At 43.2% G+C, this 124351-nt stretch overlaps 3 protein-coding genes across 4 annotated transcripts in view; 1 reads left to right on the top strand and 2 right to left on the bottom strand.

The window, feature by feature from the left end:
• Positions 1-33704: 33704 nt before the first annotated feature.
• GCLC (glutamate-cysteine ligase catalytic subunit) lies at positions 33705-69910 on the bottom strand. Of its 2 annotated transcripts, XM_056343331.1 has the most exons (16): positions 69632-69908; positions 55623-55735; positions 54086-54268; positions 51216-51329; positions 50376-50434; positions 50152-50288; positions 45821-45895; positions 44870-44986; positions 43874-44012; positions 43218-43330; positions 42460-42552; positions 41615-41719; positions 39528-39609; positions 39334-39431; positions 39111-39231; positions 33705-35395 (listed from the first exon to the last, which is right to left on the bottom strand). In XM_056343331.1, exons 1-16 carry the CDS (start codon positions 69779-69781, stop codon positions 35190-35192), a joined length of 1905 nt encoding a protein of 634 aa, XP_056199306.1. In that variant the 5' UTR covers positions 69782-69908; the 3' UTR covers positions 33705-35189. The 2 variants fall into 2 exon arrangements, with proteins under 2 accessions (XP_056199306.1, XP_056199307.1); XM_056343332.1 differs by lacking the exons at positions 43218-43330; positions 43874-44012 and having other exon boundaries at positions 69632-69910.
• Positions 69911-102104: 32194 nt separating this feature from the next.
• Positions 102105-109199, bottom strand: KLHL31 (kelch like family member 31). The gene is made up of 2 exons (XM_056344764.1): positions 108006-109199; positions 102105-106150 (listed from the first exon to the last, which is right to left on the bottom strand). Exons 1-2 carry the CDS (start codon positions 109175-109177, stop codon positions 105418-105420), a joined length of 1905 nt encoding a protein of 634 aa, XP_056200739.1. The 5' UTR covers positions 109178-109199; the 3' UTR covers positions 102105-105417.
• Positions 109200-117533: 8334 nt separating this feature from the next.
• LOC130151693 (elongin-A-like) overlaps positions 117534-124351 on the top strand; it is a 19490-nt gene continuing 12672 nt past the window's right edge. The window contains exon 1 of the mRNA XM_056344287.1: positions 117534-118098. Coding sequence (XP_056200262.1) covers positions 117943-118098 — 156 coding nt within the window. The 5' untranslated portion in view covers positions 117534-117942. The remainder of the gene's footprint in view (positions 118099-124351) is intronic.

Below are 124351 nucleotides of genomic sequence, written 5' to 3'. Positions count from 1 at the left end.
GGTGGTAGCTGGGAAGTGAGTGGCACTCCTTGTGGGAGAGGGGTGTGCTGCTGCCTGGTACCCGTGCCGTGTCCTGCCCTGCCAGTGCGGTGCTAGCAGGCAGGGGAGCCTGCCCAGAGCCTGCTGGAGGCTGGCACGCACCCACTGCGGCTTCCTTCGCCACGGAGCTTGCTCTTCTCACTTAGCAGTGGGTTTTTTATGAGGCTTTGTACATGTGGGATGTTGAGTATCTGGCACTGGAGAGGGGGGACACAGCTGCTGATGGGGGGGGAAAGGATGAAGCTGGGGGAGGACTTTGGCTTTGCCAGCATGGCTCCAGCGTGAGGCTCCCTGCTTGCCTGCTGAGCTGCCGGTTCATCCCTCTCCTGGCCTCTCCAAAGTGCTCATGCTGTTGTTATCGGTCAGAGAAGAGCAAGGTCACGGCATGGGAAATGTCATTTCAGAATTGCCCATTCAGGAGAACTAAGCAAATAATGCCAAATATTTTGGCACTAAACATTAGGCAGTTGATAAGGGGTAAGGACTGGCCAATGTTGTTCTGGGCTGCAGATGTACTGAGTCCTAGTGTTCTTTCTACCTGTCCTCTCGGGGCATCTGCAAGTTTGCCAGGAGTGAAGACATTGTCATTGGCCTCTCCACCAAGCGCTGATGAAATTGGTGCTGCTATATTTGCTCAGGATGGGCTTCAGAGACCTTATTATCTGTGTGGGATCAATGAGGCTGGAGTTCAGAGAAAGGCCAATTAAACAGTATTAGGACCGTAGATAGAAAGATTGCTAGGGCAGATTTAAAATAAGTTATACCTTGCATTTAATTTATACCTGTGTCTCATGACCATTGTAATCTTGCTTTTCAAGAGAGAAGGGGCAGAATCTGAGCGCTGTGGAAAGCTGAGTCCTAAGTGACCCAGCCTAGGTAGCAGCAGCAGAGGTGACAAGAGGCCTCAGCAGATACAGTTATACTCACTAAACTGATGGTAAACAAAGGGAAGAGGTTGAATAGATGCTAGCGTTTGAGAGTATGGGTAGGAAGAGAGCAGCTGGAACAGCTGAAAGTAGAGTGAAGAGTCAGTGAGGGCTGCAGCACTGGGGAGAAGAAAGAGTTTGGAGTAGGTCCATCAGTGTGGTGGCTGAAATTAGCCTGGATAAAGCAGCAGGAGTGTGTGTTGCAGGGAAATGAGCCTGAATGTTGTTTGGTTTTGGTTTTTTTTGGGGGGGGAAAGACCAAATCCCTCTTCTTTTTAAAAAATTGTATTAGAAATCCTAGCTATACCTATTTAGTAGCAGTCATCATGCACACTGTAATGAATAGCTCCTTGTTTTGATTATAAATAAATTAATCCAATTTTCCCAGAAATAAATTAACAAATTGATTAGAACAAATAACCATCATTTGCCACTCAGTCGTCTTAATGGGAATTTTCAGTTCTGCCTAGGTTTGCCTTGGCTTCCCTCCAGGCTGACTGCGGCAGCTCCATGTTCTTTATCAGTAAGATAAGTGGGATGCGATTACAGTTCACTTTAAATCAAACACTGGACTAAAGTACCAGGCTTGAAATTTCAGCATTTATCTCTTCTGAATGCAGTGTTTTCTTCTGTTGTGCAAACCACAAATGCTTCATACTGTTTGTACAACTGTGTCTAACTTTTAAGTATTGATCTTCATAGAAAAAGCTTCCAGCCAAGGTTTTCTTCACAATTTTTTATTTGGCGGGTCTTTGTAAGCAAGTGGCTGGATGAAGCTGCTATTTTGAGATTCCAGCACAAAACTGGTGTGAACACACTGACTCTGTGTTCTGAGGTATGATCATGTTACAAACTGGTGTGAACCTTTGAGGGTCATTCTTGCCCTCTGCCATCAAGGGCAAAATTCTCACAAGCCAGAGTGGAGGCAAGTTTTTGGCACTAACTATGTTTCTAATCCAATGTCATGCATTTCACCTTAACAGCAGTTACTTTTCTGCATTTCCTTTTCCTCTTACATCTCCCTGCAGTGTGCTGTGCTGTAGACAAATGATTAAATAGGACTGAAGACCTGCACCAACTCACCAAACTTGCAGTGTATTTTAGAGAGTCAGGTTTGCTCCAGTGTCCCATAAGAGCAAATTGTTTCTTGCCAAATAGGTCAAATAATTAGTAAGTTTACTCTGCCATTGGTGTTAGTATGTTTTTCTCTCTCACCATGCTGCTCATCATCTCAGAGAGAAAACTTGATTAAAGTCCACCCTTGTCAATGCTGCTTACCTTAGTTACTTGGGATATGTGCATTTTAATTTGATGTTGTCCATTGGCTGCTAAAGCATTAATTGCGCTGAACTAAGAAAATAACAAGCCCTGGGAATTTTGCCACTATCTGCTAGCTGGTTGGTCCCTATGGCACTGCTAGACAGCTGTCACTGGCAGCTGCTGGGGCTGCTAATAGGAGACACACAGAGAATTAAGAGGTGTTTCTGATAAGCAAGTAGTAAAGGAGCATGTAGTTTTGAAATGAGCATGAAGAAAGTGGTTACTTAACCCAGAGGCACAGATACTCAGCTAACCCACGCGGGTGGTGCCCATGTGTCCTTTCAGTCTGTCTCCTTTTTGTCAGTGTCTACGAGAAAAGTGGCCATCAGAAGCATCTCATTTACAGCCCTGTACTCAAACCATACCGCTCTCTCTGGGGCAAACCCGGTGTTTGTAAGGCACGACCCACCTTAGCCCGTATGGGGCTTTTGCTGATGGTCACAGCGTGCAAGGGAGGGAGCAGATGTAAGCATCACCCTGGTGCTCCTCTGTCCCGATGGCTCTGCTGTGACCCCAGTGAGCCCTGGGAACCCAGCCCTGCTCTCTCGTTCCCTGCCTGCTTTTGGGTATTCCCGTCATGATTTGGGCACATCTGCAGTTAAGAGTAGAAGCTCTTCAAGGGGGAAAGTGCGTTGTCACTTCACCTGGCAAGCAGTTTCTGCTGCTGTAGAGTGATTTTATAAGAGCTAATGGTAATCACAGTAGGGTGAATGAAGTATAAACTGCATTATTTTGCATTAGTAATTGGATGCCTGCTCCTTGCTTGTTCCTGTTATGGTGCCTTTTTGTTGACTTACTGTATGGATTACAGCATCTAATCCTTCAAAACAATGTTCAGTCCTCCTAAACAACATCATAAACCCATCACTGTCCACTGCAGCCTGTCACCCATTTTCTGCTTTATCTCAAAACTAGTGGGACCTATCACGTTGCTCAGTATAATGGGGCTGGTAGGAGTACAACACCGTACTTCCGAGTATTAGATGTTCTGGTTTGGAGGAGCAGTTAAGGGCAGCATTTGCTATCCCTCTTCATGTGCCATGCTCCCTATCGCTTTCTCTTAGTCACAGCCAGCATAAACTGTTTGAGATAATCCTGTTGAGAGAAAACATTGTCTCCCTGCTTACAGCAAACAGTAAATTGTGCTTAGTGCAAAAAAAAGGGATGAGGGAAAGTATTTTTTTAAATGCTCTGATTTATTTGAAAACATCTACATGAATCTGAATGGTTGTCATTATACATTGGAATTTTTCAAGTATTAAATACATTCATATTGCCTTGTAGCTGAACTTTGTGACACCAACTCTTACATGATGGTTAGATTAGTTATTAAGTCATTACTGCAGTCATATTTTTGAGGCAGCTGTTTCCCTACAAAGTCATCAGATCCTGCTACAGCTTCTTCCCTCTTGCAGACTTAAGTGTTCACAGAAGATCTTTCCCGCATTTTGAGAAAACCATTATGCCTGGGCATTTGTCCTGAGTTAAAACTATTGCATATGATTGTAACAGTCTGTTTTACTGGGGTATCACCGTGCAGACCAGCCAAAAGTCTCCCTTCCTGGCTGCAGGATACTAAAGCCTCAGTACACAACACTGAGCTCTCCCCTGCCTGTCTTCTTCCCAGGAGATCAGTTCACTGCAGATCCAATGTGCTGTCTCTGCTGTCTGCTCAGCCCACGTCCTAAGGCAAGAGTAACCTTTTTGCCTAATATAGAATGTTCAGGTAATCTTTCCCACTTCTAAGGATTGTTCCAGCTCTCACCTAGGAAAGCAGAATCTGCCTTTGCCCTGTGGTCTCTCCAGCCTTCTTGGGACCACAGCTTGCATGGCCTGGGAAGAAGAAGGCTGGGAATGTATTTTACAGGCAATTGGAAAAAAACGCCCAGTTAAATATTAAACATTCAAAATAACTGCTGTTTTAGGGGTTTTCACCTTCTCACTGACCATCTTCAGAGGCTTTCTGAAGTTGAGCAGCTGAAAAGTGAGCCACTGACACCAGTGACTGCTGTTGATGTTTCTAGCCCTGATGCTGGCCTCAGGAGGACTGTGAGAGGACCCTGGGTGGGTTCCCTGGCTGCAAACTACCACTAGCTATTGCGAATAATCTCTGGTGAGTGATACAGCCTCCAATCCAGGTCAGTTTTTATGTAGGGGATATCTTAGCATAGGCTTGCTTCTTGTTAGATGAAAATTAGTTTGGTTTTCCCTGGGAAGGAGGGGTGGTTTGGCTTTTGTTCTCCTAGGAAGTCTTTATTCCCGGCTGTGAACAATACTGGATATAGGTAGACACAGAGATAAATAACGGTGGATGTTAATCTTTTCCTCCCTCCCTCTTCGCTTGTTTTGATCACTTACTCTGTAAACTCGGGGCAGGGACTCTTCCCCACTATATGCATGCAGAGTGGACCTCCGAGATTTAGGAGATGGGAGGACAGTATAGAAGTGCTGCACCCCTGTGGAGTCATTTTGATAATGATCCAGGGAGATACAAGGTAAGACTGGGTGCAGTCCTGGTAGCTCTCCAGAGAGGCTCATCATGAGGTCGTAAGTAAGAAAAGGTCTTGAAGGTGATTAGGTCCATTCCCTAACCTTAGGCATGTTAGAAGAAGGGTTCGCCGGAATCAAGAAGATGCTCAATATGAGTTATGCATCTTGCTCACCTTTATTAGTTTCTAACACTACTTATATAGAACCGATACACACGCATATCCGTAAAGCAGAAATATAATTGGTTAGTAGTCTCTAAACGCGCGCAGTTCTCACACCCCTAATTATCATGACTAAAATAAGCATTCTATCCATGTAGCTGTGTTGCTGTGCTTCAGCCTTGTAGTTTGTTACTCCCTATTTTCCCATACCGGTCCCTATCGGTCTTGGCCCTGCACCTGCTTTCCCAGCAGCTGTAGCTTGTTACAGCCACGGCCTGTTGGCACAACATAATTACTCAGTCTCAGGATTCAAGAATAGTTCAAGGCTACCTTTCTTGTTAACTTCAGCACAGCAACTTCAGTACAATTCTGATTACAGGCCTATTCTAATACCAGGCCTGGATTGTGCAGATCTTCAGAGATTCTAAGGCCATGCTTCTGCAGCCATTCTTCTACATAGGCACAGGGGGGTTTTCTTGAGCATTACCAAAGATCTGAAACTATTCCTGCTGTGCAAGGTTAGCAGCCAAAATGAACATCCCCTATCACCATGTGTATAGGCCGAGACTGTGACAGCCAGCCAAGGCCTCATGTTAATGTCCAAAGTAGGTCGTGGTGGCATCCTGGAAAAGAAGAATAGTTCTCACTTTGAGCAGAGGCTTCTGACTCTGAGGGCATGGCTGTTCATGGGGCTGCCATTGTTCAAAGAAAGAAGCCCGATGTAAACTTTTGAAAATAAATTGTGTTAAAAACAATGCCCTGGTTGGTCTCATTAATTTCTTGAACCCCTTGCCTCCCTCAAAAGTATTTTAACCAAAGAAATACCAATAATTAGACACAATTAAATATACTAAGTGTCTACTTATGACTTCAGCATGAAAGCAATATTTTAATATATTTGGGGTTGCTTCCAAAAGTATTTTTTTCATGCTGCTGAGGTGACATTTCTCCAGACTCTTCTTTTATGAACAAATGCATTTGTGTTTACAGTCCTGTCTTTTGGTTTTATGGTTTTTCTTTAAGCCTTACACCTACTTCGATGACACCTAACACTTCTCCTGTGCCTCTGGTACAGTATTCAGTCTGTAATCTTAGTTTCAACTTCCTGCTCATGTAATTCTTTTGTATTTATAACATTTTCAGGCTGTAGTCTGCTAAAACCTGTGCACTTGTCTGCTGTGATCTTTGTTTTCAATCCTGTGACATTTTTGCTTAGTACTTGAACAGTCTCACTAACAATTATTAGGGTTTATTGCATTTATTGGTTTATTTGAAAAGTTGTAGGTGGATACCATGATTATGCTGTTATCTGAAACTACGTACTAGCCTCTCACATCAATATCCATCCTACTCAGATGCAGTGTGCTGTGACGTGATGTGGATTGTGTTGACTGCTTCCCTGAGTAGAAGACTAGTACATCCATGACTGTGAGCAGCTACTTTTATGAAAATATTGGAATTATGAGGCTGAGTCCTTGGCTTTTTGTCTGTCAATATTTCTTTCATAGAACTCCATTTTAAATGAGGCGAGTTCCTCTTTTTTGAGTCCTATTACATTCCTTTTTCTGTGGTAAAAGATTCTGTTTCTGTACTTGATCTCATTTTGTGGTTTGGCTATATCAATGTCTAGTAGCTGTACTGTTATTATTTGATAACTTTAAATATCAAATTTTTATTGAATCAAATTCAGAGGAATTCTATATTCTTGTAATCTTCTTTTTCATATTTAAAAGAAAGAAATTTGTATCATTGGACTTGTAGCTGGTTTTATTTTATTGTTGGAGTAAGCTCATGCACTGAATTTTTCTAAAATTGAAAGCAGTAGCAACATATATCCAACCTCAGGTTTTTCTTGTGTTTTCAAACAGAAACCAGAAGTGGGATTTTTGAACTCTGAAAAACCGACTGAAGACCTCCAAATATACAAAAATTGGCAATTCCTTTGAATTTTGTGGTAGTGCAAGGCAAATAGTTTGTGTTTAGTGTCATTATCTCCTACAATGTGATGAAGGTGAAGACTCAAAGGAGTTGCTTTCTCTCCTGTTTCAGGTTGTCTGTTAAAGTGAGTATCTTAAGGTCTACTTCATTTCAGCTGGATGATCCCAGATTTTCTGAACCTCCAGGTCATGTTAGCCTTGTAATGTTCCTTCCTTAAGGCCCCCTTGTTGCCACATATTTCATTAAAACACAGCAAGGACCAAAAACTTCTTAGCAGTTGCTGTGGCTCGTTCACTGCTGCCTCCAGCCTCCATGTGGGAACAGCTGCTGTGGGATGTCCCTGGACCCTTTCATCTCTGGGCTGGCTTCTCTGTGTCAGGATGAAACAGCTGGAACTCAGCAATGCCAAGTTACTGCTGTTTAATGAGTTACCACATCACTTCAACCACAGAATTAAGATGTTTGTGTTCTTACTTCCTGTTGGAAATGAGAAATTAAGTACATCAGCCTACATCTTTGCAGATCGAAGATAGCACGCTTTGCTTTTGCTGGGGATGGAGAGCTTTTAGCTACTGCTCCTGCATAAGGACTTGTCCAGCTGGAGGGACCGCTTCAGTGTCTGAGCCCTTAAATATATTTTAAAAAGAACTAAATTAGCTTGGTGTATACCAGGGACACTTATCCTTGCTAACAGCTCTCCTTGGCACCAGAAGCTCTTCTAGGCATATAGATGAGAGTGCCTCTGTTCTCATAATTATAGTATTGCTACCAACATGCTATAATTAGACAAGTTAAAAATTGTCTGAGCTTCCACTTATTGCTGAAACGCGCTAAATTCCGGATGCAGTTGTCGTTGAGAAAAACACTTTGAAGCTTTAGCTACAGCATAGGCAGTCTTTTCACCCCCCCCTCACCTTTCACTTGAAAGGAGCATTTTGTGTGGACTTAACATGCATGGATGGTCTTTGTAAACAGCTCTTCTTGTCTTTTTGTTACATACCAGGAGAAGCACTAGAGGCTCAATGGAGTGTATTTTTAAAAGTAATTCCTTTATGCCACCCACCATCCTTAGCTGTCACGGTTTTGTTATTTTGTCACAGAAGTTTCTCACTGAATATGTTTATTTTCTCTGTTGGGGGGCTGCGTAGAACATCCTCTGAAACTCGGGAAGAATAATCAGTTCACTCCTTTGTTCTGTGCAAGGTGTCCATGCTCCTCATCCTTTACCTTTTGCGCATAGTGGGCTGTGAGCTGTGCAGAGCGTGGACAAGAGGTTCTAGCTTTGAACTGCTGCCTAATTCAATAAACTGTCAGCTTCAATGTGTCTTGGTTTTTTCAACCTACTTTTATGAGGGGGGGAAAAAGGTATCACCAACGCCTATTTGCTTTTTGCTATAACCGCTCCCCCTCATATCAATTTGACAACGTAGTTGCCTTGTTACATCCCTTGTACGGATCATTGATCGTGTCGCTTTTTATAGCCATTGCATTTTTGCTCAACCCTGCAGTGAGAGCGCTGATGGCAGAGGAAAGGCAGCTCAGAGCTGAGACTTCTGGTCCCGTTCTCACGAGCATAGTAGCAGGGGATTTATCATCAGAGGCTCTCATCAGAAATCCCCATTCTTCACATAGTTTCTTATTTGTCTCCTAGCTCTTGGCAGGCTTTCTGCTTCTACCCACATGGTCAAGGCTTGTCTAATAATGGCAACAGCGTGAAGCCCATTAAGATCAGAACTGCAGACCAACTGAGCCTAACTCCCCCTTTTGACAGCGGAGAGTTCTCTTCTTTAAAGGAAAATGGGAAAGTGGCTTTTAGTTAAGAATGGCTGGCTGGTTTCTGACACTGAAGCAGTAACGCATGTTGGCCCTGCGAATGTCTGGATGCTAGGGCAGGCTGCTGCGGCGTGTCTTGTCCTCCTCAGCTGTGTCTGCACCGTGCCGGCTGCAGGGAGGTCCTGCCCCACTGGTGAGGAGCTCCCGTGGGCCACAACCTGCAGGCAGGATTATTAACTGTCCCTCCTGCTTTCAACAGATAGCTTTTTACAGTTGGATCCTGTGTTTTATTTCAAGATATGGTGCTTGCCTTTCCTCTGCCCTTTCCTCAACCCTAGCCTCTGCCAGAATGACTTAAAAGCTGCAGTCATCTGATTTCATTCAGAGCATCCCCAGTGCCCAGGCTTTAAAGAATGATTGTCACCAGGGGTGGCAGGATGGGCCACACAGGCACTGAAAGGCTTTGAACTCTGCTCTGTGTATGTTACCACCACAGACTAGCTCCTGTGTTTAATATATACACTAATCAGTGCTTCTTACTGAACCATTACGCTCTACAATACATGGTGTGTATTTTGTCATGAATCAACTATGGAAGCTTACACTCCCCAAATGAATTATGTGCATAATATTAGCTTTATAAAATATGCATCCCTACTTCATGATCTCAGTACGGCATCCTGCACCTGATAGCACGCACACAGCAGTACTAACAGACTGACTCCTGTTCTTACCTCTGCCGTCAAGAGTGGTTCCAAAGAACGTTTATGAGTATGGTGATAGGTGTTTTATATATATAAATATATATATATATTAAAAAAATATATATGTATATAAAATATATATGTGCCAGCAACCTGTCTGGGTAGGGTGCAGTAAAATTTCCTTCTCTGGAGAATTTTAAAACCCACCTGGATGCGATCCTGTGCGACCTGCTCTGGGTGAACCTGCTTTAGCAGGGGGGTTGTACTAGATGATCTCCAGAGGTCCCTTCCAACCCTGACCGTTCTGTGATTCTGTGATCTGTTGTCCAGATCCTGTTTTAGCTTGAACAGGGGGCAAAGTCTTCTAGGAAAATGAAGCTTGGCTATTTAAATTCAGTTTTCTCCTGATGGACTGTATGCGTCCAATTTTCATTCCTGGTAAATCCCAGAATGCATCAAGCACATCAAAGGTCAGTAAGATGGGTCCCTTCCCTTAAAAACTAACAACTTACATGGACATCCTGGTAACTGAAAGACTGAGGAGCTGGAATAAGCGACTGTAGGCTTATAGCTGTGGAGTAGCTCCCTGCAATATCTTGGCCTGTCTGATCTCCCCGAGTTTCTCTTCTGCTTCCCACTGAGCCCTTTCTCCCCAAGAAGATGGGGTCTTCTTTGGAGAGCCTTACACTTATTCCCATCAACAGTGCCTGTGACATCTTTTTTCAGGTGCCACGGTCAGCTTAGCCTGACTGCTGCCAAAGGCCTGGTTCGCTACTTCACCCATCACTTGATGCAGCTGCTTGTTGCAGATGTCCCTTCATTGCTGCTCACCTGATCTCAGGGCTGAACCTTGGCTGGTATCTAACCCAGCACAAGCAAGGAAGATTTGCAGAAAGCTACACCAACATGAGGGAATCAGACTTGTCCCAGGCTGTTCTCTGGCACTGAGGATGCCTGTGCCCACACTCTCAGACTCATTGTAAAGTGACCACCTGAAGCAGGGTGTCCACATGCAGCCTCTCCGTTGAGCTTGTGCTAATCCCCGGATCACGCCCGGGAACTCCAGAACTTGGCTGGGAGATGGCCAGAAGGCATTGCTATTCTTATTTAAGCATGGATGCCTGAGCTCCAGTGCCTGGCTACATTTCTTGGCATGCTTAATTAAATGAATAGGTGTGGTCCATATGGCTGTGTGACCAATCAACAAGCCCCTGCTGTGAAAAAGGCTCAGAGGAGGTAGGCAAGGATGGTGCGTGGTCATGAAGCTCAGGAAAGAACATAGGAAGTGACCACAGCTGTTGTAAAGGAAGCTGAACTTAACACTACAGGGACCGGAGGGTGACTGCTGTGTGCAGGCTACGGTATCGGTTGAGTGGGTCATCTGGTTGTGTAATTGGCCTGCCCTAAAATAATCTGTAGAAATTATCTTCCTGAGTCAGGCAGACCGCAATGGGGGAAATGTATAAGCCCAACATGAAATATAAAAGTCAAAGAACCAGCAAAATTAACTGTGAAGACGGCAATGGCTTTGAGCTGGCTTCAACCTACTTATTTCTTCCTGGTGACTAGAGATGCTCAGCATCATGATGGTGAGCATGTAGAGAATGGTAATAGGATGTGTTTGAATTGTGATTCAGTCGTGTATTGAAATTGCTATATTGTGCTTGTATTGTGATTTCAGTGTATTGCTGTATCCATGTGTTAAACCATAGTCCTGTGTAATATTAAATACCTTTAAATAAGTAATTTAGTATTAAACATTAAACCCTGCTTATATGTGATATCAGAAAAAACCTGTTCAGAGACACTCTGGCAGATTGCATGAACATTGGTGTAGGTGTAAGGGAGACTGTGGGAATGAGAGCTGGGAGCGGGAGGAAGACAGAACCACCCCTTCCTGCTTGAGTGAGTGCTTGTGCTAGATTAAGGGGTCATGGAACTATGGTGTCAGTTGTTACTGCAGACACAGGTGTAGGTGCTGCATGCTTACTGCAATTTTTTCCTGCTGTTGGTCTCCTTCACTAGAAAGTACCTAGGATCAGACCTCTCATTTCCACCACTTGTTTCAAGCAGACTTGAAAATATTGACTTTATCCTGCTTTCATTGCTTGCAGTCTCTCAAAAACAGACACTTAACACATTTTCTGATTTTATTCTTTTCTATTCTTCTCTCCCCTTCTCTGGTTTATTTCCCTGCATTAGCTTCTCTTTCTTTGGCTGAGTTTGCAAGGAGGAAGAAAACCATGCTGTCAGATCTTGTACAACTAGAATGGAAAGAAAGCACCTCTACAATGGCATGTTTTGACTAGACCTCTCTCACTTCAATTGTGTTTTCTATTTGTCAGTGAAGCCCTAGAGCGAATTAATGCCATGACTGGCCCCTGCAAATTGCGGTATGTCCACAGGTGCTGGGAGTGATGGCTCCTCTTTCCAGGGTCTCAGGAATGTCCCTGAGGCTTGTTAGGATGCGCAGGGCAAGAGTCCCCAAAGTCACACAGCTACGAAAAACTGCCATCTATGTGAAAGCTGTTCAGTCCTATGTACTCTGGGAAATTCACATACAGTTGCTGAAATACCACAGAGCCAGCTCCGTAGGTAATATAATATAAGGGAAACATCTCAGTCAAAAGAGTGAAATATTTTTTGCAACTTCAAAGAAACATATATTCAGAAAGGAGGGAAACTTAACATGATGCAGGTTTGCTCTGTTTAAAAAAGAGCAGGGCCAAGAGGGAAAGACCTGGTTTACATTCACACAGAACCAGGGCCCAGCTTCTTGTTAAACTTACATTGCTATTGATTTCAACAGCAGCATGAATGAGCCTTGCATTGATTTAGATAACAACTAAAAATTGGATTTCATGTGGTAAACTGTTCTTGGATCACGACTAATTACATCACTTTGGGTAAAAGCTATTAAAACCCCTATATTTATCGTGTTACCCTTTTAAGTGCCGTTTTCATAGAGTCATAAAATGGTTTGGGTTGGAAGGGACCTTAAAAACCATCTAGTTCCAATCCCCCTGCCATGGGCAGGGACACCTTCCACTAGAGCAGGTTGCTCAAAGCCCCATCCAACCTGGCCTTGAGCACTTCCAGGAATGGGGCAGCCACAGCTTCTGTGGGCAACCTGCTCCAGTGTCTCACCACCCTCACAGTGAAGAATTTCTTCCTAATATTTAATCTAAACCTACTCGCTTTCTGTTTAAGGCCATTACCGTTTGTCCTGTCACTACACGCCCTTGTAGGCCTTCTCCAGCTCTTATCTGAAAAACAGCTCTTGTGAAGGGAAAATTCTGTATTCAGTTTGGTTTTATCTATTGGACAACACTTCTGCATTCTGTAAAAAATGTAAGTAGAGGGGTGCAATTACCGGCACGGGCAGTGATGGCTGGAGAGCAGGGCCACCCTGGCTCTGCAGGTCAGCGCTCACTAGCTGGATCGCGGCGCGGGCAGTGGCATTCCCGGTGTGGTGGCCGCTCGGAGGGTGGCCGCCGCGTCTCAGGTGCAGGAGTTTGGCCCAGCCCTTGCCGGGAAGCTTGTGTTTTGTTTTCCACGGCCTTAGTCAGCGCTGCCTCTTGGCTTCTTGCCTCAGGATGTGCTGTTGCGGGCCACTCCCTGAGGTACTTCAAGGCATGTTTTTTGCCAGCAAGGCCAGGAGATTTTGTTTAAATCCAACGGCAAGCTGGGCTTGGCTTGGTTCAAGCTCCCTCCTTTCCTGGCAGTGCCTGGGAGGGTGCCCAGGGGGGGTGCCCGAGGGGCAGCTTGAGCTGCTGAGAACAGCCCAGATGGATGTTACAGCAGATCTGTGGGGACTAATAATTTGTGTCATGCCCTCTTTACATTGCTTTAGCCTTAGCTGAGGTGCAAACGTGCCCTGCCCTGCAGCAAGCAGTACCAGCAAGTACAGCAAGCGTCGGTCTGGGGTGTGTGGCGGAGGCAGGAAAGCAGTGTAGGGTTCCCAGAACGTGCAGGAGGGGTGAAGTTCTGAACGTGGTTTTGCAAAGGAAAATAAGGACTGGAAAGGAGCTATCTTATGAGGCTTCTGCTGCAAACCACAGAACTTAAGGAAGGAAATCAATTGGCATTATTTGGAGCCCCCACCTCTGCTGAGCACAGTGTTTGTACAGTAGGTATCATTAGCAGAAGCTTGGGTTGGCGAGAGAGCTACAAGTCTCTTCTTGTGTTTTAACAGTCCAGATTTTATTAAAAATTAAATTAAGTCATTTTAATTCCAGCAGCCAGTGCTAGATGTGGCTGTCCTGGTGCCACACCTGGCACAACGTCGCAGCCCGCATCAATTGCTCTTACCTGTTGGGAAGGGTAGTGGGCTAAACAGAAGTTTGTGACCCAAATTGCCTCCATCCTGGTCTAGTATTTAATCACTTTGTCTCACCCATTTGCAGCGAAGTTTTGTGTTGGTAACATGAACCTCTGTTTGGGATTTTCTACTCACACTGACTGTCCCACTGACCAATATCTCCTCCAGGCTGTCAGCCTCTACTCTTCTAACCATGGCTATCGAGTGCAACCTTGCAGCCCAGCATGGGGGTGCTTGGGCCTTGTCCACTGGAGGAACAGAGAAGTCTCTTTCTTCATGCTGTATTTGTGTGGTCATGTTGTCATCTTAAATTAAGAACAGACTGATCCCTGTGGTCAGAAGCAAAGTTCCTGCATCAGGCCAGGATTCGTCTCAGATATATCCAGATCATAAAAGCATTCAGCCACTGCATGCACAATTTTTTCAACACCATTATCAGCATTGCTGGCCTCTCTCTGCAAGTACTTTCAGAACATGCTCTTTTTCTAAAAATATGTACTTCCTTCCTGTGCCTCCCTCCTTTTTACATTATATAGTATCACTAAAATCACAGATATACATGGTGTTGGCTGTTCATTTTAGTTAGCTGAGAAAAAGAATCAAAAAAGAAGCTCAGAAAGTAAAACTGAAAGCTGATAGAAATTATGCAGAACACTAGAAAGAGAAAGAAGTGGTTATCTTAAGGACAAAGCTGAGGAGCAGAAAGAAATCAGATAAGGTTTGAAGAGACGGTAACAAGGAAGTATTAGATGTCATCATCAAAAAGATGTCAAATAGATTATGACATTTTGAACAGGTTAACTGAACTGTAAAACTGTAAAGAATACAGCCGTTCACATCAAATCTATTTTGACATTCTCTTTTTGAAATACCAGTGGCAAACCCCAGAACTGTAAATATTTTAGAACAGCAATAGAAGCTGTAAGCTTAAATTTCTTGGAAACGTTTGCTAGTGCCAGCAGTCCAGCCAGCTGAAGACAGAGTCCCCAGCTTCACAAAGCACCCAAATCTTCCTCCTCCCCAAAAAAGGCAAAAGACCAGAAGGAAACAATGCCTGCAACTTTCACTGCTTCTGCTCAGCTCTCCGGCTGGTCATGGTGCAAAGGGCAAATGGTGGGAGAGCCACCGAGCGTGGCGGGAAATGCAGCGCCCTGCACTCGGAGCCCAGCAGCAGCTCATCAAATAGCCATCATCATCACTGATCCCCAGCAACCTTTTTGTAGGGTGGTAATCAGCGGCTTAGCTGTTTTCCAGCCCACATGACTGCATACCGCCTGCTGAAATTATCTTCAGCAATTTGAACGGAATTTGGTATCTTTCTGCATGTCACAGGTGCCAGGAGCGCTAGAGAGGCGTGTTCATGCCACTTCGGGACTGCAGCTCCCAGCTGATGGGGTGTAGGTCACACCCTCCTCCCTCTGCTTCTATCTTTTCTTTTGCGTCTTAGGGCAAGGTGGTTAATACTTTTGCAATGGTTTCAGATCACAAAATTGCTCTCAAGGTCCAAAATATGGCCCCAGCCTTATTAGGGGCTGCATGCTTCCAGTCAGCAGAGACTCCTGCATATAAGTGCCACCTAGTACTTAAGGAAGTGTATGTGCAGGCAATTGGACATAAGTGCCTTGACAGCTTCCCAGGTGACAGTTGGCCTCCATTACCTAACTGTTCGCTGTCAGCCTGCAGGATGAGCATGTAAAACCTGTTAGCTGCAGGGATTTAAATAAAAAACCTTCTCTTACAACTGTCACAGGCTGAGAAGGCAAGGCAGGACTCTCCCTGGATGCTATGAGCAGGGCAGGCAGCTGCCACAGGAGCAAGCCTGCCTCAGATGCACTTACTCTCAAACTCCTGGAAGCTGCCTGCCCTGGTCTCACTTTGCTCTTTCACCTCTTCCCAGGACCATAAGCAGAAAGGCTACACACTTCACCTGAATTTTACTTACACCACTGGGAAACCTGGAGCCAGTTGTCAGGTGCCCAATTACTGTGCTTCAGTTGATAAACAGTAACACATTAATCATGGTAATTTACCCTCAGCAAACCACTGTAAGAAAACAGATGAAATTCTTTTTCCAGCTCTGTTTGGGCAGTTCCACGCCTTCCAGGAGCTTAAGTGAGGGGAGCATCTGGCCCCTAATCTCCTGGGAGAGTCACAGTTGCTGATCAGAGCTCCTCCTCCCAAATCCTCTGAGCTCTCGGGCAGTTTTCCTGTTGCAAATTGCCCTGAAAAGTATTTAAAAAAGAAAAAGAAAAATGAAAAAAAAAAAAAAAAGATCTGTTGAGGCAAGCTTGGCTGAATGTTTCATTGTTCCTTTGTTTCTGAACACATCGGAGCTGATTTACTTCTGCTGCTGTCCACTTAGAGAGGAACAACTGTTTTAAAATAAAAAAAAACCACAAACCACCTCTGGAAACACGAGGGAAAACAATTGGGATTTGAACATGAATAGCCATAAGCCCAAAGAGGACCATGTCAGACAAAGAAGAAAAAATAAACAGATTTTTTCCTGCTATATATAAAGCAAACTGTATGTTTTTAAACCCATAAGAACAAATACCCTTTGTTTCAATGCATGTTTGAAAATGGTGGCATTGGTAGCAGGGAGAAACAGTTTTAAAGCCTTGCTGGGGGAAGATGGCAACAGTGCTTCCCATCTGTGTCAGTGAACCATTCGCTAACACTGGCAAACAGCCAGGCCCCTCCACTGCATGGCTGGGGTGCGCTTGCATTTCTCCCGAAAGCCATGTTTCCCCCTTTCCCCTCTAAGCTGTCAAGTTTAGTGTTTGCTCTGAGGTCACTGAACAAGCCTGTTAGACAAGCACAAGGTATTGTTAACACTGAAATATCCCTAAGCTGGTCTGACTTTTTTATAATATTATCAAGGATGTTAGCACATCTCTTGCCATTTCTTGCCAGACAGCAACTGCAGAAGCCAAACATATGATGATAGCTAAAATATATTTTCAGGGTCCATGGAGGGCTTTACTGAAAGTACAAGAATGTTTACATGCTCCTTTGCTTGGTTTCTTACTCTTCCTTCCAGGATCCACAAAACGTCTAGCTTGCTGCAAGCGGTGATTTTGGTTTTGCTATGAAAACAGCATGATTGAATAGTTTTCAACAGACCTTAAATTGTTTGCTAATCTTAAGTACCAAAAGTTGAGAATAATTTAAGAGAAACCACTTAAAGCACTTTGTGACCTATTTACGCTTTTGCATCCTCTGGCAGTGGAAAAAGGCTTTAAAATGTGGATACACTGCAAGCTATTTTATCTTGCCAGAAAGATGTATGTAAGTACATGTGTCAGTAGGGCAATAACCCCTGTTTTCTGTTGCAGTATTTTGCAATTATATGCCATTCTTTCATACCTCCTGCAAAAACGACAGTTAAGGAGACAGTCTAAATTCAGCAAAGTCACCTACCGTACCTTCTAGATTTTGTAAAGGATAAGCTTTTATCAAAATTAAGCTTTCTGTGACTTTTGCTTTACTGTCCTTTTTCCTGTAAAGTGCATAATTCAAACACAGCATTCGAAAGGGGAAAATGCTCCTCAGAAACAGCTTTCTCTACCCATTTGATGCTAATATCTGCTGTAGCGGAAAGGGCTGGGCAGCAGGCAAGCATGCTGTACTTGCGGTCTGCCTTCCTCTTACAAAAATGTTAAAATTTTTCCCAAAATATATTCAGTGTATTTGCAAAGGACTTTAAGGATGTTGCCTCTTTATATTTAAACAAACCCTGAGTGCAGGTGTAGGTTATATAACATTACCGGTGAATGGGTAAGCAGATGAGAACAACAAAAGATAATCTGTTTACCCATTCCAATTGCAAAACCCGCCTGCTGGATGACTTTCTGCTGTCTCTTATTGTTGGTGCAATACTGAGGTAACCTCAGTGCTGTAACTCCACAGCTATAACAATACAGGTGAGAGAACCAACATTTGGCTGCCTGCCTCACTTCGATATTAAATGCTCTGGACATCCATTACCATCAGGCAATGGTTTGCACAGATGGCTCTGCAGAGTCTTCACATAACACATCTCCGCCTTGAGGTGCGATCTCTTTCAGACAAATGCCATATGACTGGCAGAAGTTAAGAACCATGAAGTCAGTAGCATTGGGAACATGCCTTGCACTGGAAATCCATGTGAAGGAAAAGGGGATGTGTGTTTTTGTGCTTAGATCAGGCGGGTTTCTCCAAGTCCTGCAAATGGTCTAGCAAAAGGGCACCAAGCTGGAAGTTTAAAGCAAGCATCAGTAGGAGGGAGGATATGAGGGCATCGCTCATCACGAAGTGGGCATATCTGGAAATACGTATGCTCTGTTCTGAATCAACTAAATTGTTGATGTGACTACCTGTCTGTCATCTGACAGAGGTAAAGGTCCCACAAAACAATCATGAATACAATCAGGTTTGTTGGTACAAATCTGAGGAAGTATGAGAACTTCTATTAAAACTCCTTTGTCTTCTGTCCTGTCTCCTCCCCTCTGTGCTCCTTCCTCTCTCTCTGTTCCTCCTTTCATCAGTCTTTCCATTTCAAGCCTTCAGAGGAAGGAAGATCTGCTTTTCTACTGCCAGCTGCAGCCTTACCTCTGGCTGCGGGTTGGTACCAGAGGTAAAAGGTGTGAACTGCTCACAGCCCTACAGCTTTCCAAAGGTGCTGGGTTTCTGCATGGGTCCTGGGTACACCCAGAAACAGAGAAGTGGGGAGACAGGGAGGAGGAACACCCACAGTATCTGCCTTCTGAACATCAGGACATGCTTCTTACAACCTGTCCAAACTTCCCTACGCAGTATTTAGGGCACCATCACCCTTTGTGCCAACCGTGAGACGTCATCTTCTGCTCTTTTAACCTCTCGGTTCGTGTGTGTCTTTGCCGCAGCTCAGTCATTGACCATGGGACTACATTGGAAACGCACACGAAACTGAACGATCATTCATTTTGTTCTAGTGGACAGACCAACTTGGTTTACATTGCTGTGGGTATCTTGTACAGGTCATTGGATTAGGAAGAAGTAGTAGATGAGGCCTTCTTCAGATAAATGGAAGAAGCCTCATGTGATCAAAGTGATTTGGAGTAGTCAGCATGGATTTATGAAGGGGAAATTGTGCTTAACCAACCTCATAGCTTTCTATGATGAGATGAGTGGCTTGGTGGATGAATGGATCTTTTTTTTTACACTAGCTAGGCTTTGAGCAGTGTCTCTCGTAACATGCTCATAGACAAGCAGAGAAGTATGGGCTCAATAAGTGGACAGTGAAGTGAACTGAAAACTGGCTGAATTGCCAGGCTCAAAGGGTCGTGATAGGGTGGTGAAAGGCACAAAGTCCATCTGGGGGCCTGTCACTAGGGGCGTACCCTGAAGCTGATACTAAGGGCAAAATTACTTAACATCTTCTTTAATAACTTGGATGACGGGACAGAGTGCTCCCTCAGCAAATTTGCTGATGAAACAAAACTGGGAGGAGTGGCTGATGCACCAGATAGTTGTACTGCCATTCACAGGGACCTGGACAGGCTGGAGAAATGGGCAGAGAGGAATCTCACGAAGTTCAGTAAAGAAAAGAGACAAAGTCCTGCACCTGGGGAGGAATAACCTCATGCTCCAGTACAGACTGGGGGTCAACCAGCTGCAAAGCAGCTTGGCAGAAAAAGGCCCTGGTGGACAAGCTGACCACAAGCCAGCAATACTCCCTCATGGCAAAGGAGCCTAATGGTATCCTGGGCTGCATTAGGCAAAGTGTTGCCAGCAGGTCGAGAGAAGTCACCCTTCCCCTCTGCTCAGCACTGGTAAGGCTGCACCTGGAGCTGTGTCCAGTACTGGGCTCCCCTGCACAAGAAAGGTATAGACTTACTGGAGGGGGTCCCATGAAGTGTCTGGGAGATCGTTAAGGGACAGGAGCAACTGTCATATGAGGAGAGGCAGAGAGAGCTGGGACTGTGCAGACTGGAGAAGAGAAAGCTCAGGGGGAATCTTGTCAGCGGGTATAAATATCTGATGGGTGAGTGTGAAGGCAGAGCCTCTTCTCAGTGGTGCCCACTGACAGGATGAGAGGCAATGGGCACAAACTGAAACACAGGAAGTTCCAGCTGAAAAAAGAAAACACTTTTTTACTGTGAGGGTTAATTAAACAGTGGCACAGGTTGCCTGGAGAGATTCCGGAGCCTCCATCTTTGGAGATATTCAAAAGCCATTGGGACATGGTCCTGGGTGGACTGTTCTAGGTGACCCTGCCTTGAGAAGGGGGGTTGGACTAAATCTCCAGAGGTCCCTTCCAACCTCAACTGTTATGTGCTTCTTTTCTGTAATTTCTAAATTGCTATGTATTTGAATTGCACTTTATCAGGAAAGCAAATGTGTTCCTGCTCACACTGCAGGGGACAGGCAGTGATAGTAGACCCTCTCCATGCCCAAGAACATCTGTTTACTATTTAAGACACAAAGTCTAGATGTAGATTTTCAGATATTTTACAAAAGACTTGGACTTGAAAACAGTGCGTGAAACCAACATTTTTTATATGAGACTCAAATGCTGCTTGATTTTCAGAAGGTTGAATCATGCATTTCTGAAGCTTTGCCATTGCCTGGAGCTGCAGTACTTGACCAGCCTCCTCATCTGTGAAGGGCTCCTTGGGTCCTGTACAGTATGTAATGTACCATCAAGTACTGCTGGATGTAACCACAAAGGCATAACATTCCTCTAGTGCTGTAGAGATTCTGGTGGCAAAACTGAGAAAAGATGTGAGTACATGAAAGTTAGATGCCATTATGCCTAATTTATAGCTGTAGCTTGTTCTCGCCAGTGTAAGTTGGTGCGAGGTACTTATGCTACATCTGTACTGGTAAATGAAACAGTTCAAGGGGGCCAACTCACCTTGAGGCCAGCGTGACTCGTGTCCATACAGGTAAACTCTCTCCCCCTCTGAGCAGTGTGGCCGCATCCTGCCTGCCTGCGTGACTCAGGCCATGCCTGCAGAGTGCAGGTCAGCTCAGGCTAGGACTATGCAGGGAATCGGCTAACCATATGTTTTCTGTGCATATGTGGCCATCCAGGACTGTTTGCTTTCCTAGGACTGTTTATGAGCCCCAAATTCTTATTCTACCTCATGGGTAGGGATAGGTATCTCCATGGTTCCAAGCAACCAGGACTTCCATCAAAGGGGTTTGTTAATGTTAACAGGTTGTTAGAGCAGTGCTGCCCAAGATGTGGGCTGTACCCATTAATCAAGTTATAAGACATGATTGGGAAGGTAGTTGTGGCATGAAAAAGAGCACCTAGAGGTTGATTGAGTAGTTAGGAAGAAGGGTATGAATGACTGAGTTCACCTAGAGCAGGAGTGTGGAGCAAAACTTGAAAATGCTGCTGTGTTGCAAAGTCAATGGGAAACAGTGAGGTTTTCCTTACATCCCGCTTAGTCAAGGTTGTTAGAAAGGTAGTCCCATGAGAGCCCTGAGTCCTATCAGGAGACAAAGCATCTACTTGTTCTGTGTGACTGTTGAGAGGGCTGGGCAGGCTTCACTCCTCTGTCAAGGAACACGGCAACGTGGCTGCAGCTGATCTATCTGTCTTCTGTGCAATGCTGTTGTGTTTGGAGGGTTCACCCTGAAAACTGAAGACTTCGATTCATTTGTGTGCTCAGCTACTAACAATGACCCTGCAGGAGGAGCCACCAGGCATGGTCAAGGCTCCCACCAGAGGAGGGCATGTGTAGGCCTGGTGATTGGGAGTTTACTTGCTAGGGGAGAGGTCTGAGTAGTCCATATTCTCTTTTTCTATAGTAGTGTAGTAGTGACTGCTTGAATACTAATCCAGCTTCCAAAACCCAGGACTCCTAACCCAACACCTGTCTGCTAGGCTATAGTCCTTTCTTTCTCCTATGCCATCTTCTCAATTAACATTGAATTGTGTAAGAACGAAACTCAGTCAGACCAGAGAGCCAATGTTTTCTCCTTGGCAGGCATGGATGCTTAGGGAAAGAACATGAGAAACAGCTGGTACAAAATGGTCCTTCCCTGACATATTTCCCATGTTCTAGCAGCTTCTGGTTTGGGGATTCCCTTGGACAGACGTGGCACCCAGACCATGGCAACCAGAATGCAGAATATTAAACCAGGTAATAACAATAACAGTAATAACAATGATGATGATGCCACTGTCTAACTACTGTAGCTATATCTTTTCCATTAATTTGGCTAATTACCTGCCAAACCTTTCCATATTTTGACCTCCATAACATCTTGCAGTGACCAGTTCCACAATTTACTTGGATGATTTAATTTTATGTAGCTTTATCATGTTATCCCCCTGGACACTTATTTTCCAAGAGAACAAGTTCTAACTTACTTTGCCTCCCTTGTTATGAAAGGCCTTCTGTTTTTCTGAAAACCCCTGTTGGCCTTGGCCATCTCTCACTCTGTTTTATGCTTTTTGTGATTAGGCAGGAAGAACACTGCACAGTAATGAAGATGTCAGCACATTGCAGATTTATACAGAGGTTTAAAAATATCTTGTTTTGTTCTCTCTGGTAGCAAAGTCCAATAAAGAGGATGGAGAATTTCCATCCTTTCCAGAAACCGTTTAAAAAATATGTTAAGGAATTTGTTTAGGTGCTCTGTGCAGAGATTTTGTGTATTTGAACCCTCTGAGGCAGCAGAGCACCTGACCTTTCGCTTTCTGAGGAGTGCCCTAACCACGAGAGTATCCTATGAACTTTGAGATAACACCTTTTTCTGCTAAGCCCTTCTTGAAAAAAAGAAAGCAGCCACTATTGCAATTGCCCATTGCTTGCCTTCCAAACCGAGTCCCTCTGGGATTTCGGCATTGCTGGTTTGGGCAGGGACTGGACCTACGAAGGTTTCTTGGTGCTCCCTGCTGTCCTGAAAGGTGTGTGCTGACACACCTGGGAAACTTGGAGGTCAAATGTGAGAGGATTCTGGAGTTCAGACCCTTGCAGAAGACAACAAATGAGCAAGGGTCTGATGCCTCAACCCATCTTGGGAAAAAAAGTCAACAAAAATGGACTTTTATCACTTCGGATCTAGGTAAGAAATTGCTGTCAGCCTGCAAAAGCCTGAGTTTATGTTAGGATCGCTGCCGTAACTGATATAAAGCTTCAGCTGCTCCTCCATGGCTGCAAGACATAGCTGTCATCACAGTGCTACAATAGACATGTTGGACCCACCTGCTTTCTAGCTAAACCTGTGAGAAGCTCCCCTCCTCAGCACCAAGTCCTGACATTTCAGCTGAGGCCAGCAGCCCAATCTCCCTGTAAAAGTACTGTTTTATCCCCAGAAATGCTTCATTCCTTTTCAGTTTCTATCCGCCACACAGAAAGAAACAGAGGGAGGATAGAAACCCAAGCTTTTTTTCAGGAACAAGGAATTGCTAGGATTTCTGGAAAAGAGTTGCCAGTTGCATGTCCAAAACCGGTTCCATAGGAGTCAGACACAGAGGAGTTTCTGCCAGCCTCGCCGTGTGCCAAAGCTAACGAGGTAAGAATATGAAAGCATTCTTTGGCAATCACTTGAGGATGTCTATGTCGGAAGGAGTGGCTCAAAATTAGAGGAGCTTTACTTTTTCATTTATTTATTTTCTTTTAAAGATAAATTTTTACAACCAAAAAGGTCTTCCATCCCAAATTATACGCCAGCCTTATCTCCCTTGGACCACCAGGCTTCACAGATGCTGCCGAACTCTCCCTCTGTCTAATCTTGCTTGGCTTTCTCCTGTTGTGCCTACTCTCAGGTTCCTTCCTGACTCCCTCCTTGCTTTATTAGGTTGCCTTTGGTGGGTTCTCCTTGTCTTCTTGCCTCTCCTACATGGCTTGTGGGTCTCCGTTTCTGTTGTCTGTTCTCTTGTCTCTGGATAAAAGCAAAATTTCATTTGCCTTTCTCCTTGCAGACAATTTACAGCTCACTCTCAATGCCAGACCTGCTGCCTCCTGCCCACACTGAAATCCAGCTTGATTCTTTGAGATTAGCTGCCAGATAAACTGAGCATGGGCCAACTGGAGCTCTTCAGCTCTTTTCCTTCTTCCTTTTTTTATTTTATTTATTTTGTTAACCATGGACAAAAAAGCCATACACAAGCTTGTAGCTTGTGCACTCAGTCCTCTTGTTCAGGCTGCCTAAGCCTTGCAGAGTCTTCCATCGTAAAGACAAGTAATGAAGCATTTTAAGAGGACTGTTGGGTGGCTTGTGCCTGTGTCTGATTCCACAGGTTTTTCTGTCTTCTCCACCACTTGGGCTGTGGGAAGCAGGCACAGTCTCCCAGTTTGCATCCTCAGGGTGTGGCGTTGCTGGCCCACAGCTGCAGAGGGGCAGACAGCTGCCTTCCCCTGAGACAGGCAGGAGGCAGGGTAAAATCAGGAGGCAGAGCTTATGCAGGAGCAAAAGGAGCAGCTGGACAGGATACTCAACTATGGAGATGTCCTACCTGGAGAGAGAGAGAGGGAGATGGGTAGGTGGGTCCTGAAGGAGAAGATAAGGCTGGCAAAGAGGGAATGATTAAACTAGCCTTTTTCCCTGAAAACCATCTTTGTAGTTCCTCTCAGCTAGGTTTGGCTTTGATTCTTGGAGCAGCAGACCTTATGGGAGCACTAGGACAGAGCAGCTGGGACTTACTGGGTACATGGGAATTCAGTTTTTTTCCCCCCATTCTTATTCCCACAGAAATCATCGAGCAGGTCACACAACTGGGAATTATGGTATTATGTCAGTGTTCCCTACCCCATCAGAAAAGCTTTTGAAAGTGGCTGCTAAATCACCAGCTCTTCTTGTAGGGCTTGTCACAGCAGCTGATCTCCAACTGGAGGTATGCCATGAAGACACAGCACTAGTATTTAGTGATTTCTGCACTGTCTTGTAATGTCCCCTGGGAGGCACATGCCACCTGTAGTGTCCCAGGACATAGCCCACATGGCAGGTCTTTCCATGGTAGGTGTCCCGATGCACACATATCTGGCTGATTTTGAGTCCTTACTGCCAGTGGCCTTCACCAATAAAGTTGTTTACGAGGAATTAGCTAGCACAGACCGAGCTTATACATGCTCTTTATTTGTTTATGATTAAAGATAGGAAGCGGGTGTGCAAGGCTGTCGCTGTGTCATCTCTCAAACACTGGGTACAGCCAAGGAAATGTTGTGAAGACAGACTTTGATGATAAAATCTATCATAATGCTTTCACTTTAATTGCAATTAAAGCATCAGACTCACCACACCACATCATCCTGTGGGCTCTTCTTAGACCAGCATTGTGCCTCTGGTTGCCGTACATCAACAGGAGGATCTAACTGTGTGGTACTGTAGCATGTCATTGCAACAGCAAACCTGTTTGGCACCAAAGTTTTCACACTACAAAATTCTGTTGGCTGCATTAGAACAAAAGGGAGATAAAACATCCCTTTCAGGATGGAAGCAGGGCTGGAAACAGAAAGCAGCTCCGCTGATATACTGACCAGTGATGTGCCTGGCAGATTGTCCCCTCTGGACAGCACCGTCCTGGAGGAAGTGTTCCTCTCCCCCAGAGAACAGCTTGATCTGGTGTATCCTGAAGACCATTACAGAGCTTTGTACAAACATACAAGCACAGAAGGCACAGCGGCACAGCAGCCTGCAGAGCTTTTCCCTGGATACTCCTGTTACACAGTTTGAATTTTTTGAGATACCTTTCTGTCGTGCAGATTTTGCTTTTCCAAAAGCAGGATGAGAAATAACATCTTGTCCTAGCGCTGGGTTTGGTTTCAGTTTTATCAACTCACGGCAAGGCCAAACACACCACATTGCTGGAAGCCAAAGCCACAGCCAGAGGGACCGAAAGGAACTGCAGGTCTGCCGTGTCCCCTCCTCGCCATCCTACAGCTTCAAACCCCTGTGGCCTGAGTGGGAATGGGCAGATAGCAATGACACCATGTGTGCTGGGATGACTGGGAAGCGGAAAGTAGAATGAGTTTCCAGGAACATGTGGTCACTCCCTTCTGGAGCTCTGCTTTTCACATGCACCTCTGGAAATGGTCCCATCCCTCATCCAGCAGGACCTGTGGCAGTCAGGCTGTGCCGTAAGTAAAGCGGAAAAGACAAAAATCTGAAGCATCTTTTGTGGCATTCTCTGAGGAGGCCCAGGCACTTTTTTTAAAACAGGGAGTGAAGTTTATTGTCCAGAGTTGATGATTTTAAAAGCAAGGCCAAACTGCATTTGAAAGGGGAATTCTCTTCACCTCCCAAGGCTGTTCAGGAGGTGTCATGTCCAGAAGCACCTGGACACTACCCGTTTTAGTTCAGACAGTGGCAGTTTTGCTCTCAGCCGGGCAATCGTGCAGCTGAACTGAATGTCTGAAAGGGACAGGCTGGCCTATTGTCCAGCTGTGCTGTGCCATCCCCTTTAAAAACACACACCAGCCCTGCCCGGCTTGCAGGACATTTACACAGCACGTCTGTCCAGGGGGCTTCTGGCAGGGGTGTCCCCGGGAGCCCCACCACCAGCCCTAGCATCCCTCTACCCTCTCCCCAGGGGAAAGCAGCAGAGAAGGGCTGCAAAGTCACCGTAGCTGCTCCACTAAGCAACCCCACTGGTGCACCAGGACATGCAGAGGTTTGCACCAGTTGCACCGGCTGGGGCTAAGCCCAGGAGTGCAAACTTCGGCCAAAATCCACAGAGGATTTGGAATCAAAGTACTGCTGCGGCTCTGGCTCCTTTTTCTCTTTATTCCCCAGAGAACAATTATTTCTTTCTCCAGCTCGCTGCGTTGCCTCTTAACTTAGGAGGCCACCTAGGGCTGGCCCTGGGCTTAGCAGAGCGCTTTTCCAAACCCCACGTCTGCCTGCGCCATGAGCACACTCCGGCGAGGACCCTGGCTGGTTTTCCACCCTCCCTGCCAGGGTTATTTCACTTTGCCGGCGATGTTTATGCTGTCAAAGCTCAGGGGTCACATTGGAGTTTATATTCCATTGCTCTGGTTCACCCTGCCGGGGTGAGAAATTACAGGCAGAAGTGGTTTGTGCTCGGTAGTCCAGTTTGTGTCTGAGACGGAGCATGACACCGGCACATCTCCCGCTCACTGGTACCAGGGGAGCTCTGGAGAGCCGGCTGCCAGCCGGGCCCCTCTCCGTAAGGTCCCTGGCAATCCTCTGCCCTATTGCCATTTAAAATCAGAGGCGCTGTAGCTGATGCCAGAGGGATGAGTAATGGACAGGAACGCTGCAGTGTGGGATGAAGGGTATGAAATGTGGGTGATGCCGAGCCTTCGGTGGAGAGGGTTTTTTTCTGGAAGGCTTTTCTGTTTTTCGTTAGGCAGCTGTGTGACGGTCTCTGGGCAAGGAGTCCCAGTGCCTTACACTGCCAAGAAAAATACTGCAAGTTCTTGGCCTCTGAATGCCCATGTTGTGGGTAAACTGGCAGGGATTAGGTGTCCAGCACTGCATGTGCATGCACGGATGGGAACGGATGGGAAGGCATATAGTCCAACCTAGTAAATGATTGAAGGGAAAGAATAAACCTAACTGAAAAATGCTGGAGAGCTTGAGGACATCTTGGCATAGCTGCTTCCTCAGCCCAAATCAGAGTGGGGAGAAAGCAGGCTGTTTCAGAGACTCAACAGTAACAGGCTTTACTCCTTCATGCTTTCTTCCCTGCCACCCCCAGCCTCTTCTCAGCATGACCTGCCAGAGCAACACGCACAAAGTGACTCCTCGCTTCCACACAGACTGGCTACAGTCAAGATAACAAGGCACTCTTTAAGATGCTTTCATCAAAATCTGTTCTGTCATCCTCATAAAAAACTGCTTTCTTTTGATCTCATTGCATTTAATAGGAGCTTGGACTTTCTCCAGAGTAAGAACAGTTGTTGTTACACAACTTTTTCGATATTTTATAAACTAGCATTTTTCTAGTCAGAACACAAACTCTTGGAAGTCAATGATGAGGAGCCATCATGCACCAACACTTTCATTTATGATTTTTATAGCACGTGTCTTTGGGTAATACCCTCACTTTGCTTCACTGGGCTCATTTTTACCTTCTTGCTGCCAGCGTAACAGCTTTCTCTTTAGGTCATGTAACAGGGGTAGTTTTTGGAATATCTTTGTGACATGTAACTGAAGTCAAGGGCTAAATTAACAGACTGTTAGACTGTTTTCTGTGTCAGACTTAGAAAAGAATTTATAGCCCTTTATTGCTTAATATAAGCCATAGAATTTCATCCAGTGGTTTGATTTGTAACCAGCATTTGTGGACAGTTACACTCATCTTCTGGAAGGACACTGCATTGTTTGAAGGGAGACAAGATGCTGTCGCTTCCACCTCTAAGCGTTAGCCGTGGGGATGGCGGGGTGAGCAGTGCAGGCAGCAGGAATCCCTGCCCGCTATGAGGCACTCAGTGGGGCTGCTGCCAACGCTTGTAACCTGCCATCAAGACCATGTTATTTCTGTTCAGGATGGTGGTGTCTCAGCAAGGAGGAACCAGAAACACCAAAAGTGCTGCCTGCACTGTGCAGGGTTCACCTTAAGGGAAACTCACCTTACAGCCTTTACGCTCCCCTAGCTGATTTGGGAGGGTGTAAATAAAATAAATCAGGGACATTTTCAGGAAACAATTTCCATTATAGTTTGCCAATACAGTTGGAATAAATATTGCATCTGTCAACTTTGATAAAGTCCTACAAGGAACAAGGTGGGCTTCTGTCTGGAAATGTGCTCCCTGCCTGAGCAGGGCTGTTAGCTGCACTGCAGCTGCCTATATAATTTGGGTTGCAGGCAAAGCGGTGGGAGACCAGCATGTCTTGGACCTACAGCTAAGCAAGCTGTAGAAACTTGCTTTTATTTCTACCATTGCTTTGCAGAGTGAATCCTCCTACCTGAGAGGGAATGGACAGAGCGCCACAAAGCCTGCAAAGCATTCCCGACTTGATCTTTCTAGGACAATCTTTTAATGAGACTCTCCTTTGTAGGAGAATCTTATTCCAGGGAACAGGCAAAGTTTTGGTTGTGGGGGGACTAAAGAGGTGGCTTCTGTGAGAAGATGCCAGAAGCTTCCCCTGTGTCTGACAGAGCCAATGCCAGCCAGCCCCAAGGTGGACCTGGTGCTGGCCAAGGCTGAGCCCATCAGTGACCATGGTAGCATCTCTGGGATATTTAAGAAGTGGGGGAAAAAAATCCTGTGCAGCAGCAATTGCAGCTGGAGAAAGGAGTGAAAATAAGTGAGAGGAGCAGCCCTGCAGCCCCCCAGGTCGGTGCAGAAGGAGGGGCAGGAGGGGCTGCAGGTGCCGGAGCAGAGATTCCCCTGCAGCCCACGGTGGACACCACGGTGAGGCAGGCCGTGCCCTGCAGCCGTGGAGGGTAACGCTGGAGCAGGTGGATGCCTGTGACCCGTGGGAAGCTCGTGCCAGAGCAGGCTCCTGGCAGGACTTCTGACCCCATGGAGAGAGGAGCCCAGGCTGGAGCAGGTTTGCTGGCAGCACTTGTGACCCCGTGGGGAGCCCACACTGGAGCAGCCTGTGCCTGAAGGGCTGCAGCCCACGGGAAGGGCTCACACTGGAGAAGTTCACGGGGGACTGTCTCCCGTGGGACTGACCCCAGGCTGGAGCAGGGGAGGAGTGTGAGGAGCCTCCCCCTGAGGAGGAAGGAGCGGCAGAGACAGCGTGTGATGGACTGACCACAACCCCTTTCCCTGTCCCCTGCACTGCTGGAGGGGAGGAGGGAGAGAAGATGGGGAGTGAAGTCGAGCCCAGGAAGAAGGGAGGAGAAGGGGGAAAGTGTTTTAAGATTTAGGATTTATTTCTCATTATCCTACTCTGATTTGATTAGCGATAAATTAAACTAATTTCCCCAAGCTGTGTCTGTTTTGCCCATGACGGTTGATTGCTGAGTGATCTCCCTGCCCTTACCTCCACCCACCAGCCGTTCATTGTGCTCTCTCTCCCCTGCCCAGCTGAGGAGGGGGAGTGATAGAGCAGCTTTGGGGGGCACCTGGCATCCAGCCAGGGCCAACCCACCACAGAGAGTTATTATATATGCTGTTCCCACTGTTAATGCTAGCTTCAAGTGTCTTTTTTACCAGGCTCTGCAGAGTGCTGCCAGCTACAAGGCCATGGGGTGGCGTGGCTTCCTAGTACCCACAGGAGCTTATCTGAGCTCCGCTGGCATACCTGCTGTTGTTCTCCTCAAGCTCAGAAGGACTCCAGGGATAAACTTGAAATATAGTTGCCACCTTAAAGAAACCATGAAATTGCCCTTGAGAGAAGGGGAGGTAAGTTCACTGAGCAACTATATGTAGCAGAAAAGGCGGCAGGTCCAGGACCAGAAGCTTGGTACACTGCAGCTTGCTTTTAATACAAACTTCGTAATTCTCATTGAACTTCAAGACTCTGGGGAAAAGCACAGTAAGGCATAGTTTTGTGGGGTTTAGCACCAGTGGCAGGGAGACGTACGAGCTCTGCTGCTGCCATCTCCAGGGCTTTGCTCAGAGGCCACAACCAAGGGCAAGCACCCGCACACCAAAGCCCAGGGGAGATCTTGATACTGGCCTGCAGCAGTCAGTGAAAGTAACACTCTGGCAATCACAAGGATTTGAAATTCAGTGAACTGTTTTACCCAGTACACACAGAATTGTTGTGGCCTTCAAAAGAAAATACAGTTAACACTTTAAATTGTTCCCAAATGAACTGATGGAAAAAAGCAATGGAAATCCCTGGTACAGTTATATCTGCGTATGGGGTGCACTGCATAAAGGCGAGGGGGAACAGGCTGTATCAAACCCAGAGAAATTCTGAGGCTGGATGCTTTTATTGGGGACTACTGACCTAAATTTGCCGTCTGCAGCTCTTGGAGCTCTAGCTCTGTCTAGGCTTTAAGCAGCCATGGCCCTCCTTCGAAGCTGGTCCCATCCAGCACCAAATCCTTGTACCACTTTTGCCAGTGTCAGCCCATGGTTCCAGCATGTTTCTGGATATATGCGATTTTCAGAAGGGTTTGCAGAGGGATTTTCACTTTGGTACTGCATAACCTAAACCACACCACTTTATTTGCCTTTGCTTCATTGTTCCTTCCTACTTGATTTCTTCTGTAGAATTCAGAAAGCACTTTGCTATCTCATAATGCTGTGGGGTGTTTTGCTTATTTTGCGTCAGTACAGTATTTTGATTATATGATGTTTTACATAAGAAAAGGTCAAATGCCACTTTCCCCTCACCCGAAGAGGTGTCCCACAGCAGGTGGCCATCTGGGGCAATACACTAATCAATTCTTACCTTGTGGCTCATAGAGAAGACACCAAGCACACATAGTCAGAGGGGGGAAAACCTACTATCCCATCTTCCTGCTTACAGTGACGGCTGTGCGGGCTGCAGGACAGATGAGGGACCTGTTTGCAGGGGACTGCTGCTGGCTGGGACGGCCTCCCCTTTCCCTGCAGCAGCCTGCGCGGTGCTGTGCTTTGCATTTGTGGCTAATGGTGTCGGTAACCCGCCGGGGCTGTGGCTGTTGCTGAGCCGTGCTTGCACAGCGTCAAGGCCACCGTTGTTTCCCACTCTGTCCCACAGTGAGCAGGCTGGGGGTGGGCAAGGGGCTGGGAGGAGACACAGCTGGGACAGCTGACCCAAGGGATGGCCCATACTACACAGCATCGTGCTGCGCTGTAGAAGTGGGGAAGCAGCAGAAGGTGGGGGGGTTGTCTTCTAGGGCGGCTGTTGCTCAGAAATGGGCTGGGCATTGGGGAGCCTGGGGTAGCGAGTGGTTGCCTTTGCATCACTTGTTCTTTTCCTCTTTCCTTTATTAAACTGTCCTTATCCCAACCCACAAATTTTCTTGCTTTTGCTCTTCCTACCCTCCCCTGTCCCACTGGGAGGGAGCAAATGAGTGCTGCCAGCTGGGGTCAACCCACCACACAGAGAAAGGGAGGAATCAAACCTGGTTTATTAATTCTTTCACATCTTTTCTTGGAAGCATTTGAAATGGGGCCCTTGACTCCTTTCAGTGTTAGTGGCTCAGTTACAGGTAAGAGACATTGCAGACCAGCTCTCCTTAAACTAGACCTCATTCCTGTAAAACACCCCTGATTGCGTGCACTCCGTTGCCCTTCAGTTACAGGGTGCAATGAAGAAGTTACAGCAAGACTGGTAACGCTGTGCAGATTGTGGTGTAGCTCACATGACGAGAATCACAAAAACCTGCTACCCTGCCAGCTGCTCACCTCGGGAGCTGCATTGCCCCCCCCTCCTCCGCCAGGGTACAAGTATGCTCATTGCGAAGACCTCTATTTACAAGTGTTGTTTGTTTCTCCCCAAGGTGGCTTCAAGAAAATTCCGGTGAAGCATCATATCTTTCAGACCTTGAGAGCGCCAGGGTTTCTGCTATAATGCTCAATTTGCACATTCTTGCTTCTATTCTCTTGTAAATCGCAGGTTCTTGCACAGCTTAGCATCAGTCAACAGACGTCTTCTGATACCCCACTGCAGCAAGGGTCGCTATTTTGTCCCCTCATCTGCTCTCCCGGAGTAGAGCACACCCTTACTAACCTATTTTTGAATGCATATATGTTGCTACTTATCCTTTACAGGCAGTTGGAAGGGCCTGTCTCTTGTGAAGGGACTGCAGTGATGCTTTCCTGCTGAAACCCAGCTCACACCATCCAGACAGCTGCTGAAATAACCTCAGCTATCACCACTCCTGTGACCCGCTTCCCATGTAGCAGGTGTCTCTCAAATTTGCTGCAAAACACTATTATCACCACACCAAACACAACCCACTTAAAAATATTACACAAAATGACTGCAAACAAATGACAAGGCAATTTTTCAAGAAAGCTCAGTGCAGCTTTTACAAGCTGCGTGCTGCTTGTTTCACAGAGGTGAAACACAGATGTTTTTGCAGGACCAAAGTGCTGTACGGTGCTCTTGATGCACCACTCCCAGAAAGGTAAAGTGCTTGCAGAGCTCTGCATGCACACACAAGGAGCCACCTTTTGAAGATTTGGGCCATGGTAAAAACACAGCTGAAATAATCCAGAAATAAAGACACTTGTGCTCAAGTAGTTGGACTCTCAAGAGAAAACTAGGCACCAGAGTATTGTTTAGAGCATCAAGACCTCTAAAATTCACAACAGGATCTTCTAGCTGAAAACTGAGTGGAAGAGGCATGATGTGAATTACTGGGGTTGAACTCAGGCCAACACATTAGCAATCGTGGGATGCGCCATGACTGACACATTGCCGCTAAGGTCTTTGGGCAAGGCAGCAATTGCATTTCACCTCAGGTACTTGGTGCTTCTTCCCCTCCCTTTGCTCAAGGGGCTGTTGGAAAGGCTCTGTGAAAGCACTTCATGACTACAGGACCAAAAAAATCTTGAATTCGTAGTCCAAGGGAGTTTCTCAGCTCTCTGAAAAAGGTCAGTGCCTCAGCTTGGCCCAGGGCCGGCTTCTCTAAGGCCCACAATCACCTCTAAGGCATATTCAAAACTAGCAGCAAAGCTCACCCCTCCATGCAGCCACTCTGGTTTGCCCTGAGAGAGCCTTCACCATGCCCCTCAACCATGAATAGGCTGGAGCACACACCTTAACTCTTCATCTACGAACGCAAGCTGCTTGGATACTGCAGCCATGGAGACCTCAACCAACCAGCAGCAGCTCTGTCTGACCTTGCTCATCCCTTCTGAAAATAAGCACGCAAGAACTCGTGAAGGAGTTCCAGCCACAGCTTGTAGGCTCTCACTTGCACGACAGTAGCCACCTACCAGGCCAGATGGCTGATTTAACATCAACTGAAAGGGAAAAAGGACACGTGTTGATGCAGTCCCAGCAGGAAAGCATTCTAACTTTCTTTAGGGGTCTTCAAAGCGGAGCACCTGATGCTGTGCAATCAGACAGATGCTACCATGAGACTAGCAAGAGTGTCTGTTGCAGGGTTGGTAGGCTATCTGCAATTAGTCCCGAGAAGTTTCACTGCGAACAAAGTGAGTCTGGACAAACTGTACTTGCCAGGTATACAACTTTTTTGAATCTGAAAACGTGGGTTCAAGTCATGCAAGTGACCAACACATACTGCAAATTTTATTTTTATTTCCTTCTTACAGAAACTAAATTAGCATATGCCTACATCTTGATTAAAACAAATTTACCACTGCAGGAAAAAAAAAACACATTCTTTTCATTCTCTAAAGCACACCCATGAACACAGAACAAAGTCTAATGTCAGTACATAAAAGCTTCTTAGTGCACCTCTTCATTGCAGTTTCTCCATTAGTTCTTTTTAAAAAATCATTACACCTTAGGTATTTATATATGCTTGCATTAAGCTCTGCATAATCTACCCATAATGCAATTCACTTCTAGAAGTCAGTTAAGAAGCTAAATCAAAAAAGGCCCCTTAAGTTTACCTTATTTACAGTTGCAATGGCTAAATTTTAAATACTTTACAGTCACTCCCAGCACTGGCTCCCAATTCATAGGATTAGTGCATTCCATGGTTTCTTTGAAACTATTTTCTAGAGGGGATTAAGTTGTCCATACCTACAGCTTTGTAGGTACTTCAGCTATCTACATAAAGTACCTTTCAGGAAACATGCTGACAAAAATATTTATAATAATGAATGACAAATTAGAAACTCAACTTTTAGGAAGAATGGACAGGTGTTTGGTTTTGCACTGCAGCTGTCAACTGTGCAAACAGCAGCAATGTGGGAGAAAGAGCAAGTTAAGGAGTGCCGAAGTCTACAAAGAAACCAGAAACACCCGCTGTGGAGACAGCTCTGTGTTCAGTTCTTGTTTCATTCAGTCTTTCACTGCGTTTCCCCCATTACTGCTTTTTTGTTAAATCATTCTGAACTGCAAGAGCACAGAAATTTACTTCAGAAAGGAAAAAAAATGATGCATTTGCAGACAGGCAGACATGCATTATCTAAACAAAGGCAGATCTGTTCCTCTGAGTTTTAGCTCATGAGTGGATGCAGGTCTGGTGGCAACTGAGAAACTACTGTAAAGATTAACAGATGGGAGGCACATGCATTTATCTGTTCTTACATACTTTCAAAACCCAAATGGAATATGTATCTGTGATTCAGGTAGGTCCAGAAGATTATTATTTTTTTTTTCTTACACAATAAGGTAGATTACCTAGCACATTCCAGGTTAAAAAAATTACAGTAAACATTCAGTAACTGGAATGCATATAATATACAAGTACCATTACATTTACAAAGCTGTTCAGGACAATTTTTCTTTCTAGAATAAGCATAAAAAAGTTACAAGCTAATTCACAATAACTTTAGATACAATGTTATTAAAATACATTGATGTTAATCATAAAAATATTTTACTATTTACATGTACATTGTATAAACCTTAACAATAAGAATATGTCTATTGTAGGATGCCTTTAATGCATATTTAGGCAGATTGGCCCATTTTATAGTGCAGTATCCCTGTTTTGGTCTTTACACCATGAAACTGTACCAGATTCACAGTATCTTTGCTAGTGCTTTGCTAAAAGGCTTAAACTTTCTATTATTTAAGAAAAATTCATTCATTACAAAGAGCCAGTTTTGTTTCCACTTTGTTTCTTATTAAATCCTACCCCCAACAGTTCAGGACACTCTGCCTGGCCTTGTGCGATTTGGTTGCATTTCCAAATAAGGCTATAATTCATTTCATCAGTTATCACGCTATCTTGCTTGTAGTCTGGATGCTGTGCAATAAATTCCCTCATCCATCGAGCAACTGTCATTAATTCTCCTGTAGGCAAGGGGAAGTCAAATTTCAGTTTATACATCTAATTTAGTAGTACAACACCTAAAGTTCTATGCATTATATACACAATTAATGAATAGTCCATGCTTTCATGAGAAACACATTCCTATACTTTTGTTTGGTTGTTTTTTTGTTGTTGGTTTTGTTGTTTCGGTTTTTGTTGTTTTTTTTTTTTTAATATGGTTAAACCGCAGGCATAATTAAGCTGATATATCACTGATAGTCTAAAACCTACTCATCTGTTGTAATCTTCAACCTTTCAGATTGTAATGAGACAGCAGCTACTGGAACAGTGTTACCAACGGCTTGTATATCAAGAGGTCTTAAACATGTCACTTAATAGAAAATCTGGCTGAGACTAACCAATAGACACCTCTACAACAACTACATATACATATAAATTCTGTAGTCAATTCATCCAACTCAGTTCCTAGCTTTGCTGTCTACCTTGACTTACTATTCTTTTGCCCTCTGACAAACTCCCCTAGCAAAAAATAGGCAGGCTGACAATAATCCCAACTCCTGGTTTGTGCACAATGCCTCTGCTTCACTATGCAGTCCACAGTGCAGCCAGCAGGTGCCTAAGGGTCCCCAAAACTTCTATACAGGGTCATCAAATAGCACACACCACTTGCAGGAGAGCTGCATCCCTATGAAGCAGTAGCTGGAGGCCAGCTAGACACCAGTGTTTAGGCTACTGAATCTTCCTCCTGAACGCAGCAGATGCAAGCAAACCTTAACTAGTACTGTCGGAATTACCTTACACTTGTAAGACATTAAGGTAGGCTGATGGGATACCTGAAGAGCCTACAAAACCTTCATTGCTAGCTACTGGAACCTCAGCTTTCTTGAAAGAGTCAAGGGCTTCCACTACAGAAGTCTTCATTTTAAGAATATTATAAAAAGTAAGAGGAATCAAGTTAGACAAAGCAAAGAGGAACACACAAACCAAAAGTAAAAAGCATCAAAGACTGTTTAAAGATATCTTATCTGTGGTTTTGAACAGGGGCGCAGGAACACAAATCAGAAAAATTACAAGTAGTACAGGAAAGAAAAGCAGAATAAAAAAGGTTATTAGAAATAAAAAATGTCTCTCAAAAAACGCAAGTCATGTTTTAAAGAAATGAGGCCAGTTTACCCTTCTACATATAAAAAGGGCAGAAAAACAATACCAAAGAACTCACACAAAAACAAAAAGCAGGGGGCCTGCAAGAAAATCGTTGGGGCTAGTTGATGAGCAGAGCATAAAGACACATTTTTGGACTAAAAGCTGCTGCAGGTAGTCAGTGCAGGAGAGCAGGCGCACTTACACCAACACAGAGACCTAGTGGTCAGGCAGCCTTAGTCACTCCCCATCCTTCCTAACTGTGAAAATCTTAGGTCTGCAGCACCTTTGTCATGAACGTAGCATGCAGCTCTCAAAGAACGTATTGGGGACAAGGCAAAGACAAGACTGGCAAAAGGTGTGAAACAACTTCCAAGCAAGGAGAGACATGACAAAGGGCATTGTAAGTTCAGAAGCAAATGTACTTGAGAAGTTTACAAAATTATGAGTGTTGATAAGAAGTGAGTAGAGAAATATTATCTTACAACGTGGGAACTAGAAGGTGTATCATGAAGTAAACGGGAAGAGCATTTAAACATGCAAAAGTACAGAAGTTACATTCTTCAAAAAGCATATAATAAAACTGTGGCATTTCTTATTGTATGACTTTATGGGGACCAAAATGATAACTGCTTCAAGAAGGGTAAGGCACTGATCACGGAAATCATGTTTGTGAACAGTCTCCAAGCACCACGATTACTGCCCTACCCTTGACCATGAAAGCACCTACACTGCAGACAGCTAGGAACCGAGAGAGCACACCAGGACAAGGATCACTTGGTGCTATCTTAATACTGTGTTCATTAATACCTGGTGGTGGTCAGCAGCTGCTGCCTGCCTAGCAGACCTGTCTGTAGCCTCCCTGAGCAGTGGCAGTCACACACCAGCTAGACATAGACTAGGAGGACCATACCTAGCCATGCTGCAAGAGAAGATGGGACTGAAGCAGAGATTAACTGTGTCAGGGCAAAGTTAAAGCACCACAGCTGAAGTGCCAGTGTCTAACTCATGAGTGCTCCGTTTTCACCATTTGAGAAGAGAAATCTAAAAAAAACGGCCACTCCTTGTGGAGATGTCTCATGCTAGACAGGCTGCAGGCTCATGGACATTTAAGATTGAGAGTAAACTGGAATAACCCAAAGCTTGCTATTGAGAAACATCATGGCATAATACTACAACACTTAATGCATTTTATTCTGTGAATTCTTAAGTTCTAAGAAGCAGCATTTAAAAATTATTTCAGGTCAGCAGAGTTAAGATCTAAACTCTAGACTCCATGTACCTCACCCTCACACCTTTTAGGTCTGTGTAAATACACGAGCTGACTTTTGCAATGCCTGCAACTTTACACCAGGTAGCAAAGTTGTTCTTTGGAAGGGGAACACCTGCATGGAATCAAGCCCAAGTCATCAGCTCTTGGGGGAAAAAAAAAAAAAAAAATATCTCTGGAAGACTCAGGCATTCCTTGTTTTTTCAACAGCATTTTTCTGAAGGGAAAAAAATCAGTAACAAACAACGGAATATTTTGAAAGCATTGTTATTTTGAAGGTCTATGTGCCTCAGATGTTTTCTTCCTGCCAGTTTCTCTTCTTTCAGTGAAGCCAAGCTTCAAAACCTCATCTATGTTACCTGAAGGACAAAAGCCTCCTATAAACAAGCAGCCTTAGGAAAGAACATTTACAGTGAAAGTTGTAATTAATTCAAATTTGTTACCATTCTGAGGTACTGCTAAAGTATTGAATTACCAGGTGAGAGAAAGTCCTCTTTTCCACCTCAGGTTTATAAAGGTCTTTAGCTAGGAGGTTCTCCAGCAATTTTTAAGAATTAAAAAGGAATGCAACACTTCAGCTTAAAATTTTGTGTGTGTGTAAAGCTGCTACTATGCTACATGCCCAGTTCTGAATTAAAGTTTAGCCTACATCTTTTACTCATTACACTGCTGCATTTTGAAAAGCAGAATAAAGTTTCATTACGCTGCTTGTCTTTGAAAACACTGCAACATGGGGAACACAGGGGAAGAGCTTCGTCTGCTCTGCCTTGAAGGAGTTTTGCTACTTACAGGAAGGATTTATCGGGGAGCTTATCAAGAGGTATGTAAAGGTCCCATGCTCTACATACCAGAATTTAGACTTATGAATGCTTTGGAGCAGCACACTTTGGAGTCACACTAGTAACAACAGGCTATCGGACCCAGCCTCACATACTCTTACAACACCCAAGCGTTAGGCAAAGGGGATTAGTATATGTGCAAACTAGTAAGAAGTGGACGATATACTGGCAAAAGCAGCAGAAAGTGCGTATGAAAAGAGACATCTTGAACTGGAGATACAATTACAGCTTAGAGGACAGTGTAATGGTATCAATTATTCCTAATTTAAGTTCTAACGTGGATCACAAAACATTTAGAATCAGAACTAGCCAGGACCAGATTTAAGCCAGAGAACACACTCCAGTCCTTTGCTCCAATAATTCAACACTTAACCAGCCAACCACAGCTTCCACTAGTTTTACCCAACTGAAAACTAGAGAACAGCCCAATTACTGTTTAAGTAGAAAAATGCCAAGAAAATCAATCTCCAAAAGTGTCAAACATACCAGATGCTCTCTTTTTTATAAGCTTCAAGTAGTTTAGGATGGTGCACCTTGTGTCTACATCCACTTCCATGTTTTCAAGATAGGAATTCAAAATTGGGATCAAACCAGGAAAGACTCCTTCCTGTGTAAGAGAACAGAGTCAGCACAAAACACGCTTGATCTGGTTTCTTGGAGGGTGGAATAGAGGGGAAAGTTGTATGTTCCAGGTAGAAGAGGCTATGACCTTCCCATTGATAATTGTATCAATGCTCATTAAGGTGTACTCTTCTGTGCCTGTCCCGTTTTGTGCAGAGCCGCATCCATCCACAACAGCATTTCCACCTTCATGGGTAACAAAGGGAAAGAAAGAAACAGTCAGAAGGCAAGAGATGCACTGAACATCCACAACAGCGTAAATCAGTTTGCTTGTTGTGATACCTTTGCAAATATCTTTTCTGAAGTAAAACATTCCCTGCCGGACAGCATCTCTTTTCTGGGCCATCTTCATGTTTTCATCCACCTGGCAAAAGAAGTATTTCAGAGATTTGTGACATTTTAGAAAATCAGGATCCTCCCATATCCTCACATTTTGGTCTCATTAACTGAAACATCTACTGTGTTACTTCTTTTTTCATCACAACAGGCCAAGCTGTAGAGATAAGTTTTATTACATTCTTTATGGGTCCTGGGCAAAACCACAAAGAGGTGACATTCTATGAAACTAGGTCTCCAGCAGAAAAAGTAGTAGTGTTATGTTAGAACATGCTGCACTAAACTTTTAAGTTTGGATGAAAACACAGAAACAGCTACGATTAACAGGTTGCATGCCATCTGGCAGACTTCTTTGTCTATTTAGATGCAATTTAAGTACAGACGAAGAAAATTGTAAAGACTTCAGTCATTGTCTTAATAAAAGAAGCAAGCTATGGCTAGGGAAATGGCAGTTATCATTGTATTAAACAAAATTTCAGAAACAGAATTCCAGTAACTTGGTATTGGACTCGTATCTATTCCCTACTCAAACATCCATTAGGCAGCTAAACTTAACACTGCTAATAAGGAAGTTCTAAATAGCAGGCTTCTCTAGAAGTCTACAAAGTACTGCTTATATGCTGTGCAAGTGACATAAGCATTGCTCTGTCTTTTTGGACAGAAGATTTTGTCCAAGTGTTTTGGTTGGTATGTTCTCACGGAACTAAAATCACACAGCTTTCAGACATTAGCTTTACTGTATTGTCTTGAGAACAAGGGATAGGATTTGCTGAATACTTTGTTTGACCTTTAATTACAGGCGATGCAAAATCTTCACTTCTTGTTTTGAAGAGTGTTTTCATTTATTGTACATTACAAAACCTATTTACACAACAGGCTGTTTTGAAAGTTTGACAGAACTCCAGTCCTAACAGATGGGAGCACAACTGCACTCAATCAGACCACAAAGATTACCATGAGATTAGCCTCATAAACCTGTATTATTTTACTTGAAAGAGGCAGGCTTACCAATGGTTGTGCAGTTCTGTGCTGCGTTACCTGCCAAACTGCTTGGCAAGCTCAAGCAGTTTTATGCCCCCCAACTCTATTCAGGTTCTTTCAGCACCTGGTCTCTTTTTCAGTCTTAACTGGTATTCTTCATTAAAAATGTTGTGCTTTTGAGATTAAAAAAATCTTATTCCACATAACAGATACATTCCAGATAATAATGTAATTATGCACTGTACGTGCTAAAGTGCTGCATTATTTATGAAGTCTGAACACCCTGACACCAGGAAGATACTTTCTCCTTTTAGAAATCATACCAACTGTACGGTACGATTACTGTTGATTTACAACTTCAGTATTTTTCTCCATTTTAATTAAAAACACTAAGAAAAGCCACAGGCTATTACAGCTATGCTGTAGCCAGTGCTTGGCAGTATTTTCTATTATACAGTCTGTCAAAAGCCTCCTGCAGTGCAAGACCTTTTTTTAAAGTTACCTATAATGTTGCAAGGCCTATCCCTTTAAGAAAACATTTTCTGATCACATACCTCAGAAAGACAACATGTTAAGGACAGTTTCACACCAAAGAGTTCAACAATTGTGAGAACAAGATTAAGGAAAAAGCATATTTTGTATGGCTGGTCTGTCTAAAAACAAGTCATACGTATGAGACCTGAATCAGCAGTATTTGTTCTCACTCAAATACTGTGTAACACTAAGCATGCTGAACTCCTCCTTTCCCTCTCCACCAGACACAAACAGAACAGTGAATAAGAACACAAGACACATGCATCAGCCACATTAAAATAAGTACCTAATACGTTTATTTTGACCTCCACAGGTTAAGCTCCTTCCACATGTAAAATGGTGGAAACACACCCTTTCCCAGCCTAAGAACGTTGTGACGATGGTATTTCTAAACATTTCTACAATGGTCAGACACTGTTAGGTACCCCAGAAATTCCCACACTATTTGTCTCTAACCTTGATTCCATGATGCAAGTATGCTGCATTTGGCTCTAATAAATCTGATCTTTCACACTTACCTTGGACAAAGGAATGAGAAAATCCAGTTTATACGACAGAATCACTCTGGTTAGCAATACCACGAACACAACATATGCAGAGTTTTCAAAGTCTGTTAACTGGACCTAGACAAAAAAGGATTAGAGATTAAATTACTTTAGTGGGAACACACTCATGAAGTGGGTAAGTATCTGGGAGAGTTTAAAACAATTTGACTGGAACGTTCTTGTTGGTACCTGCATTCACACACACTCTACTAGCAGAGACGGTAATGCACAAACAGGAATCATCAGCAGTGACTTCAAATGCACAATGCACACACACACTTCAAGCTCAACCCTTTAATCCAAAGCCAAAACACACCTGAGTTTTAAAAAACTATCTAATAACCTGTACCTTCAGGCTCCCTGTGTAATTACAAATGTACAATAGCTTTTAAATTTCCACTTTAAAGGGATTAAATTCAGAGAGCTCAGAAATAAGACAGCTATAAAATAAAAGCACTTGTGAAAAACAAAACAATGACAGTGGAATTGTTCAGTGCCAGGAAACGTACTGGAGAAATACAGCACCTAGAAGCTAAATGGGCCTTTGTTTACTGTTGCTTTAATACAAGCCCAATTCCCTTCCCCATCACCCCAAATCCATTAGCACGCTTTGCTATGCTGCAGTGCATTCTCCTGTCAGTTACATTCCCACAGTCTATGTCTGTTTAAACACTGCTGTCCACTTTGCTTGCATCTAGCAATTCAGAGGGGAGAAAACACAGCGTCAGTAACAGAGGTTTGATACTGCACAGCAGAATCCCTGGTACTTTTCCACTTAAAAGGAAATGAGATTTTGTGCATACTCATGCTCTCCTTACCTCCATCGGTCTGAATTCCACTCTCCATCCAATATCTGAATTTGGAGGAGGCGGCTTAAACCTCATTGTCTGCCAGTTTGTAGACTGAATATTCTGCAAAGCACATGAAATAATCTGTCACAATCAAGACATGCATAATTCTATAACATAAAGAAAAATAAGCAGATAACTAGAGTCCTAATATTTTCCCTGGAAGAGCCCATCACGTTAGAGAAGCATTTCCAAGTGTCCTGCCTTCCTTAAAAACAACAGTATAGCTACCCATCCTACGAGCAAATACTTTCTCACACTATTTTGTTTGAGGATTATGTGCAAAATACTAGGCAGCTGAGATTTAGTTGATTACAATTTTTCTTTTATGAGACTGATGCACACCCAAACTACAAATACCTAGTATTACCATAGCTATCACTTCATAAAGCTGTATAAGAGACATTTATACATCAGTGTCATGCAAAAAAGTTTTTAGGAAGCCATAAAAATAGACGGTTCCCCGTAACACTTTATATACATAGAAACAAGTTTGGGGCCTTCATGTTTTATTGTGTTTAAGGTATAAGCCACCACTTTCTCCAAACAAAAATAAATAAATGTGCTTACAACTGCAAAGTCAAATGACACACTAAAGAACTAGCTGAAGTGAAAAATTCAGGATAAAAAACTTTTAACCAATACAGACATCCTCCAATTAACCAGTACTATAAAGAACAAGCAATTTTATGTATATACTTATTAAATTCCTTTTCATCAGACACAACCTCAAAATGGTCGGATTCATTTGCATCATCTAGATGTATTTTCTCCTCAAATAAAGTCAATGGGTCTCGAATGAACAAGTGTGCAATATGCTGTGCCAAAAGGTGGTCAATACCTACAAAATGAAAATGCAAACAACGATTTACACATAGCAAAGCAGGCTCTAGGTAATGATTTGTTCCACATGACTGAAAACATCCAACTCTGCAATGCTACCTTAACCCACCACATCCTGTTAAAGTTTAAATAACGACTTTGGGAAGGAAGGAAATGATTAAAGAGAACAAAAAAAAAGAATCCCCCAAAAAACCCAAACCATGAACAGGTTCCTGTTTGGAAATGGCAACCAAATATTGGTGTGGCTGCCATTCTTCCTGTTTTCTGATGCACCTCTGTGCCACGTTTCCTAAAGCAGTTCTGCTCTCTCCACAAAGATAAAATATCGATTACTTAAACACTGAGCTTCTCAAGCCGGAATTAGGGACAGTTTCTGTTACAAATGAATAAACTCTCAGGACCACGCTACACAGAAACTTCCTGAGTAGGAGTCACCCTAGGGGATGCACAACAACTGAAACAAACAAGAATGAAAACGTAAAATATTCCCACACGCTGCAAGCACAGTTCTTAACCTGCTCATAATGAAGCAAACACTTACCTTCCTTTATTAGGTGCTCGTAGATATCTTTGTCTATTGTCAAATCAATGTCATTGTATTTCTCACCACATTCAGATAGATAACTGTCTATGGAATCATATCTGGATTTACTGATTCTATAATGGTTGTTCTTCAGTGGCTATACAATTTAAGAATACAATATTTTAACAGCTTGTTAATAATGTTACCTAATTTTGCTCACTAAATGACACTTATGTGAGAATTATTATCCTGTTTAATAAAACCTACAGCCTCAAATAAAATTACTCAAAGCAAGAGTCTTAAACAGGCTTAACAGAAAGTGATCCTGGAATTTGACTATTTTGTTTGCAGATGTATGTATCAGAGTCAAAAAAACCCAACAAACAGTCATCACACATTGACTAGACTTGTCTAAAAGTGGTAACATTTCCCTGATGTAATGTATCATTACCCCAAGTACCTGGAAAGCATTATTATACCTATTGCAACACACACCGATACAGTTCACAGAAGGAGAAAACGGGTAGTTCAATTTCAAATAGACTTCTTAAAATTAACTTTTATTTTCTTTAATTTTTTAAGTGCTTTGAATGCCAATTCCTGCTTAGAGGAACTTCTTAAGTTCCAACTTCTGGCAACTGGCTCTTTTCACATAGTTCTAGTTTATACTATGGGATTACTCAGCAGCACCTGCGATTTAATCCAAAGCAATTTCATCAATTTTTGCTTCCTGGGCTCAAACACAGACCCCAAAGTTTCATCACAGGGGGACCTTTTCAGCAAGCTGTGGAGTAGTGAGCGGTGTTCTACTGGGATTCCATACCTAATTAAAAATACCTATTTGCTAATGTAAACTGTACAATCAAGTTGAATGTTTACACCTGTATTTACTGTAAAGACTGCCATGTTCCCTCATTAGGGATTCTGATGAACATAAGCAGAATTTGATGCTAAAGGAGTTTCTAACTTTTTCGCCTGAAAAAAACCAGACATCTCATCTACTACCTAACTTACCTCCAGCCCCCTCTCTTCTCGCGTTCGATCATCTACAGATGCAGAGATCACTCCCCAGCGACAGTCAATATCAGACACATAGCCTCTGTAAAATGGAGATGCAGCGCTCAACGCCATCTAAAATAAGAAGTCTGATATGAAAACGCAGAACAAGCCAAGGAACCAAAAGCAAAACAATCCCCACTGGAAAGGGAAACTTACTGGTCCAGAAGTAACTGAAGTATATACACTTCACTTTAACGTAAGCCAAAGCCCATATAACAAATCTCTCAACTGCTACCTCCAGAAAATGCCTAGACAAAGGGTTATTACTTTACAAATTTATTACATCTACAGATCAGCATTTAAGGAACACAAAAATGATACAGGCAGAAGCAATTTCGTGACAAATCAGCAAGTATTCTGCTCACACACTTCCAAACTCTAAAAGTTCACCTGGCAATTGTTTTATTTTGCTTTTGTTTGGCCAAGCACCTTAGCAACACAGCTGGAACATACCTCACTCAGAGCACGATCTGCTCACCACCTAGACCAGACCAAACCAATACTTCATTTTTGTAACATTTTTATAAACACCTGTTTATGACCAGATGCTTACAAAAGGGACAGATTTAAACAACTAAGCTGAAAAATTAAGAATTGTTTTAGGGACTGAGCTTGTCTTGTCTTCATGAAAAACTGCCCAAACTTATTTCTAGAATTATTCAACAGGGGTCTCTTGTACATATGGGAAGGTGGGCAGAGAAGAAACAAACATTATCTGTTTTGTGGTGTCATTTCGACATTTAATACATCACACCGCTCCTGTGACAACCTAGCAAGAGACTGACACTTCTCCCAAAGTACCAAATTTGTGAGTAGCATTCAAGTTTCGTATTTTAGATTTTGTATTTTTTTTACATGTAGCAGCTTTCATACAAAAAGGTGATGTGACAGAAGTCCATTACTTACCACAATGGGACAAATCGTGGCTAGCTGATCATAGAGATACCTTGCTTCAGAAATGCTGCAAGCCTGGAATGTGACCTGTTGGAAGAAGTACAATTGCCATCACAAGTTCTATAATCGTAAATGTAAGCATAGTCTTCCTAGATTTAGAATCAATGATATAATAAAACAATTTAAATACCAAGAATTTTAAGGGTGGGGGGTTTTTTGTTGTTGGTTTTGGGTGGGTTTTTTTTTGTGTGGACTCCTTCCCCCTGCTCCTCAGTTCTTGGACAAACTTTTGCCCCATTGATCAGCAACATCTGTATCATCAGCTTCTTTCTGCACCATTTCTATGTTCATTAAAAGATTTCAGACCACAACTCTTGGGCTGTGAGGCTAAATATACAAACACTTGCCAGAACCAAAGAAAACTGAGTTAACATCTCCAACACATATGGGTCAGTAAAGCACCTTCAGAAAATAAGCCAGGAACCTACCTATTTAGAACAACAGTCAGAAACTATTGCAGATGCAACATTAGTTTTATACGACAGCTAATCCTGTTTTAAAGAACATGTCAAGACACCTTGGTTTGATCCTACAGAACTGCAAAAAATAAGTATCTTCTTGTCTACTGTAATTTCTATTCTTAAAAAAAAATATCCAGTTTTGCCGGGATTAGAGGCCAAGACATAGTGAAAGATGGAAAAGAAATGTTATTTGCAGAAGCCATCAATGATATGGAAGCCCTACCACATGTAGCCACTGGAAAATATAACTTCTTTACAACTTGTGGTGGTATTTGCTCAGAGCAGCGTCAAACACAAGATGCATTTCTAATAACAGACCTTACCCTCCGGACTGCCCAAACTGACACTATGCATTTTAAAAATGCAGAAGGGGGATCGATTACCTCAAAAGTCTTAAAAAAAACCACCACTAAGTAGATTAAAAGCCTCTCCCCCTAATAGTTTACATGTTCACACATCGGAGGATAACTTAGACAGGAACGTACCGCGGTACCACTATCTTAACATTGAACAACAGACTTCAGCTCTGAATCACCATCATTGCCTGTTGCCCTGAAGAACACCAGCCAAACATGTAAGAGTCCCACAAAACATTCTAGTTGTTCTCAGTCTGCCACTGAAGCCCAATCTAACCCCAGGTAAGCCTTAAAAAACAATGAACCTACCAAAAAACCCTCCGCAAAACTCCTGAGTTCACCTGTGGGCTCAGTGGTGTGTTTGGGTTTTTTTTTTGGTTTGGTTTTTTTTTGGTGTTTTGTTTTTTTTGGGTTTTTTGAGGTGGGGTGGGGTAGAAGAAATTTGGGATTTGTGTTAGTCTTTTTAAATCTAAAGCCAATAATCATTAGGAAGTTAGAAAAAGGGTGTGCAGTATAGAAAATGTGTCCACCAGAAAAAAAGCCAAAAACAAACCAAACCCCAAAACATACTTTGAAAAGACAAGATTATTTAATTTCATTGCAGAGAAGCAGTTAATTATGATTTCTCACCACTAATTCTGGACTTCCAGCACTAGGGAGCCTGCACTAGGGGCAGGGAGCAGGACACCTACGCTCTTTCCCCTGACACAGTGATGCCTGCCTCACCTTCCCTTTCATGTTTATTCCAAATCACATTAAATTTGGGATTTGACTCAGTTTCTAGCAAAAAAAAAATCCCATTACAGAGGAAACTGGCATGGCAGTCTTCTCCAGAGGACAGCTGCAAGGGCAGCACCCTCCCACCCCACCGTCACCGTGGGCTGCCCCAGCCGAGCTCAGCAGGGCAATACTTTTAACCTTGCAAATATATCAAACCAAGAAAAAGTGAGAAAAAGGAAGCATGCATACTGCAAACTAACTTACAAAAAACAGGTGGGAAACATGTTTTCTTCTAGCCTGTCATCAAGACTTATCAGCTGATACAAAAGCAGCTGCTTATAGCACTTGCCAGCCTTGTTTCCATTCCCCCTTTGATGATAACAAGACTACCAAATTTGAATTTGACCACTGATTACAAGACTAGGGAATAGTAAAATGGTATGCCTTAAAAAGGAATTCAATAAATTTTTTAAAAAGTTTATATAATGACTGAATGGTAAGGCTGTACTATTTTTATTGGTCTTAAATAAGAAAGAGATGGTACAAAACAGACCCTATCAAACTTAACACCTTGTAAAACCATGCAGAATATTATGTACACTTTACTACTACTTCAGATTCTCCCTGGTTTAACCTTAGTGACAAGAAATCATACTCGGCAGCTGTCAACAATGTTTTATCTACTCAGCTTTTGTAGTTTCTCAATCTCAAAGGGAAGTGCTTTGAATGGGGTTACTTCTGCCACTGCTGTGAAACAGGAGCAGCTTAGAGAATTTCCTTTAATCCCCTAGAGACTTAACACTAGCCTCTTCCCAGCTCTGCTCCCAAGACAATGGTGGCAACAAGGCAGACAGTCAAATACATCACTACTACCTACGGCATCAGCCCACTACAATAGACAAACATTTAAAATAAACATATTAAGAGGATTAAAGCATTCCCAAGGCACAGCAGCTGGATTTAAACAGAGGATACTGTAAGATGGTCGTAACTTGGGCAAATGAATAAAAACAATAAAAAGTGTGCACACATTAATGGGAAAAAACAGAACAAAGAATGTTTCCCACCACACAGTAACAGGAGACAGCTACCCACGTGGATTTGGCAGGTTCACAGTACAAGCAACGAGAAGATGACTTCTTAGCAGATAGCTAAATATATTTAAGAATGAGTAATTTTATACAGTTCATGCAGTTTGTAAATAAAATAAAGTTACACAGGAGAAAGCTAGTTATTTTAAAAGATATTCCAATGACTTCTTGTTACTCCCTGCTTGTGCTGTTCTAAGAGTGGGGAAGAGGGGAAAAAATCCACACATTCCTACAAGACAGCTCAGTTTCCATTCCTACAGTGTCCTTTGGTCATGTCTGAGGAAACACCACAGTGGACGAAGACCTTTCACACTTGAAAAGTGCTGGAGTTCCCAGAGCAGGAGCTTATCAAACGGGGTTTGACCAGTTAATCCTTTCAGCACTGTATCCAACTACATTTGAATATTATCAGAAAACAAACATAATGCAAACAAATAAATCTGTTATGGTTGGTTGGCCCTGGCTGGATGCCAGGTGCCCCCCAAAGCTGCTCTATCACTCCCCCTCCTCAGCTGGGCAGGGGAGAGAGAGCACAATGAACGGCTGGTGGGTGGAGGTAAGGGCAGGGAGATCACTCAGCAATCAACCGTCATGGGCAAAACAGACACAGCTTGGGGAAATTAGTTTAATTTATCACTAATCAAATCAGAGTAGGATAATGAGAAATAAATCCTAAATCTTAAAACACTTTCCCCCTTCTCCTCCCTTCTTCCTGGGCTCGACTTCACTCCCCATCTTCTCTCCCTCCTCCCCTCCAGCAGTGCAGGGGACAGGGAAAGGGGTTGTGGTCAGTCCATCACACGCTGTCTCTGCCGCTCCTTCCTCCTCAGGGGGAGGCTCCTCACACTCCTCCCCTGCTCCAGCCTGGGATCAGTCCCACGGGAGACAGTCCCCCGTGAACTTCTCCAGTGTGAGCCCTTCCCGCGGGCTGCAGCCCTTCAGGCACAGGCTGCTCCAGTGTGGGCTCCCCACGGGGTCACAAGTGCTGCCAGCAAACCTGCTCCAGCCTGGGCTCCTCTCTCCATGGGGTCAGAAGTCCTGCCAGGAGCCTGCTCTGGCACGAGCTTCCCACGGGTCACAGGCATCCACCTGCTCCAGCGTTACCCTCCACGGCTGCAGGGCACGGCCTGCCTCACCGTGGTGTCCACCACGGGCTGCAGGGGAATCTCTGCTCCGGCACCTGCAGCCCCTCCTGCCCCTCCTTCTGCACCGACCTGGGGGGCTGCAGGGCTGCTCCTCTCACTTATTTTCACTCCTTTCTCCAGCTGCAATTGCTGCTGCACAGGAGTTGGTTTTATTTATCCCCCCTTTCTTAAACATGCTAGCCCAAAGGCACTACCACCATCGTTGATGGGCTCAGCCTTGGAACCGGCTGCCATTGGCTCTGTTGGACATGGGGGAAGCTTCTGGCATCTTCTCACAGAAGTCATCCCTGTAGCCTCCCCACTACCAAAACCTTGGCACACAAACCCCATATACCTGGATTTTAAGACTAGATTACCAGGTGTAAGACTAAATTTGTTGTTTGATTCCCCCCGTTGCCACTCTGAAAATGCATCAGTAGAATGTAAGCTAGAAAAATTAGACACAAAGAAAAAGGGAAGTGTTTAGAGAAGACAACATTCAGTAATATCTTGAAAGCAGACGCATTTTACCTGAAGACAACAGTTTCCCATTCCAAAACCCATAGCATCCATGTATATATAGTCTGCCTTAGCCGCCTTTGCTGCTTCTCCATCATCATTAGGAAATGTTTCAATAAATGGTGATGGCGTGTTCTTATCTTTAAATACTGTGTGGAAAATGCAGGTACTCAGTAACTCAGTACAACAGATTGAACTATTATTTTGAAAAAGAAAAAAGATTAGAATTTACTTACTTGGTACGTTTATCACAACCTTCTCTCCTCTTCGGTGCCGAATGTTTCTGGTTAGTGTACTACAATAAAAAAAATCTTTGTTGAAATACCTGAAAGTTTCTCTTTTATATAAATGTTTTCGCAGTTAGTTTCTCAGCAATTCTCAACGTTTCAGAATGTCAACTTTCTATCTACATCGAGCATTTGCCTTCAGGACTCTTCTTTTTCTAGTTTAAGGTAGACTGTAACAGATTAAAACATCAGATTTTTCTTCAGCCAAGTCAGTCTTATTTTGATGGACTTCACAGTACTATGCTGACAGAACAGGCAGAAGTAAAAGGCTACCGACCTGAAGAATACACAGGCAAGTGAAAAGGTATGCTTAGTTTTTCAACAGAACAATTTTAATTCTCTGAAGTCTCACCTTACAATGAAAATCCCTCTCAAGACTACAGAATAGTTTGATGCCATGCTCTATTTCACAGTAACTAAGGCAAGTTACTGAGTACACTGAGATGGTGCTGTGACATAGATGAACAAGAGCCAGATTAACTGTGATGGAAGTGGTTAGCCATGGGATTTCAAACTGGAAACAATTTTGCAGTAGCATGATCAACACTTTTTGCACCATAATGGCGTGAACTACTAACTACATAAGGTTACTTGAACAGTTTACTTAAAGTCACCTTAACAGAAAATACATGTCATCATAACCATCTCTGTCAAAGTCCCTGTGATACCTGCAGCGATCAGCCACATAGCTGTCTGTTCCAGTAACGTGAAGAAGTTGCAGGTACGCTTATGACATTTAGGCACAGAAAAATATTCAGCTTTTCATTCACACTCCCCAAATACTCTTACCTAAATCTAGGATGTTTATTGATGGCTTCATCTGGAAAAAAGAGGGATTTTGAAGCTCCTCCTTCTACTGGCGTTGGCTTATATTCCGGCAGTGTAAACCCAGGACACCCTAACCTATGTAACAGAACAGTAAGATCTAACTGTAATAAAACCAGACTGTGATACTGTTCTAGCAGACAAAGGAATAAGATTTTTTTAAAAAACTTGCATGTACCGTGAGTATTTCTGAAGCACTGTTCAAGACTGCTACCTATGCATTAAAGGGTCAGCACCTGACAACAACCAGCTTCTGTGGTGGTTAAAACAGACCCTTTAAAAAAAAAAAACCAACACAAAACACCCCCCCACCCACAGCCCCCAACCAAAAAACTAACCACTATTCTATCACTGGACAGTAAACGTGGACCTTTCCAGTGGCTGAAGCAAGAAACTTCACAACATTATGGAGAGTACAAGCACATTTTAGTGTGTTAGCACCAGTCCTTAATACTGACATGCAGCTCCATTCTGTGCCTTAAACAGTTTCTCTAGGGCACTGGTTAATGTTGACCGATTTATCCAGCTCTGCTCTCAATAATCTGCCCCTCTTAAGAGGTACCTAACCAACTAAGAATCAGAATTAGTTCCAAGCGATACACACATCCCAAGTCCCACAGCAGTTTGCCATTTTAGAACTCTGAAAAACTGCATGAGAGAGATGTAATAAAAGCAAAGAAAAATTATAGCTATTAGGTGTAAAATGCTGACAGATATGCAAGCAAATCAGAATACAACCCTCCCCCCGCTTTGGAACCCCCCCATTGTAAGTTTAAGAGTCATCTGAAATAAGAATAACTAGGTTTTCAGTAGAACTGAAACAAAGGAGTATTTTAGTAGTTGGAGGCAGAGGTGCAGAAGATTAGTTTCTCCATGCTGCACAGCATAAAGGACAAAGACTGTGCTCTTCAGAGGCTCTAGTATCTGGATGTATACAAAGGGTTAGCCAATACAACTACAAGCAAACTACTCGAAATACCCGGAAACATTTCTGGAAATACCATTTACACTCAACATACTGGTTTCTTCTTCCTGGTTTAAGTATACAAGTTGTCCTACAACACATAAACCCAACATCATCACTCAGGTAAGTATAACATTTTAAACTGCACTACTCCAGTTCTCAAGAAAGAAAACAGCTTTCTGGTCCAGTAGTGAGGGCTCACAAATTTGAGAACTAGGGATATTCATGTAGCTTCTAAGCTAGTATTTTTTTAATATTTAAGCATTTTCAGGTTTGTTGATTTTTAACCGAGCTATTTTTATTTGAATAAGGCTACTACTCTACCTTTCTTCTGTCAGCGCTCTAAAAGGTTTTTTTGTCTTTTCAGATGCACAGATTTTTATTTTTGTTATACACACATGTATATGTACGGACATACACAGGCGTATGTACATGTTACTGTAGAGAGAATGTAGCAAAAAACCCCAAACCCGCAAAACCTCAGAAATACACGTTAGCAAGACTCCAGTCAAACCAACAGGGACTTGCATGTCAAAATAGCAAAAGGCAAAAGTAAGAAACTAAATAGCCTAAGGAGAGAAATCTTTGAAGGATGAAACTATGTTTGGGATGATCCATATGTAATAAACAAACCACATTTCATTATTTATTGGCTTTCACTGAAGTTCAATGTATTGTTCCTACAGCAATGTAAAAAGCATCCATATCCACAAAGTGAAGAACTCCTCTCTCTTTATTCCTTGCAAGACTCTGTCTGAAGTGTTTGTATACAAAATTTATTGAAAGACATAAACTACTTTTAAGGTTGCAGGGCAAAACCCCCTCAATTTTGAAACACACCGAGAACTACTTAACCATTGGACTTTAAATAAGCTCTTTAATACTTCAAAAATATCTAGTATAGCTCAAATAAAGCAACAGCATATTTCGTCAGCACCGTGTTCTTGAAATAGCAGTCATGGGGCATAATGCAGGCATTCTGGTATCTGAACTTTGCTGCTAAGTCACATTTTGTACTGCTCCTGCTCTCAGCAAGAATTTAGGGCCATTGCATTCTGTACCATACAAGAAATCAGGCAGTAAGGCCAGCTGCTTCCTCTTCTACCGCAAAGCGATTTTTTTACTACTTTAAGCATAACGATCTTCATTCGACTGACCAGGCTAGTTAGAATGGATGTAATAAATCCCTGCCTAGAATTATGTTTGGAAGGAAAGTCACAAAGTACAGTTTATCATAGGTAATAAAGTACATCCTGAATCTAATTTCAAGTCTCTTTACAGCAATAAAAAGGAGGAAATCTACCTTTTGCAAGGGTGTTATGAACACAGGAGAGGTACTCTCCCTTTCTAGATTCAGGAAGTACAGTATTACAGAAATTTTAAGTCTTCACTTTGTAAGAATAATCACATTCCTGTTCTACTGTGTGCTCCAAAGCCACCAAAGGAAGTTTCCATGTGCTTTAGTGAAAAAGCAGTGCTAAAAAATAGAGCAGGTTAGCCATGTTTTATGAAACTGGTATTTATAAAGATCAATTCTTGCAAAATAGGTAAAGAGAACTCTCATATATATGATTCGCCATATCAATTCAAGATGGCAGAGTATATACAACACTTCACGTTACAAATATTCTGGTATTTGTTCCTAATACAAAATCATCACAGATCAGAAGTAACCTAAAAATATAAAAGATGCTTATTTGTTTGTCTCACTGCAATAACAATTCCAGGAAATACAACTGGAACATTAAGCCAAAATCCTTTAGTTGAATCTTGTCCAGCTCTCTTTCATGTACAGTTTAGCTACATGCAGTAAGGAGAAGTGTGTAAGGAGAACAGGAAATATAGCATTACACTTTAACAACCATCTCACCTTGGAAATGATGTCACAGTGCAAACAGCCTCATTTTCTTTGAGCACCGAAGCGGCCTCTTGCCGTCTCTTCCTCATGTTGTCTTGCACAGTGTTGAATTCAGACATGGTTCCCCCATATGGCTGCCCAGGTGTTCCTTCAATCATATAGCTTCCATATTCTGGTCGCCAGAGTGTTGGGTGGCTACAATAAAAGAACAGTCTCATTTAAATATTTCTACAACTTCTGAAAAGATGGATTATTTGTGAGAATTTCCGAAAAGAACGCAACTTTCAAGAAAAATCTCCTAAATTTGATTATTTGATAGAGTAACACAATGTACCTTCCAATGCACCTCACTGCCAGGAGGCAGCGAAAAGAAATTAAAGCACAATTTAGCAGTAGGAAGCATTGCTGTAGAGCCCAAGTAGGACTTGCCTATGTCAAACTGTAAACACCTGGTCTCAAGTTTTGCTTCTTGGAGTTGTAACCGAAACCAGAAAATACAGAACATCCTACTGCTTCCACAGTACAAGCAAAGGCAAGAGTTATGCCCAATTTCTTCTTCCTACTGCCTGTGAATACCTGGTCCTGTTTCACAAATTTATCAGGCTAGGAAATTAAGTATGAGTGCACCTAGTCACCCCTGAAAAGTAATACCTTCCCATCCCCTTGTGAAGCCATGCCATCTCTAAGGAGCATACCACCAGAGGCAGAGCCACAACTCTCCTACTGTTCTTTTGGCAGTAACAGTTTTGAGCCTAAAAGCAAAGGAATTCCTTCTTGTAGGCTTTCAACTGTGAGGGAGGCAGGCAGGAAAGCCTCACTAGAAGATGAGGTTAAAGTACCTACAAAGAAGCAGACAGGTCCAGGGCACAAAAGCCTTCTTTCTCCCTGTGTCTCTACTGTCCTGTAAGCTGTGACCTGCTTTAGGCTTTCTTCAGCTAAAACACTGGGCTGCCTCTGGTTTCATTCCTCTGCTGCCATCGGTTAGAAGGTAAATTACAGTTCTCTGGTTAGCTGAAATAAGGATGTAATATTATCCCTGAAAACTCCATGAGAGAGAACTGCCCTGCGATCCTTAAATCTACCTTCCTAATTCTGCCAAGAACAGGAGAGGACTCCTACAGGCAACAGGCTTCCCTATACAGCCAGCCCCCACTTGGTCCTGTAGCCAGGGATACAGGAGCAAGTGCACGTGTAAGTATGCTTTATGGGGCAGGGAAGGGCTATAGTACATGGTTACTGTGCACACACAGACACAAAACCAGAGCAAGACCAAACAAATACCTGAACTGCAACTTCTGTGCACTCACCATCACATCCTTCCCCACCCCCCCCCCCACCACCCCCCCCCGCAGACATGACAAAAGGCGCATGGACTGCATGCAAGAGTACTCAAAATCTTTCAGTTCCTGCACCCCAGGATATATTTGTATTTGTGGTTTACAGTTTTACAACAGCAGACTTGAAAGTTAAACCACCTCTACAGAATTCTGTACAGTATCATAACAGGAGAAAAAACCCAACAAAAACAAAACAAGAAACAGCTACTCACTTGGGGTTTACCTTCTCTCCCTTGTCTTGCAGTGTTTGAAGAACTTCTTCACCGCAGAGCAGCAAGCGCACTTTCTTATTCTCATGATCAAATTTTACTAACATATATTCCACCTTGTAAATAATAAAAAAATAAATGGTAATTTTTGTTCACACACAAACACACTGGCATATAATTTTAAGCCTCAAGTTAAAAAAAAAAAAGAAAAAAAAAAAAAAGGATGTCAGAATGAAGTTTACCTCTACAGAAGCTTACAAACCATCACTAGCTACGAATGCAGTAAACCATTCTGGAGAAGATGGCTGCAGGCTTATTTCATCTTTAATATAGAATTGAAATTCCTTGAAATCAGCCTTGACATTCCCCCCCCCCCCCCATTTCTAATTGTGAATATTTTGCAAAAAGATTCCTGAATTTGTATCTGTCTCCACATTACCTTTCAGACAAAAAATTTAAACCCCTACTACTAGCCACACACATCTCTTTGTCATTCCATGAGTCAGTCTCTGCTGCTGACAACAAACAAACAAACAAACGAGTCACTCTACAAACAAGACATCCATTTTACACCCATCGCTTGTTGGAGCTCTTTAAGACTAGCAAGACACCTCATTTACACAACAGAAAGCCCAGGGTCGTTACAGGCAGCATCAGTCCTGCTATTAACACACTCTAGCTCCTGGCACAGCACTGAGGTTTCCATCCCTTCTTGACTCAGCTTTGCAGCCACCTTCTCTTCCCCTCCTGCCCAGCAGCATACCTCACCCATGGAACCCTGTCTCCTTGCCCCTGTCCCTACTCTGGGGTGTGACCCACACTCGATCCAACAAGCCACCATCAGCTGTGCTGCGTCCCAGCACTGAAGAATATTGTTTCTCTAACAGATTAGCTGAAAGCATGAACTGAACCTAGAACATCCTCATGTCAAACTTCCTAACCACCACGTACACTTGCTATCAAAGCTGCTATAAAGGCTTTCAGAACACTACTCAGCATGGCAACCTAACAGCCACTGGACCTTGCAGCCCTCCAATACTTCCTGTTACAACCTATTTCCCAACACCTATCTCCCAGGGGGTCCTTTGCATTCTTCTGGGAAGGGTGAAAAGATAAAACAGCCCCCAAGTGCCATGTGTTGCCTACCATGTAAAAGCAGAAGTACATGGAAATGCATCACAAGGGTACTGGCTTTGAAAACCTCCAGCTGAACCAGCAGTGATACACAGTGTCTTTCGTTGGAGGCTCTCAAATCTCTGCCTCCAAGACTTCCACAGCTCATCTAATACAAACATCAACCTGTAGTTAAAAATTGAGGCTGTAGTTCCACTGCTACAACTCAGAGGTTTTGTGCTGCGCTCCTCAGTTTTGTTTCCTGACACTGCCTAGAGCTGCACCAACCAATACTTACCAAACACCACTGCTCCAGCCCCAGGAATTCAGATTAATGCAAGATGGTGGCATTGAAGCATACCAGCTTACGGCAACCTCTATTTTGTACAGAGGTCTGATGCGCACAGGAAAAGCTTGCCACAACACAGGGAACTTGTGCAGTGTTTTCCACCACGCTGCAAGTGGATCTGTGGGATTCATGTTCTTTGGTTGTTTCAGTGTTCAAGGAAGAGCTATTGCTTGCTACTGTTGACAATATAATCCTCTGCTGGGATTTGTGACTAAATCACAAAGCAGCGTTATCCAAGTGTTTGTAATTCTACAGAATCTGATTAGACACAAACTCTGGAGGGACTCATTCAGCTATTAAATATATCTATATTTTTTTAAGATCAAATTTTAATCCCCTGAGGAAAAATAATACCTAGTTTCTGCACAAGACAATTTCTTTGTGTGGTATATTTTACGGTTTGTGTGTATTACGCCACAATAATTACTTGAGATAACTACAGGCTACAGTCAACCAGAACACACTCCAGCACTAATTTAGTTACTATCTAGTACCAGTCTCTCCAGTGACACTTGACCCGTGATTACTGGCAAGAAAAAAAGGACTTCTCTCACACCTTCCAGTTTCCTACCATGTTCAACATCATCTCCTCCTGCTTTGCAAAAGCGTCATCCTCACTCAGACCCAGTCTAAACTAGAGGAGCTGCACAAGGGCACAGTTCTCCAAGTCATACAGACAGATGCATGAATGGACATCAAGCCCGCCACATGCCCAGCCTCCCAACCATACAGCCTGCACGGACAAGCGGCAGAAGGGAGCACAAAGGAACTGCAGCTGCCTTTGAGACACCCCAAAGCTAAGCATTTGTCCACCGTTACATGAAAATGTTACTGTGATTAGCCTTCTGTTGTAAAGCCCCTCTCCCAACCTAACTGCAACGAGCTGGTGGTGAGAACACCCTACTTCTCTATAAATGTATTACAAGTTTCACAAAAGAAAATAAACCAGAAGCGTAAAGAAAACTTAAGCCAAGAAGGCAGAAGCAAAGAAATCAAAATGTTTCATCATCCAAGTGCAGTTGTGAATATATTGCACTTATGCATCTAGCTTTAGAAACAACTACTACTCTTGCCTCCAGAAACACTGACTAAATCTTCAAAGCTGTCCTAACACACACAAGATCTGCCATTAATTTTAATGAGAAAAGAAAAAAACCCTTCAGATGGCTGCCAACAATTCCAAGTAACCCACAGAGTATCTTGCCAACAGAGGGACTGACTGAATGGGCATCCTTAAAGAATTTAATTTAAGCTCATCAAAAGATTTAGCCTACAGCTAGAAGGAGAGAAATTCAGAGTTCACACATTTTTCACATTTAACTTCAGCTCATCATTCACAGAGTTCTCAACATGTTTTCTACCCACAATAAAGTTCACAGAACTGCAAACAAGCTAAAAGCATCAGCATGCCTGGCAGAGCTTCAAGGGTCCAAAAGCCAAATATGTGGAGTTTCACCCAGCATCCATAATTCATGATTTTGCCACGCTCTTTACAGAGTTCACTTCTCTCCAATTTTAACTAGGCTCCCTAGCAAACAGCAAAATACATGTCAGGTCACATTACTGATGCAGATGGCTGACAAGCAGCCTTGCTAAGGGACAGCTAGGAAAGGGCACCCTGTCATGGTAAGAAAGGCAGACACATTGCCCTGCGGGTGCTCTCACCCTGCAGCAAACCCTAGGCATCTCGATCCTCCAGGCGGCACGTACTGCAAGGCTGCAGAGGGTAAGAGGCGGCCGCCCAGCTTCGCCCTGCAGACAGACACGCTCAGCACTGCTTCAGTGGATGAACCTCTCCAGCTAGCCCAGGTCTGTCTGACTCGCAGAAGTGCTGTGGCACCTTACCAGGAGAAGGAAAAACAGTTTGGCCAGAAAGGTTGCAAAGGAAAAGCTGTAAATCCTACGCACACATACAGGGTAAGCCTCAAACAGTGGTTCAAAGTTCAGCGCATTAAAAAAACCAAGTAAATTCTCAGCTAAAGCAACTAATCAGAGTACAACGGATCTACCCATGAGCCAACACAAAGAAAAACTATTCTTTACTGGCTTCCTTCCTCTCAACTACTGACTTGCAACACAGTGTACCTACACAGTACTTTCAAGCCAGCTTCACTCCACCGCTGTATCTTCTGGGGATGGAGTATGCACCATCAGCTTACCAGCAGGACAGCACCCAGAACAGTTTCTCACAGTCAGCTTACCAAGGAAATCTCAGGCTTTTGACAATTCTTTGATGTCGCCTCTATAAATAAGAGCCACAAGTGGGACCTTGAAGCCTCTCAGATGGGGAGGAGCGAAACTACTCTTTGTGCATTAACCAAACAGTTGTGTTGGACTTGCCCAGTGGCCAAGTGAAAGATTGTCATTCTCTGGAAATGGGTATGTCTGAAATTGTATTTGAATGCCTGAGTTATTTGACCATAATTACACATACTATTATTCTGCAGAAATGACGCTACTTAAAAATGAAGAAATATCAATCAAGCGCCTAGCAGCAATTCTAAGGAACAAGGAGAACTGAAGTTGATGCACGTCCCACATAGTATCACCGTGCAAATACTTAACAGTGGTCTGTTTTCCAACATCAAAATGCCTCCTCACATACTCACCATCATACTAAGTATGCTGGGAGCAAAACCTATCTAATAGTTGAGAGTAAAGCCTCTGCTCTAGAGTTAATGTTAAAATCCCTTTTAAGGTATTTGCCACAAGGTATTTCTGCATTTGAAAACACAGGCAAGCATAAAGCCTGGACTTTGGTAAACTCAGAAGTAAGGTGTTGAGAAGATTATAAAATAGAAGAAAATAGTTTAAGAAGAATGATCTGAAGAGAAGCTTTTTTGAAAGGAAAGCAGTGCAAGTCTGTATGCTCTCTACCTGTGAAAAAGTTCCCTGCATTTGCCTTTCACCATGCTCCTGATCATCCGAGCTGTGGATACCCTATCTCTGGAAGTGTTCAACATCAGGTTGGATGGGACTTCAAGCAACCTAATCTAGTGGAAGATGTCCTTGCCCACAGCTGGGGGGGTTGACTAGATGACCTTTAAGGTCCCTTCCAACCCAACCAATTCTGTGATTCTATAAAAGCATGATCACAGGTTACTCATGGACCACTGCTTGTTCCTCAAGGACAATCTTATTGACTGCTTCTTTCTCCTTCCACCAGACAACTATTGCCACATGTATTTGGAGTAACTGTTAGTGGTGGTCTCATACATACCTTCCCTCGGGCCTGGAGCTTTAAGAGAAATAGGAATTTTTTCCTAAACACCTGATGAGGTCTCATAGCTTCTGTTTACTATTACTAAAAGCAACTACAACATAACAATCATTTTCATGCAGTATGCCTCATATATCTATGTATACAGTAGAAAATAAAATCAAGGTAAATATTCTTCAAGAGCATCAAAGAAACAAAACCCCTTTCACTAGTTATTAAGCTCCATTATGGGGGTAGGGGAAGTAGTTCCCCCATATATTTATTGGTCAGTTAACGCATCATTAACATACCGTGTAACATTAAAATAGCAGTCTAAAGGAGAACAAAGCTTTAATGATCTGACTGTTCATTAAAGAACCTTTGCCATAAGTTTTCAGTGTTAAGATGGAAAAAGCAGATTTTTCCAGAGCTACACCTACTTCTGATGAATGTAGAGCGTAATACTCAATAATTTTTTTTTAAACACAGTTATTTTCTCACCACTGCTATGATAAAACATGGAGCCACAGTAATAACCAGCAGGTAATGTACCTTTAATGAAAGGCTTACTGGCCCACAAAGGTTAGCCTAAGCCCTGAGGGAGCAAATTTCGGAAGAAAACAAGTCTGGAAATGCCACGGAGGCTCATTACCCTGTTTCTAGCCAGTAAGCCCCCAAACCACGCGCCGGCACGAGGCAGAGCACTTCGCTTATGAGATTACCATGGGTGTTCTCTGCCACAGAAAACATTTCAAAAATCTGCCATGAACAGCAGAACCAAGATTCAAATGTATTTCCCAAAATGCTTAAATCAAGCAGATTGGAAGCGGCCAATCCAATGAACAAGCACTGTCTGCAGCTCCATACAACACTGACTCGCAGACTGCCCCAAAACCAAAACACAACTAATGCTTTGTATTACACTGGTAATAAGCAAAAACCGACGAACTTCTACACCACATTAAAGATGATCACAGATAAAGAAAACGAAGAGGATGCAGGGGCTCTCATCTCAGTCAACACAGCCAGCCCCAGTGAAGTGCTCTTGCCTGTTCCCCCTCCCACTTGCTGACAGCAGGGCTGCAGATCTTCTGCTGGTGATACAAGGTGACTAGAGGATGTCCTGTGCTGCACACACCACAAACCAGGAAACTGGGTTATTTAAAACTAAAATCTAGATATTATAACCATTTGCGCACTTCTGAAGAACAAGTTGCGGTCCATTGCAGAACAAACTGTCTCTTCTTTACTGTACTATGTAACACCTGAGGTTAATATGATATAGAAAGACTCAGCCAATGTTAATTTTAAATTTCTGCAGCAAAGACAACTTTAAGACACTCACTTATGAATTCTTAGGTTTCAGAGAGAAAAAGCCAAGGATTTTTTGGCGCAGTTATATTTTCTACTCCACACAAGCTAGATGTGTTTATGGACTAGGAAAAGACCATTTATTCAACTGTGAAACAAGATGCTGCAAACTACTAAGTTGTCACTTGCATCAGAAAGCAAGAAGAAAAAAACCAAACAAACCAAATAAGCAACATCAACAAATTTTTTTCCTGTACTCATCCTTCTGAGTCACCCTTTCTCATACTGTTAACTAAAATAAGGTGTCTGCATAGCAAGAAGAGGAAGTCCTGTGGCAAAACAGGAATTAGAACAGACAATGCCATGACAAGACCATAGCAATTCACTTGACATCCACAGAGGAAGTTCTCTGTGAACAGAGTAATTCTTAGCAGAAATATACAAACAGCAGACAACTTAAGCTTCTCTTAAGACCCAAGAGTGGGAAGGAAGAAATCAATGTTTACTATGGGGGCTGGTCACTGTTTGTGAAAAAACTCAACTTGTTTAAAGAAGAAAAAAGAAAAGGCCCCGCAAACCCCACCTCCCCTCCATACTGGTTTCCATGATTTGCAAAATTAGCTATTGAAAAATTATCTTACTATAAAACTACCGCGAGTCCTACACTGTCACATGCTTATAGCATCCAGCGGCAAAGCTCACAGATAGGTCAGTGGTGCCACACTACAACCTACACACATCACCCAGCCATGGAAGAACTGAGCAGGAGGGAGCTGAAGCAAAGTAATTGGTCACTGGGGAGGTTAACACATCACACACATTTTGAGAGCTAGAGGGTTTAGATGTAATTCGGTTTAGGCTTTCCCTGACATGAGGATTACAGCCAGGCAGAAGAAGTAGTTTCATGACCATCAGCCAAAGCAATCAGCACGGAATGCATAAATATGGAGACTCTTCAAGGGCACCCATCATCTTCAAGTCAAGATTTAAGGAGTTATATTTGCATACATTAGTGTACTCATTTTAGAGGTTGCACATATACACTCAAGACTGTCAAGCAACATGAGCTGCTACATTAACGTTATACCTTTAGATCCTGCCCCAGAAATGCCACTATGATAAATACCAGGTGCAGCTACAAAACATCTTAAGGAAGCACTATCTATTTGTAAACAAATAATGCCACTGTCTCTTTGTTTAGCCAAATAAAGCTCAGAGAGAGAGGCTGAACAAGCAGACACGATAACCAAACCATGCACGAGTGCTGCTTCCCCCCACGCGGCAAGCAGGCGAATACATTGATTAAGACAGCTCCCATTCAGATGCATCCACACATGCTGCGTTTGGCAAGGGGCCATCATGAGGAATTTCTGCATGAAGGAAATTCAAAAACACATTCTGTTCGGGGAATTTCGCTGGGGAAGGAGGAGGCTAAAAGTGATTGTCTTAAAATGACAAGAGCTCAAATGTAAAAAACAATTTTGTAAGGCTTCAGGCTATGTTAGCTTTACTCTAAGCACAAGATGCCCAGGAAAAGCTTTAAAACAAAGTTCTGCACACCAATATGCTGCAGCAGTTTGTACAAAGTGAGAATGTGAAATCACCATAATATTGATGATGAATCCGTATAATGACTTGACTGAATTTTTTTAGAAGAAGTTCTATTATTGTCAGCCAGGAAAATACAACGAGCATTTTTTGTGATTGTTTTCTTTACAACATATACAATAAAAAGCTAGTTAGGGAGTTTCAGATGAACATTAAAGAAATCCCATGAGTCACTTGGCAATTATCTAAGTGGTTTGGGTAGAGGGATGTACATCTGGCAGCACATGGAATTTAAAGAAACCATAATAAATTGTCTATTCTTGTTGTCCATGTAAGTGTCTATCTCTGCCTCAAAGCTATCGTGTAGCCTCTTGTTCCACAGGACATCTAGGCTTTGTAAAGTAATTATCCTAAAAGGACATCTGCTGCTTTTCTGTTCCATCAGGTTAGCGAAATTTTTTGTAAACTGAGAACACCACCTTTACTGTACAATGTGATGCTCTCTGAACCTACTGCATCTTTGCCCTGGTTTCAGCTGGGACCAAGTTAATTTTCTTCTTAGCAGCTGGTGCAGTGCTGTGTTTTGGATTTGGTGTGAGAACAATGTTGACAGCACACGGATGGTTTTGGTTGTTGCTTGGGAATGTTTATACTAAGTCAAGGACTTTTCAGTTTCTTAGGCCCTGCCAATAAGAGGGCTGGAGGGGCACGGGAAACTCTGAGAGGACGCTGGGACAGGTGACCCAAACCAGCCAAAGGGGTATTCCCTAGCGTGGGATATCATGCTGAGAACATAAGCTGGGGAGAAAAGGAGGAGGAGGGGAATGTTCAGACTGATGGCGTTTGTCTTCCCAAGGAACCGTTAACGCGTGCTGGAGCCCTGCTTTCCTGGGGATGGCTGAACACCTGCCTGCCGGTGGGAATTAGTGAATTAATTTCTTGCTTTGCTTACATGTGCAGCTTTTGCTTTAGCTATTAAAATTGTCTTAATCTTAACCCATGAGTTTTCTCAATTTCACTTTTTCAATTCTTTCCCCCATCCTGAGGGGGGAGTGAGCCAGCGGCTGCATGAGGCTTAGTTGCCAGCTGGGGTTAAACCACAACATTCTTTTGTCAGTTACAGTCCTTCCTTACCTCTATTTGAACATCTGTGTGCACGTGTGTGTCTCACCAAGCCTCACTGTTCTAGCGAAGAGATGACCAAAACTTCAGCTGTGTATTTTAGGGACAGTAGCGATACTTATTTTATGCAGCTCATGAGCTGGACTCACTGGTATTAAAAAATGCCCTAGACTTTGTTCCTGATTTTAAATGGGTGACAGACAAAAAATAGACTCAAACCATGTGCAACTGAACCCAAATCCATTTCTTTAAGATGTACCAATTATTTTACCAGTCTCAAGTTCTGCAGACTGTAATGCAACATCACCAATCATATAATTTACACATTGCTACTGCCCTGAAAAAAAACCAAAAACATACAGGCTGTAAACAGCAGCAAGACATCAGTGCAATAGCTAGATCCCTGGGAAGAATCATGCAAAAGGAAAAGCAGCTTTTTTCACAGCCCAGCTTTTCATTAGGAAAAAGAAGAAAGTTTTAAGGAGTCATGCATCTCCTAATCAGAAGCAACACCTTTGGACCATTCTGGTAAGAAACCTCTGGGCTCTCTTCCTGCAGCATCTGAGAAGTGCTGCTTCACTTCTGCTGAGCAGCAGAAGTTCACTTCAGTTCTCATTTAACTTATTTACAAGGTATAATTTTAAAAAAAATGGATAACGAGGGGAATGAATCAGAAGTACAGAAGATGGACCAAAAAAAGGTTAAAAAGAGACTGAGAAAGAAATAACAGGCAGAAGAAAAATCCCACAGATTTAAGTTGGGAAGGAAGACTTCAATTTGCAAACAGTGCAGTGGCCCATTTTTCGCGCTGTCTCATACAATTAATTATCAAACCTATTTTCAAGACCTCCAAATTTCACTTCAAAGTTTCCATGAAGAAAACAACTTTCTAAAAGCTGAAGATGCTTATTGTGTGCTCTCTCCCAATACTGACAGGAACAAGACTCATACACAAAGGGTCATTATGCCCAGTTTCACTAAACAAAGCTGGGCCAGTCAAGTTGCCATTTCATTCATACATACTTTCAAATAAAACTGCCATGTTCTGCCCATGCTTGCTTTCTACGCTCCTCCTCCTGGGCGGATCTCTCTCCAGCACACCTTTCTTGATATTTGCATATGCTGAAGCAGCTCCTCCTTACTGTGTTGGTTTTTTGCCCTGTCAATTTTCCTTTTCCAACTTTTCTTGCTTATATCGTTTCTTCCCAATCCAGATAGGTCTCCAGCCTGGAGAACAACCAACCTGTCCCATTTAGCAGCAGTACAGACCTCAGAAGTATACATTCATATACGTATGTATGAAAGCATACATATATGTAGTTATGTGTGAAGTGCCGTGATTCGTACACTTGTGTGCACGCTCTGCACAAAGCAACGGCAGTGGGCCTAGCCAAGGGTCAGCCATTCCATTTGTCTGATCCAAGTATCCACTTTAAGCTGCAAACTGAAATTTAAGCAACATCTGTCAGCTAGAGGAATGCAATCAGCAGACAAGAGGCACTAAACAGCACAGAAAGCTGGTGTAATGCACTGGCACAGAAGAGAGCTTTTGGGGACAAAAGCTGGGAAGCAGCACGATAGGCTTTGCCTTACTCTCAAAAACCCTTCGAGCTCTTCTGGTACCACTAACATCTACCAAGCTGCACAAACCGTTTCATGTAATACCTCTACTAATTCTACTGGAGTTTTAAAAAACAGTACTGAAAAGTTGCTGGGTTTTGTATCTGCTGCACAAAAAACTAATAAACCTAATGACCACTGCTCTGCAAACCCAAAGATAAACATACATTGCTGGATGGGAAAGGAAGAAGAAAACATAAGGACACTATGAGACCGTACCGGTTAGTGTGACAGGGTCTCAGCAGCAGATCTAATTGTTGCCCAGTTTCTGTGGGCATTAAGGATAACGAGGGGTTTTGATGAGGGATAATGAGGTAGTTCAGCGTTTTGTATCTTCAAAGTCAGGAGAAGTCAAGCATAAACAGGGAGGCCAACTGTCAGTTTTAAATGAGGCAGAAGGATGACTAAGAGGAAAAGAACCTTTACCTGCAAATGCAGGTTCAAAAAGACTTTTAGAAGGATTTTGTGTGTGTATGTGTGCACGTTAAGTAAGTCTTATTCTCTGTTCTACTCACATTTGTGGGCCTTTTTCTTCCGTTGCAAAGTCTTCGCGGTTGTGGAAAATGGAGTAAAATAGAACTGGCCCAGAGACAATATTTTTGGTTCTACTAACCCCATAAGCAAGAATATAGCCGGTTTTTCAAGAGGTAGCAGAACCACTGTTTTGACTTTGCCAGTTCTTTACTCAGGGAAGGATGAGAGCAGTAGGGAATGCCACCCTACAATGTCAGTTGTGATGCTGCCTTGCTTCCTTCAAAACAAACGCCACCATCCCGCTCCATTAGCACTTAGCCTCAACACTTTTGTCTGGCACCCAAGAAACAGAAAGCGTACAACAATTCCCCACGCTTTCATTCCCTGAATGAAAGGCCAACCTCCTCCCTAGGAGGTTACAAGCACCCCAAAAGGACCACCACAACTCTATAATGAGTTAGAACACACACTGTGAAGCAGACTCCTGTTGACAATAGATCCAAAGCAAAGGCTGGTTCTATACTCATGAGGAAACACAGGATTTCTTTTCACAGTAGCATTAGCTAGATGGGGACTATCTTTAAAGTATTCCTGTCTGCCCTGAAAGACAAACTCAGTATGCGCTAAAAAAGTTGGTTTCTTCCTCATTAGCATTTCTTAAAAACAAGTAAAAAAAATATACATCTTTCAGCAAACATGGTCTCAGAAACATCTCTTGAATACAAGTAATTCTGTTTATTCCGATTTCATCTCTACCATTATGAGAGTGCTGTCATCTTCATTCTTGATTTCTATCTTCAAGAGGTTTTTAAAACAATAAAACACCCTCAGGCTATGACTTTATACATGAAGGTCAAAGCATACAAAAGGCTTTTTATGAAAATTGCCCAACTAGTCAGGTGATTCATCTAAGCTGCATATAAACGTGGCGCCACTTTCTAATAACTAGTTATTTGAGAGGAAAAACAGAAAGCAAATTTACTGCTTTCCCTATTAGTCTACCTAAAGCACAGCTAAAGTAAGTTAGGAAGAGAGCATGTTTTTGTGTTTGCACAACAAGAGCAGACTGGCAACAAGTATGTGGTACATTAACACGCTCCTAAATGCTGTTACATAAAAAAATAATTGCATAATACAGTAGAATAAAGATGTTGCCACACCTGAGTTTATTACCATTTGTGAAAATCAGAGATAGATGTCAAATTGGCTTACCTGACCTCTGAATGTTTACAAGCATTTCAAATACGGCCCTTACCTCCTTACCAGAATCATAGCTGTAATCCTTCTCCTCTTAAATTCTGCCTCATACCACACTGGACATGACAGAAGAAAACTGTGAATCTCCTTAAACATAACACACCATCATCTATCAAGCAAAAAAACCCCAACTTTCTTCAGCACAGACCCCACGCCAAAGGAAGAACGAGGGTCCTGGGGTGCAGTCTCATCATACAGCTAAACTTACAGAGTCACTAACTGCTAGTGCTGCAGGGACTGGTTCCGTTTGCCCCTTTCTGCCACATGCTCCTGCTACTTCCCTCATATTAGGCAGAATTTATTGAATCTCGCAATGGAATAGTGGAAGCTCTGCTGAGAAAACAAACCACCCTAGAAAACTGAACAGGAGAAGGAGCAGCAGAGCTGCTGGCTTAACTTCTTGAACTTACTTAGTCAGTAACAATGCAAGGAAGGCAGAAGAAACAGGAGCCTAGAGCAAGGGGAGGGAAGCTGAACCAGCTCACAAGCAGATCAGTGTTCTCTGTCTTACAAAACCACATCCCGAGAAAGCAAGGACAACCAAAATATAGCACCCGTTGAAAACCAAGTACCCCATTTTAAAGATTAATGAGAAAACCCTCAAGCTAAGTGTCAGAGGAATAAGGAGACTCTGTATTCCTGAACTTAAGACTGTGAGGCTCTTCTGTCAGTGTAACTTCAGTCATACAGGAGATGTAGGAACACAGAGATGTCAGACAGGAATAGTTGTAAGTATATTTAAATTTCCTGAGTCCACGCCACTCTGGCTGCCAAACCCGGCAGTGTAGGCTAGACATGCTGGGAGCATCATTCCCTTCACTGGGCAGACTGTAGCAGCCAAGCTCCCACTCACTGCCCTTGAAAGCTGCTGGGGCACTCCAATGCTTGCCTTGCTCAATTATGTTAAGTACAACAGCAATTCCTTAAAAGCAGGTCTTCAAAAGACAAGGTCTCTCTAGGCGCACAAGGAGAACAGCATTCTCCTCTGGCAAAGAGCATCTGTGAGCTGCTACTGTTACCACCTGGATAAAAGTTTTCTCATAAATGCCTCTGCCATTCACCAAGGAAATGAAGCACGAGGCAGAGGTGCGATGGTCAAGCCCCCACACTGCTCGCTTTTGACTTCCCTGCAGTCACATCACAGGCACCTGCAGGTGAGAAACACTGGACCAGACCACCACTACGATCAAAGACAGCTTCTAGTGCCTGTGAAGCTGCTCCCTGCCTCCAGGGAAAGCTGGGACCCTCAGGAAATCCTATTGATGGATACAGGAGGGAGTCTCTGCTCCTCGCAGAGTGCTGCCAGTCTAGGACACAATTCGGCGCCAGTTTGTGCGCCAAGGCACCTCAGACCTATGGATAAAGTTACGGTCCTCGGGCACAAAGCACCTGTAGCCGGCGCAGCCCTCCTCGCCCTCGGCCGGCTAACGGCCGGCTGACGCGGTGCAGCGCAAGGCCGGCGGGTCCCCTTGCCCTGGGGCCAGCCAGGGCCCCGCAGGGGCTGGTGCGCAGCGGGGGGCAGCGGCCGCCGAGCCCACCCGCCCCTCCAGCCCCCGCTCCCGCCCCAGAAGAGGCCCCGAGCCGCCGGCACTACCTGGCGCTCAGACGGGCAGGTGCTTCCACCGGACCTCGCAGCCGAGGGAACAAAAACCCAGGGGCACGGGCACCGGAACGCACCGGCCGAGCGAGGGCCGGCTCAGGCGGACCTACAGATGCCTGACGGAAGCACCGAAACTTATTTTAGCCTTTAAAAACCACAAGGTAATACCGGGGCAACCGTGCTGCGCAACGCGGGCGGCGGGCGAGCGAGAGCGTGTGCGGGGGGAACAAAACCCCTCCGGCAGCCGCAGCGCCCCCCGCCCGCTGAGCAGCCGGACCCGCTCCCGGGCAGGGGCAGGGCCCGGGCCGCACCGGGGCGGCGCAGCGCGGTGCCCGCCCCGCCGCCGCCGCACCTGCGCCCGGGTGGCGGAGGCCGCGGCAGGCCGTGCCGTGCCGGTCCGCGCCGCGCCGGGGTCTCACCTCGTCGCCCCACTTGAGGACGTCCTTGTGGCGGTCGCGCAGGGCGCGGTAGATGTGGAGGAACTGGATGATGCCGTGCTTCCGCACGTGCTCCGCGTGCCGCCGCGTCTCCTCCCAGCTCAGCGGCGAGCCCTGCGAGAGCAGCCCCATGCCGGCCCGCGGCGGAGCGCAGCGGCGGCGCCGGGAAGAGGAGGGCGGCGGAGCGGAGGCTGCGCGGCGCGGGGTGCGCTCTGCGCCGCGGCGGCGGCGGCGGCAGGAACCGAGCCCGGCGCCACACGTGACGGTGGCGCGCGTCAGGCCGTGACTCAGCACTTTCCGCCGGCGGGCCCCGCCCCCGGCCGGCGCGCGCCCCGGGCGGGCTGAGGGGCTGCGCGCGGGCGGCGCGGCCCCGGCTCGGCGGCGTGTGGCGGCGGCTCGTGCCCCGCGCTCAGGGCGGCCCCGGGAGCCGGCGGGCAGGGAAGCGCCTCTGGGACAGCAAACGCCGGGGAAAGCGCGGCTCCGGCAGCGCGCCTGTGCGTGGCCGCCGCTGCCCCGTTACTTCCCTGGAGCGGGCCCCAAACGCGGGGGAGGAGGCGGCCCTTCCCTGCGGAAGGCCTGCTGAAATGGCGGCGGGGAGCGCCCTGCCCGGCCCCGAGGGCGGCCGGCGCCGCGGGCTGGGCGCGGGAGCGGAGGGGCGGCACGCAGCGTCCGCTGGCCTGCGGGAAGGGGCCCTTGCGCGGCAACGGTGTGACTGAAAGAAGTGCCTAAATAAAGGTCCTAACACGTGGACCGTGGCCTGGAAGCCACCATGTATTTACAACAGATCAGAGCACACATCGCAAATAAATGGGGTGCCCATAGATACTCGGAGTGGGTGGCGGAGACCCTCGGGCCTCCCCAGGCACGGCAGCTCGGGGTCTACGGCCCACATCCTGCTGTGCCGAGAGAAAGGCCCAGCTAAGGAAGGTGCTGAAAGGGAGTTCTGTTAGCTGGGAGCTGACCTGGTGGGAGTTGGAACAGCGTTCACCTCGGGAAAGAGGAAAGAGGAACATGCCACTGTGTGCATTTCACATTTGATAAAAAATAGAAGGAAGCCCACTGGTGCTACTTAAAATGTTTACTAAATGAAGAGACACAAATAAGGAACTGAACATTAACATGAAGAGAATGCTCTCAGTTATAAGAAACTGAAAGTCATTATGCCTGGACACACATTTTCGTTATATTCACAGAGCTCTTTCATCGTAGGACTCAGGATAAGCGTGGCTGGTATGCAGTAGGATTGCATAGCTAAGGGTTTGAGAATTAGTAAAATATTTATATTGTGGTATAGCCCACTAATGGATGAACTGTATTACTGGATGTTTCATTAACTGAATGACTATACTGACAAGAACTGCTTGATTGTCTTTATTCCAGGATATATCCTCAAGGATAGGATGAGCTCCCAACACATTAAAATAATAAATCTAAAATACATTCGTGGAAAACATCAAATATTCAAGTAAAACCACTCAAGAGTAAAGTGGTTTATATCTTGGTTATGTTTTTAATGACCTAAGTTTGTACACAAAGGGCAACATTCACAGAACAAGAACAAGCAGTGACCGTTATAATTAAAATTACAAACATTTGATTTATAATGTGCTGGTTTTAGGGGCTCATGACTTATTTAAAACTCATGGTTTTGGCTGAAATTTTAATGGCCGATCTAATTGAAAGCAATACTGGTTTTGGTGCTGCTGTAGATCTAGAGAAGGCTTATTGGGTTAGTTTGAGGGAGAAGAAAACAATCTTTTAGTTGAAAAAATCCTACAGCCTTTTTCATTTTTGAAAAATCAGGAGGTCAAAAAATCTCATGCTTCAAACAGGAGTCTGTTGAGGCATGTCCCTCACACAAAGACAGAGTTGTACTTTATTTCAGATCTGAGAGGACAAAGGGACTTCATGCACTGCCCTGCATATTTGAGGGCAGTTGCACCAAAGATCAAGATTCAGCGTTTGTGCCATCATGCTGCCACCCAGCTTTAAATTTTTCACAACTTTAAGTTTGAGCTGGAGCACCTGAGGAGCCCCAGCAGTGATAAACGTGGCCAAGTAGCACCTAATGGCTTTCCTGCCAGCTGTGTTAGCCCCTTTCTTCTCTGGGGGCAGTCAACCCTGGTTTTGGAGCAAACATTTTGTCAGAGCAAAATTAATACTGTCATCTTGTGGCTCTGGGCAGACCTGTCTGCGTTATCTAGGATCTGTGCTCCCAGTTCACTTGGCTGATAGTGAGAGCACTGTGTTGCTGAGAGACTTTTTCTGAGAGTTGGGTATTTGGTATGATCCCAGCTGCTTTGGGTATGCTGCTGTGTATAATTAACTGTAAACATTTCTAGCAACATACACAAAATTTCCAAACTAAGATCAGCTTTATTATAATGCAGGCTATTACCCAGTCCATACTTTTCAGCTGACCACTAATGCTACGCTTTGACCTGAGATTCAAGAGCACATTTTTAGTGTCTGTCTTTCTCCATGTTTAAAGTCAGCTCATTTTTGTGTTTTTTCAGTGCCATTATCTGCTCTGTTTCCAATCCTGTGTGCTGAGTCTTATCAACTGTAGAGCTAGTACTTTGTTTATAACAGCAATCCAAGATATTTTCCTTCTGCACTGGTAAACTGATAAAATTATAAACTCTGCTTTCACACATTGTAGTCTTTAGCATAACAGTGTGATGTCAGGTCTATTTATGAGGTGTTTACTGCCTTCAAGTGAAGCCTTTTCCCTTCAGTTCTAATGTATGTGTTCTGCCAGTGCAGAGCTATCTATAGTCTTTTACCTTTGCAGGGTACCGTAGCACAGAGGAGGACTGTAAGTGTTCATTGGTGCATCTCATAAAATATGACTTCAAGACAAACCAACATTGTATAATATCTACCTACATGTATAATGTTGTATAATTATTTCTAGTACAGCTAGTATCATGTGCTTCCAGTATATTTAATATGAAAAAAAGCTTCTTTAAATGTACAGGCAGTACTTTGGATGACGTTATTAGTTTAGCTCTGTACCAGTATCCCCAGCCCCAAGACTTGACTAGTTTCTCTGGACAGACCAAAGGAAAATATTCTGGATTAAACTTGGGGGAAAAAAAGTTTGCTAGAAAAGCATTTTCTGGAGAAGAAATATCTCCCTGTGAAAAACATCCTTTGCCTGAACTTACCGACATGGAACTTACGTAAGAGTAGACTTAGGCCAAATTCCCCTTAAACCCTCCCTTTGCTCCAACAGGATCTGTCTTACGAGTAGGCCACATTATTATTTCCTTATCTCTTGAATAGTGGCTTTTCAGTGCCAGGTAGGGACTGTTCCCCATTCCTGAAACAGTATCCACTGGTCACAGAGCAAATTAGCTTTTATTTGAGAAATGTGACCAGGGAGTGTGACTTTAGCACATTTTCAATCTTTTAGGGTTTGGGTTGTTTTTTTTCTGTTTTTTAAACTCTGTGTTCAGTTGAAGCAATTAGAATCATTGTTCTAATTAAATTAACCAAATAACAGCTTTTGGTTTTCATTCTCCTCCTTGCACTGTTTTAGAACAGAAGCTTAATGGAGAAGCCTTGCCTTGTATGAAAAGGAACACAAATGGTCTTCATCAAGTTGTAAAAAGGCAACATAGTTTATTTTTTACAGAGAAGGAAAAATTGTTTCCACGTGAGATTCAGCTATTTCTTGACACCAGTGTTGATGCAGTATGACAATACCCAGAAACGTCTGTGCCAGGAAACACAAATATTTTAAGAAATAAAGATGTACTGAAGTTACAAAATCATAGGAGATATTACTGATTCTTGCATTGAAAACCATTAGCAAGCTATCAGCTTTTAGAATTTAGATGAACATCAGTAGGGACCTGGAAATACTTTACAGTCAGAATAGTCGAGGGAAAAGGCCCATGTACTTTTAAGTTGGAGACAGTAAGTTGGTAGGAGCAGAATGTATGACATAGCACCTGCAACAGTGAGGAGCTGCCCTTAAGGTTCACATGTTCCTGCTTTCCTCCACAGAGGATAACTCACTTCATGTTTTCTGTATCGGCAAAGCTATTCAAATCAGCTGCCACTAAATCTAAATAGAGTAGCTTGGCACCTTGGGAATATACCCTCAGGGAGAGATGGAAGATGTGTAGACTCAAGGGTGAAACCACTCCTACAGAATCCTTTCTTTTACTGACTGTCATTAGAAGGAATAAGTCAAAAGTAGATGTCTTGTGATGAGGCTGCTATTACAGAGAAAAAGGAAAGGTTTGTTTTTCTTCATGAATCACCTGCAAGATTTTTTAAGGCAGCATTGTTCGAGGTGATTGTGGAGCTGACATTGCTGAATGTTGTTCTCTGAACAAAATCAAAAAACTTCAGATGGAACAATCCACTTCCAAAGTTTTGGAACGGTAAGCTTGGTAGAAAAAAAGATAATTGCCTTTTTTTTTTGATAAAACTTTTATGTTTCCAGGTCTATAATTTATGATGTGCACCTGTGTCCAGGATAATTGACTCAGGTGAGCAGCAGATGTGGTAACTGCTTCCATCTGAGCAAGGAGGCCTCTAGGCATTTCCTGAGGCACTGGAAGAGCTCTGTGCTCTGGCAATTACTTCTTGATGCAGAAAGTCTTGCTGACTAGCAACTTGGGTTAAATATTCTCTTTGGGAGGAGAGGGGAGTTGTGATACTGAAAAGATGCAAGGACCTTCTGAAGGATCTTCAACTGAAGGTCTTTCTGCTCTACAGTGAAGAAGATTACTAATGGTGACTTATTCCAGTCCTCTCCGACCTAACTTCTCAATTAGCTTATACTGTCTTGACTTCTTAGTATTGCTTTAAAACTTCTTTTGCTTGCTGTCACCTGATGTGTGGAAATGACTGCAGTAGGATTAAGCTCTATCATGAGTCTGGTGTGCTTCTTGGGTTTTTTTATGGGATTTCTCATTCATACAGTTCACCTTGAGGGTTGGAGTTTTTTACTTCAGTAAGGATAAATTGTGCATTTCAGTCTCTAAAGTATTATGTGTTTATGTCAAAATTGAAAACCATTACATGGTTTTCATAATTGTGGTCTGTATGGTCTGTAATAGCATCTGCCTTTTGCACAGAACTTGAATTTCTAGCATTTTAGTAGCCCACGTATTCTTTTGCTGTGATTTTCATGATACATGATTATGGTGCCTTGATTGAATCTGGCATATCAAATCATATCATGAATGCTGCTGGTGGTAATAGCAGAGGTTGTAGTGTGTGAGTTACTCTGTGTGCAAATTGCAGAGTAGTCTAGCATGGTGGCTGATGCCTGTTTCATCCTGTTCCCCTTTTCTCCTGTCGCTATCTGTTCCCCTGGAGATGCCCTCTTCTACCAATTTACCTCTTACTGTGTCCTGATCTCTCCTAAAGAGGATCTTCTTTGGTGATGCCTACAAGATACAAAGTACTCCCAAAGAAAGTAAGAACTTCCAAATAATATCCCAGTTTATCTTCTTTCCAGCATCTTCTAAGCTGGAGAGTCTATATTATAGGATTAGCTTTATATTCATTTCCACATGCTGACCTAATTGGTTTTTTTTTTTAGTAGATAAGAACTGTGTAACATAAAATAAAGGAGTATCAGGTGTTCAATTACAAAGCAGGAGACCGACTGCCTTCTCATCCTCTCTGCATACCAAGTAGTTTTCTTTAACACATCATTTCATTCATTGTGAGTACCAGAAGCAGTAAAATTCCCTTTTTAGGCATAAGATGGGAGAAACAATAGAGGCACTACCTGAAACGGGGGCTGTGTGCAAAGTCCTTCCAAAGACTTTGTTGATGGCTAAGCTTTACAAAGGACGGAATGTGGACATGTGTGCAGCTTAACAAAGCCACTGAATTCCTTGGTTATTTCGATCCCCACCACAGACAGGAGTGTAGGTCTGTGCACTTTTCTTGCACTGAAAGAGGATACACCAAAAAGTCCTAACTCCATCTTCAACTGCTCCTGAAGAAAACCCACAACCTCCCAAATATTAGTTGCATGTTAGTTGGAGCATTCGAAAGTTAGTTGAAAAGCAGAATAAATAAATCATATTTTTCTCTTTAGCAACTGTCTTATCTTTCTTGCCATACACAAACTGTAGCATATATTTTTTTTATAGTGACAAATTTTGCAGCTAAGAGTAAAGTACTGATCCATAGTGGAAAAAAAGCAGAATTCCTAAGTAAGATGTATTAGTAGAAGCTCTTACCTCTGTTTTAACACCAATTTTCAGCTAGAAGTGTTTTCCAGACCAAGAAATAAAAGCAGAGCCAGTGAGATGCTTTACCATGTATACCCCAGGCCACCAAGGGGCAGAGGACCTGTAGCACCATGCTGTGCTCCTGCTGTGGGACGGGTCAGGGCAGGTGTCCTGGACTCTGTGGTCCCATTTGGAGACATGTTCCTCCTAGGCAGCAACCTAGAGCAACAAGCTTTTCCCATCCTGGGAGCAGTTTGATGGATCCTTATGCCCTGCCTGAGAAAGCAGATGTCTGAAAGGTGTGCAGGTACCAAATATGAATCTCTGATTCTTCCATACATGCATGCATTCAGTCAGGTCTAGCTCAAGATACTAAACTGCCACAGTATTAAATCTGCAAATCTGGAGATACCACAAATTTCCCAAGACAGGATCTGTGGGTGTCCCCTGCCCCTCATCCATTGTGTATTGGTTTATTGCCTGGCAGCCTTTTGCGTGTTGCAGTTTTGTCTCCTTTTATGACTCAATATTGTTACTGTGGTTTAAGTAATGACGGATTGATTCCTGGTGGGAGTAGTTGATGTTTACAAGATTACTCATTCTGCAAGGTTTTGGTCATGTATGAACCAGATGGGAATAATCCTCTCGCATTTTAAATGGGCATACATACAGGTGTTTGTGTCTTAGAAAAAACAGCAGCAGGAAATAACCTAACCTTCAGGAAGAAAATGAGATGGCAGAATAGGATTTGATAAGGTAAGCATTTTTCAGAAGCTACAGTGAAAGCTTTCCGAGCCCCTAGATAAGTCCAGAGCCTCAAAAAATGATCTGACTTGAACACTTAATCTTCCTGTCAATTTGAAGCAGGGATAGTCACAAAACCATAAATTTTCTTCTATTGATTTTTGTCCAAAGTTCCAGACAGTAGATCAGTCTCAAGAACTGCACCTAGTTAAAGAGACTGAGGCAGTCAGCAAATACCCTTTGGTATTCTAATAACCAGGGCATACTTTTCCTTAAAGGCTAACCTACTCTTCACACAGCAAGAAATATAATAACTTACAGGCTTTTATATAATAGTACTATTTAGCAATGGTCATTATAAAACTACTGAAAAGCAATCTCAGACCTCTGTTGAGCGCCATACCTTAGTTCCTCTGACTTTTGATAGCTAGTGGAGGCTAATCTGTTTGCAGGCATAATATTACACCAAAGTATTTTTTTCAGGAACATGGTGAAAAAACAGGATGCATTACGTAGCAGGAGTGGAGAAAATAGGCCACTAATAATCACACACTGAATAATCTCCAAAGATCAGTTATGCTTTCCTTAATTGCAAGTTTATCTCCAAATCTGTAACTGTAGAGTACTTTCACCTCGTCTACTTAATAATGTACATTGTATGTAAGCTACTTTCTACTGAAAACTTGAAAATTATTGGAAATGCATTCTTGTCTCTCTGATGAAATTGGTGGTTTGCTGAAGGGTTTAGACAGAGATGAGTGCCAAATCAAAATAGTAAGAAGAAATCTTGAAAAAGGAGGACATCAAGAGAGAAACTCAGTATTTGCTATAATATATTCTTTGTAGGTAACTGGTATCACCATTCATACCTCCCAAGTGTTTCCACCAGACAAGTACCTTTCAGGGTCTCTCTTCCAGAAGCAAGTTAGAAATATTTTGGAGACTGCATTTCAAAAACAAGTCAAACAGAAGATACTGAAAATGCTTCTTGTGAAATTTCTCTAAGTGAACTAATTGATACAATTTTAGATGTTGGCCTAGTACTTAGAGTTATAGCACTTCTAGTATGTTATTGTTATTTATAGCACCTCAGAGGAACTGGCAAGTGGTCTACTGTACAGGTAGACAAGCTGAGGAGCAGAGATGTTGAGCTGCTTTGGATGGGATCTAGGATGCTTAATTGTAAGTAGCTAGAGTAACTATTGCTTACCTTGCCTGTAGGCCCCCAGCTCTAGTGGCTGGTCCAGATATCTTTGAGTAAGAGCCTCAGTTTCCCATAAGGTCTGCCATGAAATGACTGGGTAAGAAAGAGTAGTGACAACCCGTGTGGACGCTGGCAGTGGAGGGTGACAAGCCTGCCTGTGAGGAGAAGGAGCCTGTGGGATGCAGGGCACACAGCTTCCATCCATGCCGTGCCCTGCTGCCATACCTTCCAGCAGGGACCTCCAGGCAGTGAATTCGGCAGTGGCTCAGCAGACACAGATTCTCATCCTGCTCTCTCTGTTCCCCTCTGCTTGCATCTGCATAGCTAACAGGAGCCAGGAACTGGTTAGTGGTATCCCTGCCCTATGCCATCCTTTAAGACTCAAGAAACTGCATCCTTGGTGGGCTGTAACTCAGAAAGGAGGTAAAGACAGAAGCACCAGTGACTGGGAAGTACAAGGGAGAGCATTAGGTCAAAGAGGACTGTTGAAAAGTCAGGGCTACTGAGGGACCTGTGGTTCTAAGCTGTATATTCCCTGGCAAACCCCTGACATGAGACTCAGAGAGGGCTGGTGAGCTACTCATCTCCCTGTGCAGAAGGTCAGAGGAGCAGGTACATGAAGTGTGTGCTGTGTCCTTACCCCTTCTCAGATTTTCTCCCTTGGGAGGGTCGACAAACCATATTCTTCTGGCCATTCATCAGCTGATTCTAAAGCTATGATCATAAAATATGATGAAGATATGCAAAAAACTTTTAAAATAGGGCTAAGCCTTCATGTAATCAAGTCTGTGTTTATAACTTTGCTTTGCACAAGGTTCATGTTTCAGTTATGTTCCCTGTTTCAGCTCAGGCTCTGTAATATATATGTCTTTCAGGTGGTGTTCAGGAAGATTTTTCACTTAAAACAGGAAGAAATAGTTAAAGTTGAGCAGGTGAGGTAAGAGTTGGAACCCAAACCATACTTTTCATTACTAAATCCCTCAAGGCTCCATTGTTCTAGTATTTGAGGTTTATAGGAAATAACTGCCTGGTTTCTCTCCTGTGCCTGTAAATGATTATATGCCTCATATTTCTAACCCTGGCTAATACCGCCAGTAACAGTAATACAGCCTCCATGTGGTAACCCAGTTGTTCGCATCTGTCGCTTCTTTAATCTTTGTCCAAATCCCCATTTCTGCCAAAGAATGCATCAGGCACCAAGATAAGACCAGGGAAAACGTAACCCTTGCCCCAAATAACTTGTAATGTACTGTAATGTTTTATCACAAGCACTGTACTTTACACAGTTGTGTAAAAAAGCAACCATTGACCTGCCAGACTCGCAGTGCTCCCAGCTGTGGTGCTGACACCATGATTCCCGGGTTTTGCCTGTGGGATTAGCTGCTGCTAACTGGTTCTTTCCAAAACTAGGCTTGTAGAATAGCAGTGCTGCTGGCAGGATTTGTCCCCACACAGATCCGTGCATGGTGGAAAGGGGCAGAGAAGGCTGCAGGGTTTGCTCAGCGCAGGCTTTTCTGGTCATATAGCAGCAGAGCTAGAAGGAAGAACGGCAGATACAGCCGAAAGACTCCATGCTCAAAGTACTTCAGTCTAGTGCTAGTTATTTTCTTCTTGGGCTTTGATATGGCAATAATGGTCCCTTATAACCTCCCTTTTAGTATATGCATTTGTGCAGGTTTTGGTCATATGGATCATCCCATGAGAAACCTTTGATCTTTTCCAGTTTCTCATGACTCCAGTTCCACCAGTCTGCTCTAATCTTCCTTTTCGTAAGAGCTGTTTAATTCTGTGGCACTCCACCAAGAAAGGACTTTAAATCATGAACCAGTGTTCAAAATTCCAAGTAGAAACCTGTTTATTACTATATGTAACAGAAGATTACATTTATTAATAAGCCTAAGCATGTTCCAGGCATCTCAAGAGTAAAAGGTACTGTTAGCTATCTCAGCAAGTACTAGTGAAGCTGAAATCCCAATTTGCAAATAGACCAACTATATTAAAAAAGGAAATGTTGGCCTTCCATTGGGTAGTCCAGGTATTCAAATTATTTTACATGCCACTTTACATCTTTCTTTGGCAGCTTGTGTTCCTGGACAGAGCTTCAGGTCCTAAAGACTGGGGGAATATGAGCTCAACAGCTCTGCTTTCTCCTTGTGAGAAAGTGTAGTGTGAGGGACGGCTCTGCTGGCTGCTACACACACTGTGTAAACACTACTGTTGTATGTAGCCATGGACCATGGGCTGCAGGGTCTTCAGTGGTGTTACCACACTGTTGTAGAAAGCAAGACGTGGTCCTAGATGACCAAGGAGGTTGTGTGGAGGTGAGGGCCAGATTCTCAAAGACAAAGATGCTACAACTAGAAAGACATGCACAGCTCTCAAGGGATAGCTGTGTGCTTTGGAAACACTTCAGCAGATGATACTTTACATTTTAGGCCTCTAAACACATTTAATATCTGGCCTCCAAGACAGTTTTCTCTTGGAGTTCTTTAAGTTCACCATGTATCACATTATTGCTCAATCCTCTGAGCTGGGCCAATATAATTACTGACAGACTGCAGATGGCTGTTAAAACAAGTCTACAGGGCACATAACAAAGAATTAAAGTGTCTGCAGTGAAGCTGCCACAAGTGAAGTTACATGTTTGGGCTTGAGATGGTCTAACAGCTCATTTCCACATAAAGAAGTTCTGTGCTCTTCTCCCTGTCATCCTCCCTTGGCCCTCCTCCCCTCACGTGTACTGGCTTGTGCTTTCTGACCCTGCACCAAGGCAATTCAATTTACTGGAATCAAGAAGAATATTAAATTGGAAAAAAGGTGAATCATTTGTGATGGCACATGGAGTTGACTCAAAGCATGAATGTACTGAAGAGCACCAAAACTAATGCAAAGGATGGGATAGAACTGTATGACTGGGTCTGGGTCTAGGGAAAGGAAGAGGAGGAAAAGGAAGCAAGATCTTTGTAGCAGTGGCGAGCTGGCTAATTGTGGTAAAGTGCCACTACCCCTGAGTACGAAGCGACCACGTTCTGTTCATGCAGTCCATCTTCAGCATCATTCTGCGTATACATGTTATTTTTATTTGTCATTCTGGATTTGTTTTTCACAGAGTGGGTATAAAGTGGATAAAGCAACATGACAAATTAGCTAGTGAGACAGCAGCAATGAGGATTTGCTCTGAGGGAAGATGGTCAATAAAATATGCATAACTTGTAAGCCCGTCTCTCAGCTCCCTCCAAAAGATAACTGCAATCTTTCTTGTCATCTCCATAGGACCTAGGTAGGCTTCCTTTCTCAATTTTTTTTTTGGTTTGGTTTGGTTTTTTGGTTTTTTTTGTTTATCTGGGGTTTTTCATATCACAGATTCTGGAAACAGATCATCTTTTCATCTTGTTCTCAGAAATCTGTAAACCATGCAGCTAGACAGCAAATAAATAAATGGTAATGGAATGTACTGCCCATGAAAGATTTAACATTATTCAGTTGGAGGAAAAGAAGGAAAGCTAATGATTGGCAGCAACTAATAATCACTCCAGTGTTTCAGAGTTTTTGCAGATTAATTCAAGACATTTTCTGTTTCTGTTGAGGTCAAAGACAATATTTCCATTGGCTGCAGTTGGAGCAGTTTTAATCTCTTAAGTTTTGAACAATCCTGTTCTTCAATCTAAAATAATAAAGTACAATATTATTTCAAAACTGGGTTAGTTATCTGATGTGTGGATTCATCAGTCATTTTAACACTTATCTGACTGTTGCCTCATTCTTCTGCTGAGGTTAGTTTAAAAAAAAAGGCATCTCCCAAGCAATCCTCCCTTGAAAGGTCATCTAAGGCTTTCATTTCCAATTTTTAAGCTCTGTGGGAAGTACAGCCTCAGCCCTATTAAAAACAAAATACAGCAAGAACAACCCATGTGCTTCATGCAACAATGTCTTGGGGTGACTCACTGTTGCCTTTGGCACCCTGCTTTGGCCAGGCAGGTGCAGCTGGCAGGTATGTAGGAACATCAGGCGTATGGCAGCGAATGGGGGATACATGCCTGAACACTGACAACCTCAGCTGTTGGGGAGCCAGGCAGATGCCTGGACTTAAGCTACTGAGGGCAGCCGAGGCATCCACACAGTGCTCCATACACAACATAGGATCTTTTGGACCCCCATGCCCTCTCTGTTGGTGGCTGGAGGCTGGGCAAGATATCTGAGAATACTCAAGAGGGCAACTACATATGAAAAGCTGCATCTTTGTTGAAGATCCCCTAGAGCTGGTATGTTAAGAACTGGAGGGTGAAAGAGCTAACGCACAGGGAGATTACTTACTGGGTTTCCTGAACAGATTCTCCTCTAAAACCTTTTAAGTTTCCACTTTAGCTTCTTTTTAAGAAACAGGCTATTTGTGCTGCTTTTTTCTCTGGTGTAGCATATTGGACCTCTGGGCGGTTTGAAGGTGGAGGCTCCTGTGCTGCAGTTGCCAGTGCCTTACAGGCAGCTCTCAGCCCAGTGCTCCAGATGCCACAAATGCATCACTCATGTTGCCTCCTGGGAAACGGGAGGAATGGATGCTTTGCCTTATTCTGTGAGTTTTGGTCAGTCTGTCCGCCTTCAGGGCCCTTTGAAGAAAGGAGTCCATTCTTCCTGTGGGCACGTAGGCATTAGATACACTGGTAAATTCAGGAATAGGTGAGAGGGAATTTAAGGTTTTCAACTTCACATTTCCCTATGATACTTTCAGGTATTCTGTATTCTGTAGGATTCTGTACGGTGCAAACATATCCTTCAGTCAGTCAGTCAGCCTGAGGACACTGGTGTAACTGTGCCCAGCAAGAGTAAAAGATGTGTATTTTCTGGGGCTGGGCCAAAACATGCTGCTTTCTAAAAGGTCTCTGCTGTGTTCGCTGCAGAACGTGGTTGCCTTTCAGGGCTGAGTGGGGAACTTTTGAGAGTAGGAGTAGTGCCACAGCAAAGGCAGCTGGGCATGTATCTCACACAGCCTAGGGGACACAAGACCTGAAGACTAGGTCTTCACAGCTTGCTTAGTCTGCATTTTTTAGTTTCCTGTCTTGGACTACTGAGTCTTAGCACTCAGCTGCAGCTGAGTTGAACTTTCAGAATAATGCCATAAAATACTACATTATAAATTTTCTATTCAGGGCTGTAGTGGGAATGAGTTCAGTAAACAAAAGAGGGTGCAGAAGGACAGTGCTAATAAAAATCCTGCCTAGATTCTCATTAAGAAATCTCAGCTGTTCTTGTGTCTTGAATGAAGCAGGGATCTGCTGAAAGGAGCACGATGCAGTTGTATCGTTAAAAAAGTGTATCATAATATATACACAACAAGGTGCCACATTAAAGGCAAACTTAATTCTGGCATTTCATCACAATAATAATTTTATTTCAATGCAGGGCCATTTTTTCTGTGTATGTGCTTGTGTGAATAACCTCCTAGGTTTACAAAAGGGAGTGTGAAAATGCAGACCTCCTATGTATACACCGTGCATGTTGGCAGTTATGCATTCATCAGCAAGTTAAGATGTTTTTGATTCACAACACTGACTTCTGCCCTTTAAACTTGTATGCTAAGAGATAGACTGGCTTCTCCAGGGAGTCAGTCCCAAAAGGATACTAAGACATGTGTGTTCCCATTGTCTTTCACAGATTATATGCTGATAAAAGAAACCTGTTTACTCCTGTCTCCAGAAGTTGAGATGAACTGAACACATAAACGTCCGCCTATTTCCTATCATTTCTTTGTGGTAAGTGTGTAACTTGTGCCAGTCAATTGGCTCCTTGTGCTGATCCTTGGAGCCTTCACAAGAGGGTGAGGCTGGCCCAGCCACAGCAGCGGCAGCAGTGCTGCATGGAGACAGCACATCTGCCAGACCTCGCTGGGTTCAGAAACCTTCTCCACAGACTGGAGTAGCAGGGTCTTCTGAGTACTTCCAACCTACATTTGTTGCGTGCTTGGAATTTGAGGAGTTTCTCCTCCAGTACAACCCCCACCTCTCCAAATGGAAAATTCCCCACCAAATCCATAGCTACTGAAGAGCTTCCCAAAGGATCAACTGTAGTTTTGTTAACCTAGGAAACATGGCATGTGCCTCACCTGGTCAGGTTCTCAACAGTGACTGACCCCCCCAAAAAGGCAGCAAATTTCATGCCTCATCTTCTTCTCAGCAATGACAACCATTTTTGCTAACATTTTCTAACGACAGGCACTTTTAGTGATACCAAGGGTGAAAACTTTCAGCTGTAAGAAAGTTGAGCAGAGTCAAATGAGGATCTTCAGATGTGAACTGCTGGACTTTCTTTCCTGTAAATGCTGTTGCCAGTTCTGTGTGTGGTACCAATCAGAAAACACTAAACAGAACTCATCCAAGAATTGTTGGTTTCTGTCCTGAGTTATCATTGAAATGTCCTTTTTCCTTAAGGCATATCACTTCATTTCTCCCACTGTAAAATAAAGGTAATAGCTGCTATCTGATAACGTATTTCTGCAGCTCAGATTTCTGTATTTGATAACTTGTCCCACTTGCACACAGACTTCTCCAAGACCTACAAAGATGATCAGCATCAGAATCCAAACTAGCATTAAACCTGGAGAGGAATCAGAAGACAGAAACTGTCCTAGTTGATGGGAAGTGCAGTAAGATGCACAAAGGATGTAGTCCATTTTAAATATTCTCATCCTTTGAAATACTAAGAGATCTAAAAGTAGAAACTGCAACTTTGAAATGGATCATTGCTATTTGTGGGGTTGGCACCAAAACTAATTGCCAAAAATTCACAGAAATATTTAGTTCTTCTCTGGCAAGTGCTGACCAAATAAAGGAGCTCTCCCGGATCAAGCTGTGCTTTAGTTACTGACCCATCAGTAGGATCTTTGCTTCTGAAAGTTGAACACCACTATTTCATAGCAGTCCCATAACCTGATGTCTTTTAGCAAATACTATGTTCCCTGTTACTTCTGGCAACCAGACTAATTCCATCCTAGTCAAATAGCTGCTCTTGTGCTCCCCTAAAATCTCAGCTTTCTGCTTCCATCTGGGACCACTTGGAATTGAAAACAATTAAAATCTGTGGATGCATTTCTTCAGTTGTTGTTTGGCCATACTATGGTTATATATGATCAGTATGGCATGTTTATCGTGGTAAGCCACATCACTACATGGCAGCAGTGATACAAAAATCAGGTCTCCAATTTGTTGATAGTCAGAAACCCAATATGATGCTATTTGGAATCATCTAAAAGGATCAAATAATCTTTTTTAAAAAAATGAGCAGATCCTTTTTATCAGTTCATTTGGTTTTTCTTCCAACATATAACCAAATGAAGACAGAAAGATATGGACTTATTTTGGGAGGAAATTAATCCATTTCTTGTCTTTGTAAAACTTAGGCTGGTCTCCATCATTGAGCAATGTGATGTTATTTCTCTGAGCTAATAAAAAAACCCAGCAACTCAGCATCTGCAACTTGTAATTCAGTATCAGGCGAAAAGTTTGGACAGCATGCCAACATTTCCTCCTAATGTTAATGAATTATCTTCAGGAGAGTCCAAAGGGCAGCCTTCTGGAATATGAATAAATGAATACATTTAGCCTTAATTATTTTTAAGCTTTCTGCTTGTTTTCCAGATGGCACCTGTTCTTCCTAAATGACTTTTATTCCTCATTTGGCTCAATAGGTCAAATTTGCCACTGACTCTGCCGCTTTCCTACCAAGAGTGGTGGGAAACAATCTAAAACAGAAAAAGGGATAATTGTGACAACCCATTTTCTCTTCTGGCTAGTGAGTTGTTTTGTATTAATCCTCTGCACTGTAAATTATTTCCAAAAGCTTCAAGTAGAAAATGCAGATGTAAACAGAATTTTAGTACTTCCAGGGAACACAGCTTGCACAATAGTTTCATGAGAAAAAGTAGTTTCAGGAATTAAACTCAGGTGACTTTCTTTTTGAAGTGCATTTCTGTTTGTGGGGAGATGGAGTGTACAGCCAGGGGAGGCAGCAGTCTCCAAAGTTATTTGTAGGGTGGTCACAGTGTAGCAGCATCATTTCCCACCAGTTCACCAGCACAGGGCCAGGCTGTCCCATTAGCCCTCTCTCGGGGGCAGAGCAGCTTGCCTGGGTCTCTCCTGCCCATGTCAACGAGCAGCACACATGGAGGTGCCTTTTACACAGCCCAAATCTACTAATTCATTTTGCAGAAGGGGGAATGAAAATTTGTCAAGTTGCTTCGTCACTACCAGCTTGAAGCATAGTTGAAATAATGGAGCAAAAAGGTCCATATACTGTTATCCATGTAGTAACATTTCTCTCCAAAAAATAAAAATTCAGGGTAATTAAATTTGAAAACGTAACTTGTTTGTAACATGATTCTAGATTTGCTGAATGTCCCTGGTCTCAGGCTATGGTGCATCTTACATGCCATGTGCCCTTCTATAATGTGAAAGGTCCCTATAATTTCTGTCTAGTCATCCTCTGCTGGCCCCGTTTCACATCAGCAAACTTGCTAGCAAACCAATAACTTTGTATTTGGACAATATACTGAGCATGAAACACCAAGAGCCACGTGGTGCTGGGACAGACCATCATTGCACAACTCTGCTATGCTATCAGCAGAAGAAAGCTGACACTCCTTCACCAGGCTAATAAGAAACAGTACCGAAGACATTGGAGATGGTCTTCGTCTTATGAAAGGGCATGTCTTTCTAACGCAATATAAGGAATGCGTTCATTTTCTGTTTTGCAGTTTTTCTTCTGTTTAAACTTCTCAAAATCCTTAATCGTAACTGCCACAAAATGGCAGTTTTCTGAAATTCTCAGTGGACCCAGCAACTTGAATTAGGTTTTGGTGGACCGGTTTCCTGGGATTTAGAAGATGCTCCTTTGGGAGTGTGGCCCCCTGACACTGGAGAATCACTGGAGAAGCTTTCCCTCTCCAGTTCATCCCTCCATGAACAGAAACCCTGGGCTGGGGCTCTGGGGATGCAGCTGGGGGAATCTGCTGAAAGACTGATCTTTCAAAGGGAACTGCAGAGTCACTGGAAATGTTTCATAGTCACACACCAGTTTTGACCAGCACTTCAAACCAGCGTGGTCCCCCGGGATGTGGCAGGTCCCTTGGCTGCTGGGCTGGGGCAGTGGGCAGGACACGGCCTTGCCATGCTGGTGGCCTGTGAGCTGGCAGTTCGGGCTTTCTGCAGCAGAGCTGGGAGATGGAAAGCGTGAGATGCCCAGCTTTGTGAGAAGCTTCAGCAGGTCTGCGCTTGGATCCGGAGGGGCCATCCCGCAGTCCCGGCTGCTTTGGCTCGCTCTCTGCCTGCCAGTCCCACCAAAGAACAGCTTGTGTGGCCTGGGGGATGCCAGGGGGAGTCCCATGCAATGTGGGCAGCTGACTGCTTCATTTAGCTTTTCAAAGATCTGGTGACTTTTCTGAAGCGAACACTTTCAGTCTCCTCTTCTGGCATTTTCAGTTTGCAGTCCAGTTCAAAACAACTACTGCCATGTGCAGACTGTGTGGCCCATGTTACACCCACACATGACTGGTGTGGCCCAGTTACAGAAGCAGCCACGTGCCCTCCACATTCATGGAGAAAAGGCTGAAAAGGATTACTCGTTGTGATAGGGATGAGAAGTTGGTTCAGTGGTAGGAATTATGTTTTTAAGCTGACATTAGCCACAATTGGCGCTAAAAGATGCAGCGTTGCCTCCCGCACCTGCTCATTCCTACCCTCTCCCCTGAGTTTGTGCAAGCCTGCTCTGAACAACAGAGGAATTGATTGGGCCGAAATCTCAGCGAACAGGAACAAAACCAGGCTGCAATCTGGCTCAGGGTCGTGATGCGGTTTTCCACCCAGCCATGGGGATGCAGGTGCCCGCAGGAGGCAGAGCCGGAGGGGAGGGGGAGAGCTGCCTCTGCGGGGGGCTGGGGAGGAGGACGCGGGGTGGTCTCGCCTGCTGGCTCTGCAGGCTTGTACCTCCTGGTGGGGTGAGGTTATGTGAGATGGCCGAGCCTGGGGGCGGCTGTTACCTGGGGACAATGACACTCACCTCCACCAGAACTTTGTGAGCCTTGCTGAGATCTTTCTGACCCTCACCTTCCCTTGCAGGGATGGCACACACACCAGCACCAAACCCCACACGGCAGCACACCGCAGCAGGGTGGAAGCGGTGGAGCACCAAGCACACTACCCCCGAACAGGCACCCTTGGAGGGAATCTCCCAGGCAGTTGCCAAAATTGCAGAGATGGGTGTGTGGCAAGCTGGGCCGAGTATGCGAAATCGATGTGTAGGAGACGCCGGAAGGTACCCCCACCCCAGCCGTCCACTGTGTTTGCACCACTGTGTGTTTCGAGGTGCCTTTTCACAAGCTAATTCAGAGTTGTGCAGCCCTTCACATTTTGCAGGCTAGCTCCAGCCCTGGAGAAAGAGAGGCATGTGGAAACTTGGGCTGTCCTCAAAAGGGAGCATGCAAGAGAAAGTTTCAAGGTCCTTTACAAATTAATGGCTGGTTTTTTCCATTTTCCAACACAGAACAACTAAATGTTCTCATCTTGTTGGAACGCTTACATCTTGTGTGACTTCTCTTTCATCTTCTTTCCCTCATCACCTTCTTTCTTTATGTTTGGAAAAATATGTGTTAATTCCTGGAAGAGCTTGCAAAAGACAAAAAGGTAAGTGAACTAACTTAATCTGTGTAGAATAGGTCAACTTGTTGGTACTTGCTGTCAAACAATGTGTGGTGGTTTTAACTGCTGGGAAGACACTGGTGGTGACACCAGCACTGGGGTGCCTTGCTCTAAACTGATCACACACATACAGGTGCTGCTGAGCAGATGGAGAGAGCTCAAAAAGTGCAGAGAATGGCTTGAAGACTGAAAAACATGCTGTATAGAAGCTCTTTTTTTTTTTTTTAAGCTATTAAAGGCATAAATGTAGGGGTTTGAAATTATTTTTTCAAAGAAAAAATGTGTCTCAGTGTGAGATTTGCTGTCTTTTTCAATTTATTCTCTACTTTAATGAGCTGCTGTAATTTTATGCAGGAACTATTGGGTGCAGCTTTATGCTGTTTATTAGGTGGGAGATCAGACCTTCATTATTTAAACCTGATGTACAGGCATGGAATCTAGAACAGAGTGAGTGACACAACAAATAATTTATTGATTGAATGTAGTGTCTTCCTCTGTGGAAATATGCACATATCTATTTTCAGTTTCTCACTTTTCCCCAATACTTTTTGATTTTTCAGCCTAGCACCCAGATGAAGGAAGGCTTTGGTGATCACAATGTCCATCCATCTGTCCTACTCCAGTAACTTTTAAACCAGCTGCCATACTTCCACATTGTGCAGCAGTGTGACAAACAGCTCCAAGGCATTAGGGCATAGATTCATTTCACCTAAGTTTAGACTTCTACAGTATCAGTGTCTTCATCTGAGATGGTCATCTTAGGTTGTCCTTACAGTTAGTGGAGACCAGTTGGCACTTTTAACCATGATTCAAATGACCTGATTTAGATGTCTATTTTGGGATGGAATGAATCACAGACTAAGAGTGCCTTTCTGTCTTTACTGCTTAGTTAGGATGATAGGCTGAGCTGCAGAATACTGGGATAGTAGAATTTTCTGCACTACTTCTGACAACTGGCCCTACATAGTAAAGGAAATTTAACGATGCAAAAGCTGAAGTGTGTGCTCACCAGCAGTGGTGGGACCAGTCACCGTGGCTGTCAGGCTGCCAGCCAGCACATGCCCCTTGTTGGGACGTGGAGGGAGTTCATGCTGCCGTTCACCTAGCTGGTATTTAGAGGATGTGAGAAGAGTGCACTGCTGAGGTGAGGAGGAAGTCAAACAGAGCTTTAGAGTCAGGAGAGCTGTCAGGGTTATTGTGTTGGGTGGGTAAGAAAATAAGAAACTAGTTCAAAATAAACAAGGCTTCGCCAGATTTACAGCTCACGGAATTAACTGCTTATTCCCATACACTCACCACGACTCTGTTGTTGCTCAGATAAAACAACTTCTAAAATAACCCTTCCAGCATTTAGAGGTCAAGCCTTACCTCTTATCAGTTTATGATGCGTATTTCCATTTCCAACTCAGCAATTTTCAAACAAGCACTTTTGGTGTTTTTCCCCACAGCCACTCTCTCTTCTCTGAAAAAGTTGTTACAAACACCTCTAAACCACCTTATTCTTTTCTCTGAAAGTCCTCAGGCCTCCTAAAGCCCTGACGATGGTTGAGCGGTTGCTTTGCTGAGACTGCTGCCTAGGATCGATTGTCTCCGTTTCCTGTTGCTTTCCGCCTGATGGCTCCCAATCCAAGTTCGTATGGGTCAGAGCACTCCTTTGCTGTGCACAGTAGAAGTCTTAGTCAACAAACCTGAGTCTGTAAAATTTACAGTAATGCAAGTACGTAAGGGAGAATGCATTACTGTACTGCTTCTGTCCTGAATGTGTGAATGTTGGTGGTATTCCCTCTAAAATGAAGCGTATGGGTGTTGTTATGACAATGTGTCTAAAATATACCCCCCACTACAAAGTTGCCTGAATAAGCTCAATCACTTTGTTGGTTGTGAAAGGAGACTGAGAAGCAGGATCGAGCTGTACCTGCGGGAGGGGCAGCCACAGACAACAACAGAAGGAAGCAAAAACCCAGAAAGGTTTTGGGGTTTTTACTTCTGCTAATCCCTGTGATACCACTGAATGAAGAGTCACCATCACCTTAATAACAGTGGTAACAGTTTGTGCTTTGTCATGGTGACTCTCAGTGTTTCATAAGTCAGGGCGTTATTTAAGATGGGCCTTAGTGAAAATGCAGTTGCTCCCACAAGCATGTTCTCATCTTAGGGTCAGTTGTTAGTAGATATTTATTTAGTCATTTACTTTCTGGGAACAATTCCATTCACATTCGCTTTTTCATTATTAGCAAAGCGTAACTCATTGCCCTGTTTTCAGAAGGCACAACTAAGACAGCAAGTGAGCTGGTTATTTGCTCAGATCCATGGAGTTGGTCAGTGACCCATCAGCAGAGCAGTTCAAATGGCAGGCAGGTTGTCTATGTGTAGCATTCCAGAAAAAACCAAAACAAGTAATGCAGGCTGGGAGAAAGGCTTCAAAACAAATGAACTGGAACAATCACTGCCAATCTGATGCTGTCCAGAATTTCGTTCAGAGTCCTACAACGAATGATGAAGGGTGAATGCCAGATCCTCATTTCATCCTGAAAAGCTTCATTCTTCATAAATCCCCAGCAAGGTTGCTGTCTGTTGTCCATGATTCCTCTTTCTGGGTATCTTCATCTTCCTGGTGGGACAGCAGAAGGAAGCATGGCACATGTGACACCCTTTTGTCATTCTCTTGCTGAGGAAGCACAGACCTTTTGGTTGTGTAAATGAACAACTCATTCCTCTGCGTTTTCCAGTCTGACTGCTTCCATTCATGTCCTCAACTATCAATACTGACCATTCCTTTGTCCTCACTTCACTGCTTTTTCTGGTGCTCTCACATACTCTCCATTCCTGCTTCACCCATAACTACCCAACTATTATTTGTCTCTCTACTCTGAAGGAATGCCATAGGGCTGTCTTCCAGGACTTTTCTTGCAGAACACAGTTAAGCCCGAGTTAGGGAGGTTCAAAAGCAGTCTCTAAACACTGAACTACCTGCATGCCTGTTTATTTGTCCTGCACCAGCCTGTTCAGGCTTTAGAATATGAACTGTTGCTGAACAGTATGTCAGGTGCATGAAACAAAGCGTGATAGCTTCCACAGTTACAAGACACAGCAGCCTCAAAACAAAACTTCAAGCCAACGGGATCTTCAAGTGCAGAGAAAGAGAAGTAATACCTAGGGTGGAATTCAGTTCAAGGTGGAGGCCCTTAAATGAACATGTCTACACGTAGGTATATAAAAATATGCTTGCTGTCAGTGTACTGACTATGGAGGTCAATGGGTCAGTGAAGACTGGTGGCTCAATTCAGTTGCCTGAACGTTGGTGCCATTTGAAGTATTTCAGAAGTCCGAGACATGCGCCTGGCACTTACAACACAAGGGAAACCCATGTCCTTCTGGGATGGCTGGATGCCACACAGGGCACCCTCCCAGTGCTCAGGCAGCGGTGGACATTTGTGCATGAATCTTGTCTCTAGCCAATACTGTCACTGAAACCGAGGGAGCAACTCGGGTCGTCCTAAAGTAGGACCTTGTGGGTGACTGAGCGATACATGCCTGTAGATATATATATATGTCTATAATACTGCTACTGTATTGCCTATAGCTGGAGGTTTAACATCTAGCACATACATAGATGCCTAAATTTCTGCTTCCTGACCTTGAGCTGCCCTCGGTGTTTCAAAGGAGCAGTGGCAGATACAAAACCACTTAGGTTACCCGGCAGCTAATGCCTGCGACTACTCAGTTTCATGACTTGCATGACTGATCTGGCCTTTTTAAAGTAGTCTGCCCTTCCAAAGAGATATAAGCATACGGGAATTCTTTGAACAATTTCTCATACGAACAGATCCAACTTCTGGTAGTGTGACCCAAACTGAGATATCTTCCTGCTCTGCTCCTGCTGGGTGAACCAGTCTCTTTTCTGTGACTCCTTGCAACAATTTCTGTCCAGGAGACAGGCTTATCTTTTGTTTCAAAGGGTAATTTGATAAAGAAGTAGTCAAGTTGCTGCTAACAGCTTGGGGTATTATTTATTACTCACACTTCACCACAAGAGAGCTCTGCATTGAGTTTTAATACAAGATTTATGATCTCCACTTTCATATTTTTTCAGCTTTTGCTAAGATTCCTTTGGAGTATAAACACTTTGCTGTTCACCTGGCCTGACACGTCTGTTTCTCCAGAAGAGCTGATCTGTTACTTTAGACTATATGACCGAGGTGTCCTTTTGCCAGAATTTTTTTGACACCAGCAGTGAAGCAAAGAGACCCTGAAATGTCTGCGCTGGCTGCTTCGGTGCATTTGCTATTGTTCCAGTGAGTGTGATCTAATGGAAAGCAGAATATTCTTATTATAGAAAGCTATAATTCACTGGCTGAACTCTCAAGTGTATGCAGCGACCAGTGTAACAGCTTCAGAGCAGCAGCTGGGCCAGGAATCTGTTGGCTGCACCATTTTCCCAGCAACATGGGAAATAACTTGTTTTTCCCATCTGCTAAACTTTAGTAATTTCAAAAATGAGTTCATGCTACGCTGGGATGAAAGCAAAATTGTTCTTGCAAGAACTTGTCCTGAGTTGAGATATCATCATTTAGGGCACCTGTTTTGGCCCTATTCATCCTCCCTCTGCAAGGGTGGTAAATATTAAATTATTTATTCAAACTGGAACAGCTCTGAGAGAGGAGACTGAGGAAGAGAAACTTTCAAATAGGTGGTGAGATCACGTATCTGGAACGTGCAAACAAAGTGCCTGGGTGCAAGCTGAAAAGATGAATGACCTGTGTCCTCCTCAGTCAAGGCTGTGTCCTTTTCACTGTGACTGCAGGGACAATGCTGTCTTGCGGTGACCAGAAACTCACCCTGGACCTGAGAAGCCTCTTTGTAAACAAAATGTTGTCAAACCTCGTGTGCTATTGACTTTAGCAAATTGGAAATTTTCAGCTCATCCTCCTTGAATTACACCCCATCATCATCATTGATGATGATCATTGCATCAGCCTCTTGGGATTCTGCAGAGTTAGAGTCTTCTCTCCCAAAAAGTTTGCAGACAGTAGGTGGACGTGAGAGAAGGGAAACTGCTGGAGAGGGCCCAGCGGAGGGCTACACACATGATGAGGGGATGAGGGGACTGGGGCATCTCCCTTATGAGGAAAGGCTGGGAGAGCTGGGCCTGTGTAGCTGGAGAAGACAAGACTGAGAGGGGACCTTATGGATGTCTGCAAGTGTCTTAAGGGTGAGTGTCAAGAGGACGGGGCCAGGCTCTTTTCAGTGGTGCCCAGCGACAGGACAGGGGGCAACGGGCACAGAGCGCAGCACGGGAAGTTCCATCAGAATACGAGGAAGAGCTTCTTTCCTTTGAGCACGGCAGAGCCCTGGGACAGGCTGCCCAGAGGGGCTGCGGAGACTCCTCTGGAGCCATTCAAACCCCGCCTGGACGCGATGCTGGGCACGCTGCTCTGGGTGACCCTGCTTTAGCCGGGGTTGGGCTAGATGGTCTCCAGGGGCCCTTCGGACCCGGACCGTCCTGTGACCCCATGGCAGTGGGCAGACCGCTGCTGATACACGCTTCCCGACGTGACGTTAGTACTGCCTTTGATGCTCGCCCCCTCCTTCTGCCCCCTCCCCTGCGGCACCACCGCCGCTGAGCGCAGTGGTTGTCCCACGGCCCCCCCGCCCCCGCCGCGGCCGCAGCCCCCCGGGCCCGGGGCGGGCCGGCTCCGTGCGCGAACGCCGGCGGGGAGCGCCCCGGGGGCCGCCGGCCCGGCCTTCTGGCGCCCTCCAGCGGCGCCCGCCCGCAACAACGCAGCAGCGCAAAGCCCCTAAGGAGGGATCCCGCGCGAGTGATGCTCCGCTGCGAACACGTGAGGGTCAGGCGCCGAATTTAAGTTTTAATTTAATCTCCCGGGCAAGCAATGCACCCTTGACTAAAGGTAAGAAATCTAAGCGCCCAGCTGACGTGAACCTGGGCTGCAAAAGACAAGCTTTGCTGCGTGCAGGAAAGCAACGCGGCGCTTGTGGTTATCTGCGTAGCTGCTGGAGCGCTGCCTCGCCAGAAGTGATCCCCACGTAACTGTTTGCACTGTAGTGAAAAGATGGTACGACCCAATAAAGAATTAGAAATCCTGATTTGTTCTGTGGACGGTTTAAGTGATAAGAACACAAGTTACAGACTGCAAGACTTTTATTCTGAATTTTTTGTTTAGATAAGTAAGTTCAACAAATTTGCTATTTGGCTCAGAATAATCCCATGAAATAAGTAACACCGAATAAAACCAACTAGTTTGATTTGACTCTTTCTATTTAACTTCATCAAAATTCTAACCCTACCAGTCTTAACAGCTATCCTCATGTCACTATGTGGGGATTCGACTTAAGGAATGTGTGGTGAAAGAAGAATATGTTGCCATAGGCTTGGGTAACGCTTACCTTATGAGCATTTCACAAAAAGAAGAAACATACGGATTTATAGGCCTCTGCATACTGGGTTTAAGTTGGTATAATGGACACCATAAATCTATGCAAGACCTACAGCTAAATTATGGATAATTTAGGAAAAAACAGGTTTTGCTAAGTGAATATTTCACTCGTATTATTTAACTATTTTTGTAGGAAAAATATGAGATAGCAAGCTCTGAAATGCATCTGCACTACAGAAAAATAAGTTTTCTCAGTCAGACCCTTAAGTAACAAAGCAAATAGTGTAAGAAAGAAAGGATCCAGCTAATTTTTACTATAATCCATATTTTTTACTTTAGTGATGCTGGCAAATCATGCATTTGTCAAGACTTGCTTAAAATTGTTTTCTTTTATATCATAATCTAATCGTAAATTCTATCTTCTTAGTAGCTTTTGCCAAAAATATTCATGGCTTGACTCCTCAAAATCATCCCTGAATTTTGAAGCAAAATCATCCCTTTTGCTTCCTCAAAATCATCCCTGAATTTTGATCTGCTCTATTGCAGCTCCTGTCAATTATATATATTATTCTTTAACATTAGTTAACATGATTCTTTCCACCTCATCTACTTTGACTATTTTGAAGATTATTATAATCAGAAGATGAAGAGCCTACCAGTTCAGAGAAAGGTCCTAAATTGTCATGATACTCTGATAGTTTCTTTTTCTTTGCAGGTAAACCTTGGATGATTATTTTACTATCTGCTTTTGGTAAAAGAACATGGACAGTTGTGTTGCTGTAGAAGATCTGGTTGGAAATCTAACATTTCTCCCCTGTTCTGCTCTCTGGCTTCAGGAAGAAGTCGTCTAACCATGACTTAAGCCAGAAGCACGTTGTTTAGCCTTTTTGTGGTGAGAACATAGTAATGCCACATTGGCTTCACTCTCTCCATGAAGTCAGGACTTGTGTGCTACTGGCCTTGGCAGGAAACCAGGGGAAATCCTTGCTTTTCTCTTCCTGCTTGACAAAAGCAGGTTGCAATCCCAGCCATACTGCTGTGATCTTGGCTATGATTCCTTACAAATGGTAAAACTTTGGTTAGAGTAAGTGAATAGCATAGCTTATAGAAAGTCTCTTTCTACGGCTTATGCCTCTATACAAAGAAATGTCTTCATGCCAAGCAAAGCAACACTGTCCTTTTTTCTGGCAACAGCATTATTCCCATGGAAGGACACATCTGAGACAATCAAAGATTCAAGTTCAGAGTCTGAGGATTGTCGGGAAATGATTTACTGATATATCTCAACACTTCAGGCTTGCTGGGCCAAAGTTCTTTGCCTAGGTTCCCTCAATCTTTTGCTTTCTGTCTCACCTCTATCCAGATGAAATATGAGCTGCAGGCTCTAGAGATACATTTGTTTTCCAAGAACTGTTTCACCACTTTCTTTACACTGGTGAATTACCAACTAGCTATCACAGAATGGCTAAGTATGGAAGGCACCTCTGGAGGTCATCTGGTCTGCGCTGGTTTTGGCTGAGATAGAGTTAATTTTCTACACAGGAGCTAGTATGGGGCTATGTTTTAGATTCGTGCTGGAAACAGGGTTGATAGCACAGGGAAGTTTTTGTTATCACTGAGCAGGACTTACCCAGAGCCAGGGTCTTCTCTCCTCCTCACCCCGCCCCACCAGCGAGGAGGCTGGGGGAGCACAAGGAGCTGGGAGAGGACACAGCCGGACAGCTGGCCCCAGCTGACCAAAGGGATATTCCACACCGTATGATGCCATGCTCAGCATATGAAGCTGGGGGAAGAAGGAAGGGGGGACGTTTGGCATGATAGCATTTCTCTTCCCAAGTAACCGTCACGCATGTGGAGCCCGGCTTTCCTGGGGATGGCTGAACACCTGCCTGCCCGTGGGAAGCGGTGAGTGAATTCCTTGTTTTGCTTCGCTTGCACACACGGCTTTTTCTTTGCTTATTAAACTGCCTCTATCTCAGCCCACGAGTTTTCTCACTTTTACTTTCTTGGTTCTCTCCCCCCTCCCCCGTGGGGGAGTCAGCAAGCAGCTGTGTGGGGTTTAGTTGCCGGTTGGGATTAAACCATGACGTGGTCCAACCACCCTGCTCAAACAGGGCCACCTAGAGCCAGTTGCCCAGGGCCATGTCCGGCTGGCTTTTGAATATCTCCAAGGATGGAGACTCCACAGCCTCTCTGGGCAACCTGTGCCAGTGCTCAGTCACCCTCACAGTGAAAAAGTGTTTGCTCAGCTTCAGAGGGAATCTCTGGTGTTTCAGTTTCTGACTATTGCCACTGGTCCTGTCACTGGGCAGCACTGAAAAGAGCCTGGCTCATCTTCTTTGCACCCTCCCCTCGGGTATTTTACATTGATAAGATTCCCCTGAGCCTTCTCTTCTCCAGGCTGAACAGTCCTGGCTCTCTCAGCTTTCCTCACAGGAGAGATGCTCAAGTCCCTTCATAACCTTTGTGGCCATTCACTGGACTCTCTCCAATAGCTTCATGCCTCTCGTACTGAGGAGCCCAGAAATGGACACAGTAGTCATCAGGTGTGGTCACACAACGTGATCGTACTGTCCTGGACCATATTCCAACATCCTCACTTTGAATAGATTTCTCTCCTGTGGAAACGACGCTTGTACTTAACATTTGAGTAGTTTTCTACCAGCATTTGAGACAGGAAGATGAGAACAGCAATATAAATTCTGATACTAAGTTGTTTATATAGAGTATTTACAATAAGTCATAATGACAGTGGTTTCACGTTTAGCAGACCTTTTTGGACAATGGCTTCAGTGCATTTTAGACACTGTAGGTACCCAAGGCAGCCAGGACTAGTGGACATATTAGTATACTGACAGGACAGCCATGTACTTCTGGACTGCCAGGTAGAGATAAAAGGGGCAAATAAATTCCTTCCTCCACACTTGACTTGGTGGCCCACAAATTGACACTTAGTGCCATTTGAAATGTCCTGCAGCACCTGGGGCATCTGCAAAAAGTAAATTTAGACAACCAAGTCCTGACATCTAGACTTGACACGTAGGTGAGGCCACCCACATGCATGTAGTGGCTTTTCAGGTGCCCTAAAGGAGCCCAGCTGCTGCTCAAGGTGTGCATGGGTCCTGGTTCATGGCCAGCAGGCTCATTCGGCTACCTGGCTGTGAGCAGCCATAAAGGCAGCCTGGTTAGAAGGGGAAAACTGCTGAACAGAAGATGCTGTCTGCTGAAAAGTACTGACAGAGGAAGGCCTGCCAGCCTGGGACTGTGAGCCTGGAGATTATGCTTGCATCCTTGAAAAGCGCAGCTGGGGACCTAGAAACCAGAGGCATCCCAAGGTGCCACCAATAAGCACAAAAACAAGGGACTGTAATGGCAAATTAACATCTGAGAAGGTAGAAAACAGTACAGAAAAATAAAATTGCTCTGAAAGAACAGAAAACACAATCATCTATTGACTGTTACAGGTGAAAACCAGAAATTAACAGCATCCGTTGGCTGCTCAAAGTAGAATCTCCTACACCCACTTACGTGTCTCTGCTACAAAAAGGACTTAATTTTTATCCAAAATGGAGTCTTTTTCTCTGAGAACTTCCCAGCTGAATCCCACGTGAACTTTCCACAAGCTCTTGGATGCTCACTGGGGACTCTGCTGAGTCCAGACTCCGTGTCGGGGGTCTGCTTTGAAGGGAGACTCTGTCTGTTGTCTTACTGCTTGGGTCTGTCCTCCTTTCTTTTGGGGATGGTTGTGTCCCCGCTTTGGGATTGGTTTGTTCCTTCCTTTTGGGAAAGTTTTGCTTCTCTTGAAATCTGTCTAATTCACTTCATGCAAATATTATATATATCTCTGCTATTATATCCTTGTTGATATTTTTGCTTCACTAATGATGTTTTAGTAGTCTGTAATAGTATGTACCTACTTGGTTGTTGCTGTCATCGGTTGTACTACCATGCTTGATGCTATTTTTGGTTGACACTGTACTATCAATTGATATTATATTACTGATAGTAATTTGTAATAGCTTGATATATATTCATTCATATTCACTTTATTAACCTTCATATTAGCTTTATTAACCATAGGTATATTTTCTAGTGGTGATTTTTGTGGTTGTATACTTGCTACCAGTGATTTTTGTGGTATTTGTGGTAATCTGTAATAAAGTCAAGAATTTTAGAGGGTCCTTGCATATTACAGAATCTGAGGAACCCATGGTCACAATCTTTGCACAGCTGCAGGCTGGGTAACCCTTCAGGTTGTGACATTTGCCAAATGCCAAATCACACTCTGAACCAAGCCCTTGGTGTCAAAACACAGGGAATGCTTTTTGGCACCTCAAACCCTCTCATCTGTGGCACAACTTAATTTCTTTTCAGAATTTAGACAAATTTTTCTCCTAGAAATTTAGAATTATTTATCTCCAATACTGTTACTTATACAATCCAAATGAAAACATGTAAAATTGCTAATCAGACATCTGATTTGTCATCATTTCTTGTTAGGCATTTTGATTACAACAAATGACTGTGAAATTCATTGTTAAAAAGCAAGTTATTGTCCTTGCAATAAAATGAAAAAGATCAAAGTGGCTCCAGTGCCACACTGTGTAGCTTATTGTGAAGGTGGTTTGACAGCCTGGGTGTAATAAACATTCCATCTGGGTTATATGGAAGCAAGCATCAACATGGGGCTCAGAAAACAAAGCATATTTCAACTGCAACTATGCATTTGTCAGAAAGAGTCTCACAGTTTCCAACTGATTTTACAATATGAATAACTTGTTTGCGCCGTGTGTCGACAGTTTTATTTAAAGCATACAATGAAAAATAACAACATGCTGTTATTCTTCTTAATGACAACTGCTGCACTACAAATTTTAATTTTTAAGTAGTAACATTCTCACATTACACTTACAGATTGCTTTCTGTTGAAATATGTTCCCTTGTGTTATTACAGTCCATCCTTAAAGTGTATAATTAGAAAACCTATCTGTATAAGCAGTATGTCTAACACTTATAAGCTAGGGAAATGCTTTACAAAATAAGTTATATTTGTAACTTTTCTTGTTGACAAAAAAACTGCCAAAGCAGCAACTAGTGTAACATCCAGTGTATCTAAATGTGTGTGTTCCCATTCTTACCAACAGAAATCAACTATGTATTCCCCATAAGTTTACTTAATCCCTGTATTTTTATTGCAAACTTATTTTTCATCGAGACAACAATGAACTTATACTAGTCTTTTGCATGGCAAAACTCATCTGGTATTAACTGAATCTCTCACGCAAGCTATATAGAATTGTATGTATTTTCCTTTATTCTTTTCATAACTTCTGGGAACAGAGCTCTGAGCAATGTCACACTTGCAAATGAGCACCAGCAACTCATTTTTCACCCTTTTTTTCCAGCAGCCATTCCAGAATGTGTCCTTTTCTTTATTGTGGCCACCAGCGATGAGAGTTTTTGAATTAGATTCACAGGTGAGCTTTTATGTAGCGTTCTCATCTGTGCATCATCTTTGGTGCCCTGTGAGTCACTCAGTTATGGATAAGAAAAGAGAAAATAAAAGGGACAAGAGATCCTCCTCTTGCATGGAGGAGTCAAAGTACAAATCTGTGCATTACAATGTTTTTGATTACTTATACAAAGTAAGTCTTCAACAAAAGGATGAGAAGATTCATTGCAAAAAGGCCGAGGGACTATTGGCTTCAACTGCATTCTCTAAGCGTTTGGATTTAGACTTTGAAAAAAATCTCCCACCTTTGGTAAACCTGGGTTAAAATTGATTGAAAATTCAATTCAATTGAGAATTCAAGTTACAGGCAACTGAAAATTGAGCCTTGCTTTTCATAAGAAAGGCTGACCCATCTCAGTTACAGAACATAAGCAAAGCTGCTTATGAAAAGGTATGTGTGGAAATATGTACTTCTATACAGCACATATTTGTTGAATATCCTTGAGAACTGGGAACAAAACGTTAGTCTACTGACTGTTCTAAGGGGCTCCATCTTCCCCTTTCTACTACCTGGGGCCTCTTGCATCTCCCATCCTGTGTGTTACCCAAAACCCCTTGGAGCATACATAGGATTTAAAGACCAGCTATTCCCAAAGAAATAATCCTTATAGGGAAATCTAGTCTCAAAAAAATTTTTTGTGCCTGCATGGTAAGTAGGTAGTTGAATGGTGATATTGAGTATCAGTCTAATACCTTCATGTTGGCTTTCATTAGACATTGATGTTTCTCTACCCATGGATTTAGTTCTTGTATTTTAATTTTCCAAATAAAACCTAATAAAGATAACTGTATATAGGAGAAATCTCACTGAATTCAAGAAGGTAAACATGCTCATACAACTGTTAGTATGACTGTTGGGTTTGCAACTAGAATTACCAAACCCAGCTGCTACTAGGGAAACACTGGCACTAAAGCCAGCATGGGCTTGGAAAGAGTTAAAACTGTAAGATCAACTAATCTAGGTTTCAGGATAATACAAAACATGGTCTCACTCAGTCATTTCATCCATCATGTACTTTTTCCTGCAAGATTTGCCATTGAAAAATCTCAACACGAAACACTTTTCAACACCTCATAGCTTTGGTTGATGCTAATATTGTGTTTCCCTCTTTGACCAGCTAGAAGTTGGCATTTAAGCTTACTGGACTATTGATTGAGCCACAGATGATCTTGCGTTTAACATCAGGAACAGATTAAACGATCATGATCTCATCTTGATTAAGAACTCAGCATAACATCTTTCTTTCAGCATAACTTTCCAACAGTAAGTTCCTCCCTCACAACCTCGTAACACACTCTCCCATGCATCTACACAAGCATGAATAAACAAGAAAACAAAACATCATCAAACTGTTTCACTCACAGACTGAAGAAAGCTTATTTTTAGATTTGAATTCCTTGGAAGTGCAGATGTTGCCAACTATAAAATGCATGGGCATAAAGACTTCAAAGATAACAGCATATATGATGATTATTTTTTTTTACTATGACTATAGTATTAAAGAAATCCCTGTAGTGTTTTAACAATCTGCATCTCATACATTTGGAAGCCCTCTGCTCTACTTAATATTACCATATACAGTACTTCCGAAACTGCATTTTAAAATTTCTTTTTGAGATATACAATAGTTCAAGTTCAACTGAGATGTTGTTATTAAACATCTAGAGACTGAAAATACAGTACCGGACAATGAAAGAACACTGTCCCATAAAACAGAACATACAAACCATTTTTCACAGTTCTAACAAAATGAGATTGTACATAAAAACGTCACAAATAGCTCAGTACATTGGTATGATCAAAATAATATTAAATCCAGCTGATATTGTCACATATGAAGGGCCAAATCCTGGCTCAATGTGCAGCTGAAGCCTAAACAGATGCTTAAAGAAAATAACACAAAGCCAACCTGAAGTGCTATACCGATAACAATACCATTTGTTAATCTACTTAAGATTTTTGGCTGAAGTACATACCCAATTTGTTCTACAGAAGGAACGCATGGCCAGTGGTACTTGGCTCCTGTCCTAGGACACATCTTTATGGATTTGTTGTGGCCAAGGGCAGTGGAGGCTGAGAAGCAGTCTTCCTTCTGGGTATGACAGTTTTGGCAGGCATCTCTATCTACTGTACTGCCAGAATTTGGCCAAGAGTTCGAAATCCTGTACATCTTACTTAGCAGTCTCATTGAAATCAACGGAACTTGTCTGTGAGTAAGATGAAAAGGATTTGGCCTCCATAATTTTTAACCCTTTAAGTAGTAGGAGAGTAGTTTCATTGCACATAGCCCATCATTCACAAATATCTTTCTACTCGAAAACAGAAGATGGTTGTTGACATACAGGAAGTGCTTGCTTACAAAGAGGAAAGCCTGCAGCATGGCATTTTGGAACTGAATTCCTAAAGGGAAAAAGAGATGCTTACATATGACAATTTCATCCAATAACTGTCTGAGACCAAAATAATTGTTTCTTCAGTTCTTTAATACCATCCTATGGGTACCTTAGAAACACTAAAGAAGTGGAATATGTATACAGTTAGAACTGGATGAGTGTATGTGTGTCTCCATTGGACTGGATGGATAAGAAACTTCATCTAATACTATTAAAATTTCACAAAAAAATATTGGAGCAGATGTTTTTTTCAAAGAGCTTCCTAAATACTTCTGTATGGGACACACGGTCATGACTTCGGGAAAAAAGAAATTTTGCTCTGATGCATGAGAATCTTTTGGTGACTTGGAATGGGCAAGAACAGCATTCTCGTATTTGAAACAAAGTAATCTTACTCTGTTACACAATTCCATGTTTGTTCTGTGATTGTGGATTTGAATTATTATTCATTTGAATTAAACAGCATAGAGCATAACTGTATGCTAACTAAATTAATCAAAACTATATGGCACTGCTACTATGACCAAAAGGCATTGCAATACAGTATTATAATAACATGTAGCACTCAAAAATAGAATTTGGAATTTTAAAATTGTATATCCAGGATTCAGACATGAAGTCTAAGTTAGAACTGGAAAACAGAACAAAGTGCCGTGGAGTTTAATCCCAAGCAACAGAGTGAATTACTTCACCTTTAATACTGTGTCATTCTCATGCTGATGCTCAATATGTAGCTGCAACAAAGCTATCAAAGAGCAGAGCATGAGTCCTGAAAATGCTTGTCTCTATAGCATCTGCACTTACAGACAATTTTACAGTGTTCCCCTTTTGCAAATGAGATAAAAATTTGGCTGCCTTATAAGCATTGCTGAAAGCACGCCTTCTCCTAGGCACGGGGGCCTGGAGGTGTCAATGATAATCTGAGGAAACTGCATGTGAAGCCTCTATGAATTGGTTGAGGTGAGTGAACTTCTGCCCTTTTGGTTATATTAAATCATTTCAGTTCCTTGTATTGCTCCCTTCCTTCCCAAACAGAAGGATGTAGACATTTTGTGCTGACAGCAGTCTTCCGGTATCACATTCTCAGGGGACATATCCCTTTGGCTAAGGGAACAATATTAGGTTTTATGCTTAATTTCCCCACTGAATGCAGGAATTAGGAAAAAAAGTTCTTGGAAGGTAATTTAATTTGAGCAAAGACTTCACTCTACTCACTGGGAAAACTTCAGACTTCAACAGGCACAGCATTAGTCTAGGCTTTGGTAAAATGTGAATAAAAGCTGCATAACTAGAGCTGTAACGAAGTCTGCAAAAGGAGATACATAATGGTACGCCCAGGAAAAGGTTACTTGGGGTGATGTCGTGCCTGTACCTTGTAAGAAAGGTGTTAAGGTACCTCTTTGTTCCTGTTAAGGAAAGTCTCTTTGTTTTCATCCAGTTTTTCCACGATCCACTGTTTTCCACGCATATATCTTATTCTTAAAGGCAGACCCTGAGTCCTTATTTAATTTTTACTCCTCAGTCCACTGGTTATTTGCAAGAATAATACTGAGTAAGAGAGACGCTCTGTGCATCTTCTCCACACTCGGACACCATTAGCCCTTGGTGCCTCCTGGCCTGAATTCTTCTTCCAGGTTTTGCCCCTGCTGTGGCAGCTCCTAGCTCCTTGCATTAGTGAAGACCTTCCCAGATGAGAAGATAACCCAGAGGTACATTCCTACACAGATGGGAAGAGCAGGAACAGGAGAAGACATACTGACTGGCCTTCAGGCCTTCTACCTGGAATGACAGGAGAGTCTCCCTGGCGTAAGGAGGAGGATGGGGCGGTGGTCTGCTCCTTGGTGTACGCATGGAGATCAGGAGAGCAATGTGGCATGCAAGGTAGCCCTTGGGGCTGGCCCATAGCACTTACAGGAGCTGAAGTATTTTGTGAATTTGGGTCTTGAAAGCCATGTCACAGCATTAAATAGGAGAATTGAAGGGTTTCATGGCAGAAGATAGGGCTCTCTTTCTAACTTCTGAAGGAGAAAATGTTTTGAGACATTTTCTGTGAATACCACTGCCCCAAAAGGAAAGTATGCACATGCTATATACTCTATTTTTAAGGTCTGGGATTTTTCTTTGCCTTCTGTTTGTCAAAGTAGAAAATGCTTAGAAAAGAACAAAACTGATCAATTTTATGATGACATAGCACATTTCTGATGTATGTTGGGATTTATTACTAGAAATATTTGACTTTCATTTTGGGTTCTGAAAGCATTTAAACCTCAGTATTGAAAATGCCTCACAACGATCTTCTGAAGCAAGTTTATCTCTGTTTTACAGGTAAGGAAACCAAGGCACAAAGAAATTAAATTATTTGCCACAGTGAATCGGTAGCAAATTCAAGAAGATGACATTCTGCAGTTATGGGTTAACTCTCTCTTCCTGCTAAGAAAATTTGTTTTATCCCTGATGTCCTGTTTCATGCCACCTGTATTAAAGATGATGAAAACTGGCCAATTTGCAGTATTAAAACTGTTGCAAAGCCAATGATACTTTCCATATAAGCACAAAAATGCTACTTAAAGGGTTAAACATACTGCTGTGCTGGTAAACATTCTTACTTCTTACTGGTTAGACCCATATTTAAATACTGACTGGGACAGAAGAGACTGAGCTGGCCCTGGACTCCCTTGTCTTGGTGTTGGGCATGGATATCGTACAACACGATATGCCCACAGTGGCCTCAGGCAGCTCATCTTCCTCTGTCCATTCATTGAGATCCGGGTTATAGCACTGAATGCACTTCTTGTATTTTTTCTCTATTTCATTCCAGCCACCCACTAAGTAAATTTTCCCATTAAGGGTGGATGCACCAGCCGTACTAACTCCAGTTTGAAGTGGCGCCACGTAATTCCATTGCCCCGTGTAAGGACTGTAACACTCCACGGGGAGAACATCCACCCTTTCGGCTCGCCCCCCCAGCTGAGACCCACCCATGACATAGACCCTCTCCAGGAGGGACACTGCACAGTGCCACCCCCTTGGGGTGCTGAGGCTGGACTTATCCTGCCAGCTATCTTTGCTGGGGTCATACATGCACACTGAGCGAGAGTAAGCGTTATTGATGTAACCTCCTGTCACCAGGATCCGACCGTCCACCAGCGCACTGGCATGGCAGCACCTGGGCACCTCCAAGGGTGCCTTCATCTGCCACTGATTAGTTGCAGGCACATAGCATTCAACCGAGGAGAGGCACCCCTCAGAGTTGCGACCACCCACTGCAAAAAGCAGGCCATTGAACACATTCAGGCTAAAGTGGGTGCGCCGCTGATTCATGTTTGCCAGGTGAATCCAGGTGTTGAAACGAGGATCATATCTGAAAGCATTAAAAAAAGAGGGTAACTGTCTCACATACTGCCCTGCTAAATTCTACTGTCTCTGTCCCACTACTGCTGCAGGTGCAAAGTTGCTAAAATTTTAGTTATTTAGCCCATTAGAAGTCGGTGGAATGAAACTGGTATTCCTGGTTAAATTTTCAAATAAATTTAGTTTTTGACTGGAGAAAGAACTGTTTGTATAATTCAAACCTGGTATTATTTCAGTGAAGTAAATCTGACTCTTCTGTAATTTGATTTTGTACAATAACCTCATTAGAACATTGGGAAGAGATACTTTCAACACATAATAGAAATGTTAGAAGTTTTTTTGCAATTTACACCTACAGAAAATATGTCAATTTCCTCAAAGAGTTTTAAAAAAATTAGGTGGTGATTTATACTTGCATCTTTTTAGTACTTTTCAAATAGTAAGGATTCTTTCCCTGCCACTCATGAAGTAAGATTTATGTAGAAAGAACATCTTTGCTTTCTAACACCATTCCTATCTGAAATAACATTCTCTGTGCTTGACATTTAAATGAGCAATTTTGAAGCAGGAAATAGCAAATTACGACTCCTGAAGGAGTTGAGTGAGGTACATTAGTAGGCCCACACATTTCTCCTGTTGCATGCTGAGTGGGCCAGGGAATCACAGGAGAAAAAGAATATGGGAAGTAAATACTAATTGTTAGCTGTCATTCAGCATCGTCATCTGCAGCTCTGAAAGCAAGTCCATAGACATACTGATGTGACTTGACATGCTTGAGGTTAATGGCAGGACAAGAAGCAGAACTCATTCAGTCATGGACCATGAGGATTCCCCCACCTCTTCGCCACGACCAGTTCCTTGCAAGAACATAAGGCATAGCTTAAAGGCAGGTCAGGAGAGCAACAACATAATCTCCTTTATGTAGTACATTTTTCTGACAAAGTACATTACACAATAAAATCATCTAGAGAACGTTCCACATTCATTAACTTTGTATGTTGGTTGATGTCCTCAGGAGAGGTTATCTGAATGTTCCTTCTGGGAGCAGACAAGGAAGCATTGGTAGGGCTGTGGCTGTGTTCTGCCATTGCATGTGCATAGTCTGTTAGTAGATAAAAAGCTGAGTTGTCTCACCTCCAACCTTTGCTTCAAGCTATTGTGTGCTGTCAGCTTTTAAGCTGGACTATTCGGAAACTAGTACCACCCATCTGACTATTGCAGGTTAGCCTACGCATTCTTCTGACCTTGCTATCAGCAGTGCATTCCTTGGATGACTATAGATAGGAACTGCAATATTTCAGAAGCGAGGTATTATTTGGAGTACACTGTAGAAGATAAATATAGACTTCAAGAGCCACTGATATTGTTTCTAAGCTCTTGATAAATATAAAAGGTAAAGGGTATGAAATACAGTGTAAAAGCTGTTGAAAATATAGTGGATGGTGCGTAGCAAGTCAAGATTATAATACCTAAAAGGTGTTTTTCAGAACTTTCTGTAAGGCATCAGAGGCTCTTCAAATTTTAAAAGTCTCACTTTGTCTGATTTGGTGCATTTTATTGGTACCTTAGAACATCCCAAAACTTCCTATTTATGTTCCTATTTCTGTCCTCCACTCAAAGTAAGTTTTCTTGGTTTTCCTCACTTCTCATTGTGCATGTGTAACTGTGGTGAAGTTCTGGCATAACTTCAGTTGCATATTTCTGTTCATTCAAACTTTAATATAGAATAGCATCCATACCTCCCCCACCCTGTCCCCTTTCTGTTTATCTGAGTGGTTCATGCTGCATGTCACAAACCAGCTTTGTCTATCCGCCTGCATTGTGTGGAACAGATCTCTCCATCCCTTTTAAATAAATGACGTTACCTGCAGAAATTGCTGACTGCATGCTTGGCTTGGTTCCTGGCATCATTCTGGTCTTCCCCACCAGCGACATAGAGAAATCCATCCATCACCGTGACACACTGGTTAAAACTTTTAGCAGGCATTTCACTCAGCTTCTTCCATCCGCTTTCAGGATCTCTGTATAAGATGTCTCTGCTAAGAGACTTTTCGGTTAGAGCAGGACGTCCCCCAACAGTGACTAAGACTCTGAAACCTCCACGGATTCTTGTTCTTCTGGACTGAAGTGTGTTCTGGTGATAGGGAAGCAAATGATAGTTCATGGCATCCACCAGGAGCTTATGGCATTCTGCATCTTGCATCATTCTTGGCACAGTTTGAACATAATTGACAAGGTCTTGGGCTGAGATGGTACCAAAACGGATGTTACTTAAGAGATCGGCAGCAAATTTTACTCTTTTTTGGTCAAATTCCAGCCATTTTATTGCAATCTGGAATGCAAGAATTTCAGAAGGCAACTGCAAGTCATCATCTGCAAGAAGTTCATTAATCTGATCAAAAGTAAGTTTCAAGAACTGATCTGTTTCTGAAAATTCAATGAAGTTGTCTCTAATAAATTTGTGTGCTGCTTCCTTGGTTTTTTTTAGTCCGTATGTTTCTGCAATATTGGCAATGTACATACAGTTCTCAACACTGATTTCTTGGATTAGAAAATCACAGCACATCTTTACAAGGGTGTGAATCTGTAGATAAATTGCTGTGGAAATAATACTACCTATTGTATAAAGTGAGAGAGTAAGTTTTCCAGTGTAAGCATAGGTGATAACAGTAGCTAGACCCAATGGGGATACATCGTTGAGGTCTACTCTTTGAGTGGATGGATCTTTCTGTAAGATACTGTGAAAGTAGTCACTGCATGAAGCCATCACCACCTTATGAACACTGAAGGATTTGGTTTTGGTACTGATAGTCAAGTCACAAAGAAAATTTTCTTGTCTCATTCTGCTTAGACCTTCCAAGAGATTTGGGCTATATGATGGGTCAGAAACTTCAGATGAGATGCAGCTGAAACCATTTCCTCCATCTAAGAGTCCATTCAAGCCATTTAGTTTGCTGAGGGGGCCATCTTCCACAATGATCGTCATTTCATTGATATCTGCTTTGTTCTTTTTCACATTCTTCTTCTTAGGGGCCATGACTGCAATGAAATATTACAGCCAAGAGTTTGCTAAAAATAAAATTAAAACATTTAGAGCTACACTGCAGTTGTGAAATTTAATAGCTATGTGATTATGCAACAAACCTAATCTTTGTCTCTCTCTATATATATGCCACAAAACCAAAACACACAGGAAAATCTATCTTTCTAAGAACTATTATATTGTCCTAGATTGTAGTGTGGCTGCTGATTAATACCAACCAATACTCAAACTGTGAAAATTATATCTACAAGTAATTATTATTTTTTTTTAAATAGCAAGGTCATAAATTCACATTCACCAATTATCACCACACTGAAAGAGTTAAATTCTCTAAATGAGTTTGCCAGAATATAAAATCTGGTAAATATATACTTAAATCAGCCAGGTTCTAGACCTTGAATTCATTAGTCTGAAGCATAGGAAAGATACAGACCACCAGTTTTGTTCATCCTTACTCCAGGGCTAGTACAGACTTACAGGCAAGTTCAGAATTTGACAAGGAAATATTAAGAATGGGAGAAATTCTTAACAAAAAAAAAGCAAGATAAGACATAAAGAGAAAGCAAATTTTAGTACGTTGTCATATTGATTTTAGAGTTATGATCTGCTCCAAACTGCTTCCATGTTTTTGTAACTTTTGATTTTCTAGACTGATGATATTCTATTTCCCATGTCAGATTTGTAAATACTTTCTACTCATAGCACACTTTACTTGCTTTTCAACATCAGTAATTTGAAATTTATAATCCTACTTTTAGGAATTTTTTGGAGATCGAGGGAGAAGAGAAGTTGTCTGACTTTTATTTGAAAAAAAAGTCATGCAAAGCCTAGGAGGATGTGTTACTTTAAACAAGTTTTTTATGCGTGAAGGTAAGAATTACTCCCATGCAGTTATGTTAGAACAGATATTTGAATTACATCTATCAACTCCAGGGAAGTTCCAGCTCTTGCTGAAATGAAGTGCCACTTTTTTATCAAATGCAACACGAGATGGCCCCTTAATGTACACGCAAATGTTTCTTGAAGGAAAGCACTGATCTTCAATAACACAGTTAAAACAGAATTGCTGAGATCAGCATTCAAATAAATTCAAATATAGCATTTATCTCCAGTATATCCATTGATATTAAAACAATTTATACACGCTAATTTTCTTTGTGATCCTTGCACTCACAAAAATCAGAACATGAAGAAATGCTACTTAATGATAAAACAAATGACTGGCTTATTTTAGATAACTTAATAAAAAGACTTCAGTAATATTTCAGTCTAGAATCTGAGCACATCAATTTTTCCTTGAGTGTACAGCACGTTACAAAGCAGTAATTTAATTATAGAAAGGAATGGCTGCTGCCTGTGAGCACCAGGGATTTTTTGCTGCTGCTGCTGGGTGATGACCATGTGCAGAGCAGGCGAGGGAGAAGGCCATGTGTGCCAAAAGTGTCAGTGTGAGCCCGCACTGACGTAAGCTGCGATCCCTGAAATGTTGGTGTGCCAGCGCGGGGGTCAGCTGCTGCCTGGCTCCCCCCGCGTCAGCTGCATTCCAGAAGCTGCATCTGTTGAGACCTATCAGAGTCACCTCCCAGAATAGCAACTCCCCAGCAGCTTGCCATTTTAAGACAGGTTCAGTCAAAGGTATACTGGGGTTTTAGTATACTTGGTTGTTTAACACAACTTTTGTTGCAAAAAACCTATGATGTTGCAAGTGTTGTGTATATTTATTGGCACAGAATAAAAGAAAACAAAAAACTTTTGGATGTCTATCTTATCTACATAGCTATAGATTCGCATATTAATAGCTACAACTTTATATTTGGTAAGGGCATATTCTTTTGGCAGTCACATTTGTGATTCTAAATAGTTTTAGAGACCTGTAACAAAAATTTTAATACATGCAGCACTTGATGTTTATTGCTTCACTGTGTTGTTGCAAAGCTCATTTAAATACATGACATTTTAAGCTCTCTGTTAGAAAATGTCCACTCTCCAAGGTTTTTTCCTGAAAAACACTTTTCCATCAGCAGAAATGTTACCAGCTAGTTTATTGTATAAGCACATGCAACAGGCAAAACCATTGAAACAAATCAAATGATCCTATAACAAATCCAAGTTACTGAACTTTGAAAACCCTGGATAATTTGCTTTTCTATAGTCATTTGCTTTCACCTAATTTATTTTAGCTTAAGAGCAACTCGTGCCAAAGGACACTAAGGGTCCCAAAACAATCCATTTGATCAAACAACCAACTTCCCCCCTGCCCCCTTAAAACGTTACCTCGTAAAATTATCAAACAGAAGTTAAAGACTTCTTACCCTCCTCAGAAAAATGTCCCAGGGCTGTCCAAGAAGCTGTCAGTGAAAATGCCTCTTCCTTAGAAAATAAGAAAACAAAAAGAGAGGAAATGTGGTAAAAAAGAGTGAGAAAGATCAGAGGCCACTTGGTAAGTCCCAGCTTGTGGTTTCCAGTGTGATGCTTTGCTGTCACAGCAAGCAAAAGAGACCGGAGCCTGTGCTCCCGTGCTCTTTAAAATGACCCCTCCTCTCCATGCCCAGCTCCCTGCCTCTGCCCAGCCACGGGAGCTCAGCTTCCCTGGGCTGCCCGGCCTCCTGAAACCTCCAAAGGCACAGGTACAAGGGAGGAAAGGGAAGGGAAGGTGAAGATGGTAGATCCACAGCAGGTAATAATTGTCCCAGGTAAATGTAGGGTGGACCACTGGGTTTCCCACCTCAAAGCTGGGTGCCTGGGTGAAAGCCAGTATGCTCTGGGAGGGGAACAGGTTTAGACTGGACATAATGAAGATATTTTTTATAATGAGAGTGGTGAGACACTAGAATAGGTTGCCCAGAGAACTTGTGGATGCCCCATCCCTGGAAGTGTTCAAGGTCAGAATGGATGGGGCTTTAGGCAACAAGTGGAAGGTGTCCCATGGCAGGGGGTTGGACTGCATAACCTTTGAAGGTCCCTGCCAACCAAACCATTCTGTGATTATATTATTCTATGTTCTAAAATAACCAGCAGGAAATGCCGAGGAAAAGCTGGCACTTTAATTCCACTTTTGTAGGATTTTGGTGCTAAACTCTGGGCAGAGGGAAGGGGACCGGATGATGGGGATTCACAGCTATGTCCTATTTCTTAAGAGTTAGGTCACTGCTTCTGTAAAGACTCGCCTCAGCTTTCAAGGATACTGGCTCACACCCCTGATGTATTTTCAGATACACGTGAACTTTGATCTTCTGTCTCGCAAGGAGGTATCCTAACTTGTGAGTTATACCATGCACTGGAATAGTTTACCTCCACCTCTTGCCAGTCAACCTCAGGAATAATATGAAGCCAAACCACCACATCCCAGGAGAATTTAATCCCATGGGAGAGATAAAAGGGGTGTGAGTGACTGCGTGGGAAAGGAAGGATATTGGGTGAAGCAGAAGTCAGAGAAAGGGAAGATTTTCTCTTGGCTGTACTTTGTGTGATGCTTAATTTGGTAGACTTATTTGCCTCCAGGCTCTGATGGGCTATTACAACAACTGCTACAAAGTAACACTTGCCATTTTGGACAAAAAGGGATCCCTGTGCTAGTGGAGTTACAAAAAGTTGTAAGATAAAAATGTGAAAACAGAACAGGGAAATAGAGGTGATCAAATAGGTGAAACCAGAGTGAAAGAGAGGGGTGTAAACCCAAGCCTTCCCAACAGCAACAAGGTAACCGGCTTTCCTTATGAAAAATAGGGCCACAGCTGTAAAAAAATAAGAACAAAGCCTTATTTTAAGACATATTTTAGGAACTTCTCCTTACTATACTATGCATTTTTTTCTCACATGTAGATTCCTGCTGCCTTAAATATACAACTCAGTATAACATCAATTTAATATGCAGGATGACATCTATTATCATAACGCATCTCAATATATTTTAATTTACAGGTTCAATCTAATTATAAAATTCTTCACATGGACAGTTATCCTTAACTTTTTTTGAAGCTCTGCCTTAGCAGTATCAGCTGTAATGATTTTCACACAAAGAATATATTCCTCACTGTGCTTCATAAGTTTTAAGAACTTGTAAAAATTAGTTTTTGTAGATAGAGCAGGTATATTTTGAAAACAAGACTCCCAAACATATATATACTAGTGAACCTGACTTACTCAGTGTTCCCTTTTCTAACAGCTCATGCCCAGACTTTTATCAATTTTTATAATTTCAAGATGCCCTAACAAGCCAACATTTTTCAGAGAAAGAATATATTATTTTCTTTTGTTATTTTTCAGTGAGTTTATTGGGCTTTTTTTCTTTTTATAGAGGGGATACTTCTTCTCCAGAACGAATACACTATCATGATCTGTAAAAAATAAAAGACTATTCTAATTTTCATATAATATCTTTAAAATTTACTAGCACATTTTAAAATAAATTTGAGTCTTACTCAGTCTCTACAAATGTGTTTGCAACTTCCTTATATGATTCAATGTTGAAAAAAACACACAAATGAATATGGGGAAAAACATGCACTGAAAATACAAACTAATTTCTGATTTCCAGAAAATACTGAACACAGTTTGAGCTGTGAAGTATTGATATAAGCATCTCATGGGGCATGCCTCAACATCTCAATGTACTAACACTGATGTAATCGAGCATCTCCCATAGCTCTGAAACATTGGTTGTACATTAGGGCAAAACCCATGAAACGTTCAGTTACTTGGTCTTCAAGATCACAAGACAACTGATGGTGTACTTGGCTATTATAAAGCATGAAAGCTGGTCTTGGAACTAGTCATTCTCATTTTCCATTAATTTGCACACAACAAAGTCATTTAAAAAATAACCAGTACCAGGATTAGCTGCAAATTATGATACATTTTTAAAAATCAAACATTCACTTATAATGTCTTTTAATTTTAAGATATTCTTAACACAGTTTCCCTTGTATCTTGAAAATAACCTATTGTCTGTCTGCTTATTTCCTTTCCAATGGCATAGAAATTAATTAGTATAGAACACTGATATTGATTGAGGTTCTTGCAATCAAGTTATTAATTATCTTCTCAAGTTAAAAAAGGGGGTAGTACATTTTTTGGCAACATATTAAGCCTCTCAAGATGTATCCTTTTAGGTATGAGTGAATCTTGGGAAAAAATATTTTATTTGCTGCATAATCAACTGGTTTATGGTGCAACTAAGGACAATACTATCAATCCATGCAGCAGTAGCAGGTCATGTAGTAATGCTTTAACATTTTCAGTGGGGGAAAAAAGCTCGAACATTTCAAGAGATTTGTTCTTAGCCCAATAAACAAGAATAATTATTATTTACTCCACACGCATGACTCAGAATCGGCAATAGGGAAAGTTCTTGTACCAGCAAAGATAGGCCTTAAGGCAATTATAACCATCTTTTCTAATTCATGCACAATCATTACTGCACTCTTTCTGGAAAATCATAGAATCATAGAATGGTTTGCGTTAGAAGGAACCTTACAGACCATCTAGTTCCGAGCCACCTGCCATGGGCAGGGACACCTTCCACTAGACCAGGTGTCTCAAAGCCCCATCCAACCTGGCCTCAAACACTCCGAGAGATGGGGCATCTACAGCTTCTCTGGGCAACCTGTTCCAGTGTCTTACCAGTCTCAGAGTAGAAAATTCCTTCTTAATATCTCATCTAAATCTACCCTCTTTTAATTTAAAGCCTTTCCTCCTTGTCCTATTACTACTTGCCCTTGTAAAAAGTCCCTCTCCAGCTTTCTTGTAGGCCACCTTTATGTACTGGAAGGCTGCTGTAAGGTATCTTTGGCCTTTTCTTTGAAATTGGCATGCTTTGATTTGTTGGTGGAATGCAAGTGTCACAGCCACATGGAGATCTACCTTGTTCAACTAAGGATGTCAACAAAACCCAGGCCTAGTTTTAGATCATGACTGCTTTGTTTGCTTTGAGCCCTTTGTGTATACTCAGCCAAATACTATGCATCCCTGAAACCCATATTTGGTTCACTATGCTAAATAGTTATGAAAAATATGTTTAAATGCATCAATCTGAATGTATTCACAGTAATCACAGCAGTACTGCCTTTAGGAAGGCTGAAGCTCCTTATGCACATTGGAGAGAACTGTGAAAGCATACAGAATTTCAGTAGGAACTCCAGTCTTTTCAATAAAGAGATGGAAAATAAATGTGTTTTCTTTTTAAGCTGCTGAATAAAAGTACAAACTACTACTGTTTAGGATCAAATGCACAGGCCTTGATTTCACAGAAGGTAGCTTTGAGGGACTGTGTGCAGCAAGACACCCAACCCCAGGTGGGTCACTCAGACCTCCCCCACCAGGCACACCTTCCCCAGTACCCCATCAGTCACTCCCAGTTTGTTGCCTAATTTTGCCCATCCAAGCCTCTCGCATTGATCTACCCCCTGAAACTCTCACCCAGCTCTTCTTAGCTCATACAAAGCTTATTTCTCTTTGTGGTTTCACTCTTTCATCGGAAACTTGCCAAGCACTGGCAGTAAGGCATGGAGACGACCCTAGGGATGAGATGAGAGTATGCAAGCCTTGGAGAAGAGCTGATGGCACAACACAACTCTTGGGCATGTAGTGACAGAGCAATTATTGGAGCTATATTTTTGTGTGTGGCAACCCCACTGTTTCCTAACAGGAGTCCTGAATCAGTGCCAAACAAATCCTTGTAACGATCAGCATTGACTGGCAATTTTGAAGGACCAAGTAAAATTGGAATTCTTTCCTCTGCCAGTTATGACAGGTGATATGAGAAATTCTGCAGCTATGATTTGGGCTAGAGACATTTTTCTTGTTCTAGGAAAGTTTTTTAGATTTTAAATGTTTTCTTCTTATTCACTGGCATGAAATCATGGCCATATATAATTGGATATATATTGGGCATAGGAATAATTGGGCAGAAGTGCAGCAAGATTTCCCTCATCCCAGAAAACTCAGTAACCTGATAACTGAGGCTTTCAAACAACATACAGGAAACTCAGCTTCAATCACACAATCCATACGACAATCAACTTCCCTACTCAAAGATGCCTTTAACTGCAATGCTGGTGTAGGTTGAATCTCTTGAAAAATTTCTTCTGCACAAATGCCACTTTGTATAAGTAATTTCATACTGTTAGGGCCAGAAAAATAAAGAAAGACTAACTAGTTGCAGATGGCCAGTTTTAAAGTAGGGTTGATGAAGTCTCTACACACTATGAAGATGAGTTAATTATTTCTGCAAAACAAAAAGATCAGCATGGGAACTGGAGAGCCAGTCTGCCACAAGGAACTAGACTTGTTTTTTTCCATATCCAACCTGAGCACTCTACCTACTGTATTGCCCTACCAGCTCTATCGATAAATTTGCTATACGCTATGCCAAGCTGTAAGAAGATCTGTTGTGAAAGGGTAGTAGCCCTAACCTCCAAACGCCAGACTTTTGTCTACTTGAAATTCCCCTGCAATTCAGACTGGATACACTCTTTTTAAAACTTCCTCCAAACATTGCTTTAAAGAGCAAAAGTTGTTCTATGTATCTGTTTTAATTATATCTGCATTAACTTCCAAAGAAATACTGCAAGCCCATGGATTGTTTTTAAGAGGCACTCTTGTAGCTTGGAGTCCTTCAAGCAGGTGCTCAGCCCCAGCAAGCGTCACAGCACAGACCCTGTTCCAGCTATGCTGTTCACGCAGCACCGAAGACCGATTCCCAGTTCTAAGGTTATTTGTGACCTTCGGTAAACCACAGAGGAGCCACGCTCAAAGTTGCAAGGCCCGAAAGTGCTCTGTTACCCCTCCAAAAAGAAAGAAAGAAACAAACAAAAAAGCCAGCACATTAGCCATCAGGCTGTAAATAAGGCGGACAGAAAGAACAGGGTGCCGGCCTCAGCCTGTGCTGCCTTCCCCTGCCGGTCGGCCCGCAGCAGGGTGCCCGTGGGCGCCAGCGAGGCCTCCATGGCCTCGGCCCCCCTACCCCTACCCCAGCCGCTCTGTTTAAGGCCACCAAGCAGCCTTACAGCCAGGCGCAGGCAACTGCAGTGCCACAGGCCTTGTAAGTACCCGCAGGTAACTGAACAGGCGTGCATGAGCAAGTGCACATGACTGCGGCGCTACCAGCGTCCCGCCTGGCGCACCCCGGGGCAGAGGCCTCCCCCCGCGCCCCCTGGGGCGGCACCGCCGCGGGACCGCTCGCCGCGCCGCTCCGCGGGGTGGGGGTAGGCGCCGTGCCCGGTCCTGGGGCGCGCTGCAGCGGCCCGGCCCACCGCCGTGGGCTCGCTTCAGTTGAAGCTGTGCTTGTGCGTAGCGCGCTGCGTGTTTAAGCACCGTTGGAAGAGGCAGAACAAAGAAAAGCATGACAGCTTTATTATTGCTGATAGTTCGGTAGCAAACAACCTGGTTAGCGGCAGCTATCAGCCAAAGCCCGGCGGGGCGGAGCCGCTTGGGTCGGGCTCTGTTGGCTGCGCCCGCCTTCGTGAGACAGCGGACCAGGGCTCCGGGCCGGGCGCGGGAGCGGCTGCCTGCACCCTGTCAGCAGGGCCCCAGCCCCGGCCCCCGACCCTGGCCGTGAGCCCGCCGGGGAGAGCTCAGATGTAGGCGTGGGGCGGCCCGGGGGGCGCGGCGATGGGCAGAAGGCGCGGGGGGGACACTGGGGAAATCGCGGCTCCCGCTGGGGATGGCGAGAGGCGCCGCCGCCCGCCCGCGCCCCTCAGGCGGCGCAGGGCCGTGCCGGGCCGTGCCGTGCCGGCCCACGCTGGACCGCGGCGCCGCCTATGGCGCGGCGGGCGCTGCTACAAGAGGGGCGAGCGGTGCGGAGCGGCCTGGCAGGGCAGGCGGCCGGGCCGGGCGCCATGGCGGAGGGGCGGAGCGATGCGCGGAGGGTGCTGGAGCTGAAGGAGCGGCTGGGCAGCGGGCAGGAGCCCGCGGAGGTACCGGCGCTGCGGCCGTGCAGGGGAGGCAGAGGTTCCCCGGCGGGCGCCAGGAGGCTGCCCCGGTCTCTTTACGTATACTGTATATGTTTACACGCGTACATGTAGCGCATCGGCGGTGTGAGTGGCTCTGGGTGGGGCGGAGCTCTGCGGTGGGGCCGGCCGAGGCCGCTGGTCCTCGCCGCGCTGACGGGCTGCGGGTCGCGCTGTCCCGGCCCTGCTGCCCCGCCTCGGCGCTGGCTGCCGGCCCCGCCGAGCAGGGCCGGGGACGGAGCAGGGCCGGCTGGGCTGCCGAGGGGAGCGTGTGTGTGAGGTTCTGGCCCTGGGCCTCCGTTCCTCCCTCCCATGCCACGACCAGGAGGGCAGCGTGGCAGTTGGGTCACAGGTGGTTATGTCCTGGGTAGGTAGGGAGGGGGTTACAGCTTTGGGTGGGTGGCCAGGAGGCCCTGTGTGCAGCCGGGTGAGGAGAAGGGCAACCAAAGCTGGGTGTCATGACCCTACCTCTGACAGGTATTGCTGGCTATGGGAGATCTTGTCGGCCTGGCCAGAAGCTCAAAACACAGCAGCCGGGGTGCTAATTTCTGTGTTCATAAGAGCTTTTCTTGGTGAAATAGGTGTTTCTCCTCTGTTTCAACAGCATGCAGCAAGAAGAGTGGGAGTTGTGTTGCTACTCCTGGTGCAAAAAGAGCAAAGCTGCCCTTATCTGTGAAAGAAATTAACCTCTGCAGGATATTGGGGCTGCTCAGTAGCTGCAAGGACTAGATAAGGAATACTTGAAGCAAGCAGCTATCAGTGGGGAGATGGATCATAGCAGCCTACAGAAGCTGTGCTTGATGTTCCCTAGGTACTGAGAGGCAGGTGGGGATATAAGCACGGGCCCCAGAGTGGAGCGGGTAGGAAGAAGGCACAGCTCTGTTCTCTGAACAGCAGCCTGGACTCTGAAGGACAGGGAAGCAAAGCAGTATGTGCCAAGTTGGCTTCAGTGTTTTATGAAGTAATAAATCACATTTGACTGAAGAAGGCATATTCAAAAGGATGGGGTTTTCTTTTGAGGGTGGCATTCAGCTTGAAAGTACAGAATGCATTTGCCATGATTTAAATCTTGACGCAAGTTTGTGGAAGTATGGGGGACAATAAAATTTAATCTGCATTGTATTTGGTGGTTAACGAACATGAAAAGCTTAGTTATCATTCGTATCTACTGTGTGTTTTCGAAGTGTGTCTGTATATATGCATATATAGGAAATACTGATTTTCTTAGCCAATAATGGGTTTATCTTCCTGAGTGCCAGTGTGGTAAGCTGTATCTGTCCAAAAGGCAAATATCTGTGCCGGTGTTGCAGATGTTTTAATCTGCAGTTCAATGAGCCTAGGGTTTCTTCTTGTGCTACAGAAGTCATCAGATAATATAATCTTCAAATATTTTAATACTTGGGGTTGGTGTTGATACGCTATTCTGAACAAGACATTGAAAGGGAAAAGAAAGAAACAATTCTAGAGGTAGTTAATTCTTAAGTGATTCCAAAATACATTCAACTCTAGCAAAAACATGTAAATAGTCCTGGCAGATTTGATTTCATTAAGGGAGGAGATGGCACGGTTTTTATGTGGCGTGACTGCAAGCAGGTGCTGCACAAAATGGGACTAATGGTGGTGCTGCAGCACTGCTGCTGTCCCTGGTATAACTGTGTCTAGTGAAGTAGAAGTGTTTGTGGATAACAGGGGCTTCAGGAGTGGTAGGGGGAATGAGAAACTGATAGCCGTAAATTGGTAGTCGTGAAGTGCACTGCTAATTAAAGGTAACTCCAGTAACAGAAAATACGAGGTTATCATGTTTAAAGGCAAAAAGGGAAGTTATTATTCTTGCCACATACATAAAAATCAATATCACAGGTGGGTATATAGGTAAGCATAGGTGTTGTCAAATATTTCTGTCCCATACTTGAGAACAGTATTTGTCTTGGCACTTTTTAATAATTGCTAAATAACTTTGTGATAGTAACCAGGGAAGATGCAGAACATTGATTGTTCATGTCAAAAGCTTATTAATGTGCAAGGCTTGATAGCCACCCTATTGATTTTTCAGGGAATTGACCAAAGAATGGACAGAACTAATGATTTAGGTATTGGATGATGCTCAAGGTACTAGGGGAGTTCAGCAGGACAGGAAGAAAAGTACTGTCCTGTTGTTCATACAGGTAAATGAAATAGCCTTCATTGACATTGATCATGAAGGAATGTGTTGAGCAGCTGCATGGTGTTGCATATAATATGTAACTGATGCAGAATTAAAGGAGGGTGCCATGATCCTTGCCACTCAATGAGACTGTGTAGATATGTACTGCCGAATTTATCTCAAATAATATTCAGCTGATGCTGTCATAAACATACGCAAGACTTAAGGCATTTGACTTGCCTCTGTATGATGCTGATTACACTAGCTGTGTTATGGACCTGATGCAATACAATAAATGGATTTCCATTGCACTTGCCAAAAATAAGTGCCAGAACTCAACAGAAAACAATGTTGACTTGTGGTTTTGGTTGTGGATTTGTGGTGGGGTTTTTTTTGAGGGTGAGGGGCAAGTATGCACCTGTCCTTGACATGATGGTACTCAAATCTTTCTTAATTTAGAAGACAGTAAGCATTTTGGTGAAATGTTAAAAATACTAAAGTAATTTGTGTCAAATGAAGGGGGACTCTTCTAGAAACCAACTTTGATCATGTGCTAGTCTACATTCATTTGAACAACATGCATTTTAACATGGCTCAGTGGAAAGTCACAGCTAGGAGCTATGAATATAGGTCACTCAGGATGGGAGACTGTATTTTGGAAAGCATAGACTCAGAAAATGATCTGGAGCTCTGCTGTATTACCAGTTGAGCATGAAATTGTAGTACAATGCAGTGGCTTATGGAATAAACGCTATCTTTGGGTAGCTTAGCAGGGTTATGTTATTACTGCTATATAGTATTAGAGGGACAATTACAGCAGTATTATGTCCTGTTCTGGGGACTGTTTTTAAAAGCAATACTGCCAAGCTGGAAAGATAATAAGACAGCCAGAGAATGCCTATAGCTCTGACTAGCATAACTTACTGAAACTAAAGAACCAAGGTGAAGCGTGGAATTAGTGTTTACACTTCTGTGTTATAAAGGATGTTTGTCAAAAAAGATTACAAAAAGATTTTTAGATTTAGATTTGCTAACTAAAAAAGTTAGCAAGAAGAGATTGTTAGATTCAATAGCTTAAAACAAAACAATATTTTTTTTTAATCAAACAGTTGTTTGCTTTTTTTTTACTGAGGTCACAGGAATGACTTGCTTGGGAATGCACTGGGTTTTTCTAATGTGTTGTCTTAAAAGTCTGGGTGCTCTTTCAGATGAAGTGTCTCCTCAGCTGAATGTTATGGACTTTGTGAAATTGCATGGGCTGTGTCATAGAAGAGAATGAACTAAATATTATAGGTATCCCTTTGAGAGAGAGGTGCAGCTGGTGAGCAAGGAGGGAGGGAGACAAAGCAGGAAGGAGTTACTGTGGTGAACTGTTGAGTCAGTCCCTTGACACAGATGGCCTAGGGACCTGTTAACAAGTCCTGTCCTTCCTGAGGGTCCAGGCTCAGCTAGGAAAAATGAGGAGACTGTACAACACTTGTGTAAGGGATGATGGAGCAACATTTATGCAGTGAGAAGAGACCAAACTCTGTGTACCTGACATCTGTTGTGATCATCAGTTTATGGTCGGTTTTGACTCTGGAAAATCTGTTTGCTTACATGCTTCTTACCCATTGCTCATTACCCTTGCCCTCTGTTTTCCAAATGCCTGCCTACTTTCCATCCTCCCCTTCATCTTGGCTTGCTCTTACTCCTATTGTCACCTTTGCTTTTGTCTCAGTTATGTGTATGCCAGCTCTCAGTCTGTCCATAAAGCTCTGCTTATGTTGCATGAAGGCCTGTGTCTTGGGCTTGCTTGGAATGTCATTTATTGGAAAAACAACAGTCCTAAAGGCTTTGGATTGTTTTTTGGTAATCAGCATTTAGGAATTTTGTAGAATGGTTCGGGAATTGTGTATAGAGGTAACTTTTTTTATGTTCTTCATAATTTTTCTGTGAAGTTTACCATCGCTTTTAAAGTCAATAGAGTTGTTCCATGAGGGTATACCTGATAGTGGTATGCAAGGTAAAATTGTTTGAAAACCCGTGGAGGGTTACATATGTATTGTGTGTATATGGAAGAACTTGAGAAAAAATTACTGGGCACAGTCCAGTGAGATAAGAGCCCAGATGAACTACAGATGCTATGGTGAAAGATATGGGTAGAGCAAGGCACCTCAGTAGTCAACCTTCATTCTGTTTTTGGAGGCCTGCTTAGAACAGACTTCAAACAAATTATTCTTTTTGCCTTCTTTTATGCAATAATAGTGGTGCACCATATAAATGTCACGACATCGACATTTGTGTTTTTAACAAGCTTTTGTTTCAGTGACAGGCTTTCCTGTGACTTGTGCTTCATAGTATACCTTTCTGTGGCCTTCGCCGAAGTCTGATAGATACTGGAGCTTGGTATTTGTGATTTAAAAAGCAAATGGCCCCTCCTCATCTTTGACAGAGAAATCAGAACTCTTTAGCAAACAGGATAAATGCAAAGTCTCTCTGCTGTTACTGACTGCCACAACTTAAATTTACTTGTTCCTTGATTGTGTCTGTAAGTTTGGTTCTAAATGCTAAGGTCTGAGATGGGTGATTCCTACCGGCAGGCTGGATGCTGCCATTAACGTTGGCCAAGCAAATGAAGCTCACTCTCCTTTCCTAGTTCTGTACATACAAAGCTGCTGGTCTTACTGCAGCCTGAGCTGTTCCTTGGTATCAAGAGATCAGGATCACTTCTCCTAAAAGGCTTGTCAGAGTGGTTGATCAATGATTTTTATTTTCTTTTTAATGAAACCTTATTCTTTGTCTTAATTTGCTAAATGTGATACACTGTCCATTTGCTTTCTTCAAATATGTGGTCTTTGATTTAGAAAACTTTGAAAGCTGTGCTTTTCATTGAAATGTGTTGACTGCTTTTGGACATTCTTGCCATCTGGGTACTTTTGTAATTTAGCCTGTTGGTTTGAAGTTGTCTGAACAGTAATTGCTTGCTTCCTGAATCTGTTCTTCCGAAATGAACTTGGCTTTATGAATTAACTTAGGCCAAAACCCAATCAAGAGGAAACACTCAACCCCCCCCATTCTCTTTGTAGCTTGATGAAAACATCTTTTAATATTCTCAAACATATGGGTTTGTCTTTGGCCTATGGGATTTATTCCCAGTGGTTTGCACAGTATCTAGTCATCCTATATAGCTTACTATAATCTTTCAGCAAGAAGTTACTTTTTCATTGCAAAATAAGTTAATAGGGATATATAATTTTTTAAATAAAGAAAAATAAAATTAACTAACCTGATAGTGATAACATAGTTTATAATGCTTGTGATTAACATTGTAAGCATTTTTTTTTCTTCTAGTTAAGCATCTTTGCAATGTATTTTTTTCCTTGTTGGGATTATTTAGAAAGTCTTCAGTTCACAAAATATATACAGCCTACAGCTGTGAAGCATCTGGAAAAAGTTAAATGTTAAGCTTGTATTCTTCTCAGAAGGAAGAGTAGTTCTTTTGAGATACAAAATTGTTTTTCATTTCACTGCATATATTCTTAATGCAACTTTTTGGCTCAGGGAGTATCTTGCTCTTAAATAGGGGGTAAGTGGAACTTATGGTTTTCATACTGGTTCCAAAATTTTGGTTTGGAATTTTTTGTAGGTATCCTGCCATCTTGTAGTTACCTAAACTTTTGGGGAGTGAGGTGATTTGTTACCTCTGGTCTTAGGTGTATGCCTTGCTTTTACAGATTTTTCTCATGTTTTCCCAGGCTGTGAAACATTTCTCCTGTACTTGTCTAGGTCTCAGAAACACTGTTGCAAGGTGGATGATTTACAGGAAGAACTGCATGCCAGGCATGTAGATAGAGCCCGCTGTACACAGCGTCAAGTGTGAGATTCCACTAGTAATGCATTATAGGAACAATGAAACTGGAACAACAGTGGAGAAAAATATCCCCCCCAGTGCAATTTGTAAATTGTTTCAAGCTTGCTGCTCGCTTATTTTAGTATCTCTTTCACTTCTTGCAACACCATTTCAGTAGCATTATCTAATATCATAAATGCTAGTCCATCAGTTATCTGAATTAGCATAGCTGTTGTTACAGTTAG

Source organism: Falco biarmicus, chromosome 6, assembly GCF_023638135.1.
Source record: "Falco biarmicus isolate bFalBia1 chromosome 6, bFalBia1.pri, whole genome shotgun sequence".
Classification (NCBI taxonomy): domain Eukaryota; kingdom Metazoa; phylum Chordata; class Aves; order Falconiformes; family Falconidae; genus Falco; species Falco biarmicus.
The sequence above is the reverse complement of the archived record's forward strand: the minus strand, read 5'-3'. Positions and strand labels throughout refer to the sequence as shown.

Coding starts and splice junctions, on each gene's coding strand:
- GCLC (XM_056343331.1), bottom strand. CDS start 69,781: ATGGGGCTGCTCTCGCAGGGCTCGCCGCTGAGCTGGGAGGAGACGCGG. Junction 55,736..69,631: donor TCCTCAAGTGGGGCGACGAG/GTGAGACCCCGG, acceptor ATTATTTACAAG/GTGGAATATATGTTAGTAAA. Junction 39,232..39,333: donor ATACAATTATCAATGGGAAG/GTCATAGCCTCT, acceptor TCTCTTACACAG/GAAGGAGTCTTTCCTGGTTT.
- KLHL31 (XM_056344764.1), bottom strand. CDS start 109,177: ATGGCCCCTAAGAAGAAGAATGTGAAAAAGAACAAAGCAGATATCAAT. Junction 106,151..108,005: donor GCAGTCAGCAATTTCTGCAG/GTAACGTCATTT, acceptor TAATGCTTTCAG/ATATGATCCTCGTTTCAACA.